Source organism: Manacus vitellinus, unplaced genomic scaffold (genome assembly GCF_001715985.3).
Source record: "Manacus vitellinus isolate BGI_N305 unplaced genomic scaffold, ASM171598v3 scaffold_23_pilon, whole genome shotgun sequence".
In the NCBI taxonomy this organism is placed as follows: domain Eukaryota; kingdom Metazoa; phylum Chordata; class Aves; order Passeriformes; family Pipridae; genus Manacus; species Manacus vitellinus.
In genome coordinates this window covers 3230272-3374450 of record NW_021939718.1, presented here as the reverse complement: position 1 = coordinate 3374450, position 144179 = coordinate 3230272, and the positions used below count along the sequence as shown (strand labels likewise).

At 38.0% G+C, this 144179-nt stretch overlaps 2 protein-coding genes across 7 annotated transcripts; one reads left to right on the top strand and one right to left on the bottom strand.

Moving 5' to 3' along the window:
- Positions 1-1629: 1629 nt before the first annotated feature.
- On the top strand, positions 1630-13355 carry GIN1 (gypsy retrotransposon integrase 1). The gene is made up of 8 exons (XM_008921423.3): positions 1630-1753; positions 3757-3902; positions 4804-4997; positions 6013-6318; positions 6989-7177; positions 7273-7440; positions 8527-8815; positions 11574-13355. Exons 2-8 carry the CDS (start codon positions 3764-3766, stop codon positions 11870-11872), a joined length of 1584 nt encoding a protein of 527 aa, XP_008919671.2. The 5' UTR covers positions 1630-1753; positions 3757-3763; the 3' UTR covers positions 11873-13355.
- A 9314-nt stretch (positions 13356-22669) lies between these two features.
- Positions 22670-118172, bottom strand: PAM (peptidylglycine alpha-amidating monooxygenase). 6 transcript variants are annotated; one of them, XM_018072852.2, is made up of 27 exons: positions 118135-118172; positions 99268-99783; positions 97989-98109; positions 89104-89161; positions 82005-82092; positions 74347-74432; positions 72514-72597; positions 64351-64399; positions 63809-63876; positions 62122-62202; positions 61947-62023; positions 61561-61664; positions 58223-58410; positions 57571-57642; positions 57256-57327; positions 46308-46613; positions 41208-41337; positions 36158-36274; positions 35563-35635; positions 34065-34272; positions 33188-33388; positions 30352-30470; positions 29258-29357; positions 27873-27926; positions 25110-25322; positions 24005-24061; positions 22670-23486 (listed from the first exon to the last, which is right to left on the bottom strand). In XM_018072852.2, exons 2-27 carry the CDS (start codon positions 99357-99359, stop codon positions 23305-23307), a joined length of 3000 nt encoding a protein of 999 aa, XP_017928341.1. In that variant the 5' UTR covers positions 99360-99783; positions 118135-118172; the 3' UTR covers positions 22670-23304. The 6 variants fall into 6 exon arrangements, with proteins under 6 accessions (XP_017928341.1, XP_017928342.1, XP_017928343.1 ...); XM_018072853.2 differs by having other exon boundaries at positions 25116-25322; positions 118135-118171; XM_018072854.2 differs by lacking the exon at positions 27873-27926.
- Positions 118173-144179: the final 26007 nt, after the last annotated feature.

Below are 144179 nucleotides of genomic sequence, written 5' to 3'. Positions count from 1 at the left end.
CTCTCTGTTGAGCTCCCGCAGGCCAGGGAGGGATGTAGGGGAATGTGCCTGTCTGATTTACAGGTTTTTGGAAGGCTGTGTTCCTGAAGCTCTGTGCTAAAGGGAGCCCGCAAGAGAGCTGGAGAGGGACTTTTTACAAGGGCGTGTAGTGACAGGACAAGGGGGAACGGCTTCAACCTGGAAGAGAGAAAGTTTAGATCGGATATATGGAGATATTCCTGACTGCGAGGGTGATGAGGCACTAGAACAGGTTCCCTGAAGAAACTGTGGATGCCCCATCCCTGAAAGTGTTTTAATGCCAAGTTGGATGGGACTTTTAGCAACCTCGTCTAGTGAAAAATGTCCCTGCCCATGTGAGAGGGTTGGAACTGATGATCTTTGAGGTCCCTTCCAACCCAAACCATTCTATGATTCAGGGTTCACTGGGGAATTCCCATTTCTGATAGGAATTGCAGACAGAGGTAGGGGAATTAGTTGGAAGCTGGTCTAAAACAATAGTTTTGCAGGGACAAACTATTTTGCAGGATTGTGATTGTGCGTAGGAGAAAATGGGCATTAAAGGGTAAAATAGCCAAGTGTTAGCAGGTACGATTGTTTTAGCCACGACACTAGAGCAAAAAGAGCTCTGATTATATGGAAGTTTCATTCTCTTGCCAAAATGCTTCCCTTGACTGAAAGGCAGTGAATTCTTTTCCAGCTTCAAAGGTACTAAAAATTGATTGCTCTTCTTATGTCTTTGATTTTTAGACTACCAGATACAATATGAGTTTTGATAGCCATACCATATGAATTATCTGAATAAACAACAAAACTAGGAGGTTTTATAACTTGTTATTGTCAGGGCTGGTTTGTTTATTTGTTTGTTTTTAAGAGTGGTTTAAACCAAGTAAATTAGGTATTGTGGGAAAAGATTAGTAGGGACACAAGAAAATAAATATCCAGGAAGGAAGCTCATATAATATTGTCCTCTTAGGCAGCAATCCAGCAGACTGTTGAAGCACTTAAGAGTTTGCTGGATCAGGATCCTACTAAATTAAAGTGTGTGGATGCTACATAGTATATTCTTTCTTCCTCATCTTCCCTAAGCTGTTCCAAACCCTTATAGCAGAAACTGCTGCTGCAGGAGTGAGAATGGGTCTTCTGTTTAGCTGAAGTATCAGCTTAAATGCATCGTGTTGCTGTGCAACTTAATTTTGTTAAGATCATTCATTTTGTACTACATGGAGAATATTCACTGTTTCAGGTATGACTTTCTGAAGCACTGGAAGAATAAAGATTGTTGTGGTAACATCTTTTCCTGCCACATGTGAAAGTCTGTGTCAAGCCAAACCAGCCTATCATCTCTGGTTAAGTCATAGGTCATACCTGGCTAGTTTTGACCTCAGGCTGTGCACAGGTGACTTAAGTGTAGGACTGGCCATTAGGAAAATCCTGAATGAAACTTAAATACTTACCCCTGGCAGCTGGGATATTTTAATTGCCCTTCACCAGTGCTCTTTTGCTGTCAAAAATACCAGTTAAGTGACTTCTAAATATCAGAAACATGAATTTATTTCATGGCAGCCTCACCTTCCTTTCTGCTGTTAGTTAGTCAATTTACCAACCCAGTCCATTGGTTTGGCTTGTGCTATCAGATGTAAATTTACAGGAAGCTGCTGTGTTCTGGCTCCTCTCCTTCCCTGCTCTGAAACACCCTCTTTCCTCACAGGCAGGACTGTGGTGGCAAAAAGTGGATCTGTGCTAGTTATCCCAGGTATGAAAATTTCGCTTTAAGACACTGATGTTGTATGTCAATAGACTTGGCTGGTTTTGAAAGCCAGCTCTGGGTTGTACAAAAATTATTCAGTGGGGCAAAGGTCTTGTCACATTTGGAACGTGAAGTTCCTGGCATGCATTTGCCATTAATAACACAGCAGTGCTTGGCCCAGTTATACATGTAGATTATGTTATTCTGTAAATAACATACAGCATTTTATTTTCTGAGAGGAATGAAGTAAAGCAGGCATAAACACTCTTAATAGCTCTTTGCCCCCTTCCCACCACCTGCATAATGAAGGTAGGTGAGAATCTATAAACTGAAAAACCAGACATCTTGTCTTACACATTTTGCTTTCCAATAGCATTACATGTACATTCCAGAGCGACTGGATACTGTCACTTCCCCACAATTATATGCCAGTTAGCAGGTATGGCAGACAAACTACCTACTCTTCTTAGCAGGTTATGTTGTCACAGTCCAGCCCTGGGACGCTGGCAAGATAAGGAAGAAATTTGCTGTGGAAGTTTAAAGCTGGCTTGCTGCCAAGTCTCCAAAACTTGACAACAGAGCCTGCTTCCCAGAGAGGGGGGAAAAAATCAAACAGCCAAGCTATAACAAAATATATATATTTTACATATAAAACAGGTATATACAGTGAGAATACTATATACCTATAACCCCAGAAACCCCAAATAGCTTCCTAAAAGGGAAGAGGGGAAGGGAGAAGGGAAAAAAAAGAACAAAAAAAGGACGCAAAGGGACAGAAACAAAACAGGTATGCACAATCTAAAAACCTGGTAACCAGCAGACTGAAGAACTGGCTAAATCTCAGCGCTTCCCTTGAGAAAGCAGGACAGTCAGACCTGGCCCAGCACCCTCCCCTCCTGCAGTGGCAGACAACAGCAGTCAATACAGGCCTCAGCTTCAGAAAAGCAATACCACGTAGGGATCTACTGTTCTTGAACCTCGCCGGAAGAGAAGAGCGCGAGGTCTCTCCGGTCGGCTTTATTTATACCTCAGGTTACGTAAAGGAATAGCATGGAATACTTCCTTGGTCACCTCCCTAGTTCCTTCCTGATTACAAGCTGGTCTCCAGGAAGGCATAGGGTGAAAACTATCACATTCGCTTAATGCTGTGGATAAATAGCATTCACTATGACATGGCAGACTCCAAGCCTTATCCTGCTCCTGTAGACATTGATGAGGGTATGATCAAGCTGCTGTCTCATTCACATGTTCATTGCTGCTGGAATAGATTTGGAAAAAAGAAATAAAAAAAAAAAATCACTGAAATCTTTTAGAACCTGCATGAATAATTCTGCCTGTGAATATTTCTGATTTTCATTATTTGCTAATTATTTTGATGATATTCTTGCTAGACCCAAACATTCCCTGTATCAGTGACCCATTTTACTAGTGACATTTTAGCTTATGAATGTGATCAGGTAAGTCAGCCCATGTCAGTTGTTATCTTGCATGCAGAACCTGATTTGGAACTTCAGAATCTCATTGTCAGATGAATTAATGAACAAAATACATTTCTGTCAGTTTCTAGTTAGGAAGTTGGTGTTTTTTTCCTATTTGTCTATGTGGTTTTTTTTCAACTAAGGTGGATTTTTGGACACATCCAGTCTCCAGCACACCTGCATTTGAGGGCTATCCAAACATTGAAGAATGAGAAGAACAGTTTCCTTCTCTCTGGTGCTATTTCCTTCCCCTGTCCAATGAATCTAGTAGAAGTCCCCATTGTGTGGAAATTTTAAAACACAGTTTGGTGAAAACAACTCTGCTTAGAACAAAATTAGTGTTTCGGTCAGTATTTCTTATTGCTTAAGTTGAGAGTATGGGGGTATCAAGGGAAGTGCAGTGAATGGTGTAACATCCTCTTAGAGGCTACAGCCCCAGGATGCCTTTGAACTACAAAGAAATTAGTGAAAACTGAGGATGTGCTCCTCTGACAATAGCTCCGTCTCATAAATCCTGTGCATTTTGTTCAGATTGACAATGGTTCGCAGTGGAAAAAGTGGTGGGCTCCACCTGAAGCAGATTGCATACTACAAGAGAACAGGGGAGTATCATCCCACAACACTGTCAAGTGAAAGAAGTGGAATCAGGAGGGCAGCCAAAAAATTCATTTTTGAAGGTAAAAATATTCTCTCAGATTGCTCTGAAAATAGATATTTAGGTGAAGATATGCTGATATTAGGAAAAAACAAAAGAAGTGGGATCTTGCTCTGCAGAGTTCTGTGATTTTTTTTTTAATATGTTCTCCATAAAACAAACACTCTGCATATCCCTGGTTAGTGTATAACAGGATGTTTGTAAAAATGGAAGTTTGATCTCCTTCATTCCATTCCAAGAGGGATTTATGTATCTATCTGAAAGCCAAACCTTGTTCTACATACTCCAGAAATAGACAGCCATTGCAATCCATTATTCACAGGATTGCAGAAAGGGAAATCCAGATCTGCAGCTGTAGACAAGGAACGTTCCATCCTTTCTGGAGAATGCTGTGTATGGCTGGGCAGAAGTGCAAGGACAACTTTGCCATCAGTCACCTGAGAGCCTCTGTGCCCTTCCCAGCTTTGAGGCCCTGTGAGGAGATATGTGAGCCTCTGTAGTGTGCTGTGTTCTCTCAGTCCCATCAAACCTACCAATTCTGTGTAGAGGGAACGGAGGGGTTAAAGCTGTGACTTACAGTGTCAGGTTGCTGGCAGGCACACAACAACTTCTCAAACAGCAAAAACTCAGCACTCCTACCTCCCCTTTCCACCCTTGTGTTTCAGTCAGACTTTCTGTGGGATCACTGTTTGCATTCTGACCTGCCCTTGTAACTCCTCAAGTCCGCATCAATAAACATAGGTGAACTGAAGGCTCTTCGGAGGAAATAATTTAAATATTTGTAAACAAAAAACTACATTTACACTGAAGTGAATTGAAGTTACTGTAGTCAGTTCTGTTCCGAATCATGCTCAGGAGTTTTTTAAACTAAAGAAAAGGACAAAGCACTTGCACATAATTTGCTGGTATTTTTTTTCTTACAGAAAATAAATTGTTCTATGTTGGAAAAGATAGAAAACAAATGCGCCTGGTAATTGTTTCTGATGAAGAGAAGAAAAAGGTGCTCAGGAAATGCCATGAAAATGCTGCTGGCGCTCATCATGGGATATCAAGGACACTGACTTTAGTGGAGTCTAATTACTACTGGACCTCTGTAACAAATGATGTCAAGCAGTGGGTATGGCATAATAGCTACAGGATAATTTTTTATGTAGTCTTTTAGTTACAAATGTTTTGCAGTCCTATGGCTTTGGTACAGCAAGTACCCAGACTGCTTCATGATGAGGAAACATGAGCTCACAATCACACTGCAAATGGTCATCTTGGTGTTTCCTTTTTACCCCATTACTACTGACAACATGGCTTTTACACTTCTCTACCTGGTGGGGAGCCATGATGCCTTTGAAGGCAGATCCAGCCTTGGAGATTGATTTCTCTTGACTTATCTTTGTTAGGATGCAATGTACCATCCCAAGGATATGTGGCCAGAGTAGCTACTGGCAGATAAGAACATGAAAATGGTGTCTCTGCCTTACAATTAGTTGTGTTCACGAAATAGTTAAATCACTGCTAGGGAAAGTTCCTTCTCCTCTACCCAAAAATGCATGGACATGGTCCCTGGTAGAGTTCAGTCCTTCAGGGAACTGTATGTAAATGTCCTTTAAGGCCAAATTACTGTTGCTATGGGTTTGTGACATCACCTGGATACTTTGGGGTCATATGCAACTGTAACATGAACTGAAGTTGAGTCTGTGCCTTCAACTCAGATTGTACAAAGGGCCTCTGTCGTGGAGATAAAGCTGATCCATGTTACGAGGTAAGATTATGTATTGCCAGTGTTTTTCAGCCATAGCATACATAGGTTAACCAAAAGGGACTTCCTTTTAGTCCCAGCTGCTTCATGCTTCCTTTAGCATTTACAGATGGACTTGCAAGAGCACAGTGCTTTCAGGACAGAGGGAATTCCTGCACGTCTTTCTCCTGGCCTTAGCTATTTGGTTTTATTTTGGTTTTATGCTGGGGCTGAAAAATCTGAGAGTAAAAAATTGTAAGAAAGGTGATAAATGAATTTGTTTTGCATTGCCTGGTCTGAGCTAATTTAGAGAGGAATAGTGGAGATCTGATTCTGATGATTGTCTTAAACCTTCACCTTTGGTTTTTATTGGTAACATCTTTCCTGATGTTTTCTCTAGGTGTATGCTTGCCAGCATTGCCAAGTGGCAAAGAACACAACCATCACTGGGCCCAAAACACAACCTTTCAAAACAGAAGACCCATGGACAGCAGTTACTATAGAGCTTATGGGACCTTTTAATGTTACCAACAGAAGTCACAAATACATCATAATTATGACAGATTTATTTACAAGATGGACTGTTATCTTACCACTGCGTGACACTTCAGCAGCTGAAATTGCTAAGGCACTCATAAATGTGTTTTTCTTATATGGCCCACCTCAAAAAATGCCTATTGATGAAGGGAAGGAGCTCGTTTATCAGGTAAATGTTTACGTGGCTGATTAATCTTTTTTTTTCCCAAGAAAAAAAAATTTTCCCCTATATTGGATTTGAATTTTAGCCCATTCCTGAGAAAGGCTCAAGTAGTTTTGTCTTCAATTTAAAAAGTAGAAAAGAAGTTAGCACATGACAAACCAGTTATTTGCAATTGTAACATTATGCAGTATTTCCCAGGGCTTTATTTTTTGGATAAAGCAAAATTATTTCGTGGCAGTCATAGTGAAGGTTTTGTCACTCATTTGAACTGGCATGGGTTTTCACACTCCAGTGTGCTGTATTTCATTCATCCACATTGTCCAGTAAGCAATAGCTAAGGCTATTTTTGACATTGGCCTGTGGTTATTATGAAGAACTTACCATGCTTTGATCCTCTTAGAGATGGTAAGATCATCAGATTGTGATACAGAGGAAATGACAGATTAAGTGGCAGAAGTGTAGTTAGAAACTATGAATTACTGGCTCCTAAGCCATACTTACTCCTTTAGCTCTCACTCACAACCCTGGAGTATTTGGTGCCAATATGTATTATGTATGTAAGACCTTCCTCAGTCACCATCATATCAACAAAAGGGGTGGAAAACAGTTTGTTTACTTGAAATAGGATAAAGGAGAAGGGAAATGTTCACTGATTGTGTCCTTTTTTCTTTTGAAGATAAATGAAGAACTCTTTGCACTATTTGGAATGAAACAAATTGTATTGTCTTATCCTCAGACAGATGATGTAAATGAAAGAATGTCCAAGACAATCAAAGCTTTTCTTAGCAAGTACTGCATTGACTATCCAAATGATTGGGATGAACATTTGTCTGCTATTGCCTATGCTTTCAATTTGACAAATTTGGTATGTGAAGATTCTTCCTCTTTTGACTGAACTCCCCCAAAATGTCTGCAAAGCTGTGTGCTAAATTTGCTTGCTTTTGGTTCCCATTTAAATAGGAGCCAAATCAAAACACCCCGTATTTCCAAATGTTTAAACGTAACCCATATGTTGTTGAGCCAATGAATATATGCGTGGAAGGAGAATACAGTATGTTTGCCAAAATATTTGAAGCAACTAAAAAAGTCAGTCAAGCACTGGAAGAAGAGAAGACCTCAGATTGCCAGGTAAATGTTATCTATTCAAATTTTGCTAGTAAGAAGACTGGAGATAAAAGAGATGGAAAGGCTTGAAGCACAAAGTAGAACTAATCTCTTAAAACAATGTGGGAGTTTGTGTGGTGGTTTTTAATTTGTTTTCCTTCCTCTGTGATGGCTAGATTTCAGTGTAACAAATCTCATATGTATTTGGAAGGAGTAACCTGGCCAATTGTCAAAAATTTACTATTTCTGACTTACAGGAGTAAAACAGTATGTACAGAAGCTGAAAACTGTTGCCTATGGACTGTTGATTTAAGAAGATAAAGTCTATTTCTTCATAACTCTTCAGCCCTACATGATTATGAACTATACACATTGTGCAAGTTTGGAGCTGGCTTCCCGCCAAGTCTCCAAAACTTGACAACAAGGCCTGCTTCCCAGAGAGGGAAGAAAAAAACGAACCACAGGAAAAAAACTGAAAGAAGTTCAAACTAAATGGGATTCTATCAAAAATATATATATTTACAATTATATATATATACAATTTGAATGTATTATCCACAACAGGGAGCTCCCGAGGGGGGAAAAAAGGGAAAAGGGAGGGGGAAACAGGGATAAAAAGAAGCCTAAAAACAAATAACTCTTAAATATACCTGTTAGTAGAGAACTAGTCAATAAATATAAAAACAAATTAAATACTTCCCTGATCGGGACAGCAGAGCTGTGCAAGGCAACAGCCAACTCCCCCACGCCTCCCGGAGAGACCAGAGATAACGGCAGGTCTGAGCAGCAGGCCCTGGCCTATATAAGCAAAGCCCGTCTACAGAGAGACCTGTCCCCTTCAGCCACCGGAAGAGAGAAGAGAACGAGCTCTCTTATCTGCACCTTTTTATATGTTGTGTTATGGAAAGGAATAACATGGAATACTTCCTAAGTCATTACCCTAGTTTCTTCCTGGTTACAAGCTAGTGTCCAGGAAGGCCTAGGGTAAAAACTATCATACACATACAAAACCAATCGATGTTATGTTTATGCACTATTAACCAGTGCTATGAAAATGCATTGTTCCTTTTGGAAAGAAAGGAAATGTAATTCATATGTATCTTCCTGCAGGTGGAGAAAAACACCTCAGATGAACAAAAAGTCAGAAACAAAATCACAGTCAAAAGGAAGACACAACAATTAAATAGCCTGCAACTTAAAGTTGGTCATGAAGTCCTCAGGCAGAGAAAAAACTGGTGGAAGGATGGTCGTTTCCAGTCAGAATGGGTTGGTCCTTGTATTATAGATTATATCACAGATAATGGCTGTGCAATATTAAGAGATGCCACAGGATCCAGGTTAAAAAGACCCATCAAAATGTCTCACCTCAAGCCATACATAAGAGGGTCCGGTGAAAAAGGTGTGTATATATATATATATATGTAATTTCTTTTAATTTATATTTTTATATATGTGAAAAAGATTGAGGTTTTTGTTTAGTTGGGTTTTTTTAACTTCTCTGTTATGTCTTCGTGTTAGATTATGAGGATGAACAAGTATCATTCACTCACTAGTGGGAATTAAATTAACACTATATAATAATGTAATAACTGGTTTTCAGAAGGGAGAACAATGACTGTGAGTGACGTCAAACCTATGCAGAGCATGGAATAGAGCTAATGAATCATGTCTAAAGTCTTTTTTAAAAATAGCTTCTACTAAAGTTGCTTCTAATCTCTGGTCTGGCTCTATTCATCCTGGCTGGCTAAACATGCTAGAAATATAAGCAGGCTGAACTGTGTTCAAGAAGCATTTTCTGACGGTGTTTCTGTTTTGGTGTAGACAGAATTCACATCAGTTTTATTTTTTTGTTGTTGTTCAACCTGACTAATGCAGATGGTAGATGTTTGGACTTTTTTTTTTTTTTCAACATCTGAGTGTCCTCTAAAGGCCTTGAAGTAGAAAGACTACATCAGAGAACTGATTTTTGAATGGTTTGTTTTAAATCATGCTACTGAAGAATTAAATATGTTTCTCTTACCTGAGCAAATAAAATTGTCATGCTCTGCAGTAGGATGGTGTCCTAGTCTGATGAGACTGGAATGTTTGCTAAAGAGGATGAGTTATGAAACAGACCAAACTCCTCTCTCTCAGCAATTGTAAATTCAAAATTAAGGGTCTTTAATCGAGGAAGTGTGGAAAAAAACCCCAGAAGAAATAACAACCCTTTATTAAAAGATACATGTATGTTGGCAACAATAGTAACAAAACACAAAAAAAACCTAGACGGTAGCCCTAGGAAAAGAAAACAAAAAAAAGTCTGAAGTACTTCTCTGTCCCTTAGCGCAGTCCTGATCCTTGCCTGCAGGGGGCGCTGTGGGACCGCTGGAGCTGCAGGGCCTGCAGTACCCGGTCACGGCCGGCAGGGGCGCTGTGGGCTCCGTCAGTCACCCGCGGGAAGAGGGGCCGCAGAGAGCGGTCCCGGACCGCGTGGGGAAACCGAGAAGGAGATGGGGGGTCCTCGCCTCTGTGGGGACAAAAAGGAAGGCAGGCAGCACACTCCCACGGGAACTCACCGCTGTCTCAAGTGGCGAGGACTCACTGCAGTCTCAGGCGGTGGTGTCTCAAAAAACTCCCCCTCCTCTCCCGTGGGCAAGCAGAACTCTCCGATGAGGCACAGCAGCTCCGGGGAGCAGGACAGTCAGGCAGGTCAAAGCCAGCAGGATGAGAAGTCGAGCTGACCAGGATGAACAGCCAAAAGAAAACTAGACCTCCGGTCCCCCTCCCCAAAATGCCTGCCTGCACCCAGGGAGCCAAGAACGCAGTCTGCCCCTCACCCCTCCAAACAGAACCAGCCCCTGCCTCCCTCTGCCTCCCTCTCCCGTCTCTCGAAATGGCCCATTAACCTAGGCAGGCTGCATCCTTTGTAACGCTAATGACCTCGCTTCCCCTGCTCACTCCGTTTTTCCCTTGGAGTGGGGCAGGGGAAGAAAAATCCCCCTGATTTCCTAATCTATAACAGATGGCTAGAAATTCCCAAAGATTTGGGTAACCAACTTCTGCTCTTAGTCTTGGACCTCAGCATGTCCTTTTGCAGTGCTGCCATATTAGTCAAAAAGTGGCAGCTGTTTCTTTTGTGTTCATGCTGTCTTTGAGTCACCACAGGCATTTTGTGGAAAATAAACACCCAGTGTTCAGAAGACTTATGTCACAGATCAAGGTGCTTTTTACATCAGGGTTCTTGAAAAGGAGAATAATTCCTACCCTATCTGCATGTGTGATTAAGTTTTGTTTCTTGAAAATAAATAAACTACATTGAGATGGTAGTATCTTCCATCATATCTTAAAGCTCAGGGATGTACAAAGCTGAAACTAATTCTGGAATCTGATGTAAGAAGCTGATATTTATATCAGTTGTCAGCTGAAGATTTCATAACCAAGATACAAATTTTATGTCACGTCTGCAGGCTGCTACTTTTTCTTGGACGATCACTCTGTGCCTTCCATTTCCTCATAAAATTAATGATGCATGAGGAGATAATCACAGGATAGCAAGCATGCAGATAACGTACAGCTATTACAATAACTTTGGTGAACTCTGTCACTGTATAAAAAGTTAAACATAGTTGTCTTTGTATTATCAGAACCTAATATGTTTACCACTGAATACTGCAGAAGCAGTGTGTAAACAGAGTTTCTTCCCCTTTTTTCCAGGAAGTGACTGTCCTGGTTTTGGCTGGGATAGAGTTTGGTTTCTTTTTATTTCTTCTTTTTTACTTACTTTTTACAGCTTAAAAAAGCCTGTTGTGTTGCATTAAGACTTCCCAGCAAAAGCTTGGAGAAACAACGTTTCTCTGTGTGCATGCACAAAATGAAAGAATCTGCATGTCCATTCATTCAAGGTATTAGTTCAGCAGGTGACTGTGACAGATGTCAACTTAGTCATCGATGTAGCTAAGAAAAGCTCTTTATGTGGAACATTGTAAGCATTTTGTGGACATAACAAGATGCCAAACATTTGGTACTCAATGAAATTAGGAAATTCACATTATCAGTCTGCTGTCACTCAAATGTTCTTGCCCTCTTGTGGGAATTGTTTTGAAAAGAAAGTTAGCACCTTACTAACATGTGAAGTATGACTTGAATGATCTGATCTAATGGCTCCTTTCCTTTTACAGACAACCATTACTTTCTACAAGGTGCAGTAGTTGTTGACCATGACTATATTGGCTTATCTGAAAGATCCAATAATTCAAGCCAACCAGACTCTGTTGCTGATGGGGAAATAAATGCCTACACAAGAGATGTCATGTCTGCTGTACAGATTTCACCTGCAGCCTGCAAAGAACAAGAATCAACAGATGGTAAACTCGAGTCGGAGTTGAGAGAAGATCATCGCGTTGAATCAAACACTGCAAAGCCAGAGCAATGGCCTTCACCTTGTTGGACGCTTCAGACCAAGACAGAGGATACTTAAGCATAGTCTTGTGTCACATATCATTGCCAAAACAGTTTGGATCTACCATAGCAGACTGAAAAAAAAAATAATAGGTCCAAATTACTTAGCTAAATCCACTTTACTACTTTATGAACATGAGAGTTCTGCAGGTACCCACTGGTTAATTTGCATGGGTGTTAAGAAGGAAATTCTTTGTTAGCAAAAACAGGCACACCCTAGTAAAAGCAGGAGTTTTCATCATGTATTTGAATTTCAGATTTTGTTGGTAGAATGGCAGTGTGGCCATGCCTTACTGTTATCCTCTCAGGACAAAATGCCTCATTTCACTGTAATGACCTTTTTTGTTAATCCTTAGATGACTCATTCCTAATGTGCAGCAACACTGTGGGATGAATATAACCTAAACAACTTGGTGTAAATGTTGCCTTTACTGGAGAGAAGCTCATGTCTTCCTTTTCCTGTTACATAACAGTTTTCTGTTCTTTCTGGGAAGCTGCAAACTCTGCCTTTTACAACTTTTAATTTCTAGTCTACCACACAGTTCTAAGATCTCACAAAATAATAAAGCTGTGAAATGAATTACATGTAATGTTCTGTGAATGAAAGAAGGAGGCCTTCATCTGCTCCCCACTTATCAAAACACTGCTAGGGTGAACAATTTTAATATTTCTAGCATGTAAAAAAATCTTAAGAGCATTCAGTATTCCTTTGTGCTTTTTTTCACAAACTTACAGTTTTCCATTACATTTACATGATCACTGAGCTTGTACAGGTTTGGAGATTTCCACTGACAGGTGAAGCACTGGTATTAACCTATTCTCTGATTTCCTTGAGCAAGCTGTTACTGGTCTGGACTTCCTGCTGAGAAGACTTTATTTCAAAGTCAGCTGAACAGGAATTTTTTCATGTGGGAAACTGATAAGTGTCAGTCAGTTCTTTTTACAGAGAACTGACACAAAGACGAAGACAACTAGCAGAAAACTGAATTGAGAAACGCAGCCATTTCTATCCAATACTGTGGAAGATTTGCTTATCTTGCTCTCTGAATGTGTCTGATTTCTGCTGCTGAATGTCGTGTGACTTACAACACAGGTGGAGGAAAGTACTATTTACTATGAGTTTTCCGTTAATCTTTGGTAATAAGAGTGGTCCTCAAGGCTAATTAGGTACCTAACCCCCAAAGAAATTCATGCCTATGGTACAGTATGTCTTTGATATCATGGAATGCAGCTGTGTGAGAAAAGATCTCAGGATCATGACAGGAGTCTTTCTTAAAATTCTAAAGGAAAATAATTAACACTCAAACTATTTTGCATCTTCTGAAAATCCAGTCCTACAGATACAGGTTTTCTCCACTGAGACTGTTTCAGAGGGATGGTTCTGGGAGGCAGTACCCTCTTTCTGAATACATTGTGTGTGTGCACACATGGAATATATATATGTTTATGTAATAGTGCCTGCAAAAATAAATATTAGCATCAGTGATAAAACTGGAGAACAAGGCAGTTGTCTGTAAGATTCCTTCCTGCTTTGTTAGGTGCAAAAAAGAACCAGCCCCTCTTTTTTTTAGTTCAAATGACATGTTCCTTAATTGCACACAGTACAGCAAAGCTGTTTTGAGGGGAAGCTCTTTAGTAAAGCAAGGGTTGTAGTGCTGTTAGAGCTACACTGGAGAGAGAGAAAATGCTGCAGAGAGATGGGAATGGGCAAAACAAAAAACATCATTTCACATACCACGTAATGCGGATCGTTCTGGCTTCCTGGTACTTTTGATCTACTGTGTTAACAAGCAGTAGTGTCTCGTCAGTGCACTGAAATGTGGCCTTCTCTGCATGTGGGAGGCTCATTGAAATAAAATACGGGGGTTTCAAGCTTATTGATATGAAAAACAGTCAACAGAAACTGAAAAAAAGCCCTACCAGGAAATGTGAGACACTGCAAGCAGCACGGTGTTCTTGAGGAAGCTCATGCTCCAGCCACAGTGAAGCGTGTGTTTGTGACCACAGTGAGGTGTGACCTGCCCACTCTTGGTTTGTATTTTAATCAACTTAGATAAATACACAAATGTCCTGTACTCTTTTTTTACTGGCATAGAGATTTCATTTATGATAGGACAATAGCAAAATTTAATAACAGAATTCTTAGAAATTCTGTTGTGCCCCCTTGTGGCAAGTTGATAACAGGCTGGGAACAGAAGGGAGAACAACATGAAAGTAAGTGCAAATTTCCTCATAACTCCCAGCACAGATCTGTGATCATTCATCCTTTGGGTGTGCTAAAAGCACTGATTGCCAGCTCAGAGCTTGATGAAAAACACTATAAAGATATCTGCTAGTGAACAGACTGTACTAACACTCAAGACACTTGTACTGTGGAATGAAGACTTTTTGCCTCTTGTTGGAATACTTCCTGAACTTTTGTCTACCATTTGCCCATTCCGTGTTAAGGTTTCTGCTTTCCAGCTACAGATGTTTTAAAATTTTTTCCATCTCCTCCCTGGAACTGAATGTTCCCTGCAGGAGGGTACCAATGAGTCACAATTTGCTTTTCAGAGCAAGCAGTTACCAAATCTGGAAATACACTTTTGAGAACCAGATAAGTGCCTTTTACTCATTTGCTTTGGTGCCACATCTCTGTCGATGGCTTTCTGCAACAAACATTACTGTAATGACCAAGCATCAGAATTGTTGCACAGTAACCTCCTTGGTGCTTTCAAATGGAATTTTTGGGGACTGCAGCAAAATGGGTACATTCACTTAATTGGCTACCTAAAAACAAAACCCATGAGTTATAGGTTATCTTTAGGTGGTGAACACTCAGCAAGGCATGTGAGCAGTTGCCATTGTCTGTGGGCCTGAGAGTTTGGCTGCTCACCTGTGAATTCAACAGAAGGAAATGCCATCTCAGAAGTCCCCAGGACCAGACACTGCTTTAAATTAGAAGGCTAAAATTTACACAAACAAGATTTATCAATGCCTTCAGGAAATGGGTACTGCACTTTTCTACACATATTAGAAGACCCGATGGCCTGCTGTTTACATCTTGGTAATTAAACTATGTAGAAATTTGGAATGAAAAACAGTATACAAAAAACTTTAATTTGAAGAGGAAGGCACTTCCAGACAGTAACCTAATTTTAAAACATTTGATTCTGGAGCAGTTAATCCTGAGAATGCATTCCCCAGTCAGTTCTTCCCTCTCCTCTTGTCATAGGCTATAAATCCAATGAGGGAATTTTTCCTCCCTCTGCTCCACTGTAAGAAAAACGGAGTTCTAATGGGAAGGGGGAAGGGGGTCAATTAACTTTACAAAAGGTCTGGCCAGCAAAGCCGAATTCCTAACTAATGGCTGGAGGAGGGGGGGGGGGGGGGGGGGGGGGGGGGGTGGAGTTTGGGATTTTTTGGGGTAACTGGCCCAGCTCATGGGGGGAAGAAGTCAGTTTTGCTGGGTTCTCTCTCTGGGATGGGACGGGGTAGCTGTCTTGTCTCCATCCTGGACCTGCTGCGTTTTCATCGAAGAGTTTTTGTGCTCACTGGGAGAGAAAAGGAGGAGCCTTGGGACACCCTCATCTGAGGACAACAGTGAGTTCCACTGGGGATGGACTGTTTTCCTTTCCCCCTTCTCCCATTGGGGAAGGGTCCCCATTCTCTTTTCGGCTCCTCCCACAACCCCAGACCCCCCCCAGACCCCTCCCCTCATGGTGACCGCAGAGCCCGACAGCGCCCCCTGCAGGCCAACACCGAGCACTGCAGGCTCTGCTCCTCCAGTGACCCAACAGCGCCCCCTGCCGGCCGGGACTGGAACCGCGCTAAGGACAGAGAAGTGTTCATTCAGACTTTTTCTTTTGTTTGAAGGGGACTTTTTGGGTACTATTGTCTAGGGTTTTTTTGTGTTCTGTTACTGTTCTTGCCAACATACATATATCTTTTAATAAAGGGCTGTTATTTCTTTTGGTTTTTTCCACACTTTCTCGATTAAAGCCCCTTAATTTTGTATTCACAATTGCTGAGAGAGAGGAGTTTGGTTTGTCTCATAACTCATCCTCTTTAGCAAACATTTCAGTCTCTTCAAACTGAGCCACTTCTCTCAAATTCTACACAGATGAAGGGATCTGCAGCAATCTCAATGCACACCAGAAATAGGGATGCCAATAAAAAACGAATGTAGGAAATACAGCATTCCCACTCTGCCAGGCAATGCTGCCCTGCTACAGATTTCTAGTGCAGTGATTCACAGATCAGTTGGATACAACTTTCCAAAATTGTACATTTTCACGTTCCAGTCGTTACTCACATGGTCCTTTTCTGGGTGCTTGACAAGAATCTCAAAACTTTCATCAGCAGGGCTGGAGCATTCAGAGCTGCAGTTCGTGGCAAGCACCAGTGCCTTGAATATATAAAGTGATACCTAAATAACTGGGTTAAAAGGGAATAAATCAGATTTCACTAATTCACTAGCTGATTGTTTTTGACAATTGATGCCTTTGATCTCTCTATGCCTCATTTCCCCCTTCAGTACAGTGTGAGTAGCACCATCTCACTTTCCAGTCTAGCTGAAAAAAATATTCATTACTTTTCACAAGGCTGGCAGGCATAGTGATGAAAGCCCCAATAAAAAAGTCCTTAATAAAATGAGTTCTATATTTTGTGCAGAATTTCAGTGATATGCAGTAAATAATACATGTGGTTCCCCACCAGACTGATTTTGAATGTCTGCCTAGTCAGAAACATCATCCATCACTCCCACGCATTAAAGACCAAGGAGAAGAGCAGAGCTCGTAGTCACGGTATTATGCTGGCAATCTTAATTTTTTGTTTCAGAGTCTTAAATTCTGTGTGTTCGACTCCACAGGGAGCCATTAGGCATTTATTTTGGAGCATGCAGTGGTGCCCAGGCTTTCTCTGCCTCCCAGCTGGCACGGTCACATGGTGGCAGACTCAGCCTGTCTCCTGCAGGGCTGCACAGGGCTCGGAGGAGCTGCTGCCCCATTGGTTCTTCTGAGGCTTTTCTTTCCCAAACTGTGTTCACAGCAGAATTTTTGCTAATTTTCAAATTGATAATTATGGAAGCATAAATATGTTTCTGAGAGCAAGACGGCCCACAGTTGTGTGAAGGCTGTGTGAGTGACCTCTCATGTGAGTCAGGGTACAAAAGTACTCTGCTTGTGCATCAGGTGGTTTGTACCGCAGCTGCCAACTGTGGCAGACTTTCAGTACAGCTTTACAGCCTCCTAAGAACTGGGCGCTTTGGTTGCTCAGAGCAAGATCTCTCATTCTCTCTGGAAAAAGGCCATGCCTCCAGTTCCTTATGCACAGTGTGTGACCTGAGAGCTGGCTTGAGGAAACGTGGCAGAATTGTGGGATTCAGTTCTTTTCAGTGCAAGAATTTTTCTCTTAAGCAGCAGTCTTAGGATGTGCCATGGCTGAGGGAAGCAGTAACAAACACAGGGAGGAGGGTATCAAAGTATCAAACTGAGGATTAGAGTGGCCAGGGCAGGGTTCTGCCCTTAAAACCTAAATGATAAGTGGCACCAACTCTAGCCTCTTACGGCTGTTGCCTTATCCCCATCCTGCCAAAATTCTTCAGTTCCAAAGAGTAGAAGAATTAGGTTTCTCATATGTGTCAGTTCAAAAAATAAATGTAGCCTGTAATTAATAATAAATTCCCTAGTTTGCTGAACTGTTACCACTGACTTTAAAACAAAACTTGGGCACAGTGCCCTTGAAAAAGATTGCTTGTACATCATCTGTGTATTTTTTAAAAAGTTGTACAATGAAATCAGACAGAGCTTCACTCATAGGATTTTGTGCTTCATATGCAACTAATTAGTAAGAAACACTAGTGGAATGGAGCTAAAGAAAGGAGCAGTTCAGCAAAGTGCCTTCATGACCTGTAGTATTTAGAAAATATACAGCTTCCAAATAGACTGCCGTGCAGCTCTCCCTTGTACCTTTCCAAATATGTGTGTAACAAAGCCAGTTAGATGCACTTTTAGGTTTTCCAGCCACCATGTCCAGAAGTTTGCAGGTTTTGCTTGGATAAGTAGTATCACTGGAGACTTTAAATCCTCTACACTGTCAACTCCCCTCTTTTCTTCCGCCAGTAATGCTTAGCTATACAGATGAATCTTAATTTTTCATCAGTATTAGAGAGGAGTTTAAAGAGCAGTTGCAGAGTAAATTTTACTAACAAATTTTGATAATTTACAACGGAGAAAAATATTTTCACATTTAAGAACTATAAAAAAAGCCTAATATGTTAAGGTAAATCAGGGTGCTAAAATTCTAGGGTTCACTAGCATCTGTTTTACACAGAAAATACAGTGGCCTAATTTCGGCTCTTAATTTTAATGGACTTGAATATTTGGTTCTGGTGGGGTTTTTTTTATTGGTACATTACATGAATCCACACAAACTGTGAGCTACTTCATAACATAATCTTTCAAATTTTAAAGTATGTCCTAATGTGCATTTAAATAACAAAGTTACTTTTGCATTGCTCAGCAGTGATCTGCTTTCCACAACCTGTACTGCTAATACATATGTAGTCTTGCAAATGAGTTCCCACATTGGTGATTATTACCTTGCCATTCAAACACACAAGTCCCTTCTCTGTAGCATAACCCAGCTTAATCCTAATCCTCTGTAGCGTGACAGACATTACTGACCTAAAGGTTCTGAGAAAACATAAATAAATCTAGCTTTGGCAAGCAAGAAGCTGTTGCAATTTACCACATTGATCCATAAATCCTCATTGACTCTACAGTGCACTGCTTGATTAGAAAACTACTTAATCAAGATGTTTCAAAAGGAATCAGTTTACACCTAATGCTACTTGGGGCAAGGACAACTGCTTAATTGGGATCATAATTCCATTTAATTGGGAAACCTTCAGGTGTCTTGGACAGGGGCACTCTGTGCTGGGTTAGGAACTGGCTGATGGCTGGGCCCAGAGAGTGGTGGTGAACGGTGCTGCATCCAGTTGGTGGCCGGTCACTAGTGGTGTCCCCCAGGGATCAGTGTTGGGCTCAGTCCTGTTTAATATCTTTATTGATGATTTAGATGAGGGGATTGAGTCCATCATCAGCGAATTTGCAGATGATACTAAATTGGGGGGGAGTGTCGATCAGCTGGAAGGCAGGAGGGCTCTGCAGAAGGACCTGGATAGGCTGGAGAGTTGGGCTGATTCCAATGGGATGAGGTTCAGCAAGGCCAAGTGCCGGGTCCTGCACTTTGGCCACAACAACCCCATGCAGTGCTACAGGCTGGGGACAGAGTGGCTGGAGAGCAGCCAGGCAGAGAGGGACCTGGGGGTACTGACTGACAGGAAGCTGAACATGAGCCAGAGTGTGCCCAGGTGGCCAAGAAGGCCAAGGGCATCCTGGCCTGGATCAGGAACAGTGTGGCCAGCAGGTCCAGGGAAGTGATTCTTCCCCTGTACTCAGCGCTGGTGAGGCCACACCTGGAGTGCTGTGTCCAGCTCTGGGCCCCTCAGTTCAGGAAGGATATTGAGGTGCTCGAGCAGGTCCAGAGGAGAACAAGGCTGGTGAAGGGACTCGAGCACAAGTCCTATGAGGAGAGGCTGAGGGAGCTGGGGTTGTTCAGCCTGGAGAAGAGGAGGTTCGGGGGAGAACTCATCACTCTCTACAACTCCCTGAAAGGAGGTTGTAGCCAGGTGGGGGTTGGTCTCTTCTCCCAGGTAACCAGCAGTAGGACAAGAGGGCACGGTCTTAAACTGTGCCAGGGGAGGTTTAGGTTGGATATTAGGAAGAAATTTTTTACAGAGAGAGTAATCAGACATTGGAATGGGCTGCCCAGGTGGATTCACCATCCCTGGAGGTTTTTAAGATGAGACTCGATGTGGCACTTAGTGCCATAGTCTAGTAACCACAGCAGTGTTGGATCAAGGGCTGTACTTGATGATCTTGGAGGTCTTTTCCAACCCCGTTGATTCTATGATCCTGTGATTCATGGATGACAACCTGTGCATTACAGTTCAGTGCATCATCCTCATGGCAGTTTGCAGTTGTCCCAGCCCACTCTCCCTTACAGATGGTTCAAAGCAAGGTGCCCAAAATTACCGAACACTGCCTGCCAGTGGATTACAGTGACCTTCCCACTGCTCTACAGGATTTCCCAAATGTCAGACTATTTAAAATAGGGAGATGCTTAACACAGGACAACCACACGGAAAGGTGCTTTAGCTACTTGATCAGCCTAATTTTAATGAAAATATTTAGCTTCTACAGTAGCCAAGATTCCTGCATCTTAAATAGGTTTAAGGAAAGATTAATTGACAGTTCATCGAAGTTACTATCATGTCTTTTAAATCTTAAATGTGCAATTACATGTTGTTCATTAAAAAGCAGTCTTATCTGGGACAACTGCATAAACTGAATTAAACACATGCACTCCAAATCCAGTAATCTGGATGAATAACCAGTGTTCAACATTTAATACGATAAATAATATTAGCACATAGAACTTGCCAGGATGGAGGATGGTTTGCTGGCTTATTAAAACAAAAACAACTATTTAGAAATCTTGTGTCTTCCTTTTTATGTGAATTTCTATTGCAGTATGAGGTCTCTGGTACATTCTTTTCTTAAGATGCAGCTTTAATAAAAGAAAGAACATTCAGTGCCTTCGAGCAGGTTCAGATTTCCTGTCGTTGTACCCCTATGAAATTAGAGCACGTAACTTGAGGTGCTGAAGTTTGATTGCTGCTGAAAAGTAGTTGGTTGCCTGTCAGTGCAGTTATTAAAAATCACAGAATGGTTTGGGTTGGAAGGGACCTTAAAGATCACCTAATCCTGTGCCCCTGACATGGGCAGAGACACCGTCCACTAGACCAGGTTGCTCAGCACCTCACTCAGCCTGGCTTTGAACACTTCCAGGAATGGGGCATCCACAGCTGCTCTGGGCAACCTGTGAGAGTGCCTCACCACCCTCACGGTAAAGAATTTCTCCCTAATGTCCAATTGAGTTTAAAACCACTGCCCCTGTCCTATCATTATAGGTCTTGGTAAAAAGTCTCTGTCTTTCTTATAAGCCCACTTTAAGTACCAAAAGGCCAAAATGAGATCTTTGAGGAACCTTCTCTCCTCCAGACTGAACAACTCCAGCTCTCTCAGCCTGCCTTCACAGGAGAGGCGCTTCAGCCTCTGATCATCTTTTTGGCCTCCTCTGGACTCACTCCAATAGGTCCATATCCTTCATATGTTAGGGACCCCAGAGCTGGATGCAGCAAGTGGATGATCCAAGTGGGATCTCACCAGACCAGAGGGGCAGAATCACCTCCCTTGATCTGCTTCACTTCAGGCATCCCAGGAATACAGTTGACACCAATCTCAGAATTCCAGAGAGCTGAGATTATTACTAACTCTCAGTTAATCCGTTTTAGCTTGTACTTGCAATTAAACTGTGTTTGTCTGTTTCCCTCTCAACAAAGCATTTTTTAAAACTGGAGATACGGATCAAATAATAATACTGTGAAAGCAGAGAACACCCAACATCAGATGGACATAATGTGAACTACCCAAATGTTAGAAAAATACACCCTTACTGATTGCTTTTGAGAAAAGTCTGTGATCTTTTAGAACTGATGCCATATAGACCACCTATTATAGCAGTGCCACCACAGCTTTCTTAATTGCCGTCACTGAACTTTCTGTAAACTAGTGACTTGCCATCTTTGCAGACAGCTTCCCAACTACCTTATCTGTTTTCATTAACATACAAGAAGATCAAGGCCACAGCTAAAAATAACACTGCATTACTTTCAAAAGTTAGAAAGAAACAGACTGTTTTCCTTGCAACATTAGGAAAATAGAAATCAGCAGGAGAGAAAGCAGCTTAAAAGTATGCACTAAATACATTTCACATGAAGCTGAGCCTGTACTCCAGCATTTCAGAAGGCTATCCTGGAGATTTTGCTTGAAAAGAAATCAGCTCGTCAAGGATTTTAAGTTTTTTATTCAAGAAAAAGGAGATTTATAGAATCTTGCTGGGGGAAGAAATCTTATCTTTCGCTACACTATCATTACCTTTATTCCCCCAAAACCACCACCACAAGGAACTTAATGCCTATTTTTCAATCCCAGGACCAGCAATAGCCTATTACAGCACCTGCAATGACGGTGATGAAAACTGTTTTATAAAACCCTGTGGCAATTACAGCTGTGTACAGTCTGCCCATAATAGAGGTTTAAAAGGACATTAATTATGCTCTGATCCTCAAAGTAGACTGATTAGTCATGGTGACGTACACGATGATTCACGCTCCAGATGACTCATACAGACAGAGTAATTATGTAGCAGGACTTCCATAAGTGTCTCTCTTCTTTCTCTTCAGGAGAGAGCTCATTACAGGGCTGAGGGCTCCTGTTGTATGAATGAAAAGGAAGTGCGGAGAAAAAAGAAAACCAGTACTTCCAATCAGGTAGTATTAGATGCCTACCCTGGCTAATTTGCATATTTAATTTGAGACACAGGTTTCCTCTTAGCTCTGACCATGTTTTATTAAGCAAATACCCTGCAGTTTTATTATACAAAATTCCTCTTTAAATGTTTAAGCTTGACTTTGTACATGTATGTTGATTATTAGTCTTAAGAAAAAAATCCAAAAAACAAAACAAAAAAAATCCCCCTGTGACATAGCAAAATATTTCTTCAGCTTCCATACAAAATAGCATTTTTTTTCTCTGCTGGTAGAACACATTAAAATTTTTACTCTATTAAGTGGCCTGTGTAACTTTTACAAAAGTTGGATACAAAAAAAAAAGTAAGCAAAAATTCCAATATACACTCCGACAGCTAATGCTCTGCGAATACTTTATTACACAAATTACATTCAGCTTCTCAAAATACTGTTCTGACAGTGATACAATCTAAAAATAAGACATTCCAGAAACACATCAAGTTAGGAAGAAGAAAAAAATTAAATAGAGACTTTTTTCTTTCCTTCAATGCAATATAATGTTAGTGATTTTAAAAAAATAGAAGAAGACTTAGCAGCTTCATTTTCTTGTGGCACTGTATTTTCTCTGTACTGCAACAGGTTAAGGACGTTGAAGAGGAAAGGCACAAAACAGAAATTGGCAACTGAATAATTACGGGAAAACTATTTTGATGAAGCAGATAGTAAGACTTATTTACAAGATCCCCATATTTGATGATAAAATACTACTGCTTTAAATCAGTCCTGTAATTAGAAGACTTTGCTTTATTAAGATGTTCACATAAAAACCAACGGCACTGATATGGAACTTCCATACACTGCTCCACTTAAAAAAACATAACCAAACCAAACAAAACTTAAAGGAACCAGTGTACAGCCCCACAGAGACTAGAACAGTTTACAATTAAATACACAAAATCTTAAACGTGCTTAAGGGAAAAGGAATCCGACATTCTGGGTTGATTGTATAATGGAGAACTCAAAGGCTGGTTTCAGGATGATGAAGGTGTTGGTGGGGGTGGAGATGCTGAACACTCTTCCTCAGAATCTGTGCCATCATCTTCATCTTTCTCTTGATCACTCCCCTCTGTGCTTAGTCGGTCAAACCCTTTTCGGCTGTAGCCTTTGTGACTTGCAAAGAAGTTCCCAAGGTTAATGCCACCACCACCTTTCCCTGTGGAAAGGAAAGGCTTTACTGCAAGGTTTGTAGGAGGGGAATCAAACTCTATCTACTAATTTAACAGTATAGTGGTGGCCTTCCAGAAACTGTTTTTAAAGATCAGCAAGTGATCCACAAACACTAAGTACAGATATCATGACAGAAGAAGGAAATTCATATTTGAAGTAGAAGTTTCAAACTATTTTTTTTCAGCATCCATTGTTTCATTAAGTCTTTACAGAGACTACAGGTGTTCCTACTTGTTTGCCCATAGTCTCAAAATGCTTAATTTAATTCACCAGATCCATGACTACTTATTATAGCCACCTCCTTCCCACTGCTAGTGACACATCTTCTTTGGTAGGCAGATAATGACAGATTAAAGGTGTTGTAAAAGACATTTCCAAAACACACCCGACCTTTGCCCACAATTCTTCCTCTGAGAAAGTTCCACCAAATCTGTTATTCAACATGAATACAGAAAATAGCCTCCAGTTACTGCATTTTAAAAGATCTTCAGTGATGAGACTCACCTCTGAGTCTGCCTAAAATTCTGCCTGAACTTGAATCAAGTTTGTGTTCCTCATCAGCTGAAAAATAAGGTAAATTTAAAAAATAAGCTAAACTCCCCAACATACTATGACTAAATAATTATTTTCTGATACGAAGCACAGACATTCAAACAAATCAATCAACAACTCTGAGAAGCCAGGAGTGGCAGTATTGCAGTAGTCTAGAGTGTTAGCATATTTGATATGCTATTTAGCACAACTGATATGCTAAAACATCTTTGAATACAAAGAGTCAGGAAGCTGCACGCTGAAATTTTCAAATAAAATACATGAAATTCAGTTGCACAGCCTTGTTAGATTGCTGAATTATTGCTGAATTGCCTACTCTGTCACAGTAGGTCCTGACCAGTGGCAGAACTGTGTTATTTGTCTCTTCCATGTACATTTTCTTCTCTGGATGAGACTGTCTTGATAAAACAATTTTGTGATACAAAATAAGAAGCATAGTGATAAAACTTCTATTGCAATTTACCAATTTATGAAAAATAATGTTATTTTACAGTATGAATTAAGAACAAATTTACACTGCTTATAAGTACCAATTAAAGCTGTGGGAGCAATGGATGAAAGTGCACTATGGAAACATGTCTGACTTACAAAGTGCACTAGGTAGTAGTGAACAATAATATATAATCTCTTGTAAATGTTATCTGTTTGCATTTTGCTTATACCTCTGTAATACCCACAGAGTCTTTTGTTCTCAGCAATTTCAAGATCCCACACTAGAAAATCAAACTATGCTCAGGTATTAATATTTATGTATTCTAGACAACAGAACAGGAATACATGCTCTCAGGTGTTTCTGAGATAACAATTTTTGGCTTGACACCAATTATAGATTTTGATATATATTCTGAAGAAGTGGTGGCTTGAGATGCACTACTAAAGGCACAGGGGGATACAGGTGTTGTGTGCACATGATTCTTAGTTCACGTGCAACACCACTGCAGCTGTTTAGGAGGGCAAAGGGACAGTAAGATTCTCTCTTCACACCGTCATCCCTCAGTGTTCAGTAAATGTTTTGAACTGGAATAATAAAAGCCTATTCTCTAAAACAGTTACTCACAGTTACCTCCATAGACAGTTGTCTTCCTCCACCGAATAAATATTAAAATTGCCAGCAGGACAACAACAGGGATAATTAGAAGAGTTGTAATAAGGACAAAGGAAACTCCAGTGCTGCTGGCCTGTTGGACCAAGGGTTGTTTATCCGCATCCTTTAGAGAGTGTGTTGACTCTGGCTTGTTTTTCAATCTCACTTCTGCAACTGCTTCTGATTCTTTAAAAAGAAAGCAATTTCTGTATGTAACCCATATGCATCAAGCTACACAGAATAAGGCATTCTAGGAAAGATCAAGCTAGTTGAGTAAGTGTTGAGTAACAGGGAAACAAAAGATAAACCCTTACAGAGACATTTTTGGTTCTTGCTCTTGTTATCCCAAATATAAGGCAGGGAGAGTCTGAATGATACCTCTCACTAGCAAAGATTCCCTCCCCTCTTCTCAAGTGGGGAAAGGTGTCAGAGACAGTTTTGTCTTAAAAAGCATCCATCGTTTAAAATACAAGAAATTCCTCCAAAGATCTACTTTTGAAATAGGTGTGTGGTGTAGTATCAATTAAATATCTCCTTTTGATAATAACACTTCCATAAAAAATATGGAAAGCTAGTATATACAGAACGGAAAAGTTTAAAGTTCTTTTAATAAAACTGTGACAAAGGGTTAAATTTTCACTACTGTTACATCTCATGAAAGAACTTTGGTTCTGTAAATCTGGAGAGCTCTTGAACACTGCATCCAGTCATTCCTGACTAATTTGTTAACTCTCCACCTACAAGAAAAACTATTTCAAAAAAAACCTTTATGCTGTTTTATGTGTGTATCACATGCTTTGTGATAACTTTTAGCGAGTAAAACTGCCCAGCTATATATTTTGATGTTGGACTGAACAGCGTGTCTTAACAAGCAGCTGCATCACAAACGCACTCTGAATCAAATCTGTTTTGATTCTGTATCAAAATTAAAATGAAGTTCTATTTTGAAAGAATAGCAAAACCTTCAATTTACACTCAACATCAATACAACTATAACAATATCACTGTTATTACAAGTACCAGGATAACAATGATACAGTGGAAACACACTGTCTGTTTAAGCAGTAGTTATAGCCAAGGAAAATTTTCCTCCACCATCTTGGGCAAATCTATGGTTCTCCACATATTTTCCCCCATGTCACAGCAGTACAAGCATTAGTGACAGTCTGTCAACTAGGATGCTGGGAGAGTGCAGGCCACGCCTGCCCATTTATTAAGCAGAGGCTGCCACAAAGTCCATTGGCTCTTTTATTCCAGTGGAGTTGAAAGATGTTAATTTCAGTCTACCAACTCTAATCAGTTTTAGAGATTGTTACTTAAAACCTTTTTCTCAGCCTGGTGATAATATTGCATTTTTAATCTATGACATTAGAAAGGTCAGCTAAAGAAGGCCAAAAAAGCATTAATATATCCCTGCATATACAGCGTGCTGTAATGCCAGCTCTTCCCTCTTGAGTGCTTCAGGTGGGGTCATGTACCAACAGAGATAAAATAAAAGATTAACAGTTTTGGCAGTAAAGATTTCATTGTTTCATAATGCTAGCCTTCCTGATTCTACTTTCCCAGGCAACTATCAGCAAGACAAGAGGGCATGGTCTCAAGTTGTGCCAGGGGAGGTTTAGGTTAGATATGAGAAAGAATTTCTTTACAGAGAGGGTGGTCAGACATTGGAATGGGCTGCCCAGGGAAGTAGTGGATTCTCCGTCCCTGGAGATTTTTAAAAAGAGACTGGATGTGGCACTTAGTGCCATGGTCTAGCAACTGCAGCGGTGTTGGATCAAGGGTTGGACTTGATGATCTCGGAGGTCCCTTCCAACCCAGCAGATTCTATGATTCTATGATTTATTCTATATGCTTTCAATTGGCAATTGGGATATTTTGGTACCTTCCTCTGTCCACATATACATGGTTAAAGCAAACTACACAAGCTCTGAATTTAACCAAAGAAAACCAGTTAAGAGCATATGAACATTTTATAAAAGCTTTTATAAATAGTACCATAGCCTGGTACTGCTTTTCTGAAAGGCAAATGAACATTTCCCTTTCAACATAAAAGACCTATGTAACAGAATACAAATGGCTGAAATTACTTTTCATCTACGTGAATTGCTATTTTACTTTTGTATTTCTTTATCTCCTTATATAGTTTCTACATGGTTTTCTTTTCATTTTTCTTCTCTGTTTTTTTTCTTTTTCTTAGTTTTCATGCAGATAAATTAAGAAAAAAGAATAGTAAATCTATGGTAACAAATCTAAATAGAAAAAATGGTATTTCTTGACATATGGTGTGACTGGCAAGGCTATGTACTGAAAGACTATACAAAAAGATAAACCAATTGTCACTTCAAATAACCCTTTTTTGGTGGTTAAGGGTTGTGGAGCAGGGGGGGAGTAACTATCACGGTTATATTTCAGAGCTATTTCTGCATCTAAGGGAGTTTCCATAGATACCAATCTGGACCATACCAGATGGTGGTATGGAATTAATCCACCAGTTAAATTTTTATCTTAGTATCTGTGAAGCACTTGTCATCACCGAAAATGAAATGTTTAGATTGGCTGTAAAATGGCAGCTACCAGGTAACACTGTCACAAGCTGCTTTCCAGAGCCTCCTATGCCAACTCATGAAAACGAAACAGTCAAACAGTTAGTATTTTTCCCCTCCAACTTGGCAGAAGCAGCCCTAGTCTCTGTGAACACACTCATTCCTTCATTTCATTATGAATCAGACTAACCTTTTATTTCCTGTACCTCAATACCAGCCTTTTTAACTGACCGATGTTCCACTTCTGTAAAACAAAATCATTCTTCAGGACAACTGACATTTCAGAAGGACAGTCAGTGACATTTTTCTGCTAGCTTTCTCAAAGGTACAGCACAATCCTACAGTAAACAATCCCATCAGCACCAAGGAGAGTCAATATAAACCATTCAATAGCTCACAAGCCATGAGAAAAGAAGAAAGACCTTGATTCATGAAAGGTGCTTGCAATAATCAACTCATGCACCACAGACATTTTATGGGTATGTCTAAAGGTTCAGGGATTTCCACAAAAATAAAACTGTTCATTATAATCAAAATCACAATGGATTAAAGGCTGGTTGAATTCAGGTTTCTTAGCTACTTCAGTTTTATACTGCAGCAAAAACTAAAAAGAAAGTTATATACAAGGACTTCTCTCATCAAACCTGTAATACTTCCATGATTTTTTTATTCTCACGTTTCTCTGAATAAAAGCCTAGGAGCGTTCTTGTTCAGTTTACTAGATGTGGAAAAAACAACATCCAGTCAGAATTACAATTTATCTGGTCCAGTCTCCTGTTATTAAGTGCTGTTGATACCAGATGCCCCAAAGGAAAATCCATGAATTATAAACAGACAAATACGGAATAACTAGCTTAGTCATTTATAGCAGTAGACTCATATTGGATGACTAACATCCTGAAGCCTAAGGCTTTATCTATCTCATAAATTTTTTATCCCATATAATGTAGCAGTGGATTATATTTTTATTCCTGTAAAACATACAACCCCTCTCTGAATTCTACTAAATTGATGTCTGACTAATCAGGTCCCTCTCCCTGAAGTCAGGCTGCTTGCCTTAGAGGTTACTATATTAACACTGGTAAATGTTTCCTCTGTGTGGAAATAGGACTTCAAATTATACTAGAATAATTTTCTAATGAGAAGTACTCCCAATGAAATGAATATAAACTTTAAGTTGACTTGTGTCTTCACTTCATCCCCTATATGATAATCTCAAAGGAAGCAGTTGAACTCTAAGCAAATGATACACTGAAATTATCAAAAGTCTTTGTTAAGCAGGTACTGACATGACAAGGGATAGATCTAGCATAGGGCAAATGCATTTTGATCCCTTCTGTGACAAACAAACCCATGTGTTCAGGACTCTTCTTTGTCAGACCATTCAGCAATGCTGAAGGATGGTCTTCTAATGAAAACTGAGCAGCAGCACACAACTTCTGCAGGAAGAGCTTGTAGTGTAACTAAATCACTGTCACTAAGCCACTAGGTTCTTGGCCAGTGACACCAGGTAAGTGGTACTGACTCGAAGATACAAAATGTGAAGCTGTGACATTAAGAACAAAAAGAACATACTTTCTGTGGATGCAAACTTCCACACAGCTCTGGCATGAACATCTCCAACGAACACTGTTCTGTCTTCTGAAGCAACAATATCATGCGGCATCTCAAAGCTCTGTGAAGACAAGCAGTCACAGGTCACCCATAAGTGTCTACATGCTCATGAGGCCTCCTTAATCCTGAACTTGAGACTGGTCATATTCATCCTTCCTTGGACTGGAAAATGCAGCAGGTGCTGGTGTGGAGGCCTAACATATGTGAAAGGAGAGGGATTTCATTCCTATTGAATGTTTGCCTTCTCCAGGGATAAAGACATGGAGATTATTTGATGTACTAACGCTAAAAAAATTTCTATTTTAATAACATTTCTATTCATAATATTGCACTCAATTTTATCCTGTGACATACACATTTTCAAAAATAATCTTGGTTTGAAGCCCAAATATTTAGTTTTTCTTGGAGTTTATATGCAACACAGCTATTTGCTATATACTCAGAAAAAATAACTCTCAGTAATATAATTTAAAACTGGACTGCAAATAAAGAGTGTACGTGTTACCCACGAGTGGGATTATTAACATTCATTCTTTTGTCTAAGAGCATATATGAAAATGGGATTAAAAAAAACCCCATAATTTTTATGTACAATATCATATGAAGGATATTTAGCCTTAACTTCCACACTAGTATTCTGTAAAAAAGGGATGTAACCATATAGTTGCATATTAACACTGCTTAGGAATATGCTCTATTTTTTGACAAATTACTAGCATCTAAATATATGTGTATTTCAATTCCTTCATTATTTTCTTAAATTAGCTTTTAAGAATGTCTGGAAGCAATTAAGTAGGCTATCCTGACTGAAGGCATTATCTGTAGGAATCATCTTGAGGGTATATAATTTTCAAATGTATACCACACGTAGAAACTAAGACCTAAAACTCTACTGTCTTCATTAAATTAGTATTATAAAGAATTCTATTTGAATACCTTATATTATAAAACACCTTATTTCCTGCAGTAGCCTTATGAAAGTTGGAAAAGTAGGATGTTACCAACGTTCTCATATATATAACTATATGCAACAGGCACTCTGTGTAATACTCTACCTTTCTAAGTGGAATGAAAAAATCAATTATTTCTCCAGTAGAGAAGTTCATCACAAATCCTTGCACTGGTTCTGCCTCTCCAGGATAAGGCATTCCATTAACTGCGAAGAGGAGACCACCTGCAAAAACATACACTTGCCTTAGAACCCACATGCAGCAAACTGCAGTGAACTGTAATAGTTTAGATGAAAAAAAGTCTCTCTAAGAGACAGAAAAGTAACTCAACAGGAAACTAAACTGCCAGAGGAAAGACAAGTGAGGTATAACACTTGAAAGTCTGCCATTTAAGAGATGTACATTTAGTCCAAACGAGAAGAATAAGCAAAGTAAAATTTTACAGATTGGTTAAATGTACAAGGAATGTAAAAGTGTTAAAAAATAATTTGAAGAATACTTTGCTAAGGATGGTTGATCTGATAGGCAGAAGTTCTTTCAATGCATCAAGAGCAGAAAATCAGCTTGGGAATCACTGGGACCACAAGAGGAAAAGGAGTGAAAGGTGGACTCAGGGATTAGGGGCCTGTGGCAAAGAAGCTGGTTTTGGCATATATTTTCTGTTTAATATGTTGGGAAGATTATGACACTCATTTTTTTCCTAGCAAAGAGGTCAGAGGAGCCAGCTCAACTGGAAGGATATATGCAAAAGGTATTAGCCAAGTTGGAGGTTAATAATTCACCAGGTTTAGATGGCATTTACTCAAATTTAGAAGGAAGCCAAATGGGAAATCACAGACCTTAGGACAAGTTAAGTAAACCAGCACTGCAAACAGCTATTCCTCCAGAAGACTAAAAGAATGCTGAATTAATGCTCACCTACAAGAAGGACTCAAAAGGGTGCCTGTTAACACGTTAACAATTCTGGCTTCCATCTCCAGTAAGATGGTAGAACCCATAAAGAAGAGTAAGACGTGGGCAAGTGTGGCCTGTCAGAAACAAGCTCATACAGCTTCTCTAAGGATTATGCCTCAGCTCTGAACAGGGAGAAAAAGCACAGAGCTAAAGCAGATTCTGCAGTCATACTTAGGTTTTCAGAAAACACTCGGCAAGGTAGTGCATCAGAGGTTATTAATGAATGTGAGTTATCACAGGGCTGAATGAAAGATCCATTAATGAACAGGAAGCAAAGAACAGAGCTTACAGGCAGAGCTCATATAATTGTTCAGGACAGAGAAGTCTGAATAGTGTGATCTTGTAGGGATCACAATCAGAAACAATTTTATTCAATAGTCTTCATCAGTGACCAGAAAAATGGGATGAACAATGAAATCAACCAGTCTGAGGAATATACTGAGTTCTGCAGAGTAGTCAAAAGCTTGATGATACTGAGAAAGTCTGGAAAGACTTTTTATAAATCAGTTGTCAAACAAGGGGCAGAAGAGCTTCAGCAAAGACAAGTATGAAGTGATTCTTTTGCAAAAAAGTAATTTAAATCATGCCTATGTGATGTTTAAGCTTGGAACTGGCAGCTACAGCTCAGGAGAGACATCTCCAAGCCACTACTGAAACATTTCTCAAATCTCTGGCTCCACGTACAGTGTCAGCCAAAATTTCAATAGAATGTCTGGCATCCTGAGAAAGAGAATTAGGAATGGAAGGGACAGTTGTGCCACTATGCAAAAACTCAGCATGCCCACATCTTGAGTACTGAGTGTTATCCTGCATCTCAAGGACGTCCCAATGAAGCTGAAGATGCAAGAAAAGGCAACTACAATACTCAAGAGGTTGAAGCAATTAAATGGCTTATGAGGAGGGACCAAGGTGGGATGGGGTTCTTCGGTTTGAGGAGGATAAGTCAAGTTGAAGAGGCACCAGCTTTGGTGAGTGTGGAACTGTTATTCAACTCCCAAATACTGGGACTGAGAAGCACTCAATGAAACTAGGTCACTTTTTCATATGAAAAAAAAATAAAGTAGGTAATGAACTTCTGGAGCCTGTAACCACAGGAGGCCAATGAGCCAGACAGTACAAGTCAGTTCAAAATGAGACTAAGAAAACTCATGGGCAATAGCTCTATAGAAAGATACTATGAAGACAAGGTCAGAGTCTACCTCCTAACACTGCTAAATAAATGGCTTGTGGATGCATGTTGAGTAGGAGAGGAATGGGCCACAAAATGCAGCCAGGCTTACACATCCTCCTCAGAATGCCTCTTTTGCTCCCACCATCAGAGATAGAGCCAGAGGTACCAAGTATCTCCTCTAGCACAGTATTTTTTTACATTCTTGGCAGATGCAAAAGAGATAACCCTGATATTAAATCTGAGGAATCAGGAGCCAGACATGCCAAAATTCCTTATCCAGTTTTAACATTTACATTACTTTTAGAATCAGTATTAAAATCTAATCTCAAAGCTTAATACAGTAATTGTAATCTAAACTGTGATATTAAACCCACAAGTTTTTCAAACTGTTTGCTTTCAGTTTTTCTGTTTCATGAAACCCAAAACCCTTCCTGGTAATTTGGAACATTTTAATTTTTTTTCTCTTCAATGGAGTTTGAAATTAATATTTTAAAATGTTATTGTTAGTAATAATATGCTGTTATTAACTAATTGACTGTGTAGTCACCAGGAACCGACAAGATCATCTGCTTGTTGACATCACATTTAGGGAGTCTAATCAGTCATTTCTCAGAAGCAGAGATTATATGCAAGCTTCCCCCATCTGCAAGTAGGAAAACAGGTAGCTCTCAAATTTTCCATTGCATCAGGTCTAATTTGAAAGAGAATTAATATCTGCCCTAAGATAACATGACAGCACTCTTCATGAAATAACACTGAAACACTCTGACATCCTGGCACAGGAAATACTTGAAATCTGAAGAACAGGAAGATTACCTGGAACATATGAAACTGCAAACAACTCTCTTCCAAATGATTTGTGTTTGATCTCTCTTGTGAACTCCCCGGTCTCTAATCTGAAGCACTGAATTCGACCATTTTCCCGGTCTGCAACGCACAGCTGACTGAAGTCAGGGATCAGGGCTAAGCTGTGGGGGATATGAAACTGTCCAGGTCTGGCTCTGCCTAGAGAAGACTCTGCAATACAAAAGATCCAGGTTTGTGTTAAAGTATGCACTGAAATGATCAGTTTTCCTTAGAAACAGCAGAATGACAAATAAGGCAATATAGCACCAGGAAAAGACCAAGGTCAGCTTGCTTTCTTCTCCAGCACTTTTACTGTTTTAGGTAGATAAATCACAGTAACTTACTGCAGTTTCTTTGTAAATCCTGAATTTATGAATTTGCTATTTCCCTATAATATTCAACATAGTTTAATGCCTGATACATAAATCTGAGTCAGGCAGAAATGTAATTATTCATAAAACTTAAAATAGATGGAATCATGGCATAAATCTTGCAAAAATGATAAAGGCTTATATTATTTTATTAAATGTTTAAGAAAAAAATTACGTTTGTGAAAGTCAGACCTTTTTCTTGATAAAATAGGACATGCCAGTGCTCATACTGAAAGCAAGCTAAAAAATCCCCACTTCTTAATCTCAGTAAATATGTAACTACTAAAAGTAGCTGTATGAAGAGCCGAGAGAAAATCTGAATGCAATGACAAGGCTGAAATTCAGGTGAGGCCTGGAAGGTATTTCAGTAATAGAAATTCATTAAAAAAATTAACAGTAACATCAGCAATCTTGTGGTTCATGACGAGTTCGTGGTAACAGCAGTATGGGTAAAGTGTCAAGAGCTCTGACTGTACCTTCTCCCCACTGCATCACGTACAGTCCATCTGGAGAGAACTGAATAATTCGGCTGTTACAGTAGCCATCAGAGACATAAATGCTGCCAGTGATTGGATCCACGGCCACATCAGTTGGTTGACAGAAATGATTTTTGTCACTCCCTGGTTGCAAAGCCACTCCCAAGGTCAGTAATGGTTCTTTGCCTTCTGTTCCCAGTTTGAAAACCTTTTTTTTTCAGTCAACAGGAAAAGAGAAGAGGTTTCAGTTATGGTAGGTGAAATCTAAGAGGGATGACTGTCTAGGGAAAAATATCTATCACTGTGTGTAAAGTAAATTTATATACCAAACATAATCTTAATATATTGACTATAATATATATTACCAGTTTGTCAATAGTGTGGATTCTAGAAAATTTCTGCTTAAAATATAATTCTCCTGTCATTACAAAGTAAATGAGCTAGTTTCACATTCTACTTTTAAGTACATCAATAAGCAAAAGATGCAGCAGAAAAGCCCAGAGGGGTCTTTACAGGCTTGAAAGGGACCCATGTGAACCTTGTGAAGTTCAATGACACCAAAAGCAATGTCCTGCACCTGTGCTGGGGCAGTCCCAGCCAAAAAATACAGGCTGGGCAGAGAATGGATTGAAAGCAGCCCTGAAGAGAAGGTGTTGGTTGGCCAGAAACTCAACACAAGTTAGCAGTGCAGCCCAGAAAGGCAACTATGTCCTGGGCTGCATCCAAAGCACTGTGGGCAGCAGGTCAAGGGAGGGGATTCTCCCTCTCTACTCTGCTCTGGTGAGACCCCATCTGCAGAGCTGCATCCAGCTCTGGGGCCCCAACAGAAAAAGCACATAGATCTGTTGGAGCAGGCCCAGATGAAGCCACAAAGATGATCAGAGGGATGGAGCACCTCTTGTATAAGGACAGGCTGAGTTAGGGCTGTTCAGCCTGGAGAAGAGAAAGCTTCAGGAAGACTTTATAGCACCTGCCAGTACTTAAAGGGGCTCCTTCCACTATACTTCAAAGAGACCTGGAAAAGGACTTTTCACAAGGACATATAGGGACAGGAGAAGGGGGAATGGCTTTAAAATGAAAGAGAGTAGATTTAGATTGGATATCATGAAGAAATTCTTTACTGTGAGGGTGGTGAGGCACTGGAACAGGCTGCCCAGAGAAGCTGTGGATATCCCATCCCAGAAAGTGTTCAAGGACAGGTTGGATGGGGCTTTGAGCAACCTTGCCTACTGGATGGTGTGGGTGGAATGAGGTGAACTTTAAGGTCCCTTCAACCCAGGCCATTCTATGATTCTATGATTTCTACATTCTATGTCCATGTAACAAATTATTCAACAGGACTATATTCCATGAAGTGCACAGGGGTGAATTTCTGCAGGCATATTCTAACATTATTCTTAACAGGCTTAGATAAGCAATTTATGTTAAATCTCTAGGAAAACAAAAACAGTTTTTTGTGAAATATTAAGGTCCTGGTACTAAAGTTTCAGACACATACCTGATGAAGGGCTACATCAGTGACCCAGTAGTTACCATTTTTATCTATACTCAAACCATGTGGTAAATAAAATCTGCAAGCACAAATATAGAAGAAACAAATATAGAAGAACAAAGTTAAAATCATTTTTATGGAAGAAAATTATATAGATAAGAAGATTTCACTTTTTACCTACAGATCAAAAAATGCTGTACAAAATAACTACAGTTAATATTTAATGAAAAATACAGCTTTACAGGATAGAATTTTCTTGACAAGAGCATCTCAGCTTGAAATTCAGTTGATTTCTAGCATCTTACTCAGGCTACCTTGGCATCTATGAGGACAATGTACAATACTCATGAGTTCTGCTTTCTGTTCATCTGGGTGGTAGATTAAATTGTATGAATTACTAGAAAGAAGAGGTGGTAAAGGTGGGAAATTATTTCTATTAGTTGTTTATTTTATTTATTTATTTATTTATTTAAATAAACTCAGAGGCTATAATTGTACAATGTAATATAAACCACATGAAAATGGGTTTAGGAACTCTTTGGTGTAAAAATATACAGAAATATTAGTTCAATTAATAAAAGCAAAAAAAACCCAAACTTACAGACTTTTGCCTGTGGAATGGAGCAGTTTTGCATTACTTGGATTCAGCACAAGAATCGTGTTCTGTTCAATTGGTCCAAGACCTCTTTGCTGATAAACAAATTTGCTGTCAAAAGAACTACACAAAAAACAGTGGAATAGAAAGCCAGCATTAGAAAAATATACATACAACTTATGAAAGTCTAGTTTTGTAGTTCAATTCCAGTGGGGGGTTATTGGATTGGTTTTTTCTTTAGATATAAGCCTTATTACATCACTGTATGATTGCGAGAGTTAATAGCATTGTATGTCTGCATTTCCTACTGAGGTTATGACTTCCAGACTAAAGGAGCACTGAATCAACACAGCAAGAATTAAGAAAATCAACAATTAAAACTCCTCTTTTTTTTTTTTTCTCTGATTCTTTGCCGTGGCAAACCTGAAATGGAAAATCCAACCATGTAGCCTAAGAAAAAAATATAACTCATGACCAAGGCATAAGTGCCAGTAAAACCAGGTATACTTTGTGCCATCTAAGGCAATGTGTACCCGTTTGTGTGTTTTTTGCTTTTTCTCTTTTCAAACACAGTTCAATATTTTGTTAGAGCTTCCTAGTACAAGATTCAGGTCTTATGGTTCTTATCCTTCTCTGAGTATGCTTACAGAAGATTATAGGATATGATGTGTATTTCTACCCCCACAACACTACCTGGAAAATATTAATAAACAACATTTAAGCATGTCACTATTTCAGACATAAGGAACCAGGACTAACTTTCCAGAAGACATTTACTAGGCACAAAAGTATCATACTTCCAAAAGTATAGTTTCTGTACCCTTACAGAGAAGTTGGCTATTACTCTAACCTGTTAAAAAATACGCTCAGCGTTTAGTGAAGGTAAACAGAGTGTAAAATATGTTGAACAAAATTTAAATCTAAATATTAGAAAATGGTATTTGACTGTGGATGACAAATGCATGAATACAAGGCATACTTCCCACTTCCCACTCCTTGTATTTTTAAATCCATTTGTTAATCTCAAGAGAAATCCAGCTATGATTGATGCTACATGGTAAACAAGAATATACTTTGTAGTCACAGAGAAGCCTATGAATAAAGCTATTAAAATGATATATTGTACAGTTCTAGCAGCTTCACATTTCCATAGCATTAAATATTTATATGTCTAGAATTTTTAATGTGGAAAAGCAATATTGGCTTCATATATAACCAGACGAATCTATGACACAATGTGTTTAAGCTTGTGCATAGGCCATGATTAAAAAATAATATTTAGATATTGCCATTACTTATTGTAACTATTTGTAACTATTTAATTTCTGGCAGAAATCACTTCTGATAGAATCCTTTTTTACTACAAATGGTTAAGCCCAAGGTGAGTTACTAAAACTCTCTACTGACTTCTCCTAAACACTCTGGTGCCATCATGCTATAGGGAGACATTGGATTAACGGTACTGGCACACAATGGCCTACTGGTGTGTACCTGCTTGTTTGACAACAATTGTTTTATTCTTTACCATCAATGACAGTAATCTGCCATAACAAGTTCTCTCGGTTTTTAACAGTTTTATTTTAAAAGGAGTCCAACACTGGTAAGGACTTGCTGTAGGTATGAATGACCACAACTGGAGAACCAACACTGCATAGACTGAACTAATCTTATTTTAATCTACACAGACAACCACAGAAAAGAGTATCAATGATGGTAGGTATTGTACAAAAAAAAAACAACAACCAGAAAACACAGTTGTATCTCTGGAGAACTGACTATCTAGACAACTTAAAATAATTATTGTCGTTCCTTGTTATGATTTCAGTTCTTAGTAACACTGCTGTTCAGACTTCTATTCCCAGCTCTCCTGGGAACTGAGTGCTTTCAGTGTAAATAAGAGATTGTAAGGTATGTTATGCAAAGAAAGCCTAGTGAACTCTGAAATGAGATTTTGGGAGTGATCTTCCATGCATCTTCTCCTAGAAAGGAAGTCTGACAGGGAGGACAACTGGCATGCTACAGAGTCACAGTCACTCTTCCTCCCAGCATTTGAGACCAATTTCCAGGCAGCCAATGTTCCTTTGTTTTAACTGACAAATAAGAACATAAACAATGCTGACTACTTCTAGCTTAAAAGGAGCAAGATCAAAACCAAGATCAAGACCAGAATAACTGAACACCTTACTATTATATGTCATATTGCTCTGCATCATGGTTTTCTAATAGGTTCTGAACTTTCATATTGAAGGACAAGTAAAATCTGCTGCGTATTTCACTATTTCCAACTTCAAACCTGAGTGTAATCCCACAATTATGTTTCTACTTCTCAGCTGGCCATTTCATACTAATACAAATAAATTATTGCTAAATTTACCATCCTTCTGGTGGGCTACCTATTAAATTTAGACAGACCACCTGACTTCATAAAACCTGAAAGCATAACCCTGAGCTCTATTCTTGATCAATATCCATTACCATTGTGGTACTGTGCTCAGCCTGAATTTACCTGTCTATCTTGTTAAGAATGCAGTAACAAGAATGTAGCCCATATTATTTAATATATTCTTTATAAATTCCATGAAGAGGATATATTTTTCATCATAAAATGCAAAATAACTTCCAACTGATTCATTGCTTAGACACCTGAATAGTTCTGATTTGTTTCATTCTGCCCAGCACATGCTGCATATAGCAAGGACTGTTCCAAAAGTGAGGAGACAATGTGGTAGAAGAATTTGACTTATTTAAGATGACTTTTTTTTTTAATCAGGAGCAGAAGGAATGCTACTGCCACTGCAAAGCTGCTACTATATTACAGGGCTTGTCACTGCATAACTGCTTTTCTAAAGCAGACAGAAGTTACCTTGAATGTACAACAGCACAGTCAACCAGCTATATTTAGTGAAACAAGGATCTACCTTTTGTGGCAGATGTTAATAATGCCTTGGAAACATTTGTGCATAGCCTAACAGCACAGATAATTTTTTTTTAATTTGCTTCTATACTATGCAGGTGAAGCATTAAAACAGAAAATAAATTCTGGGCTTTCAGGCTATTGATTTATCACTTTTATGATTTGGCAAGGAATATTATACTCAATTAACTGTATTTTCAACAAATGATAAACGTTGACTTAAAAGCCTCGTAACTTCTTATGCCTCCCCCATATGACTGTCATGATAAACACCTTTCAAATACTAATCTTTTCTTGACAAATGAGAACACCCATTAGTCCTTCCTTTTTCAGCACAAGGCATGAAAGGGACCCAAAACAATTTCTTATGCCCACGACATACCCAAAGACAAAAAGGGAAGGCTGACTGGGTGAGCACATTTTGTGTGCCTCTTCTCTGTGCCACAAGATATGGAACAACAGCTTAACCACCAACGTGTTTTCCCAATACATTTTAAAGTCACCATATTCTGTACAAAACAGTGGTTTTAGTCTAGCTGACTTAAGGGCCCCTACCAAATGATTTACTGTGATTCACAAAAAGAAATAAAAACCCCTAAAACTTGTGAAAAAAAACCTCTCATGAGTTAGAATTTAATGTTTAGTCACCTTTACAGACGGCCCAAAACAGCAGCTTATCTCACATCTTACAGTGACTGCTGAGGACAAAGCTGAGTTAAGTGAACATGTAGTGCTACTGAGCACAGCTGGTAGGGATGTGGATTTCCAGACTACAGACCACAACTCTGATCATCTTCTGCACCCACAACTCAAGTTTTGTGCTCTGGATTGTTGCTATACCTCAATTGCCAGACACTCAAAAATACAAGTACCATTCTATTTTCAAATATTTTTTCAATTCTTTCTTCAACAACACAAAGAACAGCACTCACATTCATGCACAAAAAACCCGAGGACAAAAAACCCGAATTCAATATCAGCTTTAATGGAATACTTAAAGCCTGAGTAATACAAGTTGCATAATGCACTATCCTTTCAAATTTTATAGTCTATATTTATGTATACTTGAGCTGGAGAGCTCACTGATGTATGAGAAAAATGTATGAGAAGTAAATTATTGCCTTACCTGCTGCATTATGTTATTTAGCTGAAAACCCAAATAACTTACTTACTTTCATAAAACACTATTCTAAGCACAATTTCTTGTTATAACATTGAGAATGCTGCCTTTCCATTTTTTAGAAACTATGTTACCTTAAAATGAATTCATTGGGATTTGAAAAAAACTCCTTACCAATTAGCCTTTTAGTTATGTATATGGAGAACAGATGCTTAGAGAGAAGATAAAACCTCACATTTAAAAAGGGTACTCCATAATATTATGTTACAGGCTAATACTAATTCCTTCCAGTATCCTATTACAATTTCATGAAAGTTTTTCAAACGTGTAGATATATAAACACTATAAAATTTTAAAGGTCAGAGACATAAGGACACTGTACAAATAAGGACAGTATTCTTCATTCAGAATGGTCTGTTCTTAAAATAATATACCTTTGAGTATATTACTTTACAAACACTAGAAAAACAGCAATTTTAAAGTCTGGGCATTTTTTTTTTTGTTCAAGTGATGCTAAATGTAGCAAATTTTGTCAAATGAGTAGAACAAAGTCTGATTTGAGAGAGTATCTTCTAAGAATCCAATTTTGTTCAGTGTACATAAACAAAAAGAAGAATGAGGATACACTGGAGCTAGCTGTGCTTGTCTTAAACCCTAGTGCTAATAGCAGTACACCATACTAAAACATCACTCACCCAAACTAATTACTCCTGTTAAAACCCATGGAGAAGTAGGGATGATTAATCTTTGTGAATATCATATTAACATGGTCATACAGTTTAAGGAAGGACCTAATGTACTATATTCTTTTCCTCTGGAGTCACATTCTTACTGCCTTAAGATAGGAATCCCATCATCTTGAATTGTCAGTCACCACTTCCATTCCGAGTCTCTGAAAGGCACTTTCAGCCAAAGAACTGAATTTTAAATGGAAAAAGAACTGTCTTTCCTTGAGAAGGTCTACAAACAGCACACACCAGTTTGACCTTCTAACTTGCCATTCATCAAGAGTCTCTACTTACTTTTCATCCCAAACGTGATCACCTCTATGGAAAATAACAAGGTTATTTTCAGGGTCTAGAGCCAACCCAGAAACTTGGCCTAGTTTGAGGTCTAACCCAGGCCACTCCACAGCCTCTTCTATGTGAAAATCTGATGAAAAAAACAAATAAAACCAGACAATTATGTAGCATATTTATAAAAAAACACCAAACATGGTTAACTGGCATTTGGTACAGACTATTGGGAATTACATGGACATTTTCTTACATATAGTATTTTCATTAATGCACTGCAATTTAATCCAAGCATAGTTCTAATACAGTAAAGCATTAACAAGCACTGGCATCTTGCTACACACAGGATGACAGAAAACCACTTTTGACTCCATTTTTTTTCCTCCATCTTATGAGGATACATGGACACAGACTCTAGAATTTTTAGGAGCTCTACAAATACTTTCTGTACTGAAAGATTACAAAAATATACAACTACAATCCAAAATAATTAGGCAAATTTAAACATTAAGCTATCAGTGTTTTATTAAAAATGCATAACAACATGAATGACTAAATCAACTATGTAGTAGAAGTGATTGATTCATGATCTTCTTTTTCTATAAAGTTTTTAACACTAAGAAAAACATACAGAGAAAAAAGAAAAACAGCAAAGAGAAACAAATAAAACAGTAATTATGTGAAGTTTTTCTATGACATTTTTTACAGCCAACATATGCACTAGCTCTGGATAGTGCTCATATCCTAATTCAAATACTACATGCATAAGTAGGAAACAGATGTCTAAATCTGACTGAAAAGATGAAGAAGGGTAGAATATCTGTCATTGTTTATGGCATAACACTCTGTTTTTAAGAAGAAATACTCTACAGCTTTTGAGTAACATGAATCTGATTTCCATACTAAATCAACAGCACAGGATTCAGCAAGTGAACCACTACTGAAAGGTCAAATACTTGTGATTGCCTTAAAGTACAAAACTCCTCAACTAAGAGAGATTAATTTAGTCTCAACTTAAAAATTAATATTTAAAAGATAAAAATAATGTTACTTCAATCTCTGCTTTACGTAAAAACAGACTTACACTGAAAAAAGGCAAAAACAGTTAAAAATTTTAAAAATTTGCAGAGAGTTAACTACAAGGATTATTTTCTCGCAGACTTACTGCTTAAATACTATTTGTAAGTGGTTGCTCCTACGTTGCTCTGGCAGTATATTGAGACAAATGAACTATATTACCAAAAATAAAAAATGCAATGACAAGAAAAGTCCCCCTAATTCCAATAAAAGAAAAAAAGAAAAATTCAAAAATGCCTTCTGCATGTTAGGAAATCCATCACTGCTTCCTTTCAGAAATTAATTTTTTCAGCATAATTCAGTATTTTTACAATGCATACTTTGTATGTAGGTACATATAGCCAAACTGATGCTGAGTAATAAGCAATCTCTTGGAAGTTATGTGAAACTGCTTCACAAATATTCAACGTGTTTTGATAGCATCATGCTGTACTTTTCAACTTTCAGTTCACCCAAGTTTGTGAGTTTTGCTGTGATCCTAAACACTAATCAGTGGGGTACCATCTGGGCAGGTGAAACACACTCATGAAGTGCCAGGGCATCCATGCTTTGAACAAAAGGCAGATCACACACCTTAACACACAGCACCCAAGGAGTTTGAGAGGGTTCAGCTGGAAGTGATCTTTCAATGAAAGCAAAAATTAAATGGAACACAATGTCTAAAATCTATAGGCCACCTGTGCAACCCATCTGTTGTGATAAGCATACCCTCCCCTTCCATCTCACTTGGAAGAGATGCAGTCTGAGCAGTAACTACAAGGATGCAGTGGAGGGAAAATCATTCTCCACAATCTACACAATGGAAATACAAAATCAGTGCTGAAAACCTAGTGCAAACTAGGAGATAGGAGTTTTAGATACCATAGCTAGAGTTGGTGACAGAAAAAATCTAGAGGTTTACACAAACCCAAAATAAACCTAAGGCAACTGTAGTGAATCCAAGACAGTAATCAGAAACTTCTAAAATAAGATGTTCTGCTCTGTAGAAATCTTAGCTGAACAAAAGCTCCAAGCTAAAATAAAAGCCATTACGAAAAAATTGATATATATACACCCTTCTGCTCAGTTCAGTTGATCACAGCAGGTGCAGTGCCAGGTATATTCATGGATGCTTGGATTTTGAAAGGAATAAAAAGAGGGAAATCCAGTGTATGCTTCCTCACTTGCTCATCCCATATCAGTTCAAGCTAAATTGAAGTAAACTTGTCTATGTTTCATGTTAGAGTGCCCCTTAGTTCCCAAGCCTTTTCAAAAAAACTAGAAAAAAATAAAAGGCTGAACATAGGAACCCTAAATTTTGGCTTCTGTAAAATTTAGTCTCCCAAAAGGCATGTACTAAAAGATTTCTGACAGATCGAATGTACAGTGAAATACAATTTATCATGAGACCTCCAGCCTCTACACAACCTTTAGATTTCATCAAATGTTTCCACAATTGGTTAAGTATTGTTACATTTTCTTTTCCCTTTGCAAGTCTCATACTGAAAGTCCTTTGATACAGGTTTATCTTAAGGCAACTAGCTTTTTACAAAATCTCACTAAATTTAGACTTCGTTTATCTAAGACTTATTACTATTTCCCTACAAAAATAAGTGGTCTACAGAATAGTTTCACGTGAGACCAAAGAAAATTACTTTTCCCATTAAAATAATTTACAATTTCTTTAAAAAGATCACCAGTTTTGTTGTAAATGAGATCCCTAAGTACCAGATCTTCCTTCTTTCAATTTAGAGTAGTTCCTTTCATATAAAAAAAATTAAATAAAGAATGACATAGATTTAGAACATCCAAGTCATCCTGTAATCCTCCACAAATGAAAGATTAAAGCCTTATTTATTGGCAAAATTACAATTCGCTGTCCAGAATTCCCTGAAAGATCTTTCAAGCTTTTAGCATTACAAATTTTAAGTCATATTGCATTACTCTCTACCACCAGAGTAATAATTTGAATCTTGACAAATCTAAGGAAGCACTGCACAAAGAAGTTTTTAAAATTGGAAAATTACACTCTTTGCCTTAATTAGGAGTTATAATTGTACTGGTTGCATGTTAAACAACTTGACTGATTAGTGACCAGTCTCAGGGTAGCAACCAGGAAGTAGTATAAAGTTACAAACATAACATTTATAACAACTTAACATATTGGCCATTTGCTTTTTCAGGACAGTTACATGTTTAAAATTGAAATATTCGCAAGAGTAAAAATGTTAAACTATTTTAATTCTGGTAATTATTGAACAGTTAATTGAAATTAATTTAACAACAATGTCTTGCCCTAAGAATACTGGGAATTTTTTCAATTCAATATAGTAAAGAATTTTACAAAGGGTGCAATTTTTTTCTTAAATTAAGACAACTTTAAGTTCCACTTCTTCCTCTGAAGAGGAAAATTGTGTTATGGAAGATTTTGTTCTTACATATGTAAATACTTCCCTAAGCAGAAACTAAACGTGCTTAAAGATGTTATTGCTACAAAAGTTCTTTTGCCAAAAGATGGCGCTGGCACCTTTTTCAGGTCAGAACTTCTGTCCTTAGAAGTATCGCAGGCACTAACCTCCCCCCCAAACAATGCTAATTAAGGAAATTTGAGTTTTCTTTTCTGCTGTATCTCAAAATCGCATCATTTGAAAGTCCTTTTATTAACTAATCCTCCACCAACAAATTACCCACGTATGAATATATGGCTACTAATGTAGCCAAGCAAATGCTTTCTGTAGTTAGAATTCATGCCATGAGATGTGCCACACTAAGCCATTTATTTAGTTCACTGAGACTTTCTCCTCTGAATCAGTGAAAACAGAAGGGAATTTTTGTCTTTGCCTACTACATACCATGTGTTATTAGTCTGAGCTAACTGCTTTTGCAGAAATGCTCATGCACTTGGCTCTTCTGAGCACTTAATTCCAGCGACGTTTATGGAATTATTTATGATTTACACTTCTGTCAGGCACATGGTAACATCCCACCTGTTCTTTTGCCCCTATGTCAATCGGCTCTACTTTAAGTGCATAGCATAACATAGCATTGGAAAGTCCTTGTCTTTACTTTTCAGTTGAACACAAATCCAGGATTTTGCTAAGCTTGATTATTGTAACAGAGTCTCATATAAGTGGAGACAATACATGTTAACATTACGAACAGAAACAAAAATCAAGTGGATTATGAATAAAACACATTTGTGTACAAGAGTACTTAGAAACATCAGGCTGGGTGGTTGCAACAAAAAAGCAGGCATATGTGGCCACAGCTTACACATACAGATGGCTTCCATGCATACATTCCAGTTTATTTTACGAGATACTTGTCATATGCTGCATTATCTGGCTTTCCACATTAGCAGGTAAGGCTAAGCACAGTCAATATCACAGAGACCAAAATGCAAGTAAAACAAACACAATAGTTCCATGGTTTCTGCTGTCTTAGAAACCTGAAGGGAAACAACTGTAATTCTAGAATAATAAAACAGCCTGTCTGAGAATATTTGGATAGTCAAGCCCAATTTGAAATAAATATGCAGAAAATTTTACTTCTGAAGAACTTTTCAGGATTAACTACTGCTCTTTCTGAATGAGAGAAAAAATATCCGATAGAATTGCAGGAATACCTTTTATAAAATTGTGTATCTGACAAACGAAGTTAATCAGAAAACTTCATAAAATGTATTGATTATTCCATTGACCATTTAATAGTAGTTACTTGCAATAAAGTTCTTCATTTCCTGTGACTATAACCTGTATTTACCTTGTTTTAGTATAACTGATATAAAATCATTAAGTAAAAGTCTTCAGAGTAAAAAATATTGTCCAGAAAGTACTGGTATTGTGCCATCAGTAGACTTTCTTTCTTGACACATGGAGGGGGAAAGAACCCCAATGAAACAACTCTAGAGGGAGAACACTTCCATAATTAGGAAAACTGTCATGTAAAATACTTCCACCGAGCCTCAACTGATACTCCCTTCAGATTTTGCTAATGTGGATCACAGCTCTTACAGTGCATTTCATTGTACAAAATTAACACCTAACCCACCTCCTGTATGTTCTTTTTCCCAGCTTCCCTCACCATGTTTAGACTGTTGCAAAGAGAAAAGTCTGTTTTCTGGTGGCCTCAAAGTAGACTCTAGTCTGTGAAATTTGTGAATTCTGTCTCTGAGAAGAATAGTATTGTCCCTCTCATCATGATTTGTGATCTCTCTGGCAAGATCCTTCTTTTGGACTACATTAGCAATCTCAGCTACAAGATCCGATTCTGCCTTTTCTGTAGGTTTATGCTTATGCATATGCACAACATCTTCCCTTTCTCCTAGCAGCTTGGAAAGGAGTGAATAGAAATCACCTGTACAGAAAAGAGAAAAGATAACAGGAAAGGAGGAAGAGAAATAATTATAACAAACTGTGTAACTTTAGAAAGCTTCAGCAAAATATACAGTAACAAAGTTATTCAAACAGTTATTGGTAAAAGTAGTAAAGAGGAACTGTTCCAGCCTCAGGAACTGAATGAGTTTCTGGTACGAAAGATAAACTCAAATTGTTATTGACTTTACATCACATACAAATTCCCACTTTTACCTGATACTCTGGCATCAAAAAATCATCACCTCTGTACAAATGTTCTTGGAAACATGGAACAAGAGAAAAACGAAAAGGGAAAGGGAAGAGAAAAAGAGAAAGGGAAAAGGAAAATAGTATGCACATTTCAGTAAAAGAATACTTATGATGGAATTATCTGGATTTTCCAGGCTACTGTAGAGTTACTATATTTTCACAAAACAAAGAGGGAAAAATTGTATAGTTTTATCAATTTTTTGCTTACAAAGACAATAATAGACCATCATAATACATTTCAAAGCATATGGTTTTGAAATCTGTCATGTATAAGAAGCTTAGGCTGTAAAAAACCAAAATTTCACATTTGCAAACAGATTCCATAGCACCCACTGTAGAAAAAAGACAAACTAGTAAAACAGAATGATCCATTAAACTTGCATTTATCAATTCAGTCTGAGTCCTGTCCCTCCTCTTAATCCAAATGATAACAGTCTTTAGCCATGATATCATCTGGCAATGCAGGGAACAGTATTTTTATCTCCATAACATTCTTAAGCATCAACAAGAATTTCAGTTAATTCCAGAATAATAGCTCAAAGCATAAAAAATGAAAACAGAATTTATTAACCAAGTATCTTGGCTTAAAATCAACTGCATCATTTGAATGGAAAGAGACATTCAGTGTGCTTTAAGAGTTAATGCAAGTAGGTATACTTCTATTGCAAGTACAATTCATTCAACTAAAAATTTGTATTATTCTATGGCAGGCTGTATAAGACATTTTCTAGAAAAGCAAAACTATAACTAATGAAGCTTTCACAAGAAACAAACAAACAAAAAAACAAAACAAAGGAAAAAACCCCCAAAAAACCATCCAGAACCAGAAATCATCACTTGCAGCCTGGGACAGAGTAAATTAAGTCTTGTAAATGAACCTAAAAGGATCTGTCATATTATTAAACAGTCCCACTTCAATGATTTTGAGTAGGATTCCATTCCTTGCCCTTGGAAATGAAATATCCCAGATGACATCTTCTGTCAGAAAATAATTACTGAAGAAACAAGGCCCATTTCAATGAAATTAACAAAGCAAATTAGAGAGAAAATCGTTAAGCTACATAACAAATATGAATTATTTGCTTCAAATGCAATTGTGAAGCTAGAGCACCCCATCATCTTAATATTGTCATTCAACGAGTCCAAGTACTGATTCAAAACAAATCCAAATATTTTAGAACTATGATATCATAGGAGTTTTGGATAGAAACCCTATTTATTCTGAGAAAGGTTTCCAATTACATTAATCAGGTTCTACAGTCTCTACTTAAAGCATCCAATAATTGGTGCTGAAGTAGAAACAGCTGGAATTTCCTTTACTTAGGAAACATTTGGTACTAAAATACTCTATATTGGCCTTTTTTTCCAACATTTGAAAAAATAAATGTGTTTCATATGTACAAATGTTTTAGTTTTATCTATGGCTAGAGACTCACAGGCCAACGACTTCCCTACAAACAATTATTTCCAACAAGAGGTCTCAGTGGTAAAAGCAGTGTTCTGCTCAACATAACTGTGAAAAATCACCCTTTAATCAGCAAGTCTAGCCTATTTTAAACTGCAGGCCTTTTAAAAGCAAGTTTAGTGATAGTTGCCCAGCTCACCCTCTCCTATTTCTGTGCCAACAGTCTAATCAACTAACTTGTAATTAGTGGTTGCAAAAGGACAGCATACTACAGTTTGTATAAAGGTTTCAGAACCCTAACTCACAGCACATATGCTCATTCTACTTGAATGAAGAAGTTTGACAGCTTCGTGCTTCAGCCAAAGGCATTGCATTCTACCTCTGCTGTGCAACCACACAAAACAGATAAAAAAGAGCTTTAGCTTACTTGTCTGATATTAGCTCCTACAAAACAAACTGGTACAACATAGGGCTCAATAGAGGACAAGAATAAAAGACAGCAAGGGAATTCAACTTAAAACCAAGGCAAGTCCAGAGAACAATTTTTAAGAAAAATAAGAAATTCTAGTAGTCTTTATAGAAGCTGTTAATCAGGGATTCAACTCCAAGTAGGTTGATCAGCACTGATTCAATAATCATAAAATATATGAGGAACCTTCAAACAGTGGAGTACAGAGTAAGCCAGTTTGAGTACATTGCTATCAGTAGCTATAAATGAGATATTTTCTAAGCTGAGCTTGTCCTGTTGGTGCTTTCATTAACTAGGGGTTCTGTAACCACAGCAGATATTTAAGAACTGTTTGAATGTATGGAAAAAGGTGTGCCTGAGAGAGTGGAAGTGTCCTGAATTGCAATCCTTTCCTCAAGTAAATGTGTTTGAGGAAATGAGTATGAAATCTCTATACCTTAAGTCTAAAAGATATCCATCTACATATCTGCCCAGTATCTCAATATTCTTGGCACAAACACAAGGCTGAAGTCTTCTGTCAATTTCTTGGCATCTTGAACAACTCAAGAGCATTTACATAGCACAGATGTGTGCGGATGTCAAAGTGAAGAATTTAAGTTTCCTGATTAATAATGTATGCAGCTGTAGCCTGAAGTCCACACATTGAATGGAGGTCCCATATTATCTGAGACCAACATTTTTCAGCTTTGCTCGTGATCTCTAGGCAGATTCCAACAAATTTGTAAGCAGTGTAATTTTAAGAAGTAGCTCAGAATTCACTACAGATTAACTAGCAAATAGCAGACTCATGTTGATTCTGATTAACAGTTGCTCTCTGCAAAGCAACATCCAGCAAACATCAAAGCACAATCTTGTGTTGCTGCTTTACAGTTGTCTTTTACCAGCTGGAACAGTTGAAAGATGTTGCTTGCCTGAAGATGCTCAGTGGGAAAGGAACAGTAGCAAGATGCAATGTGTCATCTGTTTGGTCTTATTTGAGATGAGTCAGCCTGGACTTTAGAATGCCTGGATATGACTGGACGAAGACATGGGTGAATAAACAACTTCTCTTATTGAAAAAAACGTATTCTACCAGTGCAGTGTCTGGGAAGCTGCTTGATTAGGTCACTTTCAGAGAGGATACTTACAGGCATCTCTTATTGGTAAGCTATCAGAACACTTCCCTCTGCATAAAAGATGATTGGTTATAAATACCTACAAGTTTACTCTCTTCTGGAAGAAGTGATAGCAGTTGAGACCAACATCTCCAGAATGAAACAATGCACAACCATATTCCAGTAAGTTTAAACTTCTGATGGTGGTTTTACACTAGCAAAACTCTTCTACAGAACAGCATTTTGGTAAACAGTTGTACAAACAAATAAAATCATAACATTGGCAACTTCATTGAAAAACATGAGTTGAACTTCATCTGATCTCAATACAAGGTCAGATTAGTTTAAGGTTAATAAAGCAGTTTACATATGTAATGTTTTTAGTCATGTGGTTTAGTTTTAGGCAGTCCTGTGAGGAGCAGGGAGTTGGTCTTAACGATCCTTATAGGTCTCTTCCAAATCGAGATGTTCTAGGATTCTATGTCTAAAACCAGTCCTTTTTTTTCCAGTGCTAGAGCACAAGTTCCTCAATCTGCAGTGAGCAGTCGCTGTCCGTGGTCCTTCAGCAGCACACCACTGTGCTGATGGAAGCACCAGTATCCAGTTTAGATGAAGTATCTAGCCATGGTGCTGCAGGATCAAGCTACATAGCTGGGAATTTCAGCCACGGTAAGCCTGTCCAGAGAGCCTGAATGAGTACCTGTTAAGATACATAGGTGAAACTCATTTTGCTGCATTTTAGAAAAAAAGGCAAGACACTGTGGTGGTGTCTGAGAATTTTCATCTCCAGAATCTCTATTTTTATCATAATGCCTGCACAGTGTCACTGAGACAGTTCAGATAGGCTCCCCAGCCTGTTACTGGCATTCCAGACTTTATGTTGTTCCTTCCAAACTTATGTCTTGGTCCTATCATAATAGGATCGGGAAAGAACCTTTCATAGCTAACTTTGGGCTTCCCAATTATCTCTGAATAAAATGGAGCGTATTCTGAGACTGCATGCTTCTTGTTCAGTGGGTTCAACTGGCAAAAGTGGTCAGGGATTCTGCCTTTTCCTAAGTACTGAAATCATGGTCTAAATGACATGGTCTACGACTATGTCATTTGCCTCACTTTAAAGCTCATGTAATGTCCATGTAATATTAATTTTCTTTGCCTTCTTTGGCTCCTAGATGAAGCTACCAAGGTCACTGTAACAGGCATACATAAGATAACATTGTTGGTATAAAAGAAGGGAATAAAGGCATGGAAAGACATTGCATAAGTGAATAAGGTCTAATGCCTGGACACAGTTTGACATAACGGGCCAAAACAATTTCCAAAATGTCTTCTAGTCTGCTATTATTTTTCCTGCAAATCATGATCTAATCTGTTGCTTTGATGAAAGCATTGGAAAGATTCATGAGAACCAAAAAATATTAAGTAATATTAAGATTGTTTTCTTTCTGAAGGGATTTGAGGGGCTGGAAGAAATAGATAGGAAATGAAAAGATTAAGCTACTCTAGAGATTCTTGGCCATCCTCACTGCCCTAAGTAATCTGCACTTACAGCACAGCCAAACTGACATGTCTGAAGAACCAGGAATTGCATCTGCTCTCAAGGCATTTCTAAGCAGCTTACAGAGCTAAAAAAAGGATGGAAGAAAAGGTAAAAAAAAAAAAAAGCTTCTCTTGTTTTCTATGTCTGCATGTCCCTAACAAGGGGGTTTACTACTACTGCAATGTAAATGCACTTCCTTCAGGTTTTATTCATCCTTTTTTGTTTTTTCTTAATCTGTCAAAATATTTTAATGTAGAAACGTTTTGAGAGTTCAAGCACAGTTTTTAAAATCAATGGGTTATAGGAGTTTGTAACTGGGAAATGTTAAAGCTCAGTATGAAGGAAGACAAAGAATCTTCACTGAGGATTACACTTTGTTACAGATACGTGTTCATCACCAAATCAGAACCTGAGACTCAAACCCAAAGCTGCTTGCAGATATCTAACTGCCCTATTCTTTTCTTTTCTTCCCAATCAGTAATAAGTTCATGACAAGCACCAATCATTTTGTTACAATAAAATATATTTATCAGCTACTGCTAGATGACTAGTAATAAACACAACGGTTTTACTAAACAGGACCTTACTGTACTCATTTGGATATATTACAGACATTGGTAATTCAGGCACAGGGTACACCAGTTCCACTCAAATTTCTATTTCATGCAGTACATACTTTTAAATACATTTAGACTCACAAAATGACATATGTGAGAGTATGTTTATTATGAAAAGTAGTTCTGCTATCTTCAATTTCTTTCTTTTAAGCATCATTATGCTTTATTTAAAAAAACCCGAAAGACAGAAAAATTATAAAAAAGGAAAACATTTTGCCAACAACAACAACAACAATAAATATATAATGTTGGTTTGGTTTAAATTTGGGATATGACTTCATAATTTCTCTGAACTCTTCCTGTACTAATACAGTGTACACTTTCCATTTCTTCAGACATGCTAATGATATTAAAAGTAGTTTTTGTAGTTTTCATTGATAAGTAGCCTTTATATGACAGAAAATACAAAGGAAATATCCCTCTACAGTTTTAAGAACCAGAGAACATAAACCAAGTGTCAGACGGTGAAGACTGAAACACTGAATTTAAAATTACTTCTTTCCACGCTTGTTATATTCTTTTCCTGCTTAGGTATGTGCTGAAGATGCTTTTATAGAGATTACCTTATCCTAACCAGATCAAAGACTCATCTTTTATTTACAACTTCGAGCAGGATCACTCAGTGCTGAAACAGCAAGCAAATTCTCTGAGATTCTGAATCTTCCTAATTACAATTCTTTAATGATGTGTATCGCTCTGAGTATCTTTCAGTAGCAGTTTCTTCCAAGGTTTAATTCAGTCACTTTTATCTTACTTTTGTACTCTATTTAAGGGACCTCATATTATCTCTGAGCACCAAACATGCATCCCAAGCCTGAAAACATCCGAAGATTTTCTTGTATGTCAGGCCTTAATCTAAAATAGTCTCTAATTTCATTCTATGCAACCCACACCAATACTGGAAAGTGAATCTGTCTTCTGGTTTGAGCCTCTCCTAAGAATTTTAAACTACCTACCAAACTGAGCTCCTCTGTTTTTTTACAACCAGACAAACAACAAAATTATGACAAGTTCATTTTAGAAAGTAATGTAACCTGTGCTGGCAGAAAAATACACCAAGTCTCATTGGTTGATGTTCCTTGCACAGATTTGTCATATAATATTACGAAAAAAATACACCACTTCATTGAAAGTTGCTGCTCTGCTTGAAAAACTAAGTACCTGCACACTGATTCTCTCTTCCTCTTCAACACCTATCCCACAAGACATTGTAGGCCTCCCTTCACATTCCCCCCACCCTTTTTTTTTCCTGAAGGAAGCAAAAGAGAGATGAGGCAGAAAGAGGAGGAGCTATACCTTGTTCTTGCACTTAAATCAATTGGAAATTTCTATCCCAGATACAAAAAAACCTCATTCAGTACAGTTTTATTGTATGAGCTTTTCACAGAAATGCCCAACTGAACAACTCAGAGCAGACATTTTAGTTTCCCAGCTCAGTAACTTCTGAATGCTGGACTCAAACTATAATATTATTTTAAATGTATGAGGCTTAACAGGATTTCAGTTAAAACACTTAGCATGAGTCTATCTGAGACATTCCAAAATAGAGATCTTAAGTTCACTTACATTGAACTTTCCCATTTGAACTCCTGGAATAACTTGTTCTCATGGCAATCATGAAATAATGAGGGATAAGGGAAAAAACCCCACTACACTGGCAGTACAACTGACTAATCCTGAGAGCAAAAGAACTGCTATTTTGACTCTCACTTCAGATTTCATCATCAGAGGCAAAAAATATGTAACTATTTTGGTACTAACTCCTCAGTTCCCTAAGTCAGAGAGAAGTAAAAATGGACTTTTGTAACTGTCACAATAAACATAATACCAGAAGTAAAATGAAAATTCTCTTTTTTCTCCCATATATGTGTAAGTAGTGTATACAGGCCTACACACACTCTTCCAAAACAAACCCAAAATCTAATTTTTGGTTTATATGCTGCTAGCAAATTTTTAGCTCAAGCCAACCTCAAATTTTCCTTTAAAACATTAGAACACAATTATACTTATTTTACCAGGAAAAAAATTTGCCCCTTCTGCTTCAAAAAGTTTATGATTACATCTAATGAGATTCCATATTGTGAGCCAGCCAACAAACTAAGTACTGGACATCTGATTAACCATCGCCTGTCTATTTCTTCCTTGTTTTAAAGAATCTACTCTTCCTATTATGTTTTTAATGTTTATATGCACAGCTTTCAGGTACACCAGCAGTGAAATTTCTCAGTAGTAAAGGCTGCTTCACTGCTTGCACACCAAAACAAACCAGAACTCCATTATACTATATTATGCCACAGCTTACAGCCAGGAAAGTGATGAACAAAAAACCACCACAGCACTGCTGTCTCTATTGAGTACAATTAAATCAAACTTCTACTGATGAACAAAAAATAAACATTCATAGTATTTGTTTTACTATGGACCTTGTGCTTTGGCAGGAACAGTAAACTCTCCAATATGTGCAAATGTTTAAATTAGTTGCATTTCCTACAATAATTCACTTCCTATGAACAGTTTACCTTCACCATACAATGATGCTGCTGTTTCAGAAACAATATAATGAGGTCACTTTCATGAAGGTAAGTTCAGTTAAATTTTAACATGACAGGGATTTAGCTTTATCTTGATGTGGAGTGGTGCTTTGCTTTGTGATGTTTACTGCCTATTTCAATATATTTGCATTGCTTGTTAATGTGCTTCTGATGAGTGAAGATAATGAAATCGAAAATTTAATGTAAAAGCCATGATAATATCTGGAGGTACCAATATAATAAACTACTTGTGTGGCAGGAGGTACCACTAAACCTATGCCCAGGCAAACATGTGATACACATAGTATTAGCAGGCAGATACATGGCAGGATTTTTTGTTTTCCCTTTTTGAGGCAAATGCCTAGATTTAAGAATACTAACATAAAAATTGTCTCTTTGAGGACACCTCTAACCCCCAGATTTGTAAGTACCTCCATGGCAGCATAATTTAACAACTATTTCAGTTTTAGTGAAGTAACAGTGTTTACTTTGGTTACCTGAAACTAAGAAGGGAAACATAAGTTGCTACAACATAGTGAATCATAGAGGAAAGAAACACATGCAAGATAAAACACAGAATTATGGAAAAATTGTTGAAGTGCTTTCTTCAGAGCAAATCAAAAGCGGAATTTACTGAGCAACAGCTCAGCAGCAACGGAACTAATCAAAGCCTCAGTTTTAGTAGCTCTGTGTTTTGTAGATAAGGTTATCACACACAGTATGTCACGCCAGACCATAAATGGAAAGACTTACGTCCTTTACCTCAGTGAAAGTTTGAATTTGTATAATGACCTTAGCCTCAGTGGCTAAGGTATTTTCTTCTGTGAAGCTTAGGAGGTCTCCCCTCGGTCCCTCCAACCTATAGAATTTTCTTGTCATTAAGGCCTTGTTCAAATTTGGTTGATATTGGCTGACTCACTAAATTTACTTGAGGAGATGGACAAATTGGCAGCACAACTGCATAAAACTGATTGCCCCACAAAACTGACTCCAATTGCTATGTAATTTTTATAGCATTTTAGCAGACTGTTTTCAGCTCCTGGTTTTCCCAGTTTATCTTATCAGGTGCTCATGTGCTTGCAGAACCAAAACACGCTTTTTAAACCAGCCACCCAACTTTCCCTCTTTGGAGACAAAACCAAAATCAAACCTGATCTGATTTTTCATTTTGCTTTTTTTTTCTTTTTGCTTTCTCGGACATAATTCAACTGAAGTCAGAGTTGTATCAATATAAAATTGAAGATAGGCTCCTGTAAACGATGGAAGAATTTACCTTAAGCTGACAATTAAGAATATGAAATGAAATTCTCTCACAGCAACTCTTGTGTTTTGGTATGTCATATCATGAACCCAACTGATTTCAAATGGACAAAACAATGCACTGTGTTTCCATAGAAACATGTTAGATGAGGATATATACTAAACAGTGGTCTCAGCAAACCAAACTGCATTGCAGAACCATGCCTTTGAAATACATTTCAAAGACAAATGAAAAAGATTTTAAAAGCAGGACCTTGTTTCAACATTTTTTTTCAAATACTAATGAATTCAACAAAACACACAGATAACCAGAACTTTGACCAAATGTCGATGCACTTATTAGTAACATAAGGGTGAAGCAGCTTGTCAGCATAATTCTTGATGTAAATTTGGAAAAAAAATAGCTCATTCTGCTCTGAAACATGCTTAAGGAGTTTGAATTGTTTTTCTTTCTTAAAAAACACATCTTGAATTGACTAAGACAAATTTAGGGTATGTCATTGCAAATATTGTCCCTAGGTGTTCACCTGACCTTGAGTCAAGATGATTTTACACTCTAGAAGCTACTTTTTATGTAACTGTAACCTAATTGAGTTAACTCTGCAAAGTGGCAGAGTACATATAAAATCTAACCCCTTTGTGAGACATTACCGAAAATTCTAAACACTTTGCTCTCAATCTTTGCTTTCCTTAAAGGCAAAAGGAAATTTGCCTTTATTTAGTCTTTGAACTTCAACACTGTTCAATGAAAAGGGTATGAAACTGTAGCTGATGAGACGTCTTCTTAGTGCCAAGAAAAATCTTGACACTAAAGCAGTATTTATCTAATAGCATATGACTCAAAAGAACTTTAAAGTACAGTCTTAATGTATCTCCGAAACATAAATAATATTCAGAGTATTTCTGAAAGGTTTATAACAGTCCTGGATTTTTTTCTGCAACTAAGTACTACACACATTTCTGCATGAGTCGGTAGGCATATATGCACATATACACAAATACAACAAAAAATAATTCAGTATTAAACATTAGCTGTACTCAACCCACTGCATGTACAATAATGAAGCATAAGAACATTTTCCCCTGTTACATATGTAGTAATACAAAGTGAGAAATCACTGAAGAGCTAAGAGCAGAGCATTACTTATAGAATATATGCACGCACACATAAATTTTAACCTTTGTTAGAAAATTAAACAAAGAACAGGAAAACCTAATGAGATTAAAATGCACTCATAAATTTTACTTGCAAGGTTAGAGATCAGCGGTAGACTATTCTTTTTTTATTATTATTTATATAGCATTAAACCATATTAGCTTCACAGAACATTGCAAATTGTATCAATTAAAGAGAAATAAATTAAAAAATTTATAACTCATTAGCAATCAGGATATAACTTATCAGTATTTTACATTAGTGAGTCCTTTACTTGACATAGAAATAAACAGGTACCTACCCTGATCCAAAATCTCTTTCTCTTCTTTTTTTGCCTGCTGCAGCAAAGAACTTCTATCACCATCCTTGGTTTCTGAAAAATAGGTTTAGGATATGATGTTATCCTCTGCATGTGAAGGGAATTGAGTATCTCCCTACTGGGGAAAAAATGCCCCTCTATAATGAACATTTCGTATTTTTATCTATCCATAGTAGTTGTACCAAACAATGCAGCAGTAAAAGAACTGGAATAAAAAGTTAAGATTTGTACTTCAAGCATAGAAACAGAAATAAACACAGAAATAAAAGATGTGCACAGAAATAAACAAGCACATACCCTGATCCAAAATCTCTTCCTCTTCTTTTTTGGCCTGCTGCAGCAAGGAACTTGTATCACTATCCTTGGTTTCTGAAAAAGGGGTTTTAGGATATGATGTTAACCTCTGCATGTGAAGGCAATTGAGCACCTCCCTACTGGGGAAAAAAATGCCCTTCTGAAATGAACATATCCATTCAAAGTTTACCAAACAATGCAGCAGTAAGATTACTTCTGTATAATACTGTTGCTGCAGCTTATATGACTACTAATGTTCAATGTAAACATCCAATTCCTTCCATAAGGCAGTGGGATCCAAAAACTATGGAAATGTTACGATTCGGTTTTGTAGGAAATAGGCAAACATTAAAAAATTGTTAATATAAAGTTTAGCACAGAAAAAGAGGCCAATCTTTAGGGTACACAGCTTATACAGCTATAAAAATGTTGGAAGCTGGAAGTCAACATTAGGAAGAAATGGACAAAAGACTATGGCACACATTTCCACCAAAATGAACAGTGGAGTCCCATAATGGTTTATTAGTTACCAATTTGAATTTTATGCAGAATTACATTACCTCTTTATGAGAATTTTGCATATCAAAACAACACAGGGAAACACATCAGTGAGCATAAGACAACTTGAATAAAATGGATTACAAGTATTTCTGACCTTCATGATGCCCATGTGTCATCTTCAGCATGTCAGACTTGATTGGAACAGGAATATTTGCCTCCTGTGGAATATTTCTGAACATCTCAGGGTTTGCATTCTGAGTGCAGGTCATATATGAGACAGCATGCTTGGCTTCCATATAGTACATAATGTAAAAATTACACATTTCATCATTGGCTGTACCCCTACACAACACAGAAAAGATGTGACACTTAAAAAAAGGACCTGAATATAGCTGCTATTTAATTCATCCTACTTGTTTATTAGAATATTAAAACGTAGCAATGAAACATTTAGATGTCCCACACTAAAAAATGTAATACCTTCACTACAGCGAATACCAAAAGTTTCTTTTGGTTTATACTGAAGAATACACGCTCCCCATGTACCTCAGAAATTCCTAACAATTTTGTTTTGATTCTACAGAAAATTGCGTCCCCTATTTAAACTGCTCTTCCTTCTCATTTCCCCAGTATATTCCACATAGTCCACACTGTGTGATTAACTATGCAAACGTTCTGATGAAATATGACAGAACTGCATCATTCATTACATCACTATTCATACACTTCTCTGTCAATCTTGGGCAAATGTAATTTGAAATTGTTGCAAATAACATCTATGTTTGATTTCAGTGGTTATCTTCTATGACAAATCTTCCCCCTGCCCCCATGTTCAAATGTATCTGTTTATTGTCCAATCACGCTGGTTCTAAAGCAGCAAAACTTAATTTCATTACATATTAAAACACCATAAGTATCTCTTAAAGAGAATATAGCACTGTCATCTTGAGAATAACTTGTTCATAAGCTTCTGTAACAAAAACATGACTGCAAGGGGAATGATTAAACACTAGCAAAACACAGTTCTTCTTAAATGTTGTGCATGTATTTGAAACAGAAGAGGTTCTTCTGTACTGATACATAATCCTGTCTTCAGTAGAAAAAACAGCTGGTGCAAGGAAGATTTTTTCTGAAAAAAAATTACTTTGTGAAGCAGACCATACAGGGCCTTTTTACAACTGTGATCTGTTCCTGTTTTTATCTCTACCGTATGAGGCGACACCTTTTATTTAGAGTTAGAATCCTGACAATGGAATAAACTGGGACTTTTAAAGAAAAGTTCCCAAAACACAGGGGTTTACATTGAGATTTTTTAATTAACTTTCACAATTAACCAGTGAGCCACACTCATAAAAGAGATACAGGGGTGGCCTATTAGCTGTTTGCAAAAGACGTCAGTGCTGACTTTTCCAGCAGCATCCTGCAGCATTCATTTATTCACCATAGCAACAATAATGACACAAGCCAGAGGGGAGACAGGGGGAACAGAGGAGAAGAGACTCTTTCAAAAGGGGAGTTGGTATTTTTCCATGCATTGAAAGTTTAGCATTCCTTGGAGGCCACAGAAATGAGGCTCTGACTGGGCAAGCTCTGCTTAAGCTCTTAGAAAGCATTAACTTCACTGCTGGACCTCCAGTGTCTGTCACTGTAATTGCTTCATCTTCGAAACTCCAGTAGAAAAGGGGATGTGGAAACCACATGAAACCTGGTTCACCTGACACGTGTTACTGTGTCTAAGCGTTTGTGCTGGTTTAATTCCAGGTGGCAACTAAGTACCACACAGGCCCTCACTCCCCCCAGTCCTGCCCACCTCAGAGTGGGATGAAGTAAAACTTGTAGTACAGTATAATAATACTAAGTAATAATAAATAAATAACACTGAATAATAGTAATACTAAAACTACTAATAATAGTAATATCATGGCCAGTCTTCGCAAACGAAGATTTGGGAAAGGTCATTCCCCTTCCAGCCTGCGCAGTGGATTTTTTAGGTGAGACACAGTGTGCGCTGAACTGAGCCCACCCTTTAATCCTGAGGTTCATCTGCCGGGGCCGAGCGAGCTCGGACGGTGGCAGCGAGGTCCTCAGGACGTGGGTTTGTTTAGAGTGCCTTTCTCTAGATGAGGACCTTACAGGCTGACGAGCTCCATCTGCCCGGGGGAGTTTCCCTGACCGGGAATCGAACCCGGGCCGCAGCGGTGAGAGTGCTGCATCCTAACCACTAGACCACCAGGGGGCCTCAATAATAGTAATAAATAATATGTTATTTATACTATATATTTATATGTGATATAACAATTATATACACATAATAAAAATAATAAAATACTAATTATAATAATAACGATAACTGTAATGAAAAGGACAGAGACTTTTCCTATTGAAAGTATACTAGTACATTGAAAGAAAATATCCTAATTGTCCTAAGACTGCTTCTTAAACTGTAAGGATTATTCAGCAAACAGGAACTACTTTTGTAGGTTCCAGAAATGCGACAGAAACTTTTTGAACTTGCGAATAAAAGATCAACAATTAAATTGAGGTTTTAGATATGTTTTTAGTGTGACAACCTTTGTAAAAACCTCTTCTCAACTAATTTTACCTCAGCTGTTACTCATCAGTATTTTAACTATTCACTGCAAAGCCATAAATCCATGTTGAATCCTTAACCCTCTACTGAGATACAATCTTAGGGTGCTCGGTGCATTAAAATTTCTTTCCTTGGGATGCTGTAGCACATTCTCCCAGAGTGGAGAGATTTCTGCAGGGTATCTTCATATCTCTACACATGCAATAAATTACAGTTTAAAGAGCCAGAGACAGTTAAGAGAATATTAATATTACATCGATTTTTAAAGCTGTATTTGTCAACTTGATCTTATAGGGCTGTGTCTGCCACAGCTGAATAGCACCACTGACTAACACCGTTCAGATTTTCCTTTTTAACATTATTATTAATTTCTGGTTTGATTGTTCTTCATAAAAGCCTGTACATTTTTATATTGAAAAAAGGTAACTGGTGTATTGGTCCAAATTTTTAAGGTTAGATTCTACAACAGGTCAAACTATCAAAATTTTATAAGCTTCTATAAACTTTCTTTCCAGAATAATGCAGAGAAATTGGGAAGTTTTTATTATTTCACTATAAACAGTCAATAATGTCACCTTATTAAAAATGTACTTTCTGGAATTGATATTCTCTATCCTTCTCTAAGTGCAGATCAGCCCAACACCTGAGTAAGGTGTTTGGCAGCAAAGCTTCACTGGAGAAATGTTCTGAACACTTCAGCAAAGTGAATATTCACGTAAGTAAAGCCAGTGAACATTGTGTAGAGTTAAATCTTGAATAGACTAGAAACAAAACAGAACATTCTGGCAGAAAACGTGTCTTAGAATTACCTTGGAAGAAGACATGAAACAAACACATTTCTTCATAGAACCAGTATCCTGGAAAAACACAGTGAGGAAATGGAGCAAACAGACAAAATTTACCCTATATGTGTCTCTGTAGTTCTGCCTTCCCCACTGAACACACATCTGGCTGCCAGGATATCATCATAGCTCACATCTACTGGATGTTCTACTGGGTAGAAAGCCTGAAAGACAGGATGATTCACCATAATCAGTGGAAGTGTTTCATATCATTTACATCAATATGCACTGATGAGAATGACAGTGATACCCATGTGAAATGGTTTTTGCATCATAATCTAATTGTGATAATAATACTTAGCAACATTCACTCCCAGTGGCACCACAACATGTACCAGTGGAAACAGCAGGATGCAGATCCGTGGGCACACGATTTCCAATTCAGCTTCTCAGTTTTGAATAAAGATAATTAAAATTTACAGTTAGAATTACAAAAAACAACCAACCTGTGGTAGTTGCGGACTCTGTCTACCAATCAATGTCCATTGACCGTTTCTCACTCTGTATCCACTCACTACTTTACCTGTAAGATACAGGTGAACCAGAGACATAAACACGTTGCAGTGTCAGCATTTTTCTGTTACGTATTTGATACTCCTATGTTGAAAAAAAACCTCTTACCTAGTCTGTGTGTATGAACTCTGTAGGCAAAAAGATGCATTGGAAATCTTTTGTAATGGCAGGCAATGTCTGCATCAACCACTGTTAAAATAGGACAGCAATAAACAATGACAAACACATTATTTATCAAACAGATAAAAGTTAATTACTGTACTCATTCAGTATGGTTTACAAAAAGTATACCTACACTGGACAACAGACAACTTCAAAAGATAATAGATAACATCTTATATTTCTGTAGTGTCTATCTCAAGAAATCTGCAAATAAAACCCAATAAAATATAATAAAGGTCAGTTGAAAATTACTTTCTGTGACGTACATACAAAATTGGGCTGAAAGCCAGAAGTACTTTTTCCAGTGTACGCTACCGATATTTAACCAAATAAAGTAATACATTTGCTTACAGACTATGTTGAGGGACACTCAAAATAAACATGTAAACTTTCAGGAGAAAACTAAAATAAACTGATATAATTCTAAACTAGTGAAATTTACAAGGAAAGCTTGATTTTAAAGGCCCAGACTTAGAGGTCTAGGGTTAGACACAGACTTTGGTAGGGAAGTGCTGTACAGTGTTTGAAGACTAGTAGTTGTGTTAGCTACAGTACATATTGCTACTACTAAGGAAGAGCCTACAGAAAAATCCCTTTGCCGATGCCTCTCTGAGAGGTGGCTGCATGTTTCCTGTTCTAACAAACCTCATGCTCTACTTAAAAACTGTAAATATGATTGAACGTGAGAAGGTAGCTATCAACAGGGACAGAACTGTTTGCCTGTCCCTTTGACCAAAGATTCTGGAGGGTGTTTGGGTATTAATTTGATATGTTTTCATATTAAAGGGCAAAATATGTGAAGTTTCAATTCAGATTTAAAAATGTTTCAAGTTTCTGAGTTCACTAAACAGTTGGAGTCAGCTGAGCATTTGATCACCTCAATCCTATTTAGGCAGCTAACTGTAAATGGGACAAATGGTGTTCTCAGCTATCTAATTTAAAATCGTGGTATAACAGAGGAAAATGTAAAGTCAGTGTTCAACTTCCTTAAAACGGAACGTTGCACGGTAGCCTGAAGAAGGGATACTGTGACTATCCAAGCTAAGTTTCAGATAAAATCCACTGAGTAGGATTCTGAATCGAAACTGTTAGGAAACTTTCTTTTACAATGTTTTTTCAGCATTTTGACCTTTTAACCGACCAGCAACATAGGAATAAAATTCTTAAACAGCAACTCCTTACTGGTAGAAATTCATTCATTAAAACTGAACTCTTAGTAGAATCACAAGTATCATGGATAACAAATACAGATGAAGAAGAGTCTAAAATATTCTATGGCTTTCTAGGAGGAAAAGAAGGAAAATAGGTAGAGACTTTTTTGTAAAAATATTAAGATGAAAGTAAATCAAAGAAATACTCTTAGGAACCCTAGAATCTTCAAAGTTGCACAGATCATTATTGTTTTGTACAACACTGTGTTTCTACAGCATTGATTGCTTTTACTGATGTAGTCATCAGGAAATATGATACAATCTTCAACATAATTATTTTTTCATAATTTGCTTAATTAAGTAACAAATAATTTGTCCATCTAGAATTCAAGAAGTCTCTTCTTGAATTTTCTTCTTCAAAAACTAATAAAAATAAATCAGATGTTGAAATTATATAATCCCTTTGTAGAACAATGACTCACCTTTCTCGCCTGGTGGTATGACAGTGTTCACAGACATCATTAGATACATTCCAGCAATCAAAGGCTGCCTGCAATTCAAAACCCAAGCTCTGGTAAACAAGTGCTCTGCAAGTGACACGATATGCAATACCATTTAACACCACTAATGTCTAAATGTTGAATTACATCTGAAACAGGTCTGCTAAGAAAGAAGCTGTTATACAGCACCTCCTCCTCCCTCCTTTTTTTCATACAGTGCTACAATTCTTAAAGCATTTTTTGCAAAGTATGTGAAATAGGACAAAACTATCATCTACATAATTGCTGTTCTTGTCCCAGATTTCTAAATATGATGCTCTTAAACTGGATTAGCTCAGTACTGATAGCACCACTTGACTGTCAAGTTTCTTAGCAGAAATTACATCTTTTGCCAACAGATATCACATAACTTCAAAATTCTTAATATTGTGAAGTATGTATTTTTTTTATTTCACGTGTTTTCAAAGGAATCCATACCTTCTATTCTGATGAAAAAAATAATAGGTATTTTTAAAGATACTCACTTTTGATGTGTCAGATGTAAAGTTACACCAGAGCAGTCCTTGTGTTTATCTGTACAAATCATGAAACGGTTTAATAATTAGCAACTGAAGCCCTGCAAATTATTACATATTAATAAGATTCTTTCACTGTGTAAAAAATATCAGAACAAGTTTTAATCTTATTGTTTGCAGTCAAACCTTCTTACTATGTAAACATTACTCAAATTGCACAAACCTGAACATCACAATACTGAATTTGTAGCAAAATCCTAATACAGAGCAAAACTGCAGTGGATGAAAAACTGACTGCTTTTATGACAGTAGTAATTCTGGATCGTCATGAACTAGCATCTGAGAGATGAAACAGCATCGTGTTTACAACAGCAGAAAAAGTTGTTTAGCTTCAAACAAAACTGTATTTTGATAACAGTTAGAAAAATGAAAGATTTGTAAAAAGTGATGATATTAGTCATTAATACTGCAACTGCCAGAAATCCTTGTAATAAAGACAAGAGGTGAATTTAAGATACTAATACAGAAAGTGATTCTGTTTTTCACTGGATATCCCAGAAGGTGAGTAAAAATAGCTATTTTATTTGTTAATGTACTGTATCTTCATTATCTTATATGTTTGATGTTTTAATATAAAGATAAAATTGTCTGTGTAGTTACTCAGTTTTAGTTGCTGATCTAGGAGTTCAATCTTTGTTCTTTTTTAAGGAAGTTTATTTTTCTTATGTGTATAACAATAACAGCTGTAGTTAGAAGATGGGTCTAATTCCAAAAGAAGTAAATAGAAAATTCTTAAAAAATATCCTCTAACAGTATATGCTTCAGATGAGAAAGAGAACAGAGTAGCTTTGGATCTGCTGACAAGTGGTTACTTCAGAGAGTTTTTCCTCCCACCAATAGCTAGATTCCAAACTGAAAAAAGTAGTGCATTTGAACAGAAGCAAGGATAATGATCAGATTGGGACAAAATAGGGAGACTTTACTGATTAAAAAGTATCAGTTTAGTTTTTCAAACATTAGTTATTTCAGTCACATGCCATCTCACTACTACGAGCTCTGTTTTTTACTCACCACTGATACTAGAATTTATTAGAATTTGTTTTCCATATGTTCACAATGCAAGTGTACAAATTAATACATGTGTTACGCATGTGAATTAGTTGCTAACACAATTTCACTAGGCTCATCATTATGGCATTTGCAAATTCTCAGCTACTTGACCTCTGTGCATCCCACAAACACTTTTGGATTTAAAAATCTGAATCAGTAAACCTTTGAAAATAACAATAAAAAGGGAGTCTTCACTATCCACAGAAAAGCAAAGCTACAACAGTAGCTCTTTCATCAAGATCTCCTACTACTTTAGTTGTATTGAATAGGTGTCATGCAAGAATATGCACGAGTTTTCAATCACAGATAATAAATGTTTCTTTCAAATTGCCAAATTAAGAATCCAAAAGCACCAGAAAGACTAAGCTATTAGGACAGAAGCAGGGGAATGGCTGGAAAACATTCAAGAGAAAGAGAAATTAAATTCTTTGTCAGTGGTTTTAGAAAAAGTTCAAGATACGTGTTTACTGTTCATCCTCTACTCTTCACTGTAGGAAGCTTCACTTACAGTTTCAATACCTCTATGGTTGCTACAAAGTTCTTTGTGAAGTCTCTTTTGCCCCACCCTCCTCGTTTCAAACTAAATTTTTTGACTAAACTTTTGGCTATTCACGTAATACAGGTGATGCTGCAGAACTCAGTTTTCATAAGTTTAACATTATTAGAAAGTCTGTACTATATCGATTTCAATGAAAATTGGAAAATGCTTGCTTCCTCTCAAACATTATCATTTGAAGTAATAAAATTAGAAGAATTAAAATGCAATCAGTAGTTTTGCGTCTCTCAGTTTCGGAATTTTAGTTGAAAACATCACCATCTGGTCTTTTGAAGATTGCTGCAAAAACTATCCCAAGAAAATAAAACCAAACCTGTCATGTGCCAAATATGAGTCATGTTTGAAAAATTTAACCTTTACTATGTCATAGTACCTCTTTTAAAAATAGCACAGCAGGAAGAAAGAAAGAACTCCAATATACTTAAGTTTGGCAATATTAAGGTATTTTAACACTATTTACATTTTCAGACTATGAAAAAGATTTTATTCAGTATTTTCATCTAATTGGAGAAATTTCAAAATGAAGTGAAGATAGTGGTAAAGTTGTGGTTGTTACTATAAAAGGTAACCATCTAAATCAGTATCAGGAGAAACACAAATCAACTTGTGGCACAAGTATTTGATCTACAGTGCTGTTTTAAGAGTAAAATAACAGATGGACACTTTGGTCTAGAGTTTTAGGGAATTCCTACAGCAATTTATTATTTTGTTTGTAGTTATATTTAGCCATAACTTGGCTAAACATTTTTCTAACAACTACAGAATGGAAATGATGTTTTCTTGATTCTCCTTCCCTACAGCTTTGAAATACTCAAAGCTCTGAACCCTCCACCCAAGAATGCTGACTACAGTGGGGTCATGTCAGTTCTCAGGGCTAATTCTTTTCAAGCTTCACTGTCTGACCTAAGCAAAAATACGCTTAAACAATGCACAAACCAAACAAAATCTAGCATCTCTTTTGCGATCTGTCAGTCCAGCCTAACTCCTTTGATTTCTTTGTTTCAGATATTCAGTACACATGCACTGCTCTGGGACAAAGAAGTTACTAGTTACTATTTGCCATATGGCAAAGACTGGAAAATGCATTTTTATATAACTCAGAAACAGGTTCAAATGAAAGCAAACCATCCATGCAGAATTTCCAACTCAAATGAAACCAGAAGTTGTGCTTATGATTGCCTTGTGTAGTGTCCAATTATAACACATATTATATATTCCCAGCTTTTATTTACCTAAGTCAAACAAAATAAGACTGTGAAGGAGCAAGATTCAGGATGGGAACAGTTCCAGGCATGGAGGAAGATATACAGTGATTGTCAGGACTTTATTATACGGACTTTACAGTTTTTGTATGTTGCCCCGGGCGTGCCCAGGCATGCCTGCTTCCCTGCTCCATTTCCTTCCCCGGCTCCTCCCACATTCCTCTCAATTTGCCTGTGTCCCTATCCCAATTTGTTCCCCCATTTGTCTGTCTCATGCTCCACCTCATGTTCTGGCCCTTTCCCCGCCTGAACTGATAAAAATCCTGTGCACACCTCAATAAAGGATTCCATCTACACCTCTACTTTGTCTCTGAACCCATCCATGCTGTGTCACGGCCCCATCCCCCCTCCGACCATGGCAATCGACGGTGCATGTTAAAACGGCTTCAGATTTTAAATATATCCTTTTAAAAAACTGTACATGACAACATTGTAATGGTCACTCCAAGTTTAACTGCCAATAAATGTTTAAATTAGTTAAAAAGAATCACCTATGCTACTCCTGTTTATAATATTTTCTAGGAGAAATATCTCAAATACTAGAAATACTCAAGTTTGTCAAATGAAATACTCATATGTGAAGTGAAGGCAAATTATCCTGAAGAGAAACACTCTCATTCTGTAAGCCGATTTTGACAGGACTTGCAACACGAGTCTGACAAGCTTCCTGCTAAATCTGTCTATCCAGATCAACAATCCTGAACTCTTTAATTACATGCATGATAATCTGCCATAGACTTCCATGGCTTTGTAGATGCTTAAAATTATACGGTTGGGGTTTTTTTTACTCATAAAAACAAACACTCTTCAAAACCTACTTTCTCTGCACTTTTGGTACACAGATTATAAACTACTGAACACTGCTCAAACTATTTATTCAGCTTCTTCATTATTCTATTTCTAATATTTCATAGGAACACTATAGCACTCACACATGGCGACTAGAATACTTAAAAGCTTTCACTGTAACAGTGCAGCACTTTTTATGAAGCTCCAAACCCCTTGTTATTTCAAAGTCAGCCTTTGATTTGTACCAGAATCTCCACATACAGTCTCAGAATTGGCTTTGCCTCACTAAAGATAAGAAGTAGCCTCAAAGGTAAGCACAACCTCTGAGCAAGGCAATTCCAAAGCTAATGCCCACAGGGAAGTAACTTTGTTCAAGTTATATTTAAAAAGCAAAGACATGCAGCACAAAAATGAACTTGAAGTCTTGGTAAAGAATGAGACAAATTCAGTATGCTGCATTCAATACTGATAGCTAGTATAATATACATAAAAGAAAACTAGCTCAAATTGTTTTTTCCATGGAAGTGAAGGTGCTTGCAATTGCCAAGCTGTTCACTCATCCAAAATCAATTCAGCAAAATTCTTTTTAGAAGTCTAGTAACATGTAGAATGAAACTCTACCTTTATTCAAAATGCAAACACAGTCCCCCCACTGACATTTTCACAACTTACTTTCAAAATAGAAAGGAGACTAACAATTGCTGAAACTGACTCAGCGTAATTTTTTAACAGTTGAATACCTCGTAAGGGTCACAGATGATTGATTTGCTAAGAGGATATCATAATATGTCATAGCCATGAATATCTGTGAATATGCAAAATTAATTTTATTCAAGACACTAGGATATTCAAAAGAATATCAAAGAGAAGCACACTGAATCTAATGTTCCAAATAAGGCTACAACTCAATGGCAATGTACAACTCACAGACTTATGAAGAAACAGATATTTTTAAGATATCTGCCAGCTTGGTGGTCCAAAATAATTACTCTCCCAACCAAAATAACCCAAAACCTAACCCAACACAAAGAATCACACACACCCTGCACAAAAGCAGGTACATCTATGTTAGTATATGTAATATGGGTATCATAATTTTTGTATGGAATGATAGCAGGGAAAAATAAATCTTATCCTCATGGAAAAAAATGGGAGTTAGAGAAGGAGCTGAGAATGCAAATGTTGTTCCTTGTGCAAGAAGGAGAGAGAACAAAAAAGGGAATGAAGGAAGAGGCAGAGCTGAAAAAAAATCAAATAATTCTCCATAAGTTTGCCCAAGCATCTGACAAAAATTATAAATTACTTCAAAGAATGCAACACTTGCACACATAAAAATAACACAATGTGAAAACCTTCCATAGAGACTAAGTTAAAAGACATTATTGATAACTTCTAAACAGTTTGATTCTTGAGGATAACAACTAAATTCTCACATGTACTGGAAAGGACTAAGATAATAGCATGGCAGACAAAGAAAACTTTTTATTTGTTAGAAAACTGTATCCACTATCAGCCATAACTCCAAACAAATATAATTTTTGCTATTGCAATATAAGAAGTGAAGAAAGTAAAGTAAAGAAATTGATGTTTTTCTAAGATGGTTCTTTGCACATATCCCATTTTTTGGCAGAATGTATTTTTGGTTTTCCAACTTATTTTTTAATATGCTCATTTTAGACAAGGTACAATAAGCTTTATTTTGATATCTGAGCATAAAGTGCATACCTAAATAAGAATTCTTAGCTCAGGATTAAAGCTAAGAAGGGATGGAAAGGAGAATGAATTTAATACCTGGTTAATGAAATGAAGAAATGTTCTTTTTAGAAAGAGTGGAACATGAGAGTGGACAGATTTTACCTTTTGTAATGATACTAGTATCACCCCCTACATCATAGTCCTATCAGTTCACACTTCTTAAATTTTCATAATTTTGCAGGTTTATATCCATGACATTTCTAAGTCCTGCAAGATATTCTAGGCAAAAAATAAGGGTGACTACTGCAGGGGGGGGTGTTTCAGGGGTATAAAATTATGTCTTAATTTCAGATGATAATTCATTTCACTGTAGTTTCTCTAAGTCTGCAAGTGGATTTTTTGAGTAGAAGTTTTGACCAACAAGTGAAGTTATTAATAAAAATTTCCGAATACATTCTTGGCTAATATGCAATGAAGATTACTGGTCTCATTTGTTTCTTTTTCTTAATAACTACATACTCATATATTATACTTAAGAGTGAAAATGAACAGTGAGAACTCTCACTGTCCCCAAGCAATAATGAGCAGGCTCTCAATAAATATGCTCTCTTTAGAGATTTGTGACTTTAATTATTCAGGATTTTAGCAGGCAGAGAAACCCATGGGTTGTAAGGGTCCCTCATGAACTTCCTCATGAAAATCAATTCTTTCAACTTCAGTTGTGCATATTTGCATATATACTTCATTTAAACAATGCTGGCACACTCAGTTTATTCCTTCCTCCTCCTCCTCTACCAATTTTGCCATTATGCTACATTATAACTTCCCCTTTTTGTTGTTATTCAGCCTACTTCCTTCTTCTTCTTCATCCAACATTTTCATTATCTCTTATCCCATGAGGATCTCCACATTCTCATTTAAATCCTACGCAGTAACATATCACAGAACAGTTTCATGAGAATGACGACCCACACATTTTTTACTCTTGATGACCAGAGAGGTCCTAACCTAAAAACTTTACACAGGATGTGATTTACAGACTGAATAAGAATACACGCATCCCAAAGGTGTCTGAACAAGGCATTTCATGTTTAAAGAAAAAGGTACAATATGAAATATAAAAAAATAAATAAAATAATCCCCCCAAAATCTCACATCACAAATATCTCAAGGTGCATTAATGAAATCCAAATTTCACTCATCCCACCTCATAATGTATGGGCTGGATGAGCAGTGATGTGAACTGAACACTGGTTAAATGGTTGTCTTATTGGAGGATGGTGTAGTCCAGGAAACAATATTGGTTCCAGTCCTGTTCAACACCTTTATTAATGGCCTGGATGAATATATATATCATATTTATATATATCATATATATATATATATGAGATATATATATATATGTCAGGTGCGCCCTCAGCAAGTTTGCAGATGACAATGCACTGGGACAAGTGACTGGGACAAGCACAATCAGATGTTGAGCTGCCATCCAGAGGAATCTGGACAGGCTGGAGAAAGGGGTTGACAAGAACCTAATGAAATTCAATGAGTAGAAGTGCGAAGTCCTGCACCTGGGAAGGCACAACCCCAGGCACCAGCACAGTCTGGGGGCTGCCCAGCTGGGAAGCAGCTTGGTAGCATAGGCCTTGGAGGTCCCCATGGACACCAAAGTGACCATGAGGCAGCAGTGTGCCCTTGCTGCCCCAGCACATGGTATGCTGGGCTGCATTAGCCAAAGTATTGCCAGCAGGTTGGCAGAGGTGATCCTCTCTACTCCTCCCTAGTGAGGCCACATCTGGAACACTGTGTCCAGGGTTGGGCTCCCCAGTACAAGAGAGACATGGAGAGAGTCCAGCAAAGGGCTATGAAGATGATGAAGAGACTGGAGCATCTCTGCTGTGAAAAAAGGATAAGAGAGCTGGGACTCTTCAAACTGCAGAGAGGGTGCAAAGAAGCGGAAGTCAGCTCTTCTCAGAGGTGCCCAATGACAGGACCACAGATGATGGGCACGCACTGAAACACAGGAGGTTCCCTCTGCACATCAGGAAACACTTTTCACTGTGCAGATGTCTGAACAGTGGCAGAGGTTGCCCTGAGAAGCTGGGGTGTCTCTGCCCTTGAAGATGCCTGGACATGGCCCTGGGCAACAGGCTGTAGGCGGCCCTGCTTCAGCAGGGTGGGGATGGACAAGATGACTCCCAGAGGTCTGTTCCAACCTCAGTCATTCAGTGCTTCTGTGAAGCACTCAATGACAACAATAAGCATATTGCCATGCTTGAAATAAGTGCTTCATCCTTAAAAAAAAAAAGAAAAAAAAGTGACACTGTCTCCACAAGTTATATTACTTCCAAATACAGATACTGTGACTGGCTGGCCAGTGTACATAATCTTTTCACCATCTACTCAAGTAAGGGATAGGTTAAGGATGTTCACAGCTATTTGTTTCAACTTTATCAAAGAGAACACTGAATTATATATGGAAAACCCAAGTTTCTCCCCACATTTAGAATTACTAATCTGCTTCTCCATTACTTTATGTCCTCTGCTCTACATTTTGAAAAAAATGTGTTCACTTTTCAAACATTTATAGATAAATCAAATTTATAACGTCAAGTTATTATACAAACTGTATTACAAATACGCCCACTGATCTTTACCTTTGTAAATGGCACTAACAGAAAAATTGTTCTCTACATGTAATGCAAATATTTTGATGCTGCAACTGATACAACTTACAGAACAAATTTCCAAAATACATACCTCTAAATGCACTAATATCTCCATAGTGTACCTGGAGCACAAAATATCTGCCACCTGTTTCTCCTCCAACTCTGAATCCAACACCTAAGAGAAGGAAAATGCTTTGTTTTCAGAAACAATAAAATACAAGATGGTTCACCATCGCCAACCATATAAAAAGTACAAAGCACTGTAATAGCTAGGAGATGGGGTAGAAAATTTCACTGAGACACCAGTAAAGAAAACTTTGTCCTGAAATCCAGGTAAACCACCAGCACAACACGTGTTCCCAGATTAGGAAGCAGGACCATAACTTAGTTATTAATGAATAGATACCTGCTTTTTGCACTGAATTCTCTCAATCAAATGATATTAATTTAGATTCCATATATATATATATATACACATATATATTTACATATATATTTATATATATATATATATAAACACTATTAAACAAATTAAAAATAAAAATTAAGTTTTGCCATCCATGTATGATTTGGTAGAACTTTCATTTCTCATGCAACCTGTACATGATACAAACTGATTAACACTGACTTATTAAGAAGACATTGAGAATTATAAGATAAAAAGATTTGCAGTAAAATATTTTGAGATGTAAATTAATATTGTATGCAGAAAAAATCTTGAGTACATAATGCAGCTATGTTACTTGTTGACAGAAGTAAGCACAGGCACAGAAGACAATGGAGAAGTTTAAAATAATTTGAAATAATGAAATTGCAAAATATCGCCATCACCAAAAGGAACTTCTCTAAACCAATTCTACAATGAACACTCTCCAGAAGAAGCAGAGAAAGTAATTTTTTCATATTTGGTCAGAGAATCCCACAGTAACAGGTAAAGCCTATTTATAAATGGGACTGCAGCCTCTCTGTGCAAAAATGAGGCCACTTTATGAATACTCCCCACAAACCTTGTATTTTTGGACAGCTTAGAAACAAGAAGAATACTACTCGCTGGGTTTTAACAGCAAAGTTTCCACATAATCCTCCAAGAACCAGACTTCCACAGAACCTTCCAAGTAACAATTTTTTAAATTGACATTCTGATAACGCAGTCAAGTAACATTCACGTTGATAAGTGTGTAAATAGATTACGAAAAATCAACATTTTTATGATATTGTGCACTGCTCCTGGTTATGAAAATAGGCAGTAAAAGACTAAATTAAAAACTTCTAGAATTCAAGGTATTTTCAGACTGAGGCTATACAGATATTTCTAGGACCCTTAGTGGTTATTAAAAAACAGCTTCTTCCGGTTTTCCAGACATATCACTCCAAGGAGCTTTAAAAATTTTGATTTAATTCAGTAGAGTAGTTATCATACAAGAAAATTGGTATATAAGCATGTTGCTCAACTGCATCAAAGCATTAAGAAATGCAAAACACTTTACATTGTACAATATATTTAAGACACAGAAAAAATTCAATTGAACTTGCTCATGGTTTTCCAAACACATAAAAATATTTCAGTACAGTTTGTGTGCCACTAAAGATATATAAATAGTAACCTTCCAGTAACACATAGTAGGAAACACAAGATTAATGCTATATAAAAATAAACATTATATCATGACAGTTATCTCTCCCTCAGCCTTTCTTCCCCCTACAGAAACCCAAAATGTTATAGCAAACAGAATGACAAAACCCCTCAAGCACATTAGCTAGCATAATAAATGTCATACTTTGTGAGTCTCATGTTTATAGTTTCCATCAACTAGACATAACAGAAACATTATAAGAGGTTCCCAGATATGCCAGGTGCTTACTTCCATATCCTCTCTTTTCTCTTGCCCCTGTACACAAGAACTCCACACTAAAAGGACAATACCTTTTGGTAGCCTGGTGGGTGGAGCATTTCTTGCCCAAGCATACAAAATGTTAGATTTATCTCTGCACGTTCCTTCATCACAGTCCCTAAACATGAGTAAAGAAAAGGGAATATTATTTTTTAAATCTTAAAATCAGAAAATGGCAGGTGAATTACATGCAAACCCACTAATTTCAAGATCTGTGAAGATATTCCTGGATGTATGTTGATCAAACACATTTGCTTTAATGTCGATTGTTTTCACAGATATCAGTATACATTCCAACTTCTTTTATTTCTCTCCCTCTGCCTTAAGACAGTGTCAGGCAAACAGTAACAAAACCATAGACAGTTCTGATAGGCCCTGTTAGCCTAACAGCCAGTGAGGAAGAAAATGAAGAAACTTTTGTGAGAGTGAACAGCATGAAAATTTCTAGCACCATTAGCTCAACTGACTCAAAATGACGACTGCCACATTTACACAGAGGGACAGGACTCATGCACAAAGCAGAAAAAACTTCCCACAAGACATCACAGCCTTAAGTTAAAATTGGTTATTTAGAAATTGTTTAATTCTTAAATTAAAAAAAATGACAGGAATCTGTGTATGAACCCACAGATAGGAGGCACTCAGGCTCTTTCCTGTTGATGCTGTGGGATGTGTCGGTGCTAAAAAATCTCCGGAGCAGTTAATTAGGAGTGAGATAAGGAAAGGGTTTATTGTGCTAAGGCAAAAGATGTTACAAGACGTCCGAGATGTTACATTTTATAATACCACCTATCCAATCCCAAATGTGTCCACCCTGTGGTCTTTACTCTGGACCACCCCGGGGTCCACCCCCTGAGAAATGGGTCTGGGGTCTTTTACTTCATCATCTTCACCATCTTCAGAGCACAAAGGGTACAAAGTCACCTAATTCTTGACCGTGTTCTACGGTTTAGGCCAAGATATAAGCATTCTCCAAACAATCTAGGCCTTGCCTTGACAAGAGACTAAACATTTCTACTGGATTTGGGGGTAGGAGTGATATAGGGAGCATAGACTGGGGTAAGAGGGTTAAGGAATGTGTAAACTATTTGTACTACAGGAAAAGGGATGTGAGGGTTGCTGCTTTTAGAGTCTACTTCCACTGCTTATAAAACTTATAAGGCTTACAAATATTAGAAAAATAAAAAACCATTAGGGGCTTAAGGCATCACTGTACTTTATGCAAGCTCATTGCTTTAACATAATTTTTATGCCACTGCACAATTTCTTGTTTTTCATAAAAAGAGAAATCAACACACATACACAAAATAGAAACAACCATTAAAAAAACCCCAAACAAATCAAACCAAATAAAAAACTACCAAAAAAACCCCCGAAACAAAAACCCATGGGAAAACAAAAACAAAAAAGAAGAGTTTGCCCAGTTACAGACCAAACAGGTTATGAACACTTTCAAATAACTTAGAGCTTGAGTTGTGCAAGCAACTAACCTCTAACTAACTAGCCTCTGCAACTAACCTCGCAGGTGACACTAAGGCTGGAGAATGAAAGACTTCAGAAGACCGATAAAGTCTAGATACCTTGAATCTGCAAGAGCTGGTAAACCTGGGGCACAGACACTGTCAAATCCGTAAAAGGCCAGTCAGGCACAGTCGTACAGACTCCACAATGTACCTGGATCACATCCAAGAAGGTGCTGACTGCTCCACATGGGTGTAGGCCATATGATGATATACATGGATAATCAAACAAGGGACCCTAAGGAGCTTTTCCAAACACCTACCTAGAAGATGTTTCTCCCTCTCAATCATCTAGGTTTATTTATGGGGTGTATTTGTACTTTCTTCAGTGGCAAAGCATCACATTGCTGAGCATGGAGTGTAGAAGTCATTCAACAGGTGCAGCAGACACAGGTATGACTTCTAGAAAGCCTACTCTGAAACTATTTAGACTACTTCAACTGATCCAAGTCAGATGCGATAAAGGTTGATACCCATGCCAAGCTTTCATTCCAAACCAAAAGGGTACAGCCTCTTCTGTTTATTACTGCTTGTAAAATGAGACCTGAAAAAAAGTCTGTACACATAAGGCATGACATATTTCAGTCACTTGAAATTCTGGGGAGAACAGAGTGCCACACAGTGTGTGGAAGAGTATAAAAGCATTGAAGACCAGGACATCCAGCAGGCTCACTAATGTGTCCGTTGAGGACGGCTGGGCCACAGGTGCAAATGACAATGATGCCTTCCAAGCATCTCTCAGGAATAACCAGCTCTTCTGGCATATATATCAAACCATCTCAGCAGGACATTATGCCTTTCTGTGATCCCAGTGAGCCTTACTGCAACCAGGCTACTGTATTTGTTTCTGACAGAAAGCACTGTCATAATCATGAGAGTGTCAAGAGAAAATGCCACTTCTTCCTTTCCATTAATTATGTTCTTAACATATATTTTTAGACCTTCAAAACTAACAGTTTGGCCATCTGCCCCTTAAAACATGCCCCAATGGACAAGGAAAACTTATTTTAGGGCAAATGAAATGTTTTGATTGACACAGCTGCAGCTGAAAACTACACAGCTTCCCAATGCTACAATATAAAAAACACAAGAGACTTCAGGGGTCTAACCAGGTATTGAGATGCAAAGTTTGGAAATCTGCTTAAGAGATTGTTTAGGAAGAACACCAGCAGAAACTACAAGCACAGTCACAGCTTCACCACCACACTCTGGGCCAGGTAGCCTTCATTTATATCACAGTATTTTTAAGAACACATTAGTTAGGTAAAAAAAACCTACATGGACTGTTTCACACTTTCTTCCTGAGACATTAGCCAATGGAGGAGGAAGATTTCAGGGGAGAAAGATAAAATACAGACACTATTCTTTCATTTTGCTTAAAAAATGGTCAACCCTCTCATTTAGCCATCAATGCTGATCTTGAATCATCAAGTTTTCAGAAAAAAAACAATCCTAGAGGAGATTCCAAAGAAGAGGTAATATAACTGATGAACAGATTTAAAAGCAAGGGGCTAGTAAAAAGTATAAATTTAACAAACAAATAAAAAATTTAACATATCATTGAAATTCACAGCTTCTTCACATGCAAAAAATTACATTCTAAACAGAATGAGTAGCACAGAATACCTTAAAAATGGATTATTACTGTGTATTATACAGTGTATAATACTGTGTATTATACAGTATTAATGACTACTTTTGACTGTGGTCAAAATTAGTGAGTGAGAGAGGTAAGGGAGGGCATGAAAATAGAGCCTGGTGACTGCTTCTTGAATCTTTGGGTTTTTTGCAAACTCTGCAGGACTTCCCAATGGCATTCTCCCCAGTCTTGGGTAAGTTCAAGAGCTTGTTTTTTTTAATGGCACTGGGGTTTTGACTGATTACCTAAACTGAAAGTAAAATATTTTACTATGTCAGCAAGGCCAGTATTTGGCTTTTGTTTTAAGAGTATTTGCATTGATTAGGGTAACAAAAACCTTTTTTTATTTCTTTCTCTATTATACTCTACACCTTGACTCTAAACAAGACTTGTAAAAAAAAAAGGTAATTGAGGTGATTGAGAAAAATTATCGTTTTTAGCTCTGGAGCTGAACATTGCAGAACATTCTGGGGCACTCACAATGGCAAGAAATTACACCCAGAAATAAAATTCTTTCTATTGTCCCCACTCTCCCTTATGCAGTGAAATGCAAGTACTTCACTGAACCAGCCTTGACATCTTCTGCAACTTGTACTGAACTATTGCTGTCAAAGACTTCCAAAATCATCCTCTCCTGCCAACAGAAACAGCTAGTCTGACACAGGAATTACTGGGTGGTGATCTATGACCTGTACTTGTACATTTGATTAGATAACTACCTAAAGTTGCCCTGCCTGATCTCAAACTAAAGGTTACGTCTATGAATCAGCTCATTCATGGGCGTTCATTTCAGTTTTAGGTTTGATGCAGCACAAGACCTGTCTTTCCACAAGACTCCCAAGTTTTGAATAATTCAGCATTTTCTTTTAAATCATTCAAGTGCATTCTTTATTATCTATAGACAATTTGAACTTCTGATCAATCAGTTCAGACATGTTACTTCAATTTTGGCACAGTTTGTCAGCTCAGACAAAACTTCTTGCCATAATGGCTGAACTGTTTTTAGGGTTAATTACGATCAAGAAACAGAACCAGCTACACCATTTTTTTTTGCGTGCCAAGCAACACCTGAGACAATGAGCCCTAGGAGACTACTTGTTTTTTTTCTGTGGAAAGGCCATGGTATTTCAAAAAGAGCGAAAGGCCTGTGCACTTGAGCATTTGTTCAGATAAAGATTCTACCATGTTGCAGTGAACACCAGAGCCAGAACAGGACCCACACTATTTGAGAGCCTTTCAAAAGGCCAGGGGCATTTGCATGAGTAGTGTCAAATCACCACAAAAGGCAGCAGGCCAAATGGGTATAACAGATTTTGGCTCAGCCTGGCTCCAGCCAGAGGGCAGCTAATCCCAACAGTTATCTGGATGCTGTATCTTCCTCTCTCCCATTCCTCCCCACTCAAAACTGGCCTGAATAAAACTTCACACCCCAGGGGAACAAATTTTTTTCTTGCATTCTGAATGCTCCTAAAGACCCATTTTCCTGTAATACAACTAGCCCACATCGTGAAGTTATGAGAAGTAGCTCTTGACTTGACTTCTTTTAACGTTCTTATAACTGATTACAAACCATGCAACTGATGTTGCCCAGAACTTCAATGAAGAAACTACAATAAAGAAAAAAATCTATGTGGCATGCCCTTAATTCAATAAAGCCTGTCTGTAAAAATGTTGACCATGAAAATGTAAGAGAAGAATCTTTCCTAAACAAGTCTTACAGTGGTGCACTTAAACAACCATTCTTTCTCCTAGTTGATGGAAGAGCAAGTGAAATCATCACTTGCTAGACTGCAGGTAACGAAAGGAATAAAAAATAAACAAACAAAATCAAAAACAATAAAGACAAATTATACACAATCATCAGAGTTACTTTAACCAAATTACGTTAGATGTCTCCAGCAAATTTGAATTAATAGGAAAATACATGCTTTTAAATCATACTTACTCTCTGCAATCACTTATAAAAACATAAAACAGTTTTGCACAGCCGAATATTTCAGTGAACATATTTACAAATGAGACACTTACAGAAATATGTACATATACACACACGTTTGTTCATACACAAAATACTACATTAATTATACACACGTGTGGCTACAATGCCTGCAAACAGGCATTTATAGAAGTTTATGCAAGTGTGTCAAAGACATATATGTAGATGTCTACACGTTTTTACGTAGAACACAGATGATCATCTCTCTAGCCTTGCAGATAAGGTAGAGTAAGATGAAAGTTGAAAACTTGCAAAAACAGGGACATGAAATAATGAGACAGTGAATGAAGAGCTTTTCATTTTGAGAATGCAAAGCAAACACAACTAAGAAACCACACACAAAAAAAAGGCACAATGTAATCAAGCCTTGCATATGGAAATATCAGATTTAAAGACAACACTAATGTATTGGGCTTGGCTGAGATGGAGCTAATTTTCCCCACACCAGCCCTTACAGTGCTGTCCTGTGTATGGGTAGCTAGAAAGGTAATGATAACACAACAGTGTTTGGGCTACTGCTGAGCAGTGCTCCCACAGCATCAAAGACTGTCCCTCCAATGTTTCCCCCCACCAGCAGGCTGTGGGTGGGCAGGTTCTTGGGAGAGGCCACAGCCAGGACAGTTTACCCAAACTGAGCAAAGATATATTCCATACTATATGATGGCTGCTCAACAATAAAGGCTAGAAGAAAGAGGGGGGGGCCTTTGTTATTTATGACATTTGTCTTCCAGAGCAACCATTACTTGTGCTGAAGCTCTGCTTCTTGGGAAGTGGCTGGGTACTGCCTGGTGATGGGAAGCAGAGTAAAAGATTTTGTTCTCCTCTGCTTCTGCACACAGTCTTTGCTTCTGCTTTCTTGAATTGCCTTTATGTTGATTCAAGAGGTTTTTTTCCATCTTATATTATCTCTCCTTCCCATCCTGCTGAGGAGGGGAGGGATAGACCAATTCGGTGGGAACCTGGTGTCCAGCCAAGCTCAATCTGCCACAACTAAGTAAGTATTTCATCGTTTGACAGGTAGCTGTTAAGTACAGCAATCAAGAACAAAAGCTGCATTAGCTGCCACACTGAACAAACTGTCACTGGTGAGTTTTTTGCGGGGCAATCATTCTTCTCCAGGGAGAGTGAAGATACAGCCAGGGAACTCAAACTACCTGAACCCTAGTCTCAAAATGGAGATTCGAGTCTGATTCAGCTTTGAAGAATTTTAAGGTTTTTGGTTTTTGATCTGCCTATTCCAAACATCTTTAGAACATCAGCTGTAAGTGACTTAGGCATCATCTCATGACTTCATCGCAACACAAGTTCCTGATCAATCTGTAACAATATAATTCTATCATGTAGGAATTATTTCAAGGCTCTAATACAATTTCTTCCAGGTATATGAAAATGAAACAAACTACCAGTACAATCTATTCAGTTTTAAACAGGATACTCAAGATGTAAACTGCTTTTAAAGGCCACAATGGAAACTGTTTTCTGTTGTGTATTTTTCACATTAAAGTATGAAAGAGGTATATTCTATCATATAAGATAAAAAAAACCACAGAAAATCGGTCTGATGGGAAAAGAAATTAATAGAAATTCTGTGCTTTCAGCTGTACTTTGGTCTGAACTTTTTAAGCACCTGCTTTTCTTGCAAGACAAGATTACAACATTTTCAATATTAAAACGGTTGATAGGTAAAAAGGAGACAGAATTTTTTACAAAAATTTGTTGTATGTTTAAAATATTAATCAAATCATCTCCCCAAAACATGCATTTATTTTCTTGAAAATATATTCTACTATACTGCTAGCTCTAAATTCTAGCTCTAGTTACCTTTTTAGTAAATACTTAAAGATAAATTGTGATTACACAGCTCTATCAGAAAACCTATATTAAAGTTGTTTCTTACAGTTTAGAATAATTCATATAAACCTTTCCAGCATCAGCAAAAATACCTCATCTGCTCTCCTCTGAAAACCTGGAAAAAACTTGCAAAATTACTGGACAGACCATTAATTTCCACCCACCGTCACATTCTCTTCACTTTGGCTTCCCATACCTATTTTAGTGTCACTGCTCTCACTGTTTAGGCATTTTGGAGGGCAAGTCAACCTCCAAACCGCTTGATAAAAGGAATCTTCTTCACCTTATCTTTCACTTAGTTTCATTCTGGACACCTGACACAGTATTTCATACACAGAAAAGCAGCCAACTGTAGTTGAAGCTTAGATTTGTCAGTGTTCAATGACAATCTGCTCACAATAGCTCCTGCCTCCTCCATGGAGACAGGCAATTAGCCATGAAGAATCATAAAACAGACATTTTTCTCTACCTCAGTGAGGAGTTAAGTTAAAAAACAAAGAAAAAACACTTTAGTGTGGAAAGAATAGGTTGTCATACATTTCTTCTTCATTCCAAAATATTATACTTTTTCAATAAATTGTTACAATGGAAAAAGTTTATATGGAAGCAATTAACACACACACACACACACACACACACACACACAAAAGCTGGGTAGTAACAAAAGCAAGTTGCAGCTCTTACCAGTAATTTTCAGTAGAAGAGGGTTCATTACATCCAAACAGTAACATGTGGTGGACTGTGTCCATGCTGGCATGAGGCTTAAAGTCAACTGAAAAACAGAATGGAAAAAGAAGTAAGCTATCCATACTCTCCCATTAAGTCACATATGCAAGAGCATTCTGAGCAATTTTTATTCTGTAATACTAGAAATACGGTATGTCTGTCTCCACTCATTTATGTGCCTACTGCATTTCACTTACAAGCTTTCCTTAAATTTCCACTGAACAGGCCACCTTTCAAGCTAAAATACTGTACCTCACTCAAATCATTGAGAAAAAGTAATTCCAAGTTCCCAATCAAAACCACTGTATTTTCCCCAAAAGTTAATTATGACACTTAGTTAATGTATCAATGTATCCCAAACCGCAAAATTTTACTACCTTTGAAATTTACACTTGAGATTTATAACTACTCTTCTACTTCTTTTGTACTTCATAAAAAACACAAACAAAAAGTAAGTTACAGTTAAGAGCAACTAAAATCTTATGCATTATTGATACCTTCTTCCAGTATTCTACCTGGTTTACATTTTTCTTGGATCATTTTTGGGACGACAGTTTCAAGAAGGGATTATGATTGATTCTTACTAATATGTCAAACCCTCTGGAGTGGAAAACAAGATTTGTTTAAAGTCAACACGATCTCATTGCCCAAATATTTATTATCCTTAGAAACTTAGATGTGAATGTTCACCTCTCAAACGTCCGTTCTTTATCCTATGCCACTGCTAAAACACTGTTTTGGATTCTCAAGTGACTGTGATCCTCTTTACCATAGTAAAAAAGTTTACCAACATCACACTGTAATAATATCAACCATGAATGTACAGTGATGGCATTTCTAAAAATAAAGCAAGCTACATTCCTTTATTACTACTGAAAAGATGTGTCAGACGCAGGGAATGCAGTCAAATTTTTCTTCTCTCATCTTCACAGAGAGGGACATTGGAGGGTTTTTAACCTTATACTACAGCAGAAATTCCAAAGCCAAGTCACTCTTGTTCTTACATGTGCATAGAAACTGAGGAGTCTTAAAGTGTATTTTAGCTCTTAACATGGGGAGATGGTAAAGCCGCAAACAACAGTTCTGCTCCCAAGATTTGGGGATTTAACACGGAGCTGAGGCAGGGTTCCAGAAGTGAATGATGACATGGATTACTGTCCCAGTTTCATGGGGGGGGGGAAGTCAATCAAATAGCTTTTAACCGAATTTTTGGAGCTGAGATCTGTTGTGAAAAGTGAAGAAAACCAGCCAAAAGTTAAGGCATGCACATCGAATTCCAGCTTGAAGTCACAAGGCATGGAGCCAGATCGTAAGAAAATGAGCATACTACAGCAGAGGGCTTGGTTTGGAAACTAAGAGATGGATCTATATGCCCTGGGAAGGTACTTGAAGTACCACGTATGATTTCAGAAGTGCAGAATTTGCCAGCATGATTAAAGTCTAGAGACTACCTAACATCTTTATTTTCCTACAAGTAAATTCTACTAATTTCATAGCTAAAAACCTATTACAGAAAGACCTGTTCTTTTAATGTTTTTATCAGTAACAATAAGTAGGAAAATTATGATTTACTCTCGAATGGGAGAGGCAACTTGGCATTTTTTGTGGATTTCCTACCTTAGTTTTCAGGTGTTTCAGGTGTTTTAAACTGCTGTTATCAATTTCAGTGAGAGATTAAATTTCTGAAACAGTTTATAAGCAGTTCACACATATCACAGAATCATAGAATCAGTCAGGTTGGAAGAGACCTCTGAGATTATCAAGTCCAACCCTTGATCCACTACCACCGTGGTTACTAGACCATGGTACTAAGTGAAAATTCATTAATTTTATTGTCAAAATTAATACCTGTACAAAATGTACTGTAAATTACTGTAAGTAACACCTAAAAGGATAGCCTTCAGTAAATGTAAAATTGAAGGTTAGGCCTCTTACCTGCTAAGCCACAACCTGTGCTGCTGGTTAATACTATCTCACTGCTTCTTTTTAATTTCTCTGCCACTCTCCCATCACAAGTATTTACCCTAATGACTGAGCCAGGAAGTCTTTTATTCTCTCCACACAGCGCCTGTTACAATTACATTCCAGTGCATGGACAGGACCTTTAAGTGCTATTATAAAACTTATTACAAATAGCTTAATAAATGATACTCTTACTAATACGAAATAATGGACCAGAGTTAATAAAGCAAAATCAGTTTTCTGTGTGAGACACTTGCACATGCTATTTTGCACATGCAGTATAGTTGCACATGCTATATAGCTGATATACCTCATCACTGCTTCTGAAGAAAGCATTGAAAAACCTCTCTATCAGCATGTGGGCTTAATAGAGCCTTGGACAGTTGGTTACAGTATGGTTTCTATATAGTTACTTTCTTAGCAGCACACTCAGGCCTATAACCTTCCAAAGAAAGGGTGAAAAAAAAAAAAAGGTCATTTAAAAAATCCTAAATTGTAAAAGCCATACAAATTAACATGAGATTCAAGCCAAATGCAGTACCTCTCACAGAAGGATAAAATGGCCTGGGCTGGAAGGGACCTTAAAGATCATCTAGTTTCAACCCTCCACGGTCCACTACACCAGATTGCTCAGAGCTCCATCTAACCTGGTCTTAAACACTTCCAGGGGTGGGGCATCCACAGCCTCTCTGGGCAGCCTCTTCCAGTGCCTCACCACCCTCCCAGTAAGGAATTTCTTCCTAATATAAACCTACCCTCTTTCAGTTTGAAGCCACTCCCCCTTGTGCTCTACTCTTGTAAATAGTTCTTCTCCATCTTTCTTGTGGGCTCCCTTTAGGTACTGGAAGGCTGCAATTTGGTCACCCGAAAGCCCTCTGTTCTCCAGGCTAAACAATCACAATTCTCTCAGCCTTTCCTCATAGGAAAGGTGCCTCATCCCTCTGATCATCTTGGAGACCCTCCTCTGGACTTGCTCCAACAGGTTCATGTCCTTCCTGTGCTGGGACCATCACTCCCACTACCGTCACTTTTGTCTGATATTAAGGAATATCAGAAATCAGAAAAGCCTTATTTTTCTAGTTGACAGCCTCCACATTTTACAGCAATGAACAGAGCATTACTCAGTAGTTAAATATTTTTTTATGCATGGAGGACTTACACAAACGATCACTAAAATAACAGTAGCAGTTTTGGTATACATACTTAATTGAAGTCTGACTTACTTTCTTGACCAAGTACTACTTAGAATTACAAACTCCAGGAAAAATGGGAATGAACAGAACATGATATCAGTTCAATCTTAACAGTGTGTAGTTGTAGGCGAACACCAGGACTATGAGGCCTGAAAAGAGCAGCTTTAGATGCGGGTCTGCTGCAACGGTGACTTCCAGGATCGAGCAAAGCAGAACGACTACTTGCGTTATCTATTGTACGGGTTTCCCCCCTGAGCTGTGTATTTTTCCTGACCCACGTGCCCCCCCCCACACACAGAGCCACGTTGTCTCCCCTCCCTGATATATGCCATACTAGAGTAACAAAACCACAGCTTCTCAGAGTTGTTCATGGATGAAAAGTAATAAACCATCTAATTATATAAATTTGTGTATCTGAACGTAGAAGGCTCCATTTCATTTCTACAGCACAATCTGACAAGGACTAAGAGCCAGTAAGAAAAAGATATTCACTGGTCACCCACATGAACGAATGTAAGGAGGTGAAGATGACAGTCAGGTTTCCTGACTGAGTGGCTTTCTGTCAGACTCAATCTTTATGAGTGTCTGTAGAGCACCCTTTATCCATCTCTAAAGCTCAGTAGTGAAAGAGTGATTTTTATTAATGTCTGCACCATTAAAGGCTGAACTGAGTTTCTAGTTTGGTTACTTATTCATAAACATTAATCAAACATGATGCAGAAGAAAATCACAATATATTTTAAAAATGTAACTGGAATGATACTTTCTTGAAAAATTACATATTAATCTCTCTTACTAATAACTTTTACATATTAATCTCACAGTCACTTCATTTCACAGGAGTAAAAGGTATGCTTCTAACATTAACATAAAGGTACATCAACCCACCCCACAAACAAACACTCCCCTACTTCAGTTTGTCAGCATTTACAGCCCTTTGGGACAGAAAAACAACAACTGGTTCAGACAGAAATCTCAGCCTTGACAGTCTGACCCTCCACTAAAGAATACAATACAGAAAAGGAACAGCATCTGCAAAAATATAGAGATGCATGCCTGAAAAAGACCTCTAGGGTAAAACTTGGTCTACCTTCTCCTTCTAGTTGGTCCTTCATAAATAAGTTGGATCAGTTCCTTTCTCTGGTAATATCTGAGAACTGACTCTGAACAAGCTGGTAATCTAGTAGAGTATCCCTCCAGTTTTGCAGTTCAAAGTTACACCCACTGTCCCTGTACAAGCACGAATGCCTACGGGTTTTAAATCTCTAGGGGAATGGCAAAGCTGAAGTTTGAATTCAAAGTCCTCAAATATGAATTTAGTAACAATATTGAAAAAAGGTTTCAGAAGAAGTTTTCTACTTATTAACAAATGTAGTGCTGCCCACAAACAACACTAAAAAATGAAGCTCTCTCTTCCAAGGCCCTTATATTTCACCAATATGCAACAAAAATATCCTGCTGCAGTTCCATAACAGAACCTCCTCTTCCACAATTTCTTAGAGGAGGTGAAAAAATAAGGGTACAAAAAGGTACAAAAAGTAAACAAAAGGAACAAACTAGTGAGTCTTGGTCAAACTGTAAGGACACTTGGTCATAAAAGTGTCCTTTTAAAGTGCAAAAGTGAAAAAAAATACAGAAGACATTTATTTAGCAGCATTATGTGCAAATGAATTGAACTGAAGGTAGAAGATGCAGGCTCTGTCTCAGCTTTACCATCACACTGTCTCAGAAACCCAATTTATCATTTCAGTTATGAATATTCAGACATACTCATACTGAACTCTTTAGAACACATACCGTCTTCTCAATATATCACTAAACAGCAACCCACAGTCATAGTTCATGTGTTAGTTTTTAGATGTTTTTATCCCAAAACAAACGAGTATGTTTTAAGGAAAGTCAATGACACCAGTTTTTGGCAATGCAATGATTCTACTTAAACCATAAAAATACAGAACTCTATTCCCCTTTAAAAAGAAGTATTAATTCTCCTTGTGCCAGTCTTCTATGCTTGAATAAGTAACACAAAATGCATGCATGCAAGTTGATAGCTTCAGAACACTTAACAGTATGTGGAAGTATTTAAGGAAAAAATTCTAAGCATCTCATTTCTTAGGTGATGGTACCTATTGTAAAAATCTGACAAATCTTTTTCACGAAGAACATTTTCCAGTGATTTTACTGAAGCATGATGGAACTGATCACATGCTTAAGATTGACCATATGCCTATTCATTTTGGGGGAAGTGACAGAAAAGGAAAAAAAACCAAGTAATTTTGTTTTAATTCAGCATCCAAACATAAGAGCTTGTAAGGAATACTAACATGAGAATACTAACATTATGTACACACAACAAGCTGGTTTGTTTTATTTTTTAAAATTTCCTCATCAAGTTCCTCTTACTCTTCAAAGCTCCACTGACAGCTAGAATGGTTTCTCTGTCCAGACTTTATTCTGCTTTGTAATGACATGTGCTCAAGCACAGTGATCACTGGAAAGGTGGCCAAATTCTATAAAAATCAGATGAAGAACATATAAACATATAAAACATGTTAGAATTTTCTAAGTCTTCAGAAAAAACTAAAACGGGTTGCATGGCATGATTCACCTCAAGACTTTGTATAGGTATTACTCAAGCAATTTCTTTCAGTAGGTCCTTTTAAACATACACACCATAGAAAAAAGTTTACATGTCTTCACCATATACAGATACCAAATGACAGAACTAGATGTGCAACAACCTCATAATAAATTAAACCATGAAAATAGCACTAAATAAAAAAATGTTTAAGGAAGGGAGTTAGTAGTATTGTCTCTCTGTGAATCAATGAAATCAGAAGAGCCTATTCCACATAGCACAGCAAGGGCAGTTTACCAGAGAATGATCACGCACTCCCTTTTATGCATATTTTTCCCTCTGGGGTCACACTCAACAAAAATGTGAGGTCAGATTCTCACCTCTTTACAAAACAGATATTCAGAGAAAACACTTAAGAAGACCTACTCAGATTTTTTTAGTTATTGTAACACAACATGAAAACCAAAACATAATTTTCTGTCTCTGAAGGATTTCCACAAGGAAATCCACACGGAAGAGTACTGTCATAATACACTACATCAAAAACTGCATGGGATTTCCACCATACTTTTTTAAGTGCAAATACCCTAAAATGCAACAAAAGTGTAAAGAAAGAAAAAGACTTCTCATTGTTTTTTTTATTCAGTTTATAGTATGTTCTGATAGTGAAACTATCTTCAGCCAAACCAACAGGCCTTCTCTCTACCCAAACAACTGTATGTTCACAAGCAAGGCACAATAAAACCAAAAGGACCTCAACAACTTTCTGAACAGTTGTTGGTGGTTTGCCAATCTCTATGATCACAGCATTTGTAAGTTACTACAGCATTTCCCTCTACTTGTCTGCCATCTTACTCATGCCATGACATTTAAAAGAAAAAAAAAAAGATGTGAGAGGCTTTGGTTTGGTTTGTTTTTTCCCCCAGATAAGTAAAATCTTCCTGCAGCCAACACTGACTGTAAGTGCAAAGGACTTACAGCCTGTACCAGCAGGTAAGTAAACAGCCTGCTCAGCAGAGCAGAATTAAGTATCTGGCCAGAGACAGGAAGCCAATACTTTACAAATGGGACTGTTTGGTACTGACATGCCAGAGGCACCTGCATGAAGCTCCTTAACTACAATTACTCAATTAATCTCTTCAGATACAGTTTGTTATCTTGACTCTAAGTAGCCCTCTCTAGTTTGTTTATGCTAGCCATGACAAATGAATTTTGGAAACCCTGACAGCCAAAGATTAAGTCAATATGAGTCAAAGGGAAAAGAAAAAATAGTAAGGTTCCTCAAAATAGTTTGCTTAAGTTCTTCCAGTTAGCCAATACTCACCTACATAGGCTTCATCATCCACTGGCAGGCGTACTGACATGCAGAGGTAGGTATCAGACTATTAAAAGACAAAAGAATAGAAATTACCTTTAAATTGGGAATGTTTAGAATTAAAAGAATAGAAACAAACCATCAAAAATTTTCTACACTTTCTGAAGATGAATGTGGGAATACTGAATAAATAAATATATAATAAAAAAGGACCATCTAGAAAAAATATCACCTGCTTTACTGAGATACTTGGCCAAAGACAATGTACGTTATCTGGATTACTACTATAAGAAAAACATTCATTGCCATAGTTTATTTACATGTAACACAGATTAGGCTATAAAGTCATCAAGGTGGTTTTTAGGTTGATAGCTACACTATTAACTATTTTAAACCCTTTTTTTTAACCTTCAACACTGTCTAGGAAAGGAAATATGTCATCTACTGGAATTTCTCTACACCCATGTGTGGGGTTCATGTTACAAGAAGAGTGCTCAACTCTGGGAGTTGTAGTCTCCCAAGTACTCTAACACACATGTGTAGTGGAGTGCCTTGGGGTGATTGGCTGTAGATCACGGGTTACAGTTGTATTTAAACTGGTGTTCTTTGTAACCTTAATTCAGCACCACACAAACTGTGCAGCCGGGTTCGTGCCCATACAAATGCTACACCCATGAACTCAAAATCTGACAGGACTTGCACCTTCACAAGGACATCCACATAGATGAGGATAAAATTCCTGCTATGAGAAACTTCAAACCTAATTTAAAAGAAGACACTGCAAAAAGGTGTAAACAATTAAATGCAGCTGAGGAGAAAGGACAGGTACAATGGTGATAACAATATGTGATTACACAGAGCAGAGATGTGCACAGACAAGAAATCATTTCTCGTGTTTTTGCTAGAAGATGGGAAGGATGAACAGAGGTCAGCTGATAAAACTTATGTGAACGTCCTTGTGTACTCTTGTTATATGCATTTACACAACAAAGATACTAAAGCCTTCTAGAAATATTCTACCTTTTCTATTTAACCTGGGTTCAGAAGTAGATTTTTCTTTTTAGAACTTTATACCCTAACTCTAAGAGTCTATGGCAGCAGTGCTTCATATTGTAGTAAAAATAAACAATTTCACACAAATGTTCATGTGTCAAAAGAATGCACGACTCAGGGCAGATCTGTATAGGTAGTGAACTCCTAAGTCACATAAGGGGTTGGTTCCCATTAATGCAACCACGGAGCAGCTGCAGCCATGCAGCTATTGCTGCCTTACCTGCAGTAAGGCAAATCCTGGCCCCCCCAACCCCCTTACTAGTCCAGGAACTCATTGGAAAAAAAATGCAGAGTTTTTGGCAACCTTTCCCCCAGCCTTGACAACATGAGATACACAAATTACATTCATGCAACTTAACTACCAATGCAAGGACAAATGTTAAACTTGGCTCCGCCCATTTGCAAATCATTCCACTAAAAATTATACCATTATCACCATTGCAAAGTGAAGTTGATACAAAATAATCTGGGGTTTCTTTCCCTTCCTCCTCCTGCTTGGAAATGCGTACATATTTCGTCCATGAACCAGTCACATATTTTACAGAGCTTAGGATGTATGTTAGCTGTACAGTAAGAGATTTCAGCAATTCATACAGTAATCATTGCAAAACGATAATGCTTTGCTCATAATCTAGGTACAACCTTACTGGAGGTAACAAAAATTCATCTTAATTTCAGGGAATACATGCAGAAGGTTAGATTCTTAGAATCCAAAATAGTTAATTTTCAGTATCTGCTTTCATCAAGCATTATCTGGGAACCTGGAGTATGAAGGGTCTTGAAAATAAAATTAAATAAAATTGCCTACAGTGAAGCTGTGGAATAACTGAACTCAGCAGAAGTACTATTTCAGAAGGTGCCTTTCTTTTTTCAGCTTGACAATATTTCTGACTAAACAACCAATGTCTCCAACCTTTTGAGAACAGTTCTGACACCACATAGACCTTCTGATTGTACATATACATTGTATGGTTATGACTTGTAAACAAAGAACCGGTTAGTTCCATTATACATCTGTTTGTTAGCTCTGATGCCAGATAGGAAATGAGACTGTCGTGTGTGCGTAACACAAAGAGAGAAAGAGGCCAAAAGAATTCAGTTTTGTGAAGTCTCCAGAAAGTACTAATCTATGGCCAAAGAGTGAATTCAGAATTCATTACAATCCAGTTGAAACAAGACTTTCTTTTCACAGAAGATGCATGACAAAAAAGAGATAGCACAGAACATCCTGGTGTTGCTCTCAAAATACTCTTCTGTTTTCTAGAATTTAACTCAGTCACATCTTCTCCAGTAATTTCTACTCCTCCTCTTTTTTCTTTTCTAACTTTTCCTGCCTTTCCTACGTAAATTGTTATACTTGAGAACCCAGGACCTGCAATAATCATGACCCAAACAGTGATACATGTCCAGAACTCCCTTAAAAAAAAGCCCAAAATTAGGGCCAAGAGGTACACCAAGAAGATAGCGACCTAGAAGGAAGTTAATCGAGAAGGATTTCCTCTTGTGTTATAGGTTATAAATCTGAGAGAGGAATTTTTCTTTCCCTGCTTCCCTGTAAGAGAAACAGAGTTCGAATAGGGAAGGGGGAAGGGAGTTAATTAGCCTTACAAAAGAACTAGCTAGCCAGGCTGCATTCCTCACTGATGGCTCATCAGAGACTGCAAGGAGAGGGAAAGAGTTTTGGGAGGGGATGGCTGGCTCTGCACGGAGGGGAAGGGGGTAGACTGTGGAGTTTGCTCTTGGGGATGGAAATAGGGATCTGCGTGCGGGCATTTGGAGAGAAGGCCTGGAAGTCTTTCTTTCTGGCTTTCCATCCTGGTGAGGCCGGACCACCGGACTCGGTCGGCTCGCACACTGCCTCGTGACTCCAGCCGGGACCTACTGGGTTTTCACTGGTCTGTGCTTGCTGGGAGAGAAGAGAAGAGCCTTGGAACACCGTCATCTGAGAACAACAAGAACTGCAGGCCCTACACCTTCAGTGATCCAACAGCACTCCCTGCAGGCTACGATTCATCATCATGGCTGGGCTTCGTGAATGAAGATTTGGGAAGGGCTCTACCCACATTTGTTGCAAACGCATTGGTGGCTAAAAAGGCCAATACGAGACAGGTATGTCCGGTTGCAAAAGGCACAGCAGAAAGACTCCTTAGATGGTATATTCTGCAAGGCACAATTCTTTCTGCATTGTCTTTTCTCCTCAAGGGTGATCGTGCGTGCTTTCTCAAAAGCATCAGCAGTGTTATAGATGGTGTGTTTCCAGGTCTCCCGACTGGAGGCCAGAGTAGACCAGTTATGGTGATCGATATGGCCAAGGCTGAGATGTTGTTTCAGGGAGTCCTTGTATCTTCCCTTCGGGACTCCTCTCATGCGGCAACCGGTGACAAGTTCACCATAAAGTAGGATCTCAGGGAGGCAGTGGTCTTTCATCCTGGAGACGTCTCCTGCCCAGCACAGCTGTGTTCTCATCAACATGGCCTCAATACTTGTGACTGCTGCTTGTTCTAGAACAGATGTATTGGTCACATAATCTGACCAGTGGATGTTTAGGACTGTAGAGACAGTGTTGATGGAAGTGTTCGAGGAGTCGCAGGTGGTGGCGGTAGATGACCCATGATTCGGATCCGTATAAGAGAGTAGACAGCACAATGGCTCTGTAAACACTGATCTTTGTACTTTTCTTCAGGTGTTTATTTCACCGAACTCTTTTATGAAACTTTCTGAAGGCACTGTATGCCTTTGCTAACCTGTTGTCTATCTCTTGGTCAATCTTACCATCCGAGGAGATGAGGCTACCTAGGTAATTAAACTGGTGGACTGATTTGAGCTCTGATTGGCCAGTGGTGATATGGGGATGATGGGGGACTTCCTGAGGTGCAGGTTGATAGAGAACTTCTGTCTTCTTTAGACTGACTTCCAGCCCAAAGAGCTCAGCAGCGTCTGCAAAGCAGGATGTCAAACGCTGCAGAGCTACTTCTGTGTGAGCGACAAGGGCAGCATCATCAGCATAAAGCAGCTCCCGGACAAGATGGTTTAAGGTCTTAGTGTGGGCCTTCAGTCGCCTTAGGTTGAATAGACTTCCATCAGTACGGTATCGAATGTAGATACCGTCCTGATCATCGAGATCTGCCGTGGCCCTTTGGAGCATCATGCTGAAAAAGACTGTGAATAGGGTTGGAGTGAGAACGCAGCCTTGTTTCACACCATTAGTTATTAGAAAGGGCTCAGAAAGTGTGTTGCCATATCTGACTTGGCCGTGCTGATCCTCATGGAGTGAGATGATCATTTTGAGGAACTTGGGGGGACATCCTAAACATTCCAAAATCTGCCACAGACCTCTTCTGCTCACAGTATCAAAAGCTTTGGTGAGGTCGACAAAGGTTACATAGAGACCTTTGTTCTGTTCCCTACACTTTTCTTGCAGTTGTCTGAGAACAAATACCATGTCTGTGGTGCTCCTGTTGGCTCTAAAACCACACTGACTTTCAGGTAGAATTTCTTCTGCTATAGCGGGTATTAGTCTGTTCAAGAGTATTCATGCCAGGATTTTGCCAGCAATGGAGAGCAGAGTAATACCACGGTAATTTAAGCAATCTGATTTAATTCCTTTCTTCTCATACAAAGTGATGATGACTGCATCACGAAGGTCTGATGGTAGTTCGCCGAATTTCCAACAGCGCACCACAAACTCATGAAATTTGGTGTGGAGTGCAAGGCCCCCATGTTTCCAGACTTCAGGTGGAATTCCATCAATCCCAGCTGCCTTGCTGATTTTCACCTGCTGTATGGCCTTGGGGGTTTCTCCCAAAGTGGGGGCAGTATCCAATTCATACTTTAGCAGTTGTTGCGTGATGGACTGAATTGCTGAGTCTTGGACTATATGGTTGGTACTGAAAAGAGTCTGAAAATGTTCAGACCATCGATTCAGAATGGAGGTTTTATCTGTCAGAAGCATTTGCCCATCAGCGCTGAGTAGAGGGCTTTGGACCTGATATGTAGGCCCGTATGCTGTTTTCAGGGCCTCATAGCATCCTTTGTGACTACCCGTATCTGCACATAATTGTGTTTTTTCAGCTAGACTGATACACCACTTGTTCTGGATGTCACGGAGTTTCTGTTGGAGCTTGCTGCATGCAAGACGAAAGGTTGTTTTTCTTGTGTGACAGGATGGCAGTGCAAGGTGTGCTTGGTGAGTGGTTCTCTTCTTCCTCAACAAGTCCTGGATTTCTTGATTGTTTTCATCAAACCAGTCCTTGTTCTTCTTGAGGGAGAACCCTAAGGATTCTTCAGAGGATTGCAGGATGCTGTTTTTAATATGGTACCAAGTTGATTCAGGGAAGGAATCTGCAGAATCTATGGAATGGTTTTCGAGCCTAGTTTGATGGTTTGCCTGGAATCTGTCTCTCACTGTGGTTGATTGCAGATTGTTAACTTGGAGTCTTCTCCTTGGGATACTGACCCTTTTGGGTTTGAATTTAAGGTTAAAGTTGAGTTTACAGCATACAAGCCGATGGTCTGTTTGGCATTCTGCGCTGGGCATCATGCGGGTATGGAGGACATCGCGGACATCTCTCTGTCGCACCAAGACATAATTGATTAGGTGCCAATGCTTAGATCTGGGGTGCATCCAGGTTGTCTTCAGACTATTTTTCTGCTGAAGATAGTATTAGTGATGGTGAGCTGTTGCTCCGCACAGAATTCTAGCAGAAGTCGACCATTATCATTGCAGTTTCCAACACCGTGCTTGCCTAATATTCCTTTCCATGCTTCAAAATTCTTACCTACTCTGGCGTTGAAATCACCAAGGATAATGATCTTATCATCTGCAGGCACATTTTGGGTAAGGCGGTGCAGGTCAGTGTAAAATTTATCTTTTTCGGCAGGGTCAGCTTGGAGAGTTGGGGCATATATACTAAAGAGGACAACATGTTGGTTGTTGTGGAGTGGAAGGTGTAGGGAGATAATTTGGTCAGAATGACCTGTTGGCAGATTTTTGAGTTTGGGAAGAATAGAGATTTTGATCATGAAGCCGACTCCTGAAGCCTTTCGGTTCTGGGCTTACCTGACCAAAAGAGTGTGTAACCGGCACCATGTTCTCTGAGGCTGCCTTCCTCGTGAAGGCGAACTTCACTGAGAGCAGCAATGTCGATGTTGAGACGAGCCAATTCACGGGCAATTAGGGCAGAACATCGCTCGGGACGTCCGCGATCCGCAGAATCGAGCATGGTTCTGATGTTCCAACATGCTAGAGTTAATTTAGGTACACCTTTGGAGGCAGGTGTAGGCCTTTGTCCTTTGATCTTTGTGCGACTGCATTGGAAGAAGATACTCGTTAGCCTGCAGGTTAACCAATCGGGTGAAGGTGGAGATGAGCTTTGTTTAGGCCACCTTTTCTAGCCCTCTCCGAGTGGAGCAAGCAGTGGCTGTCCTTGAAAAGGCCACTGTCGTTCAGGGTGCTGCCCCAAGAGACTGTCATCTCCGGTCAGTCTCAAATGACCAATATCCTGAACCACCTGCATGCAGGGTTGGGTCTGCGGCTTCCAGTGCACCTTTCACCTGCCGTTTCGACCCTTGCCCGTCGCTACAGGGCTTTTTGCATGTGGGTAAGGCCTTCAAGCCTGCGCAACCGAGTTTTAGGTGAGATGCAGTATGCATGGAACTGAACCCACCCTTTAATCCTAAGGTTCATCTGCCAGGGCCGAGCGAACTTGGACAGTGACAGTGAGGTCCTCAGGATGTAGGTTTGATTAGACTGACCTTCTCTTAGATGGATGGCCTTACAGGGCTAAGCGAGCTCCATCTGCCTGGGTTTGGGATTAGAGTTGTTCTTCTCCTAGGATGACTGCCAGAAGGCTAACGAGCTCATCCTGCCCACAGATGTATTGTGTCTGACCCTGCTGTTTTGACCTGTCTGGCATGGGCGACCCTACTGAAGGCATCTACCATCACCAGCATAGCTTGCAACCACACAGGGGTACACAGGGCTACGTTCCTGTTAGAACGAGGCCACGATTAGGACTGTGCTAAAGGACAGAGAAGTATTCATTCAGACTTTTTTTTTTTTTTACCTAGGACTACTGTCTAGTTTGTGTTCTGTTACTGTTTTTGCCAACATACATATATGTTTTAATAAAGGGTTGTTATTTCTTCTGGTTTTTTTCCACACTTCCTCTATTAAAGCCCCTTAATTTTGAATTTGGTCTATTTCATAACTCATCCTCTTTAGCAAACATTCCAGTCTCCTCAGACTGAGACACCTCTCTAGAGAGGATTCTTCACTTTTGTGTTCTTTCTGCCACAAAAATGAACTGACAGCATTAGAACTATGAAGCTGTTGGTTCTCTCCTGTGAAACGCAAGGAAACAAAGATTGTCTTTTCTGCCACTGCTTCTACCTGTTGACCTTGTCTAAATGAGGAACAAGTTTCTCGAACAGTTAATATGGAACACTATGGAAGGAGGAAGGGAAATGAGGAGAAGGGTGGGTGAGACCGAGAGAAGAAAATAAAAGTACATTGACTACTTTCATTTATTTTTTTTAGAAATTAACTGGGCAAGTTACTTTCTATTACTATCTTCCCTTGTACTTCCTCAAACTCTGTACTAGACTGCAGTATTTCAGTTTACTGTGTGCATAAAAGGAACAGATACCCATGAATGTGAGAAGTATGATATTTATTCTATTATCTACTCCAGCCTTTTGTTGTTTGTCTTGGGGTTTGGTTTTTATTTTTTTTTAATAAGAATCTGAATAGACTGATCTCTTCGTATGTGTTTCCTAGCAGTTCAACTAATGGTTCCTCAGGTAAAATCAATAAAACATAATTACAAATGTGAACCTGCATGAACTGAGAGTACTTTTCACTCTTTCTGAAGGAGAAGTTTATCATTTTGCTGCACACAAATAAGATCTAGCAGAAACTATACTTATGTTTTCCAGAAGTATATTTCACTGGAATAACAGCTCTTGCTCCAAATTACATGTTCCAGAGGGGTGCTCCCCAATAACTTGAAAACTGCATTTTCCCTTCAGTATTTTTGAAAGTACTATCTGCAACAATGAGTCATCAGTTACTGCAGCACAACATACTGCTCTTTTCAAGCACCTGCAGCCCTCTAAAAGAGATGTAGATCTTTTAATGATATATATAATTCCCTGCAATGGCTCATTGCAAAAAAAAAAATCTATCTTGCTTAATGAAACTACATGTGAAAATGACAGTCAAATCTGATACTTTTATGTGAATCTTAAAAATGTTAATGCTAATTTTATAAATCTTGTCTTCATTTTCACTTACTCGGTTCAGTAGAATATAATCAACTTCATACCTGAAAGAGTATACCATTATAACTTTTCATAGTAGCTTTCATGGAGTATTTTGAGGGTTAAAATATTGGGTCTAAAGTATTAGCCTTTTTAAAATGCTTTTTGCTTGTTTTCTCTCAGCTTGCCAAAGTTGCAGCAATGCACAATTTAATGTAACTAAATTCACTCATCTGAGATTTGGTATAAACTGCAACTCCAAATAAACACGTCTTACTAGCACAGCTGGAAATATTTCACTTTATAAAACTCATATTCCTCATTTTAACAAACTTCGACAATTCAGTTTAAGAAACCAACATTTTACAAATAAAATGAATCAGATAAAAAGATTATTCTCTCATTTGAGGTTACTTTTTTGTTGCCTATTCTTCTCTGAACATAGATATGTACCTACATAGATATGTACCTTATCCTGACTTTTTTGTTCCTGATTTTTTATGTGATTGATATTGTAGGGAAGGCATTGTTTTCCTAGCTTGTTAAAAAACAGTACGTGGCAAAAACTGCAATTCTCTCACCTGCTTAGGTGTCACCCCAGGCATGCGAATGTCCAATGCAAAATCTGACAGACCAAGTGAAATCACTGGCTGCTCACTTCCAAGGCATTCACTGGAAAGAGATCTGGTCGTATCTTTATATCTTGGAAAGAAGGAAAAAAGATTTTTTTTAAATATCAATTTTTGTTATGTTTTTCTAAAAAGAAGGGTCTACAGAACTAGTAAAGAAGTTTGACAATGCTCAGTAGTTCCAGGAGTGATCTGAAAATTTCACTCCTTCATGAGCTGAGGAAAACATCATAGTTATCCAGTACTTACTGAAGTAGTTCCTTTGAGCAATCAGACAGACTAGTTTGGGAACATTAGCCGAAAATGTAACCTATCGTCTCATCCTAATAATTGTCTGAGTCACATGGATGTCCAGACACAGAATCAATTCACTGTAAAAGGTCAGGTACTGTTAATAATTCCGAACAGTTTTGGAGTTTTTTTAAGCCTATGTGTCTGATTTATAATTGTATACAGATTAAATCTAAATTATATGCAAATGGGAAACTTTTAATTGAAACACTATGACATTTATAGCAACTTCTATGCTACTTTGAGTAGCAAAGTAAAACTTCAGCTTCACCTGAATATCAAATTCTGTACTGAATGCAATACAGAAACAAATCATACAAAAAACGTAGATCACTGTAAAGAACTTAATGGTAAGACATCAGAAACATGATGTAACATTGTCATAAGTTTTGAATATGTATTTTCATGTATAAATAAATACAGAAGCAACATGATAAATACAGTACCCAATATAACTCACTAACAGTAAAACCTTTTTTCAGGAGCTGAGATGCTACTTCTCTTGGTCACACTACATTAAAGTTTACCTATGTGATTTTGCATTCAAACCACCCCTAAATTTCCCAGGATTGCTCAGTTTTAACTTAGTTGATACCTTCTTGCTAAAACATCATTTTATACCACAAGCTAATTCAGGCATCTGAAATATATTTACTCTCTGTATAGTCTCAAATACACCTGTTAGTGTTATCTAAAAAAGTTCTGCTTTATTGTGTTATCATCCTAAATTCACCTTTAATGAGCAACCTATGAATAAAACATGAGTTTCTGTCTTCAATGTGACAAGAGTGCCATTTCAAAATTGCAGAGAGAAAATTCCTAGCAATGAGTAAAACCAAACAAATACCATACACATTTTAATCTAGGACATGCTTTTTCACACTTTTCTAATACCATGACTGCATGCATTCAACACATAACATTTTCCTGCATAACTCACCTCTTGAAGACCGAAAGCGGGCTTCTGAAACCCAAGCAGATGTTTTGAAACAGAAGAAGCAGTATTAGCAGGTTGTTAACGAGGCCAGCCATGTCCACCCTGCTGTTTCTGGTCTGATTAAGTGAGCAGAAAAAGGGCAGCGTGGTTCTATCGGCTGTGATCCTGACAATTAGGCGGCAGCAGCAGCAGTATCATTTCACCACTTCATTATTGTGTGCTCTGCGGGCATCCTCCAGCTGCTGACAGACCATCTGTCTTGGAAGGTGATGCGCTATAAATCAGGAAGGTGGATGATGCTATGTTGTCTCTATTATTAGCTGTAAAAAGCTGTTGAAGAATCTTCCCTTGCAGACAGATGACACTGTACTTCTGTCCACTTAGGGAGCTGAAAAAGAGTGGCGCTACTGGTGCTTTCTGCCCACGTTGTCCAGTTAAATCTGCATGTTCCTTATCAATCCACAGCGCCGGAGACGTCAAGTGGCATCACAGAAACCAGCATCAGTCATCCTTCAGAACCTGTAAAAATAGAAGCAGATAACACATTACAGCACTAGTTCTTCAGCAAATCCCTGTTGAGGCATTTTAATACATTAGTGAGTTCTCTCATAAGCTTTAGCCCAATCTAAGTAAAGACTGCACTGGTTCTATTGATTCCTCCTGTCCCTCCCCTTTGCTCCATACAGGGTCAGAAACTGATACATTCAATACTGATAAACAAAAAGTACTCTCAAACATATTTCGGATGATAGGAAGAAATATAAAAACCTCCTCAGCACACAAAACGCAAAGCATGGAATATTTCACACATAAAAACACCAGCACAGTGTGGTCTACCAGCAGCAAAAAAAGGGCCAAACACTGACATAGCAAGAATTAAGGTTTGCAAATTTTATCAACTCTCACCAAATGTTTCTGCGCATATTGCAGGTTTGGAGAATACTTTACTTTTAATTCAACATGTAATAAACCATTATGTCATTAAGGTATCTGTTTCTTATGCACTTTACTTACTTTTAATATCCATTTCAGAAAACTTATATCTACAAATTATTTTTAAAAATACTGTAACAAAAACTATTGAGATCAGACTACTTACATTAGTTAAGCAGTTTTCTATCCTTTCACATACTGAGGTCGTATCAGCATAAACCACTACTCTCCTTCCTGCTTTAACTTCAACTGTTCCTCCCCATTCTAGTCAGCACAATATTTAATTTCAAATTTTTAAGGTTTTTTTCATAATTATGCTAGAAAATCACATTCTGTCTTACTGAAGACATATAGTAGTTTTTTTGTGGGGGTTTTTTTGAGAATCCCAATTTTGGCAGAAGGAAACTGTCAAGTCATAATAAAAAATCTTTAACATGTATTATGTATTAATTCTTCTAAGATAAATACTAATAAGAAAAAAAACTCTCAAGCCCAAACATCTCCCAGCCCCTGGAACACATAGTCAAAATACTGCTATAAAGATGAAATAAAAAAGCAGGATTCTGACATGAAACCAATTAGAATCCATGTATTTTAGGAAAAATTCCTTCCATTTCAGGGCACATGGACCAAAAATGCTTCTTATAAATCAAAAGTGCTTAAGCATACAATAAGAAGCCACGCTGGCTAAACAGCGACAGAACTCTTTGCAGAATTTAAAAATCTGATCACATTAATCATCATTAAACTTGCAAATTTTATTCGCTAAAGGATGGCACAAAAGATTCAGTCACAAACAACTAAAAATAGACTTCATATTAGTTTCCAGCTTGCCAAAAATATGCCAAAGTTGTCCAAAACCACTTATGCAAGCAGATGATACAATCTTAATTCCTTTTTTAATGTAAATTTTCATGTCTCCACTTTTTGATCTAAACAGTTTTCACTAGTGAACTACACAAAGCTGCAAGACATAGCATTGCACAAGACTGTGCTTATGATGAAAACCAAAATCATTTAAAAACAAACAAACAAGCAAAAACACAAGTGTGACATGCTGACATGCTTCACAAAAGTCAAGACAACTATAAAAACAGAAGGCTTCATTACTTTTACTCTTTAAGATGTATCTACAAAACCGTAGCTGTTCAGTGTCTTTGTAAACCATCTGACTAGAAGTTCTAATATATTTTTTTATTTGTATTATGCAACAAATTGTGTCTTTTTTTTCTAGACCATACTGCAAATGCACTTGACAAGCAAGAACTCTGAAGAACAAATGCAGAAAAAATGCAGAAAAAATACAGTGAGTTTTAACATATACAGAATTACAATATTCTGATTTTGGTTTTAATATGAATATATATTTTCAAGTGACTAGAGCAAAAAATAAATGCTTAATTTTTGCCAGCTTTACTAAGTCTGAGATTGGTTACATCAAGTCTGCTACAAACATCTAGCTGGTATACAATTAATAAAGGAAATTTATTTTATATAAAGGAAATAAAGGAAAGGAACTGAGAAACTAGATCACTAATAATTCCCCTTCAACTGAAATATGAAGTTTTCTTTATAACAGCTTTCAATTCTCACTAGAGAACACACTTTAATGTTAGAGGAATATGTGACAATTCACGGCTTTTAGAATGCCGACCATAAGAGTGAGGGGAAGAGTAATACTCTGAAACAGTCTAAAAAAGCAAAGAATTTAAATCTCTAGTGAGACAAATACACATATGCCTAACATCTCTACGTTCTACTTAAAAACAGTCCAATTTCATCCCCAAATGCTTTATAAGTTTTATCAGCTGGATGAATATGAAATGGATGAAAGTTTAATGCACCTGGTACTTCGGATTAGACAGCTGCACAAGCAAATTTTACATTTAGAAGAAAAGAAGAGGGGAAAAAAAAAGGTAGCACTATCTTGAAGCAATTTCAATGTAATTTTAGGTACCATGCAACACAGAAGGATATGAGATAACAAGGGGAAAAAGTGAGGATGAGAGATTCAATAATAAGATTACACAATTACTTAGGTTCATTTTGTGGACATCTAGATACCACTGTTATGTTTTCAATTTGGGTAAGAGATCCCAAGGGAACAGAAGTAGTGAAGTAAAATGACATAATTGATGACAAAGACTAGAATGAAAGTAGAGAAAGGGAAATGGAAATTGGATTGGGCAATGTAAGCATGGTATTTTATCCCACGTGCCCCTCACAGACATAGCAAAAAACAATTACATAAAACAAGAGAGTAAAGAAAAACAAAAGCAACTACCATGAAGATTGAAGGGGGAGGGGAGAGAAGGAGAGGTGGGGAGAGTGGCCAAGAAGCTGAAATTCAAAATAGAATAAAAAATAAACAATATAACAATTTAATGTCACACAAATTAGAAGTATGTCTTTTGAAAGAATAGCAATTAAATTATTAATTTCTAAAAATCAACTACAGAAAAAGAAAGCTCTGTATTAACCACAAGTTCATAAAGCACATTATAGTAATCTCTTTCTTGAGTTTAGTCACTAGAACATTTTATGTACAGTATCAAGTGAACAAGCCAGAAGCAGAAACCACACCTTTAATCATCACTACCTTCGAAGAAAAAACAAATTAGAAGATGACTGAAATTTATGGAGATTAACATGCAACTCTATCACAGATGATAATTTCTCATAGTTTAATCCCTTTTCTTGCTTCTTATGCATTGAAATCATGAAAATTAGCAAGGATTACTTGAGCTCTGTCTTCAGCCAAAGTAGAGTCCTCATTTTGTTTTAGGCAAAACATCATGCTTAGGCAACAACTGGGTATACAAACAATATTGAGTTCAACAAATGAACAGCAGCTAGGCCTCCAACTTGAAGTACTTTGCTTCTAATAACACAGGATAATCAATATGTAGTGGGATCAGCTTATGGATTCATTAATGCACTAAATGTAGCCACTTAAGACACTTCGGTCAAAGATGCAGAGAAAAACGTGTTTGGCAAGAAGCTGTCAAATTAGACAACATCAATAAATCCTCAATATCAATAAAAAGCATCTCACAAAACAGGTACATAGTGGTTGGGAGAGCCGTTGCCAAAAACAGAGGTATATAATGCAGATGACCAGACTGAGACAAGTGACTGATACACCAGATGGTCATGCTGCTACCCAGAGAGATCTGACAGGCTGGAAAAAGGGGCTGACAGGAACCTCATGAAGCACAACAAGGGGAAGTGCAAAGTCCTGCACCTGGGGAAGTACAACCCCAAGCACCAGCACAGTCTGGGGGCTGCCCAGCTGGGAAGCAGATTGGCAGAACAGGCCTTGGGGGTCCTCATGGAAACCAAAATGAGCATGAGGTAGCAGTGTGCCCTTGCTGCAGAGAAGGCTGTATTGGATTTACATGGCAAGGTTTTTGTAATGGGAAGGCTACAGGGGGTGGCTTCTGTGAGAAGCTGCCAGAAGCTGCCAGAAACTGACTAAGAGAGGCAGTGCCAGCCGGCTCCAGGACAGACCCACCACCAGCCAAGGCCGAGCCCATCAGTAATAGTGGTGGCACCCCTGGGACAACAGATTTAAAGAAGGTGAAAAAGTTACTGCACAAGAGCAATTGCAGCCAGAGAGAGAAGTCAGAATATGTGAGAGAAGCAGTTCTTCAGACATCAGGGTCAGTGATGGAGAAGGGAGAGGAGGTGCTCCAAGTTCTGGAGCAGAGATTCCCCTGCAGCTCCTGGTGAAGACCGTGGAGAGGCAGCTGTACCCCTGCAGCCCATGGAGGTCCATGGTGGAGCAGAGATCCACCTGCAGCCCATGGAGGGTGAGCAGCTGGATGCCCCAAGGAGGCTGTGAACCCATGGGAAGGCTGTGCTGGTGCAGGCTTCTGGCAGGACCCGTGGTCCCATGGAGAAAGGGAGTCCACCCATGACTGGAGCAGCCTGTTCCTGAAGAACTGCAGCCCATGGGAAGGATCCACATTGGAGGTTTGTGGAGGACTCCCACAGGAAGGGCTCCACACTGGAGTAACGGAAGGAGTTCTCCCCCTGAGGAAGAAGGAGCAGCAGAGACAATGTGAAATGAAGTGACTGTAGTCTCCATTCCTGTTCTGCTGGGGGGGAGAAGGCAGAGAATTCAGGATTAAAGTTAAGCCTGAGAAGAACCAAGGGGTAGGGCAAAGGTGGTTTTAAGATTTGTTTTTATCATTATCCTGCTACAGTTTGACTGGTAATAAATCAAACTAATTTCCCCAACTTGAGACTATTTTGCCTGTGATAGTAACATGAGTGATCTCTCCCCATCCTTATCTTGACCCCTGAGCCTCTCATTATACTTTCTCTCCCCTGTCCAGCTCAGAAAAGGAGTGACAGAGAAGCGTGGGTGGGCGCCTGGTGTTCAGCCAAGGCCCACCCGCCAGAAAGACCAATGGTATCTTCGTCTGCATTAGTCAAAGCATTGCCAGCAGGTCAGTGAAGGTGATCCTTACCCTGTACTCGGTGCTGATGAGGCTGTGTGCAGTTCTGCGTTCCCCAATACAAGAGAGACATGAACATATTAGAGAGGTTCCAAGTAAGTGCCGTGATGAAGACACTGGAGCATCTCTCCTATGAGGACAGGCTGAGAGAGCTGGGACTGTTCACACCAGAGAAGAGAAGACTCAGGGAGATCTCATAAAGGTATAGAAATACCTGAAGGGCGGGTGCAAAGAAGATGAAGCCAGGTGCAAACTTGTTCAATATCTTTATCAGTGATCTGGACCAGGGAATCAAGTGCCCACTCAGCCAGTTTGCAGATGACACTGAGTTGGGTGGGAATATTGATCTGCTGGAGGGCAGGAAGACTCTGCAGAGGGATCTAAACAGGCTGGATTGATGGGCCGAGACCCACTGGATGAGGTTTAACAAGCCAAGTGCCTGGTCCTGCCTTTGGGTCATAACAATCCCAGGCAGTGGTACAGTCTAGGGGAAGTGTCTGGAAAGCTGCCCAGCAGAAAAGGACCTCCAGTTGCCCACTGTAGTTGATGGTTGCCTTGTATTTTCCTCTGCATTTGTTCAGGAAGATGATGCCCTCACCCCTGCCCACCTCAGCAGTATATTAATTTTCCATCAGATTAACTGGTCAATGTGCCAGCAGGCAACAGCTGGTCACCTCTCACAAAAGAAAAGGTGTAAACATACAGCTGGGGCTGTAAAGGATCCCCTTGTTTTGGCAGCAATCCACACTTACTTAATTACTTTTAATATTATATTTTAAAATTACATTTTAAAATTATATTTTAATATTTAAAATACTTTAAAAATGAAAGTGGTAAGTTTTAAAATATACTTTGACTCTTGGTTTAATTTATAAATTAATTTATATTTTGCAAATTCCTGTCTTCTGCTACCGAAACATTTTTTTTTTCAGATATGAATACTCAAAGAAGGAAAATAAAAAAGAGAAATATGATTGGTCTTAATGTTTTTATGAACCTTCTCCAAAATTTGTTCTGCTGAGCATAAGTACAGTGTATATTTTAAAAAGAAATATTTCATGATAAGAAACCTCTTGCCCACTCTATCAGAGGAAGCACAGTATTTATACATTCAATAAAGAACTGTGACTTGAATTTTCCTGTATTATAGAAGTGAAACTCAATTCATCCTAACAGGATTTATTCTTTGAATGCTTTCCAACATTCAACAATTAGACATTGTGTATTTTTTCCTGCTTAACTAAAAATATAAAATGACAATTAATATTAAGTTCAACTTAAAAGAATGGTTCATAAGGGCAACAGAATCCATGAAAAAAAGTTGAATGCCTTTATATCTGAACTTATTTTGAGAGATTTTGATGACTTGAAAAGCATTTTTTATGAGTTTCCTACTAGGAAAGTACATTCTACTTACTATCTTAAGACAGACTATCTGCACCAAGAAAAATCAGTCCTTCAAATGCTCTGTCAATTCAGTAGATATGGCGACTTTTACCTACTAGACAGTACTTTTTTGTCGTTTTGGGGTTTTGGTTGGTTGGCTGGTTGGTTGGTTTGTTTTTTTGTTTTGGGGTTTTTGGTTGGTTTTTTTGTTCTGTTTTGTTTTGTTTGTTTGTTTGTTTTTTAATGAACTGAAGTTTTATACAGAGAAAATAGAAGTAAGAAGGAGAAATAGAAGATGAAGAACTGTCATTCATGTTCAGCATCTCCCTTTTGGAGATCAACATAGTCACAATCCAACTTGCACGTTCCTAACTGCTATAAAGAGAAATCATAAACTTATCATCCCAAGCCATAAGCAAACCCTGTTCACTAAACAATACAGGAAACTTCAATTGCACTTAGTAGCAACTCATACAGCACTAGCAGTCATGGAAATCACAAAAAACGGAAGGAAACAGATTAATGTTTATGCAAAATAAAAACAGGGACATTATTTCCAGGAGGATTGAGAAAAGGAGTTTATTGTCCTCTCCTAACATATAGAATATATAGAAATTAAAACCACCCTTAGATTTTTTTTGTGAGCATCATAAAATGCATGAGAAAACACAGAAGAACCAAGGCAAGCCAAAAAACCCTCACAACTCAAAGTGGCAGGGTTGCTGTCACCCCAGGCTCTAAGCTCTACAGACAAGCTGCCATACTCAGCATTTCCAAGATGAATGAAAGGGGCAAACTTAAAAGTTTAAGCAGACTTGAGTTTGTCAGATCAGCTTTTGGAATTGTTAATTTTCTAACACTGAGTGAAAACAGAAGAAAATGTGTAGGGAAAAAAAAAGATGCAAAAAAGATTTAACTGCTACTTTACAATGAAATTAAACTTACTAAGCAGCCCTTGCTTATACAGTTCAAGACAAGATTTTTCCTCATTTTCTCCATCGCTGTACTGTTAACTATTAGCTATAAACTTGTTTAAGAATGAGGAATTGTACTTTTTTTTATTGAACAGAAATATGTAAGCAAACCACCAAAAACTTCCTTTCCTGCTCATATTAATACAAATGTTCTTGCCTTAGTAAAATATCAGGAGACCTCAAGCAGAAATTTACTTTTACAACCTGAAACAAATGCATAGAACTACTTGAAACACTCCCTATTAAAACAGTATCATACAAAACCTCCTCTTCTTCTTTTGGGAGTCACAGACATTTTTTCAGAAGTCTGAAGACACAACAGCATGCATTAGTTTTTTAATAGCATTTGGAAAGCATTTTATTCACAATAAATCACCTTCTAATCCTTCTGCTTTGACCAGGTATCAAAACAGGCAAAATTTTCTTGTCAGGGAAGATCAACACTTTTTACAGAAAGACAACATCTTAGCAAACTGCTAATTTCATAGAATGAAAAAATTAACGAGCTGGATGGTACTAATTACTTGCTTAAAAGGCAAAAAGCATAAGAAGCCCCTGCTTTCATTTAACATCCAGATCACTATCATTAGCACAATGTAATAAAAGTCCACTGAAGTGCCCTTTGTTTTCGCTCTGTTATGCAAAAATAGAAAATATTAAAGGATAAATGTTTGACGGAGTTAGGATTAGCCTCCAAGGATACAGCAGATGAGAGATCATTTCAAATACTTAAGTTCAATTATACATTACATATGAACTATGAATTAAATTCATTGCATGTTCCTTCACTAAGGTCATCAAATCAGGGCGGGGTAAGCTGCGGGGGGGAGGGGCTTCTGTGAGAAGACACCAGAAGCTGCCCCATGTCAGACAGACTCAGTTCCACCCAGCCCCAAGATGGATCTGCTGCTGCCCAAAACTGAGCCTGTCAGCCAACACCGGTGTGCCTCTGCTATAACATATTTAAGAAAAGGTAAAAAACACTGCACAGCAGCTGAGAGAGGGGTGAGAATAACTGAGAGAAACAACTCTGCAGACATGAGGGTCAAAGAGGAAGGAGATGCATGAAGTGCTTCAGGTGCTAGAGATGAAGTTCCCCTGCAGCCCGTGGTGCACACCATGGTGAGGCAGCTGTGCCCCTACAGCCCATGGACGTCCATGGTGGAGCAGAAACGCATCTGCAGACCACAGAGTGCACCATGCCGGAGCAGGTGGACGTACCCTGAAGAAAGCTGTAGTTCCAGAAAAGGGGAGAAGCTCACGGAGGACTGTCTGCCATGGGAGAGACTCCACAGTGGAGCAGGAAGAAAGCATTATGAACTGCACAGATCAGGGGGATGAGACAGAAGAGTTGAGAGTGAAGTTGAGCCTGGGGGAAGTTGGTTGTAGATGTGTTATTTCTCATTATCCTACTCTGTTTAATTGGCAATAAATCATATAATAGAATATCCTGAGCTGGACAGGGACCCACAAGGATCACCAAAGTTCAACTCCTGGTCCTGTACAGGACTGCCCCAAGAATCACACCATGTGCCTAAGAGAGTTGTCCAAATGCTTCTTGAACTCTGTCAGCCTTGGTGCTGTGACCACTTCCCTGGAGAGCCTGTTCCAGTGCCCAAACACCCTCTGGTGAATAACCTTTTCCTAATATCTAACCTAAACCTCCCCCTGACACAGCTTCAGGCCATTCCCTCAGGTCACTTTTTTTCCCCCCTTGAATTGCATGCCTCTTAAAAGCCATTCCAGGTAAAAATATGGAATATCTTCCCATATATCCGGCCTAAGCGATGTACTTAAATTGATATTTACAACATCGTATCTCCATAAAAATCACAAGCAACTTCAATTAATGAAAATAATTCAACAGAAGTTTGTTGGAGTTCATTATAAAAGTGATGCCCTGGTCTTTCTTTTTTCAAAATGGCTCAGATAACAACTTGAAAACCAACTCAATTAATGTAATTTAGTGTTCATAAGATCCATACTAAAAGCAGATAAATGAATTCTCAATTATTATAGCCCTTTTTATGACAAACTTTTATCTAGTTAAATACATTTTCAAAACTAGTATCCATGAAAGTAAAAGAAAGAATTCTGTAAACATCAAAATAACACTAGAAATGCAGTACCTCTAGAGACACAAATTTTCAGTATCACAAAATGTAATAATGCTAACACTCAGGTAACTGAACACAACCAAACAGATGAGTATTTCAGCAGAACAGGTCTTAATTCTGTGTGGAATTTTCAGAAAGTAAATAGGTAAGTACAACACAATTACCTGCGATTACACTGGCACTAGGTTTTTCTCTGAAGTGTCTGTATGTAGATGGAATAGAGCAATAGTATATACTAGGACATAGAAGGATAACCAAGAAGCAGCCCAAATTTCTTTGCTAGAAGGCTCCATTACACATGGGAAAATAAGAGTAGTTCACAGGAGAAAATTGAAGAAAAACTAAGAACACTGGGAAGTGAAGAGTAAAGGAAAGAAAAACAGAAACCAAAACCAATGCAAGAAAGAAATGCTGAGAACATACTCTATGACTTAGCAGAAAATGTGCAACTCTATGGCAAAGTCAGTAGAAAAGACTCCAAGCCAGAGCAGGTGAACATGCTCTAAAGGAAGGTTCAGCCTGTGGAGACCCCAGACCAGAGCTGGCTCCTGGCAGGAGCTGTGTCCTGTGAGAGGTACCCATTGTTACTCAGTCCCTCAGCCTAACGAGGACTTGTTCGGTAGAGGTTCCAGAGGAGATAAAGGTCTGAGCCACTAATGGGCCAAGGACTCTTCTAGTTTTATCTGTTCTTTGAAAACTCACACAGGAGCAGAGTGACCCAGTGAGCATCCATGCTCATGAGCTCGGAACACCAATAATGCAATTAAAACATGAATAGCGAGTGGCTTTTCCAAGACTCATTTGTCAAGGACAAAGAAAATTATGGGCACAACGAGTCAGTCTCATGAATACTTTTCCCATTGTAAGCAACCTGATTATGAGTAAACCACTTAATCCATAAATACGACAGCCTAAGTGAGCCGCCTTTGAGCTCTCTCTGCTAGGCAGTGTGGCTCCATAGGGGTTATCTCCCCTGGAGCTGGGCCATCTCTCAAGGTAAAAAGAGAGACATTTTTACCAAAGGTAGGTCTTTGTTAAGCGACTGATACTGCACATAGCCTTGTAGCATGATAGCTCTGATTTGTGTCTTGGTAACTTTGAATCATTGTTCCAATGATTGTGCCATACAATAATACGAGTGAATTTTGCCATCTAACTGTAAGTCACAGTTTTACAACATCTTATTAATACCACTTTTGCTAAAACCTTTGACAGGGGTTCATAAAGTGAAATCAGCCATTCCCAACACTCATAGAGGAGCAGGTTTTCAGGAAGGACCTGTGGCCCTGCAGGAGACTCACACTAGAGCATTTTGATCTGGAAGAACTGTGGAGAGGACTCACATTCTATCAGTTCTTCATAGATATATCAGTTCTATATCTCACAGTAGAGACCCCAAATGGAAGAAGGGCAAGGGGAGGAGTTCAACGTTAAACCCTAGGGGCTGGTCCAAAGGGTGGAGATTGCTAATGGAAACACCTTTAAATTGTTGTAACCCATGAATTGAGTTGTATGTTATAGGAAGTGCTATGGCACAGAAATTCCCTGAATCAGCAGCAGACAAGCTTCACACGAGGTAGTGCAAGTGCAGCTGTGACCTGACCTGAGCTGGCTTTGGTGCCCATTTAACTCCACACGACCTACCACCTCTCCTGTTCAGAGTGACCCCCACAACAAATGGAGACCAAAGTCATGGACTGAAAGAACTTGGGACATTTATGGCTATTTTACAGGGGTAAAATAAATTGGTCCATAGATTAGGGATCTGTGAGTATATCAAAACACAGGAAGTGGTGTGTGTGTGTGGATAATGAGGATATATTGGATAACGTAAGACCTGAGCATGATATATACATTATGGAATTGAGGGGGGAGAGGTGTGTGTACTGATTTTGGCTGGAATAGAGTTAATTTTCTTCAAAGTAGCTTATATGCTTTAAAAGAGCTATGCTTTGGATTGTGACCAAAACATTATTGAAAACACATGGATGTTTCAGCTATTGCTCAGTAGTGGTTACACAGAGCCAAGTCATTCCCTGCTTCTCACACCATCCCACCAGCAAGGAGGCTGGGAGGGGACACAGGACAGCTGACCCTGACTGATCAAAGGGATGTTCCATATCACATAAGGGAGGACTGGAGGACACCTGGAGTGATGGCATTTGTCTTCCCAAGAAACCATCACCTGTGTGCCCTGCTTCCTGCAGGTGACTGAACAACAGCCAATGGGAAGGCAAAAATTAATTCCTTATTTTGCTCTGCTTGTGCATGCAGGTTTTGCTGTCCCTATTAAACTGTCTTTATCTCAGCCTTATGAGTTTTCTAATTTTCTTATGACTGTCTTCCCTGACCAACTGTGGGATGGTGAGACAGGGTCTGTGTGGTGCTGAGGTGACCATCAGCACATAAAACCATAGTTTTGTTATATCTGTTATCTCTCTAACACAAAATAACCCAAAAGAGAAATAAGCATGTGTTTGAAAAAAAATAATCAGCATTAGTATCTAAACTACTCTGGATATGTTCCCTGCCCTACCTCAAGTCCCAGGCTCCTGATAAAATTTCCTCATGGAAATGTCATATTCCTGGTTCCTAGATTATGAAGGGGAATTCTCGAGTTTGTTCATTTCCAGAGCAGAACGAATCAAGTGTTCTTCTCCAGAAAATGCTATTCAGCTATAAATCAGTAGGACTAGGAAGATGATTAATGAAAAATAACAGGATCCCCCCCAACATGTGAATTTTAGACTCTATCCCCAAATAAATGGTATTACTGCCAATGATATAATATATACTTCTTATAGGGGGAAAAGGGTATGCAATTGGATCTATGCAAGGTTAGGCAAGACAGCTTACTCCTTCTGCATACTGGAATTAAGAAAAAAAAGTTTTAAATTGTATTTATATAGAATTACTTGTTTTCAAAATGTAATTCATTCAAATGATGTTTAACCTCTTTTTCCACAAACTGCAGGGGCAGGAAAAACTTTAAATCTAAGACTTTCCAGTAACTCTGTTCTCTGTTTTGTCTCATGCAACAGCAATGTTTAACTTATGAGGAAGGATATCTTTACTTCACATTTCTTTTACTTCCCTTAATTGTTCAGTCAAAACTGTGTCTGAGAGACATGGAAGGTGTATGTAAAACCTGCAGTACTTTCTTCCACTGCATAGGAAAACTATTACAGCAATAAAACTATTTAAACAATCAGATATTACATACCTGTGAGATCAATGGCACGTTCAATTTTAAAAGCTTACTGACATACCGGTAACATTAGGTTTTATTCATTCTGAAAATCTTGGCTGTCATTAAAAAAAAAAGTTGGAAGTTTTGTCGACAGCCATGAGTCATACTCATTTTCTCTCTCCGAGAGCCTATTCAGGAATTTCAAAGATTACAATTTACCTTAGCTAAAGCAAATATATTATTGTAAGCATCACTCACAGCACACAGTTTAAAAGGAGAGCTATCCTTGAATGAAATGAACACAAATCAGATATTTTTAAACACAAAAGAAGGAAAGAGAGGCTAGTAGTGAAGTAAACCTTTCAGGGTACAAGAGGAAGTCCTTCCAAGTGTTGACATTAAAGATATACTTTGTCTTTTAAAGATCTGACACTGATTAGACAGAAAAACTGTGGAAGTTTTTTGTAAGAAAATACTTCAAACTTTAAAACTGTACTAGTTTCCTTATTGAAAAAATAGAGAAAAGATTTGTATAACAAATGTGTTGATACACATGCATTCATTCATTTAAATTACAAACCATAAAAAATTATCATGACTATCTAATTTCCAACACTAATGGATAAATATTAAGAAACAAGACCTTGCTGTGTGACAGACAACTGCACACAGACAACTGTACACATTTGACAGTACAGAATTGCAGTAAGCAGGGAGAACAAAAAAAAAAAAAAGATTTGCAAGGTCATCTGTTCTCATCTTTCGCGCACCCACACACCTAACCCACACCTTTTACAAAAGTATCCCCTACGTCTTAGTTGGGAGATATATATATATATATTTGGTTTATTTGCAATTTTTTTGAAGTTTATGTCTGGTAAGGGTCTTTTGGGTTTTAAGCAGAATCTCGCACAGAATGTATGAGAACCATAACACAAGAGGCAGTGGCAATATCTTTGCTCAATACAGGTTGATTACTGTTCTCCACAAAAGTCTAACAGATGTAGGTATAAAATTAGTCACCACAGTGCTCTTTCTATATCACTTTACAAAGTTCTCAAGCTTTACATTTTCTGACTCCTGCATGACAGCTGTGATTTGAGGATGAGGAAGAATATTAAGACTTAGTTGTCCTTTGCCTATTTCAACAAATTAGTTGAAAAGTATTTCTGGAATACAGAGTCTAGATACAATCTAAGAAGTCTGGTTTAAGCCCTTCTGAGTCTGAGTATCAGAAAGCCAAAAAAATTAAGCTCTTCATTTTACTACATGTTGCTTTGCTGCAGACATTTGGCAAGAGACACTGGAACATGGTAGGACCTAATCTGGATATTTTAGATTTCAAAGTATGTTTTCCAATGTATTTTAAGAGCAGTATTCTTCAAAAGTTCTTAGAATCCACATGAAATATGAATCCTCACTAAAAAGTAAAATATATTTAAGAAATCTCCCTTAGGAAACAGAAAAAACTTGATTACTTTTCTTAACCTGAGTATTTGTGAGTCCCACTGACCTCTAGACTCTTGAATTCCACTACAAGAACAGAAATGGATTATAACTAAAGAGCTGCAATGAAATATCTGCAATTTTGTTGTGGTTTAATCCCAGCTGGTAAAGGACTTGGTATTATCAGTATTATCTTATTGCAACCGGTCATCTTCGTTCGCAAAGCCCAGCCATGATGATGATCTTATTGCTTATGCCCACTCTTACAGACTCTATATTGGTGTTGCAAGTGATTTCCCCCCCACCTCCCCAAACTCAATACAACAGTAGTAAATATGTAGGTAGATATTTAAATGCAAAGTTTATTTTAAACTGGAAAAAATTAAAAATAAAAAAAAATTACCTGCAAAGTATTTTATGTATTTGCCTTTTTCTTCAGAAAGCAATCTCTCTCCTGTCCTATTCCCTCTGTCCAATTATTATTTTGATTTGTTGAAGAGGCAGCAACTAAAAGGCTATTTTCACTGGTGACTTGTCAGGTCCAAACTGACTTTCATTAAGCACTGCGTGTGTGCCAGCATGCCAGTACACGTCTTTGAGAAGCATTTAAGTAATACCTCCTATCAAAGAACAAAGTGAGCCAGAAAGGACTTGGAAACACAGAATTTATTGGGAATCAAACTACTGCTTGAGGAGGGGATGGGACAATTTGACAGCAACGGCAACAAACTGAACATCACAGGAAGATACCCTTCAAAGACGATTTTAACTACAGGCCAAATAAAAAACCCTACCACTTTTCTCCTAATATCATTCTTTTTGGAGATTTCATTTTATGGAACAGAATTTGAAATAACCTAAACAATATAGCTTACAGGTTACAGTGAATTTTTGGGATACGCCTTCATTTGTCTTTTCCACCTTTCTCCAGAACAGTCACTCTTGTAAATGGACACATTTGACTGCCCTTTGTCAGTAAGCAAACACAGAATACGAGTAGCAAGACAGAAACCTATATGTCCAGGATCTTTTAGCAATTTTTCTGCTAGCTTACTTAACAACAGTCAATTATTTATTTAGCAATAACAACTTAATACAAACAGATAAACCACAAAGTGACCTCTCACGGAAAAAGAGAAAGAGGGGTTTCTCCAAAGACTGGTCTTTGCTGGAACAGGACACAAAGGTGCTAGTGATCTTGTCTAAACTGTGCTTTTGCTGGGAAAGGCTGGATCAGATGATCCTTAAGGTCCCCTTCCAACCTGGTATTCTATGATTCTCTCAAGAACAGCATTAATTAAAAAGAAAATCCTTGAGCCTCAGATTTTTAAAATCTTTTATTGCACTGTCAGGGTATTTTGCTATTCCAACAAATTCTGTAAGTAGTGACAAAAAGCTTGTTACAACTTGGCCAGTAAGTGAATTCCTAGCCAAAATATAACACAAGGAAAGAAGCAGGCAATTCCAGGTATAAGTCCTACAGAAGAAGCAAGGACATCCACCAAGGCTTGTCAAGAGATGTCAAGAAAAAACCTTATCAAGACTAAAGGCTTTTAAGAGATGCACAACCTATGAGAGTGTATCAAAGCAGCTGCAGCTCACAGACTCATCCCTGTAACATAGAAAAAACCTACACCGCATGACATAAATATTTCTTATTTGTAGATAAGATGCTGTTTTGAAGGAAGTTTTTCAGAACTGTGTAAAATTAACAGTCAGCTATTCAAACTAAACAGCATGCAGAAGGAGATCCAAGCTGTCTGCAAAATATCAGCAGGCCAAGTTTCAGAAAGGCTCACAATCCATTCATGCCAGATTCTCCACTGATCAGTATGATGATCATACTGAATATGCTTAAAAATACAGCCTACAGAGACTAATCAGCAGAGACAGGATTAGTTCACATGAATGCAAGTCTAATCCTGTGAACTCAGCTGGAATATTTGTGAGAAGACTCATTCATAGCATATGCATTGGAAACCTGGTCATGATCCAATCTACATAATCACCAAGTCATAAGCACACAGGTATGTTTGTAGCAATGTTGGAATGAGTTTTATTTGTAGTATAATATACACCACTTTTGTTTGTTTTTATTTTAACAACAGAGTTCCCATAAAGAAAACCTGTTTTGGCACTAGTCCAATTACACGCTAAGGAAACTACTTTACTATCAAAAATTTGTACAAAATTGTTGTTCTTAATTAATAGTAACTAAATTAATATATTTTCATATTTCTCATTAATGCAGTGGCATGAAACACCTACAAACTAGAAAAAAGAGTCTGTCCTCCCAGAATCAGATTCGTGAAGAAACTCATTTACATGTTTGTATTTTGTCTGGTTCAACTGTAGAATTTCACATTAGTGAACTTTATAAACCTGTAATAAAAATTAAATTTTAGAGTAGTATTTATAAACCTGTACTAAAAATTAAGTCCTACACTAGTAAACGGAAACACTTTTTAACTAACACACTAGTGCTTATTAATAGCATACCACTGACCTTTATGGTAACCTAAATACAGTTGATTGAAAGATCTCTCATGTATTGCAGTTTTTCCAAATACAACACATGCTCACCTACTTGCACACAATAACTTTTCAGAAGTTGAAAAGGTGAAAAGGGTAAAAGCTACTAGGAGGTGAGGGGTGTTGGCTGAGGAGATAAAAACAAAAGGCATTCAGAAATACCAGTAGAAATACCAGCAGAAAATATTTTGAATAGGATTTTTGAATACAATATTTTTTAGCTAGTACAATTTCTTACATGTCCACTAGCCTGTAAATGATAAATACGTTATTTTGTTTTCCTACATTTTCTACTTTCTGGCACAAGAACATGCAATTTTGTAAGAAAAGAAAAAATGAAAATCAATACAGAATTTTCCAAAATGCTCAATTTCAAGTGCTAAGCAAAACATGATACAGATTTTTTGCATAAGTTCATCATCATCATGGCTGGGCTTCGTGAACGAAGATTTGGGAAGGGCTCTATCCACATTTGTTACAGGCACGTTGGTGACTTATGAGGTCAATATGAGACAGACATATCCGATTGCAAAAGGCACAGTAGAAAGACTCCTTAGATGGTATATTCTGCAAGGCACGGTTCTTTCTGCGTTGCCTTTTCTCCTCGAGAGTGATCCTGCGTGTGTTCTCAAAGGAAGCAGCTGCGTTATAGATGGTGTGTCTCCAGGCCTCCCGATTGGAGGCCAGAGTAGACCAGTTATGGTGATCAATATGGCCAAGGCTGAGATGTTGTTTCAGGGAGTCCTTGTATCTTTTCTTCGGGGTTCCTCTCTTGCGGCAGCCAGTGCATAAGTTACTTCTCTTTCAAACACACATTTTTGCTCAGAAGTAAATTATTCCAGCTCAGTCCCAAAAACCAAAGCCGAAACAATTTCAGAGATACAGTAGTTTGAAAGCAGTTGAATGTAATCATAAAAAAAGGCATCTCAGACCACAAAATCATTCACATACACATTTCATTGTCACCTTTTACATTCTCCTTAATCACTGATAAAATACAGAAAGAAAGCAGACTTTAAAATGTGTTTTAGTGTAAAATATGACAAGAATTTAGTACAATAAAATTTGCCCAATTGATGATATTGGAGAAGGAGGTCAGCTATCAGCAGAGTAAGCACACCATCAGCAAGTCAGTACTCACTTCAGTTGTCGAGAACAGTTAAAAAGTTTTTAACATGATTACTATCTTAAGTGCAGAAACACTTGTTTTTCCAATGGATTACATTGGCAGTTTAAGATAAGGCAAGTTATTTCACCGACTAATAAAATAAATCAATGATAACTAAAAACAAGGTAGCAATTACAACAGTGTGTTTTAAAAAAATCCAACCGTCATGGAAAGGGAGAAAAACTTCAATATTACACATTAATTCCACTTCTGATACTCTAATGCCCATACAGATGCCTTAGAAGTATGCTTCCTTGGCAGGAAGCTTACTATACATTGCAGACTCACCTCAGAATATGGTGCTTATCTGCCCTAAATTTTTCAAATTAGATGTGTAATTTCCACAGTTACAAACACACCATTAATCTATTGTTTTCACTTAAACTGCCTTCTGGCAATATAGGCTTTGAAATCAAGGTACCAAAGAACATGGTATAACAAGGTAAAGATCAGGTCTAAGTCAAACATGGAAGCCAGGTGACCAATTAACAAAAAAGGACAGTAATGCTGTATTAAACAGTGCAATTGGCATGGCATTTTTCAGCTGCAATGAAGACATTTTAAGTGTTAGAAACAAGGGCATAAGTCATATATCAGAACCTCCACACCAGCAAGAAAAGATTTGTCTTTTCCTCAGGTTCAAATCACATCCTATGCTTACCTTCCCTTTTGTGGTAGTTTGGTCTGGGCCTTCCCTGGTGACCAGTTTGTAACCAAGGAAGTGCCCAGATTTACCCAGTATTCCCTATGATTTTTACATAAGCCAGGCTATAAGAAGAAAGGAGGAGAGGCCTTCGCTCTTTCCTTCCAGCAGCTTGGAGGTGCAGGTTCCCTGCTGTTGAGTCTGCCGTGTTGGGCAGCGAGGCCTGGTAAGGCCTCACCGACCTTGGGAGACAGAGGTTGCCGGCGAGCGTTCCAGAGCGACTCTCGGTTGTCCCAAGGAGAGTAGTAAGATAGTTTTTTTGCCAATTCTTTTAGTTGCTAGATATTGGGCTACTAATAAGGATATATATATAATTTATTTTGGTTTTGTTCCTTTTCCCTTCCCCCTTCCCTTTCCCTTGTGAAATTATATATATATATATATATATAAAAATTGTATATAACTGTAACATAAGTGTAAATATATTTATACATATTGCTTTAGCTGTCTCTCTCTCATTTCTGTTTTCTTGGGTTTTTTTTCTCCCTCTTCTCCCTGAGGTTTTGGGAAGGGGGATGGGGACTTCTTGTGGTAAGGTTTGGAGACTTGGCAGGGAGCCAGCTTCAAACCATGTCACCTTTCAAGGGGTATTTTCAGACTCTTCCACAAGAAAGGCTTGTAGGTCCAATGACTTTTCCAAACATGGCTGTTTGCTCTTGTCAAAGAAGACAGCCTCAGTGACTCAAATGCTCTAACTTTGGATTTCTGTCTTCCCCTTATCCTCCAGAAGGGGACTCCTATCTTTCAATTCAGACTTAAGCAGCAGGAAGGGATAACATCAATATGCTTGTTATCCAGGCACTTTTTGTAGGGCTTTGGTAGCCTCTGTAAAGCTGCTATATTTCATACACTCCATCATAAGCAGAATTATATTTTCTAGTTTTTAAGTGAACTTGCGAAAAACCTACTGTCTCAAAAATCCAGATTGCAAACTTGTTAAAAAAAACAAAAACAAACCCCTAGAAAGAACCCTTACCTTACCTACAACCTCACTGAGGTAACACATGATGAAACTGCAGGAACAACAGTACTTTGTTGAATCATAAATTAATGTTTCCTCTAGATGCACAACACTGCTTCTATTCTCAGGTTAAGTAGTCAAAAGATTGAGAACATGAAGGCAAATAACTGTGTGGCCAATTCAGAATAACCCAAGCTCTAGAGAACGCTAAAATGTTTTTCAAAGTTCACTATTATTTTTGCTGTGTATTTGCATTTACAGTTTTTTCCTGCTAAAGATCATCTAAGCCACCTGCCATTGCAAAACGATCCTATTCAGAGGATATTACAATATTCCCAACACCAGAAGGCAATGTTTTTAGAAGAGGCGAATATAACTGAAATCAATGCACTAGTTATCAGTCACTATGGACTGAATGAAAGTACTTACAAAATCCTTGAACTTTAGAATCCAATCAGGAGAATGCCAGTTCTTTCTAACCACCAGTTCTGCTTGTTTTATTATTTTATTACACAGATTTAGACAAACATGTGAACATGGTTCCAGATAAAAGAAAGGCAGTTAGAAGAAAGACAGTTAAAAAAAATTATGCAGATTGTTCTTCATTTTCATAAAGCTACAGAGGGGAAATTCTGTATCTCAGATGCACAGCTGAAGCATGATTTTTGAAATAATGCCAAAAAAAAAAAAAAAAGACACACAACTGTTACATATTTGCTCACGGATTTTTCTACATTTTTAACATTCCTGGTTAAATGATCCAATCTTACAGAAATCCGGGGATGCTCCAAGTAATTTCACTTTGACAAGAACAAAAATATTAGGTACTTTCCTGTAAGCAAATCTTAGCAAGATTAGGGCACAATTTTTCTCCTACTGACTAAAAGGCAAACCACACAGCCTTTATCTCCCCATTCCACATATATGTGTACAATGTCATAAGAGATAGGATGCAATCAAGTAAACTGCATCGATTCTGAAAGACTATGCATTTCCTTCATTATAATTAACTTCGGGAGGGGGAGAAAGAAAGATAAGTTTCATAGTTTAAAGATACAACTATGCAAAATTGCTTAAAGCTTTGTGTTGGGAGAAAATCTGCCCAGATTACACAGACCAAGAAAGGAAAGGTGGTGGCAGCTCCATGTTCCCACATACAACCATAGTGAGGTTAAGCATCTATCCCCACTAAGCACGTGGACACAAAGCACACATGGCCAGCCATGGGGTGAGAAGGGCCAGGGTGGGGGATGGAGGGTGTCATAATTTAAAACCAGCACATGGCCAGTGTCAATTCCCTCATTCAAAGAAGGTAAAAAAATTTACCTAAGATTTCTATCTTAATAGCAACTTTCCTAGTTATCAGGGCAAATATTCAGAAACTGTCCATTTAAATCGGTTAACTAAAATCTCCTGTGCCAGCCAGGTCTCCTCTCTCAAAGTTGTGTTTCAACAGAGATTTTAAAATCCATAAAATCCTACTATGTTTTTAGGGTATGGTTCCACTTCATGGCTAAGCTAATACAGTGGAACATGCTCAGAGCTCATGCCCTGTAGGGCAGTTGATCCCGTCTCCTCTACCGTGACAGACCTCGTGAGTCCACAGCTTCAAGTGGAGTAGGTTCACCTCACCAATGTAATGTAAAAGCTCTTTGCTTTGTTACAGATTAGGTTTCTGTAGCATCAACCCACTCAACAAACTCACCCTACGATTGCTATAGGGAGAGAAGAGCACCAGGAGAGTGAGGCCAAGGAAAGTAACAGCAAGATTACTCTTTTCAGCATTTAACTGACTTAACATCCTCAAAAGTTATTAGCATTAGCTTAGGTAATCTTGTTCTCTTGTTACATAATAGAAACTGAAAGAGCCCCCCAGTTTACCCTCTCCAAGTCTTTTTTTCTTTTAAGAACTTCCCTTTTAGTCCATATTTCAGGTAATTATCTTTTCATCCTCAATATCCTTTCGAAACTCCCTCTGTGATGTCCTTCTGTATGGTCAGTATCACAGTATTATTTGAGAAAAGCATATTTCTTTCTTTAAAGTAGTCTTTATCCTTTCCGCTCAGCGCTCCTATAATCCTGCTTGTTTTCTGCTCAAAATGGAGAAAACATACGATGATTAATGACACCACTCTAATAGAAGATATCAAGAGTACACCCAAACATACACCCCATAAATGACCTAACAGGATTATAGTGGAAAAACAAACAGAAACCCTGTTTCTGTAAAGAACAGTTTGAATGTGAACTCTGAACATAGAGTCAAAAGACCTGGCAGAGGGAAAAATCACACCTATAAATAAACTCAAAATTACTGCTATGTCATTAAACAGACACTCATTAAAGAACTTGTTGTGCCTTGGACAATCACTTTTCCACTGCTACATGTATTACACGCTAGATAATTGTGGTCTAATGTGGCCAACTTAAAGCGCAAAACCCAACCAAACACAAAATCTTACAACTGCTTACCAATACTAGTTTTCACTGGTTACAGGATTTCCTTCCCCCTTTGTTAGGATACAAAGCAGGAAGAACTCCTGAAGAGAAGAAAACATACTTAAAAAAAATAAATTCAGACTTCCTCCCATACAGTGACTGCCAGGTGGTTGCCACCAGCTGAACAGAACTTACTTTTCTTTGCTTTCTTAAAGGCACTGAAAGAACTGCTCAGGATATAATTACGCAGAATTAAAAATTAATCAGATCTGAAACAACCTCCATCTATACACGCAAATCATCAGCAAACAAACTGTCAATGTGATCTGTGGTTAGCTCATCAGCCTTTGCAATAGGATTCTTGAGTGATAAGTGGTGTCCATCAGGGATCTGTTACCTAGTATCTTTATGAGTGGATCTTTAGCTTTAGTTTCTTCTGCATTTTACCTTTAACCGAAGTGGTTTCAAAGCTCTGACTGTATGGGGTTTTTCCCCCAAAATCTTGTAAGTTTAAAATAATCTAAATTCTAAGAGTTAAGCATAGTTAATATAGTTAAATATTCTATTTCTGAACATTTTATGCATCTTGTTGTCCTTGCTAGATAACCTTACAGTTTAAAACAGAAAAGATGCACAATTCCTAAAGCCATAAAGTAAAGGCAGACACTGTGATCAGTTCAAGATTGCATTAAGTACATAAACAGACGTTATTTTTTTAAGTATCAAATACCAAGTTAATAGATATCAGAATTGGAAGAGGACTTGGTTTCTTCAGTTTATCTAAAATATTGTTTTTCTCTATATTAATATCGAAGCTAGTAAGTAGGCAGTCAAGCAGAAAAAGAACAAACCACCAAAAAGTACATACACAGTTGTAAAAAAGATATATGTAAAAAATTCTCAGTCTACATGGAATTAAAGATATTCAAAAACTATATAATATTGTCACTAAACTGTCCTTCCTGTTCTTCTAATGTACCTCATCTATTGCAATTAATAGCAGTAATAGCCAAGTGTCTTGTTAGTCAGTGCAAACTAAGCACTTTGCTTAAGAAATGTCAATAGAGGACCCCATTCCTGAAAAAAAGACTGAAGTCTCTAAATAAACCAATGGATGTTATGACCACAAAGCAGAAAACATAACAGATACAGAGTAGGAAAAATTACTTGCATACTGTACACACCAGGAAGGGCAGCGGGGGAAGAGGGATAAATTGGTGGATTTGTACAATACGTACCATCTTAAAGGAGCATTTCCTTCAACATGAAAGCCTCTTTTTACAAATTTGTTTACATCTACACTCATAATTCTTTACCTACTCCCCACTTCCATCCTATAATTCTTCTACTTTTTAGCACTAAATGTATAGTTTGTTTTACAACACTGCAGAATTTTCAGGAGAAAACAAAATACAATAAACATAAAATTAAGTTACAAAGCATTAAAAGAAGACATATAGAAGGACCTTTACTATAGTTCTGCATCTTAGCTCCCACAAGGTTGTGGAATTTTGTTTTGGAGTGGTTTTTTTGGTGTTTCAGACACTTTACATACTGGGCATGCAGACAGTGCACTGGGAGAAAGAAAAAAATTCCAGCTGTGAAAGCAAACAAGTCTAGCATCTCAGGCTTACAGATGAACTTAGTTTGCTAGGTCAAAATGTGCAAGAGGCCTCCAAGTTGTTAATAAAATCAGTTCCTTCAGTCTTTTATTTTATTCCACTGTTCAAGATAAATAACAGAACCTCTACTTTTCTAAAGAGTAACTGTAGATTTCAATATGAATTCACATACCCTTAAACAAACAAAACTGCATGCAGAACAGTTGCATGAGAATATGTTCCTGCTCTGTTTACTATCCACATGAAGAAGAAAAAAGGTAATGTGAGATGGGGATTGTTTTGTTTTAATAAAAGAAAAAACCTTGAACGTTTTTCTCTTAGATAATGTTCCCATCACATATTTTGTATTCTCTTATAAATAAAAATAAAGCCATGCAAAATTTAATTGGTAAAAACCTTCTATTTATTTAATAAATCAGTTCTTACTCCAGGGATTTGTAGTTTGCCTTTTTTTTTCATATTTATGAAGATTACCTAGACTTTGTCAAATTCAAAATACACAAAGGTATGCAATTGCTTCATACTTTATGCATTTAGTGAACAATACAATACAGTATTAAAAAAAAAAAAAAGCAACACTGAAACTTCACAGTGTGAGGAAACATAAAGATTGTTCAATATGAAGCCTCACTTACTTTCCAGTCTCTTGAATTCCTAAAATAACACCAGATTATAGAACACATGAAGCAATGCTTATGATCTTTAGTGAGGGTTGAATCATCTTCATGTAGATGCTGTGACTAGCCCCTGTATGCATACTGACATCATCAGCAAAGACTTGGAGGCAGAGGATACTATGGTAACCATGCAATGTGCCCAGAGAGAAGCCTTTAATTGCTTTAACAGCTTCCTGAGGCTCGTGCTACTACGTCTCCATTTGCTCAGAAGGAAATGAAGGTTGTCACAGACGCAATTGGTGTGCCACTGTGCAGAAAAAAATCCACACTGAATCCTGAATCTATTAATTGTAATGTGACTTTTTAAATGACAAGTGTCATAGCCTGAATCCATTACTGACATCTTCTGACATCTGCAAGATCTGTCGGGAGTCACAGGTCAAGTAGCAATACTGTCAGGTCACAATTTTATAAGTGTTTCTGTTTTCTCTGTCTGCACTCTTTGCTACTACCACATTACCTTCAAGACACACCATAGTGTAGAATATTGTTCTGCACCAGAGGGTCAAAGACTGTTCACAACAGAACCCAAAGTCTCAGGTGCAATATAAACTGACATGCTGTGAAATGAGGTATTTATCCTAGTATCATGTCTCTTTCAACTTCAATGACTATCAGCTGATATCACCTCTGAAGGACAAAGCTCAAGTAAATATTTACAACAGTGACATGATATGGCCAACAGAGAGCCAAATAAGTTTTTTCCCATTTTCCAGAAAACGGGAGTATTATTTCTTCATTTTGCACACAAATAGCTCAGCTGGAGTTTATTCGGTTTTTCAAAACTAAAGAATAACAACACGACTAACAACTCAATCAGAATTACACAGAATCAAAATGGAATTGTGGGGAACAGAAGGAAAAAAAGACAAAGGAAACCTGCAAATCATATCAGCTTTATTTTTAGATCTAACAAATCTGAGGTTCTTAAGGACACGTGGAGGAGAAAATTGCTGTTTGTAGATTCAGGTTAACTATGATATGGTTATTTTGAAATCAGTTTCACCATTACTATACAAATTAGAGAACAACGATGCAAACACTCCAGTATTTAACAGTTCTTTTAGATGTGTACTATTTTCCAAAAAACACAGAAGCAATCATTTTATCTACCGAGTTTGGCTCAAAGCTGCAAGTTACAATCTTGTAATTAATGTTATTCTTCCTTTAAGGATCAGATTGAGTAATCTTTGACAGTTTCTATTCCAATCTCATCCTGAGATCCATCTACCCAGAACTGTTAGATATCAAAACAAACCACCCAAAAAAAAACAATCCAAAAAACAATCAAACCTCAAAAGTGGTTGTCAATGTATAAATATATCAAATTTTGCATGAGTAATGCTACAGTGCTTTCACTAATTTCTGTGATACTTAGAAGTCTGAAAACATCACAGTAAAACTCATTCCAAATAAAGAAACATTTCATAGAATGATTCATTACCCAAGTTCTTTAACATCATAGCTGAGACAAGCAGTTCATACTCTGTATACGTAGGGAAATAACTAAGCACATCCTGTTGAACTATATAGCCAGCAACCTGACCTCCTTATGAACCACTGTCACTCAGTGTTGAGCACAGAGGGCTGATTAAAATGTGCACAGTTCTTTTTAGACTGCAGCCTGCCAGTCTAAATACCTATTTCTTTCTGAGGAAATCAACATCACCTTCTATGCAGGAGGCTGCTGTATGCTTCCTACCAACACAGGGATTCCTGACACACAGATAGTCAGGATTCCCCCGGTTTATAGTATTAAGAAGGGCTGCCATTAAGGGGTTATTTAATCAATCTCACTGTTTCAATTCCAACATAATCAAACTCTTGAGAAGAAGTTGCACTTTCCACAGTTAGGCTGAAAATTGTGATCATGATATAGTAGATTAAGAACACCACTGGGCCAACCACTTCCACACTTAGACATCACTCAACATGACAAATCTTGCAGATCAAATTTTGCACTTTTTTATTTAAAAAAAAGCATGCTTTCTGGCTCCCTTTCCAAACACAAGTGCAAATTCCTTCAGATGCTTCACATACATATTGCTTTTAATAGCAAACTTTCTGCACACACACCTGCTTTCAAAACCACTGATCTAAGGAACAAAGCGTATCGCTCTCCATGCCTGTATCTGTTGCTTTATGCATATAATGCTATGCATACTAGGGAAAAGAAAAGTTAGAGAACAAAGTAGAAAACAGGAGACTTGCCTTTATCACAAAGTTGTATCTACAACTCAATTAAGTTCCCTCTTAATGTAGAAAGCTGTAACAAGGGGCTTTTTCGGCTGATTGTCAATTGAGACCAGTATTAGGTCCCTAATGGACACTCACCTATGTGCATGTGTAAATATGGAGACATACAGCTGCTGAAAACAGTAGCTCCACAAAAGCAGAAGATTGTACCCACCCTCCTACTCTTCCTTTAGATGTTGACATAACAAGCTAGTCCACTTCTGATAGGAAGCTCAAAAATGCCACAGCAGAATGAATAGCAAAGCTTCTAAAACCAAGGGATTAAAGATGCAAAGGTGCTTATCACCTCAAATTCATTCCAAAGTGAGCAGCTAAAAACCCACAAACAAACAAACAAACAAACACATAAAAAAATCCACAAACAACCCTAAATAGAATATTCTGAAGTCAAATATGCACTAATCTTTTGACTACGAAGTTGAAAATATAGTTGCAAAGGAGGAAAATGAAAACGTACACAATCTTAAATTGCTAGATGAAGCACTGAGCTTTAAAAGTGGCATTTATCCAAAACACCTTCCACATAACCTCCTTTCCAGGGAAGATCAAACAGTACCTGCATGTCTAGTAAACTACATATACCTCCTCAGAGGATATAATAATAAATAGATCCAATAAATCCATCACCTCAGATGTCTTGATTTAGCAGCTAAGTGACTGTTTCAGCTTTTTCCAACTAGAATCTCATATGAAAGTATTTCTCAGGGCCAATTCTACAACTTCCTCTTCATCTCCAGTTAACTCACTTAACTGCTTTAAAAACTAAATAAAAGGCTACAAACTGCCCATTCCTTGCACAGTAACTTAATTTCATATGGAATGTTGATACTGTCAACATACTGCAATCCCTACATAAATCCAACCAATTTAGGCTAGATATAAGTATCAAGAATGGGAGGGGGTGAGGGGAGTATAAAAAATGCCAGGCGGCATTTTGCATCCTTCTTAGAGTACTCCTTTGAGCTGAATAAAGTGTGGGTTCAAAAGGGGGAAAAAAACTTCACAAGGAGTCATTATTTTGCAAATAATGATGCAATGGTATGCAGAAGAACAATCTTGACTTCATTTTTGTGGATACATGTCATGGTTTCCTCTTACGCCTAAACTCCTAGAACTAGTATACTAAGACTTCATATTCTTCCAAGAATCTCATTTCTACAGCAATAAAAAGAATGAAGAGTAGCTCAAGCAATCACAACAGCATCTTCTGAAGTCCCTTTCTTATTAAGAGACGATTCAATCTACTTCCTGGCATCTCTTCAACAAATCTCTTCCTCTACCCAAGATGATGATCAGGGCTGTAGCACCTCTCCTCTGACAACAGGCATGAGAGAGTTGGAGCTGTTCAGCTTGGAGAAGAGAAGGCTCCAGGGAGACTTTATAGCACTTTCCAAACCCCAAAAGTGTTTTACAAGAAAGCTAGAGCAGGACTTTTTAGAAGGACGAGTACCGACAGTACAGGGGAAATGGCTTTGAACTGAGAGCAGGTTTAGATAGAATATGAGGGAGAAACTCTTTACAATGAGAGTGGTGAGGCACTAGAATAGGCTATCCAGAAAGTTGTGGATGCCCCATTCCTGGAAGTGTTCACAGGCCTCTGAGCAAGCTGTCCTAACAAAAGAAGTACCTGCCCATGGCACAGGAGTTGTGAAGAGATGATCTTTAAAGTCCCTTCCAACAAAAATCATTAAATGATCCTATGAATTTCCATAAAATCTCCCATCTATATTGAAATCTGGGTATATGCCCTTTATATCAGTAACTGCCTACCTTTTTAACAGGTACATACAGCACAAGCTATAAGAGGTACCAGCTTACAGCAATGAACATTTACCACATGGTTAGAACATTGTTGAAAATAAGAATAATAAAATAATTAATTATTATTTGTTTACATACAAAAAACATACCATTAGTATGATGGAATGTAAGGGATAACGAATACTGAATTCAATTAGAAGATGTTTTGAATAAGGAGATCATAGGTTTTTATTTCATATATGTACATCTCCAACTAAAGGAGAAAGGTTTCTCTAATTTTCTACAGTGTTATGTGGCCAAAAGAGAGTTACGGTTCTTATCACACCCAACATTAGTGGCAAAAAGGAGTGAAAGTACTCCTTACTTTATAGCACTGGTTCCTGAACTTGGTCATACTATGGAACAAACACACATAAATAATATCCAGTTGTATATTATAAATATAGTATACATAAACACACATAAGCACACCTAAATAATACACAGCTGTATATTATAAATATAATATAACTATGCATAAATTATATACAGCAAAGTATTTTAATTACTGATTGTGGTTCTACTACCAAATCTATGCAAATTTGGCTTTTACTTGGCTCCAGTCCCACTTCAAACATATGGACTGGGTAGTCCTAGAAGGTTTTCACAGAAGAAGCATTAATAGCAGAATGCTAACACAGCTTCCTTTTTTCAGACATTGTTTATTTGTGCAAATATCTTCACTACAAACACATTTTCTGATTCTGTAGTGCTGGAGGGAGGGGACCACGGTGCACAAACTTCTGGAATGACCATCACCATTCATCTCTTTGAGAAAAGGCAGTGGGGGGAAAAGCAGTAGCACAGCTGTGTTCTCAGCAGGTGATTCTGTTTGTCACAGCTACACAAACCTTTTTCCCTTAAAGGCCTGAAACATACCCCATTTTTCTAAGTCTATGCATCCCTTTAATTAGTGGTCTTGACAGAACATCATCTGCCTGGGCAACAACCCCCGTAAAAAATGGGGATTAGCTACAAAAATGACCATCAGAAAGAGTCATGACTTTACTACCATTTCTAAAATATAGCCACCACTTTTTTATTGTTCAGCTGGCATGAGAGTGTGCCAAAGGTCAGATAAATGCTTCAGAAAACCAAATACTCATTCTTTAAAACTCCTCATTCCACTCCACTGTCTTGCAGTACCTTTAACACTTCCATTTCAAGGAGCGTACTCAGTCTACACTGCCTCCAGATCACAAAGAGGTCTCAGTGACAACTGTATACCTAATTAATTCTTGAGTCAGAAATTTATTTCAAGAAGGGCCTTTCCACAGTCACCACACTTTCAGATGCCTCTGGCTTTTGTTATAGCAAAATGAATTATGAAAATACCTCAGCCTCCTTATGCCACGAGAGTAAATCACTTGCCACAGAGGCTCCCAGCCTCAAACTCTACCGCTATAAGACAAAGTTTGGGACAGTGGCCTTTACTTTTCCAGACAAGTAACTCCTAACTGACCAGAAAAATGAGGAAAATCTGATTGTGGCTACAATCTCTCTCCTATAAGCACAAAATGTCTGACAGAGAGCCATGTAAAAAGGATTTGAATATCTGACAGTTTTCATTCTGAAGCGATTTATGGTTTCACAGGGCTTTACAACCAGCACATCTTTGCAGTGGGTATTTTACAGATGGAGTGTGTTATTTCTATGTCTTCCAGTAGCTCCTATCTAGCCTTTACAGAGAAATATAAAAGGTCAATTTAGATCAAGGAACCATTAATATTTAATTAAAGCAAGGGAATGCCTTGCAGAACAGCTGGTAGGCAAGCTGAACAAGGCAAGCTAGGCTCACTACATTAGCTCAGCCAAGACAGACTTCACAGTGAAATGAGCAACTTACACTACTGGTTTTGTTTTTCAATTCTGGCGCTAACAATGAGCAAATACAGATTATGGTGGAAGGTTTATTTTTATTTGAAAATGACTCAAAACAGCCAAATTTATTACAAGACAACAGACATGCTGGATTTGGTCAATTAAAACAAAGGATTTGTACCATGGATAGCAAAATAAAACTTACAGTGATGATCTATGCAAAACAATCAAGAGCAATATATAGAGCTGCAAAATTTTCTCAAATAGGGTTTCATGTATAAACAAGAAAAGCCCAGATACAAAAAAAATAGAACCCATTGCCACTGCATCATGTTTTTATTACTGATTTATTTCTTTGTCCTATGCATAATAGATCTATGTAGGTATACAGAATGGAAATTAATAATTCTTTGCCATAGTACAAAACATGTCGAAAATTGTTTTTAGTGATGATTTGTTGTTTAAATGGAACTTCTTTGGCAGTGTGCAGAAAACAAAAAGTAAACAGATGCAGAGAAAAAACTTTCTTTATAGTATATTGGAAAGATAGAGCATGCTAAGAGAAGCAAGACCTTAACTGACCTTCAAGCAAATGACCTTTGTGCTTATCTGCATGTAAATCTATTAAAAGATCCATCTAATATACTAACTCTCCTTCAGATACAACAGCACAACCCACACACAGTTACAATCCTTGTGTTAAATATCAGAATTTCATTAAAAGCATATTCTAGACTGACACGGAAAAGAGTGCTTCAAGGAAGACAGCTGACTGCAGCTGTACTGTCACATACTAGATAACTTAGAGCAGGATCTGACACTGTTAATAGCAACAACCACCACTACTGAAATAAACTAACCCCACTGAATTACTCCATAAGATGGACAAAATAGTTTATGTCCATGCAGAGTCAAATAATGAACCTTACTTGAACCAATCTCCTGGTCTCCTTATATATCAGAAAATTAGAGGAAATGCCATATTAAATGTCACTACATTATCACATCCCAGGCAAGGACATTAGGAAAAGTCGAAAGCAAGGAAGACATACTCTTGATCACATCAGAAAATACTTAAGCCAACTGGTTATACTTAAGTCCACAGGTCCCGTTGGGGACTCACTCACAGCAAGTGATCAAGACAACTGTTCAGACTGATCTCACCAAAGTGGTAATGCAGCTGTGAAACAAGGCAAGCCCCTTTTAGATGTGACTATGGCAATCTAGCCTCAAGTGAAATTCCAACTTGCAGTGCAGAATGTGGTCAACAAATGATAATTTCTTGACAACTCCCATCCATTCATTAAAAAACAACCACAAAACACCCAACACCCAAAACTTCAAATACAACTAATAACCAGGTATTTTGCTTGACAAAGATCTTACCTCAAAAAGGACCTGGTCTAAGTGTCATCTCATTACTAATAACTGAATATTTGCTATTATAATTGAAAAGAGATAATATATTCAAATAATATATACACACATACAGTGTAACTCAAAAACTTTTCCCAAGCAAACTGCTGTGGGTTATATGTAGGTCAATTGCCTTGAAAGGGATGAAAAGATGAAATAAGACACAGATGGAGATCTTCATGATTTGAACGTCATCCAAAGAAAAGATTCAGTGCTTACGAAAACCACAATAACTACAGGAAGAATGAGCCCTGTCCTTACAGGTCCTTAGCACTGACAAACAGAATAAATATCACATACTACAAGAAAACACATTCAATTCTTTGGAAATATGTGCAAATATTTACAAATCAATGAAAACTACAGAAAACAAGACCAATTTCGAAAAGCCAGCAATAAGTTAGCAATTATTTTGAATTACTATTTTGAAGACAAAACTAAGGAAGCTGAGAGTTTCTTTTAAAATCTCCAAAAATGAAAGGGGGGAAAAAAAACGAAGAAAAAGCTCTCAGAAACATGGGAAATACTTTAGATTATACTCCAGTATTAGTATTTGTTGATAAGCAATTGTTCTAAATGTGACTGATGGAAAAAATAAAAGGAACCAAGAAGACTACAAGCACCAAACGCAACAGCTCTAGCATTCTAATCTTTGTGGGTAGTTTTTATCAAAACAGCACTCCTTCTTCTCATAGACATAAAAAGTTTGACAAGACAAGGTCATCTTACATATCATGGTATCTGAACTAAAACCAGAAAAATTATCTTTCTCTTAATCTTTCCCCTCTCCCAGCTTTGTTGCCATTACAACAAGAGCAGAAATACACAAATTTCAAGTTGGAGACTGCCTGACTAGAGTAAGAGAGAGAAATTGATGGGAGCAAGATTGAGGAAAATGTGGCCTACATTGAACTTTGGTTTAAGAAATAAAAAAAATTGATACTGGTTAAACAGAGACAGAACAAGATAGAGCAAAAGTCAGCTGGAGTAAAAGCCAACTGGGAGGACAGGGATCTAGGCACATGGAGACAATACATAACAACAATAAAGGTGACTTTAATCCATGGCTACCCGTTTTTCTGTAACACATATTGTTCCATCAAGATTAGTAATAAGGCTTAGTAACTACAGATAGTATCTTCTATCTGAAACTACCAGCATATCAAGAAACATGAACCCTGAGACACTTTCATATTGTATTTCACAGTGAATACAAATTCTTCGGAAAGCACTTATGTATAGCAAGTTTATCATTTATAGGCTATTTTGTAAATGTATTTTGTATGAACACGTCCACTAAATTGATAGTCAAAGCAGAATCTCAATAAAGAAGGTAAAATAGTGTAACTAAATAATGAGTACACTATTTATAGCAGCAAAGACCAGCAAATTGCCTGAAGACAGGAAACTGCTCTTATGCAAATAAATATAGTTGGGTTTCAGATTAATTAAATCAGCAATCCTTTCGGTTTGCACGTTATTTTCAGCAAACACTTCAGCTTCATATTAGGAAAGTCCCATATGTGCAATATTTTATACAAACTGTCTTCAACACCTTGACATTGCTTCTGTATGCGTAAGAAAAATACTTAGTTTGCAGTTTCTGAAGCTTCTTTTTTTAGTCTTTTTGTTGTTGTTAAAGCTTATTTTCCAGTGTGAATTCATTTTAAAACCCTCTTCATACTACCTCAATTCCTTTACTCCTCACTGTCTTATGGGATCCTGGAAAAAGCAAAGTTGTTAGGTTACGAAGCTCTAAGTGTTGGGTCTCCTGAAACCAGGAAAATCAAGGGTATGTGCTTGGCCAAGGCCAGTTGTTCAGTTCGCATTGTTAGACTCTAAGAGGAGATACTACAGAACGCTGAGAACCTCACCTACAGAAAGGTGCATGCAAAAACAACTCTCTCTGGAGGTGTGATGTGGCAGACGTAAAAGCCCCAGTGTACATTTTCTAAGATGCCTGAGCAACAGTATTGACTTGCGAGCACTTTATTAATATTGCTACACTATGCTCAAGTTTTATTTCACTTTATCTAAGAGCTCTAACACCAGTATTGCTGGTCGTACACTGGTAATGTATTTTTTCCAAGTTTCACTTCATGTAATTCAAGTATCAGAGATGGCAATAAAGGAAGTACTTGCAATGAAAATTGACTTCCCTAAAGAGACAAGATATTTTAGGCCTTTTAGATCCATTTCCTACCTAGTCACAGTTCTGGATCTAGGGTAAGAGCATTTGAAAAAGGAGTGTGAAGGGGATAGGACATGTGACAACAACAAAACCAGCTAGTGATAGAAACTACTCTGAAATAAGTAAAAAGTATCAAACAAAAAACTAAGTATTTGTGTAGAGTATGAAGGTTTAACTATTGTACTAAGATACTTTTTAAACAGAACCTAGAGACTGAGTGACACAGTTCTCTTGGGACATGCTTCATTTAAAGCCCTGATACTCATTTAAATCACATTAACTTAAAGTTCACACAATCCTGATGAAATACCTGCTCATAACTTGCTACCAGACCTCCCAACTACAGAGCACTCTAAATCTACAGTAATGGGCTCATCTCCAAGTATTGTACAGCTCACAAGTTTTATATTGACAGCAGCACAATGAAACCTTTTTTTAAAGTATGAGGCTATAACCAGTAAAGCCAAAGATTAGTTACATAGAAATATGTATTTATACTGAGACTCTTAAAGAGAAGTAACAAAAAAAGTTAATGTTTTAGTCATTTTCCTGAAGCTCAAGGTTGCAAAATGGAATAAAACATTCATATAACAAATCCACTGAGAATATTAGCAAGTTTTTTACTACTTTATTATATAAAAAGTGATAGAACTGCTGCTAGAAGCTAAGTATTTACTCGCAAGCAGCAAGAACAGGATAAGGACAAATCTCAGTAAAAGCCAGAGTATAGCCTTGGGAAGACCAACAAAGCAAACATCTCCACAGATCAAAGATCCTCCCCTATGATCAAGCAGTAGTCTGAGACTAAGCACACACATTTAAGAGAAGCTATGTCAGTTCAAAGCAAAATTTCTAAAACAGATTGTTTCATGCTTACAATTAACTTCTGATCCAGTAGCTACTGCAAAAAATAGTCACAAGTAATCACCTGAACAGACAACTTCTTGCTACATTAGCTAACCATGAAATACCTTTTCCAGCAGGAAAAAGGATGGCAAAGAAACACAATAATATCAAAACAAGTAATTAATACAATGCACACACAAGACTCATAAAGTTATCATAACAGTAGAAGTATAATCCAACAAGTTGATATGACTTTTGTAAGCAGCCAAAAAAACATTCCAAATTCTCTAACACATTGCTAGCTTTGAAGACTATCAAAAATATAAAATGGAAAAAAATCCTAAAGTATGCAATTTTATTTCCAGTCTGATTAGATTCAAAAGCTAGCTAAGGCAAGCAAAGGACTGAATTGATCAACAATTCACTACACACGCCCATAATTTCCATTCATATGTATCATGACAGCAACAAAAGCATACAAATCAATCTGGTAATATAGCTAACAGATAATTCTGGTAATATAGATAACAGATACCTGGTAATATAGATAACAGATAGATAATACATTATCACCCTCACACATCCTTAGGAATAAAAGGCTAAGTATCACACAACACAGAATACTGTTAAAAGATCAACCTCCAAATCAGAAATGAATTTTGAAGACCACATAAAAACAGTAAAGCATGTCTAAAGGCAGGTATGAAAATATTTATTCTTTGTCACAAGCAAAAAAGAAGATTTGGTAGCTTTTTACTTTGTTCAATTTAATTTCTTCTGAAGATGAAACGGATCACATCAGATGAAAGCAGTTAAAAAGAAGCAATGTGCACTCGATATCCCGTGAGAGTTAAAAAGCCACTGTCAAACTTTTCAGTACAGGCCACTGCTGCAAGACAATCTGCCAGTGTGCCCCACACCAATCTGTGCTACATACCAGTGGGTATTATGAAAGAGATATCCCTCCTGCTTGTCAGATGCAGATATATTGTGTACACTCCATAGATACATACTCTGCAACAGAAAACAGCTACACAAAAAGAAATGTTTTTAGTTTTACTAAATGTTTTTAGAAAAAGCTTTCAAGATAACAGGAGTCAAATATTCTTCTAGGGTTCATATTATCACTGTAGGAAAATTGGTTACAATTCCTGCTAATTTGGAGCCTCCCTCAAAATGGGTTGTCTTCAAAAGGTACAGGTTGCCCAGAAGCCACACAGGGATCATCCAGATCACTACAACTATCAGAGGCTGGAGTCATTCAGAAAGTCATTCAGCAGCCCCATCTGGACAGTGAAAATGCCTGACAGCTCCCAGAGAATGACGGCTGGTTACTGATTGCCTTACACAGAGATGCAGTGCCCATTGTTATCATTTTGACCCAGCAAGCTGTATTCGAAGAGGTATCATCCTGCATGGGATCCAACGAAGGCTTTCTCTGGCATTCCAGCTGCTAACGAACCACAGCAGCAATCCACACAGTCACACTGGATTCAGCAATCCACTCTCACAGTACTGCCCCAGAGGTATCCACAAATAGACCCATAGTTTGCCATGGGCTGGAAGCCCAGTGTTTGGAAGACTTCAATACTTCCCCACACTGTAAATCACTCAGCTATGTGGATGATGTTATCCGCACCACTGGTCCCATTGAACAAGAAGTAGAAAAAGCACTAAGTAATGTCACTGGGGCAATGCAAAATCATGGCTGGGAAACTAACCCCAAGAAAATTCAGAGAACTGCCACAGAAGTAAAATGTGAAAGGATAATCTGGCAGGGACTTCACAGAATGATGCCCAAATCAGCTGAACAAACCATACTTTATAAGGTAGAACTGCAAAGTAGAAACACAGAAAATTATTGGTCTTTGAGGGTTTCACAGGCAATTTATACCATCTTTGGCCCAGATATGATCATTATATAATATAATAATAAAAAAGGTCAGTTCTTTCCAGAAGAATAGAATTACCTTTGAATAAGCCAACAAGAATTTTGAGCTTGAAACCCTGGTATCTGACGACCAAGTGGCTTATTGGAGTCTCTGGCAGCATGAAGATGGGTGGCTGTGGTAGGTTGACCTTGGCTGGACACGGGATACCCAACCAGCTGTTCTATCATCTCCCTTCCCAGCCAGACAGGGGAGAGAGTAAGGTAGAAAAACAACTCGTGGGTTGGGATAAGGCACTTTATTAAAGCAGAAGCCAGGTGAAAGCTTGCACATGCAAAAGAAAAGTGAAAGACAACAAGGTTTATTCTCTACTTCCCACGAGCAGCAATGTCCGGCCACTCCTGAGACACAGGGCTTCGGCACACGTAATAATTCCTCAGCAGGCGGCCATTAGACAATGAATGTCTGCCTTCCTGATCCTTGCCTTAGCTTTTATATCTGAGTTGACGTCATGCAGTATGGAATATGCCTTTGGTCAGTTTGGGTCAGCCGGCCTCAATTGAGGAAGGAATATTACAGTGCTGATGCTGTGCTCAGCCATAGCCAAAACACTGGTGTGTTTTCGACACCCTTCTAACTATTAATGCAAAACACAGCACTGTGAGGGCTACTGTGGGGAAATGAACTCCAGCTCAGCTAGACAATACAGTGGCACATACTACTGAGTTTTTGGTTTCAGTTTGCTTCCACCATCGCAAAACTACAACAGCTTTGCGCTGCTTATTCAGTCCTCACTGAAACAGAAAGAATCACCCAGGAGGCCAAGGTAAACTGACAGCACAGCTACCAGACTGACAGCACGTACTGTGAAATGATTCCAGTCAGTAAACCAGAAGGTGCAACAGACGAGCACTGTCAAGTGGAAATAGTATATCTCTACACTTTTATCTCCCAGCCTAACCAATGTAAGTGCCTTAGAGGAGAAAACAGCACAAATTGTCCTGGGTAATGACAGTGGGCCTCCACCTTGGGCACAGCAGGTCCCACCACATGAGCAATTAAACCAAGAGAAGAATGGATACTTCACTGATAGGACATCAAGATACCTGGAAGAAAAACTGCAATGGAAAGCAACATCCTTTGAAATGGCTCAGCAAACCTTCCTAACCTGTCAAGGGAAGGGGGTAGCAGGCAATATGTCCAATTAATGGTTGCAGCTACGGTGCTGGAAGAACCACCAGATTCTGAAGTCTTTTTGCTGAGTCTTGGGCAGTACATAAAGATCTCACAGTATGGGCTAGTAAATGACAAGCATATGATTGGATAATACACGGCAGACCTCTTTAATGGTAGGATTCAGTGTGCAAAACCATTGCTTTCTGTGGCTGAGACATATAGATGCCTACACAGCACATCATGGTGCACCAGTGCAGGAATAGAATGCTGTTGCTGATCAGCTAACTAAGGTATGTATTTCTGCAATAACCCTCAACGAGGATGTGTCAGCTGAGTGGGCTCATAAGGAGTCAAGTCATTGATAGTTGCTACCTACAAATGGGGACAAAATAACAGACATTCCTTGCTCCGGAGAGACCATTCAATATGTCTTTTAAGAATAGAAAGCAAGACATCTGCAACAGCCCTGGGGAAAAATAGAGCACTGAGTGGCCACAGGTCACACTTGACAGACATTACACTGGACCTCTTCCAGAGGGCCAGGGTTTGCAATAAATATTGGAGATGGCAGATACATGTACAACTACCTGACTGTATTGCCTACTTCCACTTCCAACCAGAAGGTCACTAAGAAAGGCCTTCACTTTTTAAGCCAATGGTTAGGTATTCACACTTGTGTTAAATCAAATAATGGTTGTCATTTCCAGGAGAAATGGTCCAGTTGTGGGCTGGTGAAAACCAGGCAACATGAGTTTATCATATATCCCCATCAACCTTGTGGAGCCAGTTTAGTAGAGCATACTAATGCCTTACCAAAACACAATTGTGAATTCTTCTACCCACTTGCCCCTTGGTGGAATTGGCCAACGGCGCTGGCATGAGCATAGTAAATCTGAATAGCAGGGTGTGAGTCCAAGGTTACAGCACTTACAAACTATTGTTAGGCTACCACCATACAGCAACATGCATCAGGTTCCTGACTGAAACTGAAGAGAGGTGTGTACTCTGGTACTGGAAGGACAATCCTGTTTACAGTGATCCCTGCCAAGATACCAGTCCAGGTGCTGGAAACTACATTCTTGATTTCAGGACACAGCCAACACTCCTTAATATGTTCGGCAACATATATTTTGTAAAAAGTTATGCTTTCCATCCATTCAGCAGAAAGTAGATGAGGGCACTCTCCCAGGAACACTAACCCACAGTGACCTGCAGGTGACAGAGATGCTCCAAGTCACACTTGCCCCGTGCACTTCTGGGCACAATGGACACTCAGGTGAGAACTAAAAGGCCACATTTAGTGCTGGTCAACATCCAAGGATGACAGGAAAGGGAGTCTTGAAAACAGGTGCGTGGGAGAAGATCCCCATGCTTTAATGACCCTTGCAGGGATTGCTTTATCTTGCCCTTGCTATGTGCTACTGACATCTTACAGAGAAATACAGATTGCTCTCATCAGTAAGAGTAACTCTCTTTCTTTCATGCAAACTGCAATGTTAAAACATCTTTGGCATGACAGTTATGAAAATCCATTCCATTCCACAAAAGAAAGACCACAATAACTCACTGCCACTACCAAGCTGTGAAACTTGTGACCTAGGGAAGATATGAAGGATAATTGTCCTGTCTGAGTAAATTATAAGGGCAATTTCTCATGGGAATTATAAGGTAATTTCACATAAATCACTACATCTTACTTCGTGTTATTAAATAATAACTTAAGCCCACTTTAGCTTTTGAGATCACATCATAAAGAAAGACATTTTCAGGTCTGCAAAGCTGTCAGCAAAAAGAGCCTCAAGCCATTTCTAGAGTTGGACCTTTACCACATTGCAGCAGGTAGACTCTGAACCCACAGATAAACTAAGCTTTCTCCTTCCCTATGAATCTCCACAAGAGCCATTTAACACACCAGTTTTGAGAATGATTATTTTAACTAAATAGACTTAATCACCCAACATGTGCATTTTACACAGTCACTCATAACATTCTCACAGATAAACTGATGAAATACAGTCTAGAAAAACAGTTAGGTGGACTGGCTGACCTTCCAGGCTCAAAGGGCTGTACTGATCAGTGCCACAACTTCAACTGGAGGCCAGACACTAAAGGTGTATCCCAGGAGTCCATACTGGCTCCAGTCCTGATCAACACCTTCATCAATGACCTGGATGGCAGGGCAGAGTCCATTCTCAGCAAGTCTGCAGATGACACCAAAGTAGGAGTGTCCAATACACCAGAGGGTCATTCTGCCATCCAGAGGGACCTCAACAGTTCAGCCAAGGGAAGCACTAAGTTCTGCATCTGGAAGGGGCAATCCCATGCACTGGTACGGGCTGGGAGACAACTAGATGGAAAATAAATTTGCAGTAATTAAAATCCCATAAGTGTCATATGTAACAAAAGCTTTGTTATATAGGAATAGCTTTTATAAGAATAGCTAGGTTCTCTCAAATTAGGTACCACAGAAAGTTCTTCTGAAAGGACTACTCTAAACTAATGTACTCAAAATTGTGATCAAAATACATTAACACTGCTTCAATAAAAACTTCAGTAAACAAGCAGAAAGCAAAAAGTATTTTAAGTCAGGATAAAAAGGATGCTTTAAAATCCACCATAAATCCTTAATCTCTTCCATAATGAGATTGGGATTCTTAGTACCATAAAATCTGGCTCCTTAATTTGAGGTCAGGGTAAAACATGCTTGCAAAAGGAATTAAAATCAACTGAATTTAACCACTCTGAATACAAATAATCCATGGAAAACTAAAGAATATAGCATAGAAGTCTGCAATATAGCAAAGATTTAAAATGAACAAAAGCTTTTTTTTCACCTCCTCTTTAATGGACTGCTCTAAGCAGGCAAGGCTGACTTGATCAGTTTTCAAGTTTCTTTTCTTCACTCCTGCTTTAAGGTAGAATGAGGTTCAGGGAGAACTCTGTTAAGCTGACTTGTAAAGCAAAATAATCACTGCCACTCCAGAAGACTCCCCAAGCAATAAGCACTGTTGTTGTTATTGATAAAACACAGACTATAACCACCTTCAGTACATGAACAGGTGTAAAGGTGCAGCTTCACACAGAGTTAACTCAAGTGGGAAGAGGTACAGGGAAGAATCATAAATGATTCTGTATCTGCTTGTAAAAGAAAAAGCTATGGCTTCCTGAAAAGATGAGGATGAAGAAGGTAAGCACAACTATGCTGGATTATGAATGCATGTCAATGAACCTCATAGAACAAAGCATGCAACTATTCTCAATAATTTTTAATGTAATCCTTTAAACATCCATTAAAGACACCACAAGTAAGAAATTTACTGCAACACAGGTTAGTTGTTTGATGTATTTCACTCTTGTCTTTCCTGTCTCCTTCTCTCTTTTACCTCATTTCACATTAGCCTGATTTTCAGTGTTACAGTCTTTCATTTCAGTTTTTTTAGTCAATGGTTCATATAAGCCCTTTTCCTATTCCAGTTTTCCTCCTTGTGAGCCCATCCCCAAGAGTTCACAGAATTTCTCCCTCTCCTGGTTGCACATCCCTGCCAGGTCATGGTCCCAACAGCATCCACAGACACCATATTTCTCTGCACACTTGCTTGCTTCAGCAGACTACCTTCAACTCCACTCCTCTCCACACCAGTTCATCTACTTCTCCTTACGCTCTTTTCTAATCTCAACTTGCAGTCCTCTTATTCTCTTCACAGCAAAGCAACATCTCAACCTTGATATAGAAGCCTTCACCACCAATATTTAATAACTTGTCAATGTTACAGGCTGTAGACCTCAGAAACTTACTGTGGGAAGCATCAGCCTTCTAAGTGTACAAGGCTGACCATCATCCTGTAGTTTAGAAATGTACCCTGGCCCTACTGCTACTTAACATCTATGTTCCAGTGCATTAATTAATTTGTTTCACTGGAAGTGGTTTAATAAAACTGAATCAAAGACAAAGGGAAATGGAATAGATTTTGAAGCAAAGAATAACGAGAAATACAGAGAAATGAAAAACAGAGTGGTAGAATAAATGAAATACGAATTTACTTACATTATCTTGGCAAATTATACCATCTTTCCTTGATGAAACAGACAGAAGAGAATGCAATAAAGCTGGTCAGGGGTGGGGAGAATTCAGTATTTTTTCATCCATACTATAACATGGGAGATTATTAAACATGAGGAAACTGGATTAGATGATGTGAAAAAAAACCCCAAACCTCAGTATGAATGGTTAAACAAAGACTACTACAAATAGCATTGAAAAAAGAGTTAAGTGATAATTTCATTAACTGTGTTTCATAAATATAGCCTTAGTATTTGCATATCCAAACTTCCCCTGATGCAGCTTCATTCCCCTTCCCCATGTCCTATCACTGGTTCCCAGAGAGAGGAGATCACCACCATCCCCTCCTCTGCCTTCCTTGAGGAAGCTGTAGTCTGCAAGGGAGTCGCACTCAGCCTTCTCTTCTCCAAGGTGAACCCAACATGCTCCTAATTTTCCCAGTATGTAATGAAAGAAAGATAACCTGGACTGTTCAGCCCAACAACACAAGTCTAAAATTAAACATGACTGTTCTCTTCAAATCAATAGAAGTATATACAGGAAAAGAACCATGAATTAAGCTACTGACTGATACTAAACAAGAAAAAATGAGTCTATGAAGGCTGTGAATAATTTAGGTTGGAAATTAGACTGCCATTTTTGAAACAAGTCAGAAGGTTTATGTTGTGGATCATAATTTTTAAGATGAGTAATGACTTTATCATATGGATTGAAAGACATTACTTACAGGCCTGCAAACAGAAAGCAAATGTACAGATAATAAAAAAATATGTACATGTGAGTGGAAGGGACAAAAGCAAAACAAATCTTCTGTAGTTTTATAGTGGTCCTCTAGGGTTAATCTAGCCCTGTTCCTAAAAAAACAATAATAAAAAAAAACAAAACAAAAAGAAAGGTTTCCCAGACCTTAAGTTCTGTGTAAACATTTCCTCATCATCTCTTTTTGTTCCCAAGTATGGAAGACTAATAATCTCTTTTTTGTACAAGTATGAAGACAGGAGATTCTGAAAACAAGTAGGCCACTTGCAACATCCAATGCTAGTGTAAGAAGCAAACTTCTTTTTTTGTTAACTAATGTAAGCCTTGATTAACCCTACACACTGGGGACTATGACAGAGAGACAGATGATTTTACAACAGACAAATTTTTGAGATACCCTTCTTCTGCAGAGATTTATACAGTAAATATTGTATCAGTACACGAGGACCATGGATGCACAACAGCACGGATTAAAACACTAGAACAGTACTAAGGAGATCACCTGGAGTCACAAAATCCAAGAAAGAATATTGGTAACAGAATGGAACTGCCAGGCAGTGGTGGAGTATGAGACTGCACCACACACATCAATCAGCAAACACGATATGATTCAACATCGCCTTCAGCATTCTTTGTCAAAATGGAAGATAAATGCAGCAAAGATCATGAAACATCATTACCAGTCAAGAATAACCCAAAAGACATGGTGAGAACTGGATAGCCAGCAACCCTTTCTCCCCTTGTCACTGCAAGTAATCAGACTGATGAGATCCATCTGTTCTGGTCCTCATACGCAGGATGCAAAAGCATGAGTATGAAAGGATGAAAGAAATCTAGAGATTACAAATACAAGTTAATGAAAATTATTTTGTTCAAAACAGAAGTCATGTTTCCATCTATTCAATGACTCATTGAGAGCAGCTGCATTTTTAAACTCCTTCATTTCATCTGGTTACACATCCCGTTTGGCTGTTGCAGAACCTTGGTATCTTAAACCAGAGCATTTGCCAAGTGACATCTGTTGCACAGAACTTAAAAACTTCACCACTGCAGCAGGAACAGCCTAGGTTATCATTTATTGCCTTTCAGTTTCAGCAAAATGCATAAAACGCTTGGTTTCACTGAGTATTTTCAATAACAACAATATGTTGAAGGGCAGAGGAAAAGCAAGAAAATCCCTTGATGTAAAAAGCATGGTTAAGTGCTCACAGGGCTTGAAGTGCTGTTACAACAGAGTTCTTCAACTAATGACTGGTGTCTTCCTTAGAAACACGCTGCCTGACCTCAGCCTACTAAATAAATCAGAAATGCTTGCTTTCTTTTGGCATCTCTTCACACACAATCTACATGTATCCTTTTAGAGGCTACTGTTAAATTCCATTCACATTCTCACAAAGAAAGAGTCTCTATGCAACTTATGTCTCTCAACAACAATAAACCCAAATATTTTAGATGTATACCTGAAAAACAGTAAGTTTCAAAAAACAGCACTAACCGTGAACTTTGCTTCCCATTCACACTACACTGCTTTTGTCAGTATTTGTTCTTTGCTCACATGGTCCCAAATTATACCTCAAAATGTTACTTGATTTTATTTTATGCTTCCAGAATTTTAACATAATCTTAACATACAAAGCCCTCCACACTTTCATTCCCACATACTTCTAATAGCAAATTTACAAAATCTCATTGAAATATTTTTAGACACAAATTACAAAGTAACCTATAGAAATTAGGATATATTGCATCAAAATATTTTTCAAGAAAAGCTTTTTCATCTTTCTGCAGGAACATGTTGAATCATTATTTCAAATTGGGTTTAGTTGATTCAACACCCTTGAGCAGTATATAAATAATACCCTGTCCTCCTTGTCTTGGCCAATTGGAAGAAACTGAATTTGAGTACAGGTAAGATTGACAGGACATTAAAAAGAGTCCTTCACTTATCAGAGAGAAATGAAAGGGGTTATTCATTAAGGAGTATGTTGTAAATCCTCCCTGTCTTTCAGCAAACCTACGCATTTCAGTTTTATATGTTCTGACTGCCTTACAAAGGAGGAAAAAAAAAAGGAGAGGGGGAGACAAAGAGG

What these genes read in the sequence shown, in the direction of transcription:
- GIN1 (XM_008921423.3), top strand. Translation starts at nt 3,764, where the DNA reads ATGGTTCGCAGTGGAAAAAGTGGTGGGCTCCACCTGAAGCAGATTGCA. An exon ending in CTTTCAATTTGACAAATTTG is followed by an intron (nt 7,178 to 7,272) that starts GTATGTGAAGAT and finishes CCATTTAAATAG; the next exon opens with GAGCCAAATCAAAACACCCC. An exon ending in AGAAGACCTCAGATTGCCAG is followed by an intron (nt 7,441 to 8,526) that starts GTAAATGTTATC and finishes ATCTTCCTGCAG; the next exon opens with GTGGAGAAAAACACCTCAGA.
- PAM (XM_018072852.2), bottom strand. Translation starts at nt 99,359, where the DNA reads ATGGCTGGCCTCGTTAACAACCTGCTAATACTGCTTCTTCTGTTTCAA. An exon ending in GATCACGTTTGGGATGAAAA is followed by an intron (nt 36,275 to 41,207) that starts GTAAGTAGAGAC and finishes TTTTTTGTGTAG; the next exon opens with TTCTTTTGACAGCAAATTTG. An exon ending in GAAGTTTGCATCCACAGAAA is followed by an intron (nt 27,927 to 29,257) that starts GTATGTTCTTTT and finishes TTTGTTTTACAG; the next exon opens with AAGTGGAACATCGGTCAGTT.